The sequence below is a fragment of the Bolinopsis microptera genome, chromosome 8, assembly GCF_026151205.1.
Source record: "Bolinopsis microptera isolate Bmic1 chromosome 8, MBARI_Bmic_1.0, whole genome shotgun sequence".
In the NCBI taxonomy this organism is placed as follows: domain Eukaryota; kingdom Metazoa; phylum Ctenophora; class Tentaculata; order Lobata; family Bolinopsidae; genus Bolinopsis; species Bolinopsis microptera.
Window position 1 is genome coordinate 4937234 of NC_087079.1, and position 144179 is coordinate 5081412.

General features: G+C 37.8%; 6 protein-coding genes and 1 long non-coding RNA gene across 21 annotated transcripts in view; 5 read left to right on the forward strand and 2 right to left on the reverse strand.

Annotated features, from left to right (window-relative positions):
* Positions 1 to 5399: 5399 nt before the first annotated feature.
* Positions 5400 to 10009, reverse strand: LOC134820097 (uncharacterized). Its single transcript, XM_063830317.1, has 4 exons — positions 9914 to 10009; positions 9333 to 9624; positions 7585 to 8306; positions 5400 to 7172 (listed from the first exon to the last, which is right to left on the reverse strand). The coding sequence occupies exons 1-4, from the start codon at positions 10007 to 10009 to the stop codon at positions 5463 to 5465; spliced, it is 2820 nt and encodes a 939-aa protein (XP_063686387.1). The 3' UTR covers positions 5400 to 5462.
* A 21425-nt stretch (positions 10010 to 31434) lies between these two features.
* Positions 31435 to 87692, forward strand: LOC134820275 (stress-activated protein kinase JNK-like). Of its 2 annotated transcripts, none has more exons than XM_063830514.1 (10): positions 31435 to 31445; positions 70586 to 70697; positions 71635 to 71709; positions 71865 to 72080; positions 74870 to 75049; positions 78601 to 78681; positions 85000 to 85128; positions 86324 to 86509; positions 86713 to 86763; positions 87009 to 87692. In XM_063830514.1, exons 2-10 carry the CDS (start codon positions 70593 to 70595, stop codon positions 87099 to 87101), a joined length of 1116 nt encoding a protein of 371 aa, XP_063686584.1. In that variant the 5' UTR covers positions 31435 to 31445; positions 70586 to 70592; the 3' UTR covers positions 87102 to 87692. The 2 variants fall into 2 exon arrangements, with proteins under 2 accessions (XP_063686584.1, XP_063686585.1); XM_063830515.1 differs by having other exon boundaries at positions 86324 to 86499; positions 86709 to 86763.
* On the reverse strand, positions 44067 to 44429 carry LOC134820098 (uncharacterized). Its single transcript, XM_063830318.1, has one exon. The coding sequence runs from the start codon at positions 44427 to 44429 to the stop codon at positions 44067 to 44069; it is 363 nt and encodes a 120-aa protein (XP_063686388.1).
* LOC134820099 (uncharacterized) lies at positions 47274 to 48049 on the forward strand. The gene is made up of 2 exons (XM_063830320.1): positions 47274 to 47295; positions 47622 to 48049. The coding sequence occupies exons 1-2, from the start codon at positions 47274 to 47276 to the stop codon at positions 48047 to 48049; spliced, it is 450 nt and encodes a 149-aa protein (XP_063686390.1).
* On the forward strand, positions 59502 to 60798 carry LOC134819906 (uncharacterized). Its single transcript, XR_010160814.1, has 2 exons — positions 59502 to 59559; positions 60139 to 60798. It is a non-coding gene; the product is annotated as an uncharacterized LOC134819906 (long non-coding RNA).
* LOC134819470 (phosphorylase b kinase gamma catalytic chain, skeletal muscle/heart isoform-like) lies at positions 61023 to 67021 on the forward strand. Its single transcript, XM_063829424.1, has 8 exons — positions 61023 to 61196; positions 61406 to 61507; positions 62228 to 62320; positions 62670 to 62802; positions 63714 to 64009; positions 64264 to 64433; positions 64686 to 64830; positions 65010 to 67021. The coding sequence occupies exons 1-8, from the start codon at positions 61092 to 61094 to the stop codon at positions 65181 to 65183; spliced, it is 1218 nt and encodes a 405-aa protein (XP_063685494.1). The 5' UTR covers positions 61023 to 61091; the 3' UTR covers positions 65184 to 67021.
* Positions 87693 to 95907: 8215 nt separating the features above from the next.
* The window catches only part of LOC134819296 (rho GTPase-activating protein 39-like), a 59896-nt gene continuing 11624 nt past the window's right edge, over positions 95908 to 144179 (forward strand). Inside the window, exons 1-18 of one of the 14 annotated variants that reach the window (XM_063829167.1) lie at positions 95919 to 95998; positions 96158 to 96259; positions 100510 to 100581; positions 100871 to 100937; positions 105675 to 105722; positions 106774 to 107073; positions 109182 to 109374; positions 109827 to 109969; positions 112289 to 112396; positions 113435 to 113517; positions 113826 to 113871; positions 123153 to 123335; positions 127769 to 127817; positions 134201 to 134346; positions 134548 to 134620; positions 135683 to 135845; positions 135956 to 136085; positions 136244 to 136357. In XM_063829167.1, coding sequence (XP_063685237.1) covers positions 95988 to 95998; positions 96158 to 96259; positions 100510 to 100581; positions 100871 to 100937; positions 105675 to 105722; positions 106774 to 107073; positions 109182 to 109374; positions 109827 to 109969; positions 112289 to 112396; positions 113435 to 113517; positions 113826 to 113871; positions 123153 to 123335; positions 127769 to 127817; positions 134201 to 134346; positions 134548 to 134620; positions 135683 to 135845; positions 135956 to 136085; positions 136244 to 136357 — 2031 coding nt within the window. In that variant the 5' untranslated portion in view covers positions 95919 to 95987. Of the gene's footprint in view, positions 95999 to 96157; positions 96260 to 100509; positions 100582 to 100870; positions 100938 to 103030; positions 103064 to 105241; positions 105330 to 105674; positions 105723 to 106773; positions 107074 to 109181; positions 109375 to 109826; positions 109970 to 112288; positions 112397 to 113434; positions 113518 to 113825; positions 113872 to 123152; positions 123336 to 127768; positions 127818 to 134200; positions 134347 to 134547; positions 134621 to 135682; positions 135846 to 135955; positions 136086 to 136243; positions 136358 to 144179 lie in introns of those variants that run through there. The other 13 variants (XM_063829173.1, XM_063829171.1, XM_063829169.1 and 10 more) reach the window with 13 other exon arrangements.

Below are 144179 nucleotides of genomic sequence, written 5' to 3' on the forward strand. Positions count from 1 at the left end.
ACCGAAATTTTGGCGGTCCGAAAATATGGCGAAATTTTCGGAAAACCGCCACATTTCGTACGTTATAAATATGTCTTGTAAGGTAATTTCGTCTGCAAAGATATAATTAATTAATTTCACTTCTCAGCATTGATTTATAGTAAAAAGTTATTTGAAAGATATAACCCATGCACTGCGTGCCAAACCTCTAAAACAGTAGGTAGTGGGCGAAATTTGTCCTTATTTCAGCGTCATGGGGTAGCAGATGGTTACTAAACCTTTTAGCCATTGTTGCTCTACCAATGACCATGAATGGCTTAAATACAACAATAAGAAATGGAGCTTTTCAAAAAGCAGGGAAACAAGATTTTAACCTATCCTAGGAGTCAATTGAATTGACTCCTATTATTCGATAGGCTAAAGTCTTAATCAGCTTAATTGACTTAATTCACAAAACTCGTTTTCATTTTTCAACACAATATAATATGCTGCTGTAACTTGAAAATTCTATTTCAAGACGAGAATAAAGGACATGATTTAGTTATGTGTCGAACAGAGAATGGAAATATAGAGACACGAATAGTTTGCCATCCCATCTTCTGATTCCATTCCATGTACCCTTACTGCTATGCCTATATAAGTTAGAAGCGTGCACATCTGTTTATCTGTTCCGATGATAAAAAATACAGTGTTAGAAATAAAGGTAAACCGTCGGTGGATGATTGATAATTAGTAGACTTCGATTTGAATCATTCGGGTAGGAATCGGCAGCTAGGGACACCAAAACAACAACGAATAAAAATGAGTACGTCACATTACAGATTACTGACTACAAATAAGGTGATATATATCCCAATTTTCAGTCGATATCATTGCTCGGTCTACTTTTGTAAGTAATGGTCAAATGAATTTAAAGTTTACAAGGAAGCAATTACCTTCAAATGAAATTTGCTAACCAGCAAGTAAGTTAAGTTTAACACGATCTTCAAACAGAACATCTGCTTCAATAGTCAATGCTATTTAGGGAAAATGTCCATCAGCTATTGATCAGACCCTCTATGAGAACTCCTTCTCTGTAAAACCTGCAAAACTGTGGAATCCTTTGCCCAAGACCATGCCATAAACATTAACAACGCAACGGAACATACTGCATTCCAAGCAGCTATTGGACAGTATCTTGACAAAGAAATATCTCCAACTCCGGGTTACACCACCTCATGCAGTAGCTCATTATAAGACTATAACATCCAGCCGGACATCCAGCCGGACGGTCTACTTCCAGCCGGACGGTCTACTTCCAGCCGGACGGTCTACTTCCAGCCGGACGGTCTACTTCCAGCCGAACGGTCTACTTCCAGCCGGACGGTCTAATTCAAGTATACTAGTGCGATGACGCTGACTCTTTTGGCTAAACCTCACCGAAGTATCGAAATAATTAGTATCAGTTCCCCATCCTTGACACAATCCCTAAATTCATTAAATTCAAACACAGCGTGTCTTCCGACACTTTATATTGGTTAATACCTAATTTTGACCTCCTCAATTACTATCTCACTTCCTCTCTTTATTACCACAATGATCCTTAATCTCTACTCTTTCTATTTTTTAGTCCAATCTCCTTTCACTCTATGTTCCTGTCTCACAAGCGAGTAATCAATATAATTGGTAAACTTTTTTATTGTTGAACGCGGCTTAAAAAGTATGCTTTCTCTGAGCTGAATATGAGCATTCCCCTACTCAAACCTTATCGGACTTTTAGCGCTCATTTTAATGTTCGTTCAAATAAAGTCCGCTAAGGTAATTTATTTGAATAGATCAAGATCGGTTTTTCCCACAATCAAACAACGAATGAGCTTCAAACATTCCAACAAAATCTTTATAACATCGGTAGAATATTTTCGTCCATCAACAGTACCTAACAAAGGTAGTAAATTAAATTGTAAAAAATAGGAACAAAGCTAATTCACAAAATGATGGAAAGCATTCGGGTATGGAGGTTTTGAGGCCCCACCTAGTAGTGAAAATACTAGTCCCAGCATAGAGGGTAGAATAATTTAAGGACCACTATCAAAAGAATTATTTTCAAATAAGAGAAGCATATCAAAAGGATCACATGAGTTTATACCACATGGTTTTAAAGTTCTTAGTTTTTGAATAAGGAGGTGTTTATTAACTTATAAATTACTAGAACTAGAATTTTTAAGGATAAAAACGCCATATGTAGTATCAAAATCAGATCTATTAGAAAGTTTATGTTGGTCTACAAGGTGACCTGCTCAACTATAAGTATAATTGTCATCTTAAAGGAAATCATCGCTAAACTTTAAAGGAAGGGCCTTTTGATAATTTATAAAAATTAGCTCTATGTTCAGTAACTTTTTCATGGAGTGTTTTAACAGCGCGACCAACATAACAAAAAGGGGAAAGACATAATTTACAGATGAAAATATAAATTAGATTATAACTAGAACAAGTTCCTGGTACTGGTTTGATTTTAACCCTATTGATACGATAAAATTCCTCACTACCAATCATGGCACAACATTTGCAGTTCCTCTGGTGGCATGGTTCCGTCTTGGTCAAAGTAATTTTTTCTGCATGTAATTGGGGATTGAGCAGTTTTCTTCACGAAGATGACCCAGTTCTTTTCACATAACTAAAGAGCTTTTTGCTATTGTTTGCTCCTGTTTTTGAGCTCTCAGCTGTGCTTGTCTTTCGGTGTTAGATGATAAGCTTGGAGACGTCTCTATAGATTCAAACTTTTCAATAATCTCTATCATTACTGAGTCACCTCCGAAGGTTCCCTCAATTAAATCACTCGAATGGTGTTGTCAGGGGAAACAGGAGGTAGGATTGAGCTTTTGGAGGTGTTTCTGGAGGTCGGAAACCTGCGTTCAAATGTCTTGACTTTTGCTTTCTACCATTTTTTCCGTTCACCCTTTTGAAAAAAGGCAATAGTGAAAGGTTACGAATGGACGTTTTTGCAGAAAAACGTGGATTTTGGAGATAGCGATAGGCAGGTCTGAATATGTTGTCATCTGTCCTTCCGTCCGTTACCATGACAACCAGCGCGCAGTGCAGCGCGCGAGGATTGCTTGCGGAGATGTGATGTATAGATAGCCTGTGGTCAATGAATGCGCGGCGCGACTGTGTTTCAATGTATATAACGGTGTAATGTATAGTATTAGGTTATAAGCGGGCCAAGCCCGATTTGTACTTGGCATGCGTAGTATAGTGTACTGACGTGTATCAATATTATTATTATGAAGTGAGCTGATTGGAGCTTATATTTATAGTTATAGTGAACGGAAATCTAGCGTCCGCCAAAACGAAACAACGGGCGCAATTCTTGTTTAGGGTAGTTGCCCTGTTAAAAATCAGTCGCCTCTGAGAGGCTAGTCCACAGCCTCTGAGAGGGTAGTAGTTGCCTCTGAGAGGCTAGTCACTTGCCTCTGAGGCGCTACTACTACCCTCTCAGAGGCTGTGGACTAGCCTCTCAGAGGCTACTTACATACGCACCGATTTGCGCGCCTGTGGAATTGTCAATAAATCCGCATGTCAATTTCGCGCGAAGAGTATCACAAATTCTGCATATGGCGACGCTCCTTCCCAGCCAAAAAAGTTTAATGGTTAGCATCTGTTAAATTTTAAAACTATCCACAAAGTGCCACACGCACTTGCATATTAGGAGAAATTTGATTTTGAAACCAAATTCTTGAAATTCATATTTTTTTGAGTCAACAATTTAGGAGAGACGTGTGAGCTGCAGCCGATACAAGCTGAATGCGATATTTCTATGTAAAACGCCATTTTTAACGACCATACCAGTATAGTAGTTTATCATGTTAGTCAATCATTTGTTTCTCAGTTACATTTAATTTTTGCCACAGATCGACAATGTTCAACACCACAGGTAGAACAATATTCTTGTTTAAAGCTATCTATAAAAAATATGAGCTTTCTTTCTTGCTATGTTCTTTTAATAAATTGGGTATTATATTGAAGATGTCGTTAAAAATTCACCCTAGTCCGATCCAGGAGAGTGGAGACACGTTTCCACTAAGAAATTGCATTCAACAAAATGTGGAAGGTGCGACTTTAGAAACTAAAATGAATATCACATACCAATATTTCGTCCAATAGTTGTGGGGAGGACTGCAACTATTTGATGCCAAAACCAGACCAGACCAAAATTCCTGAAACGTAGGTGTTAAAACGTAACCTTCGCCGAAAGAATACTTTATACACCGCCCATATTTTTCAACAAAAATTAAATTCTAAAACAAATACATAAAATGATTTATTACTTATAGTTTGTAAAGTCACCAATTTTTGCTCAAACAAGTTATATATAGATCTCTGCAGACGATAGCAACGACCAATATGATCTCTTGCCAGTAGCATTCTCCCTTTTTCAAATTGTTCGTAAGCATGGGCATCGATCCTGAAGTTTAGCGTGGAAGCAAAGATTGTACAATAACTCGTCACAAACACATTATGAACAGTTTAAGATATTATGAAAAGTTATCATACCAACATGAAACCAGTCAGGAAATAGTAATTTTGAACATCTCAAAACTTTGCAACTTAACTCAATTGCCCGAATGATGCACGGTTTTGTTGATGTTTTGATTGGCTTAAATAAGCCCCCGAAACCTGAAATGTTTGCACTGTAAACAAAGATGGTTTTTAAACTAAGTTTATCAAGAAGTTTTCATTTGATATATCCTGATTCCTGATAACGGAAACATCAGGAGTTGTAAAACAAATCCAGTTGTATCGAACAACATTTATGGATAGGTATAGCTGCTAAGGGAGGAAAAATTGTCCTGTCTTGTGTATAAGAGTTGCTATATTATCTATTATCTAGGCCATTTTAATTTAAAACAAAGTTTCTTCTTACTTGTACTTGAAAGGGTCTCCTCCTAGTCGATTGAGTGGCTTGTACCGCACAGTTACTTGTCCTGTCTGTGTCCATTTTGTTGTTTGTTGCTACATATTCTCCGTTGTTTTGACATAATTGAAATCCATTAAAAGAGCTGCATCTTGAATCTAGCTGCTTGCACTGCAATATAATCTTAAGCAATTATCTCAGAATGTGTGTGTCTCTCTGTCTGTGTGTGCTGCGTGTGTAATTTCCGAGCGACTTAATCAAGAAAACGGTAAGAGTTATGGGACTGGTTTTTTTGGTATAGTGCCGAGAAAACTATAAGGAAGCCAAATGGTAAAGGTTTTTTAAATCAGTTGGTGGCAAATGGTTTTTAATTGGTTAACTGCATATTATGTAGTGTTGGTATATATATATATATCATAATTACACTGTCATGTAATACTTTTACTACTATTATTGTTTAAATTAATGACAATGTATAATGTATATAGGAGATTATCACAAAATATAAACCTCATTCAGGAGCTGCATGACAAAAGGAAACCACATGAGCTGGTTGTAAAATTTGATGTCCAGAAATCAAAAAACCAATTCATTTGCAGTCATTACGGTTTTGCTGCCTGAACACAAAAAGCTTGTCAGAATCTCTTTCTGCAGTCGATATTCCCATGCATTTACATGTTATCTTATTCATATTCATAATAGATAAAACACTTTCCCGTTTGCAAACTTTAGCATATAACAAACTGTTAACTAAAGATTCAGTTCTATTAACATTATCATAAACAGCATTAAGCTTTCTGAAAACTACAGTCATCTCATCATTAACCTCGATAAAACGATCAATTACGCCAAAAGTGTTTAATTCTTGACTATAAAAAATAGACTCATTTTTTTTCCCCTGTTTTTTTAAAAAATAACCTTCATTCCAATACACTACTCCTTTTAATTTAACACGATCATACACACATATTCTAGCATCACTCATATCACATTTATTAAGTAGGCTCTCTTTTGCAAGCCGGTATTCTTCAGAATTGAGATTAAAATCTTTATTCTTACATGCGTTAATGCTTGAAAATTTACAGGGTTTTCCAAGCCCAGATGTATTAAAGGATGAATGTGAAACAGCCCACACTCTTCCAGCCAACGAAAAATCAATATCAGAGTTTCTATCATGTTTGACTACATAATCGTATATTTCCACTGCTCTATGGCGCCATTGCAGCCGTTCAGCAATTTGCATTTCGACGCCTTTGGTTCCCTGTCTAAAACAGTTCAGGAAAACTTGGTTGTACGATTCAAAAGGATACAATGTGGTAGCCCACAAAGGTCCGAGATGCTTGACCGATTCCCGGACGTGGACAAGCAGATGAAAGTTCAAACTGGCATTTCCTTTGCCATACAATTCAACAAATTTCAAGACAAACTTGTCCATAAGCGACTGAGCTTCAGTAAGATTCGAGTCACTGATGTTTTCTGAATTTAACAAGCTCAGTGCTACCAAAAGGTTCATCCAATTGCTGTAGTGTTCAAAATCCATAAGACCGGCAGTGACTAGTCTGTCCATTATTGGAATCGAATAAATGAATCCCCAGTAATGCCATTCACTTGCCTTCCAATTTTTGTACTCTGCCAGAGTTCTGGGGCCTCTTTCAATGAAGGAAACTCCATTCAGTTCATCCATGACATTTTCTGCGACTTTAAATCCCCCTTTTTTAATGTATTTATATCCTTTGGTGCAGAAGATTATTTTGAACATCCTCTTGAATACTCCAAGATCGATAGCATGCATCATATCTATCGATGTACATAAAAAGACGGTGAAAAAAGGGAGGTCTTCAAGAACTGGGACATCTTTGTGTCCTAACTTGTCTTCTGAATTGGGTTTGGTAACAAAAGATTTAATATCTGCTTTTGATGTAGGCCTCAAAGGGTAAATTACAAGTTGATTATTCTCATCCTTTTCAGCGGGTTTACAAACATTCGTGTTGTGCACGGACCCTCTCATTATACACATCGGGCACGAATGATACCCACTGTGAGCCTTGATGCACAGCAAATACGGTTTCATTACGCTGTCGCAATTCAGACAAAAAACAAAAAACTGTGTCGTAACAAAACAGTTCAGTGAAATGGAAAACCATGTAATACCCTCGGTTGCTAGAGAGATAAACTCTGTAACAAATGGTAATAGATAACGTTGTTTGAAGTCTATGTCTCTGCTTTTGTTTTTCATTATAATAAACGGTGTGAGAATGCACTGTCTTCTTAACCACGGCAACAGTTCAATGAGGCATACCTGTTGAAAACAAAAATGTAATGAATTTATTTAAGTTTATGTTTATTCGTAGTACAATGATCTGTTTTTCGCCTGGGACTATACAATTCCTAGAGATTTAAAATGGTCGAGTGCAATTGTTATGTCAATATCTAAAATATTGCATTTAACAATCCGATCCGTTATTTGGCCTGCCCAGGCCAGTATTCATAGATTAATCCAGAACCTTCTAAGCTTCTAAGCTTCTTGAGTACTCTAGAATTAGAATCAGAACATAGCGTAGTGGAGCAAAGCTTTAATTAACTAGGGCCTTGTGATATAACCTTTTTTTCTCAATCAATCGTTTCGATAGTTTGTACATGTCCACCATACAGAGAGAACACACTGGCACCACAACACAATACCAATTTGGAAGAAAGAAAAAAAAAGTTACCTGTAATGGATAGAGTGAATTAGTTGCACTTTTTGCAGTATTTACCCCATCGATATTGATCATGCATGTCATCACGTCGTAGCTTGAAAACATATTCCCTGGAGCTGTCCGGATTCTTGCTGACCTCTTTCGCAGCTCTTTATATCGGTCTGAGTTTGTGACGTCCGACAGACTAGATCCTCCGTTCTGTTCCATTAATTCTAAGAATTGCTTGACCCGCAATTCATTTCTCTCAGTTTCGAGGAAAGATTTTAGCAGAATCTTGATTGAAGTATACAAAAAGTAATAGCCATTTTTTCTGAGGTATTTTTCATCAAGGTTTGAACCACATTTTTCACATTGTTGAGGAACATTTCCCTCCTTGTAGAAGCTATCACAACTCTTCCCGTTACAAATGTAATAGTGATTGACTGGTGCTGACTGTTTACTCAAAAAATTACGTATTTTCCTGGTAGTTTCAAGGCCGGCTAAGCTAGATCTATTGTATTGTCTTAACAGATCTTCCATAGCGACATAAGACAGGTTGTTAGCCAACGTAAAGGTAATAACAAAGAGTACGTTATTCAACATCTCTACTTGTATCTTGGATGGATTTTCCTTGAGAAGTATCGGCAACTGATCAATACGAACATTTCTAACACTATCACTGTTTTCATCCTCATCCAATTCGTCTAGATCCAATTCATCTAGTTCATCAGCCAATGATATTGATTGGTAAGAACCTGAAAATATTAAAGAAAATTCATTGTTCTGTGAAGTTCACTTCGGTCAAGGGATCATCTTCAAAGGACTCATAATAATTTTAACGTTGTTGGAACACAACTTCCGCATTGTAACAGAAAACCTAAAGGAGAATGTCACCTATTGTGTGTAGGTACTGCAAATGCACCCCATTTATTAAAATTAACTTCATTTGCTTACTTGCAAGACTTTCCAAGGTCGAGCTAACATTGCTGCACAAAGAGGATGGAGAGGAATCATCGCTAATATCTTGGACAATGTCACTACTCGAATCATAACTGCAACTGATATCGGATTCCACTGAAGTTTTAAGTAAAATTTAGTCCCAAACATTTACAATTTTTTTAAAGGAATAAAAATTTGAATTTTGATCTTTATTACAGATTAAACATATATCATATTATATAACCATAACTGCCTCAACTTGGATTAGTAGTAATTTCAGTTGACAGAAGCTGAAGGACGGCAGCTCAAAAGGACCAGTGTACCATCGGAAAGATCAAGGACCCAAGTGCCAATGGTGGCTTTTCCGGACCCATTTTTGCCGATTTGCTGTGGTCCAAGTGAGCTGCGTCCTGCTGCTTAACGGCACATGATTTTTTCGTTTAATAATCTCAGGTTGACAATTCAGTCATACCATAGTCAACAGTGTTGAGGCAACCAGCTTTCGCAGTTCAATAATTGGAGACCGAATAAATATAAATTGATCGAAATTTACGATTCATCGTCATAAAATATAGTCAATAATATTCTTGATTCTATTAATTATACATAATAAGTTGGTTTTATTCTCTAAAGAAAAGTGTGTCAAACAGTATATATACATTCAATTAAATCAAGTGATGCAATTGGCAGAGCACAATCAAATTTTTAGTGTTGCAATTGGCAGAGCACAATTCATTGCTACCAATAATTTGTTTTTAAAAACATTTTAACAAAACACATGATCTACTCCATTATAGGGGCAGGAATGAGGTTGTATGAGACTTCTGATAGATGAATCTCACGTTTGGTGTCCACCTTCTTTCCTCGGTACCCTCGTAGAGCAATAAGAGTTGTTCTCAACATTGCAAATCTAATCCTTGTTCTGACATGTCTTACTACATCGCAGTACCTCTCCTTCCTTTTTCTTGCTATGAGGTCTGCTACTCTGTTGACGAACTGCTTACACTCTTTAGACATTCCTCCATATGTTAGGAATACAGCCGGGGTGAAGGTAGCCCTCTCCACATTCAACACTCTCTCCAAGTACTCATCCTTCTTCTCCTTCTCGTTCTCTCTCAGAGTGTAGTCATACTGCTAAAGTGGCAATGTGTTCAGCCAACTAGACGCTCCCTTTTCTCAAGTGCTCTCTTAGAGGAGGTGCCACATCTTTTAGCTTTAGCTCAAACTTGGCTTGGAGCTCGGAATTCTTCAATGTTTTGATCATTTCTTTCCCCGATTTGGTGAGGTTACTGGATGCAGTGTAAACTTCCTGTTGGTCCAATATTGCTTTTGTTAGCTCAGTGGTGAGTAGCTTGGAGGCTGTGTACTGTGTGGAGTGGCATTCTTCGTGGGGTTTACCAATGCCCAATCCTCCCAATCTTACCGGTAGACTTAACACGTCTCTTTCTAAGTCTGAGATCTCCCTGCCCAGCATCTTTGGCAGGAGCTTTTGTCTTATCTCATGTTCTAGCGGTTCCATGGCTTCAGAGATGTGGAGCACAGTCCTCTTGCAGTTTTCTTGCAGTTCTCTCACAGTTCTCTTGCAACGCTACTGCACAACAAAAACTGCCTGTCCACCTGCAACAGCGCGGTCATAGGAGTGCAGCCAGAGCTAGGCCGCGCCAGTTAAAAAACTCCATATTCAATTGTAATAAAAGGAAATTTTAGTTAACATTAGCACTCGTTTGATGTGTAGTACAGGGAGGGCAAACAGTCAGTACCCATATGTTGCCTTAATAGCTCAGTCGCTGAGCTATTAAGGCCAACGTGTCACACTAGGATATATATTATGTTGCACTAGACGGTTTGTGAATCAATCGCTGCATGATACATGTCCATTGTACAAGGAACCATCATGAAAAAGTATTAAAAAACACAAATATTTCGGTGAATCGTCCAACTCTGTTTAGCAACTATTAAAATCAGACAGGTGAGCCCTGAATCAAAATGATCACAAAGTTTCATTTCCCAAACCTGATCTTAAGCTTTCCAAGGAAGAAGTGAGGAGTGAGGAACTATCTGAGTCACTGTCAGCTACTTTTCTTTTCTTCATAATTTCTATTGAATCAAAATATAGTATTATTGTTTTAGTTTTAATTCTAACTATTATAGACCATAATTTTTTTTTTTATTTTAAAATTAAAATTATTCAAACAATATACACATAATATAGCAATTACCCTATACAAAATCAACCCTTTAAGAATTCAAAAAACTCCCTTAACAATCAAAAATTGCCCTTGGCCTTGTGGTTCCAAGTTAAGATCTAGACTGTTTATATCAACAATGTTTTTTCTCGCACCTCTGTCTCCACAGAGAGAGAGATCACTGTTGTTCTAAGGATTTCAAATTTATAGACCGTAATTAATAAATATTAACCCTTTTCATACAAAGTAACAACAAAGTCGTTGTGAATTTAGGTTGAATGACCAGTGATGACGTCGCGTCAGGCACATCGGCAGAAGCAGGGAGACACAGTAAAACAAAGTATTTTTTTTAGTAAAACAAAGTATTTTATTTATTAGCAGTGCAATCAATTCATATGATATAAGTATAAGAATATAATAGTATGTCACACCTATTTAACTGTTACGTTTGAGTAGTCGTACCATGGCTAAATCTAACTAGGACCAGTGGTGTCGATTAACATTTAATAGGTGAGTCTAAGTGACACAAATGGAAAATTTTAAGAAAAGACGGATCAGAACACAGATCCAAGGACAAGGAGACCCCACTGCAGGACCATACATGCTATTGGCTTGTGCATGGCCCAAAAGGTTCCAGTTGTTCAGGAAACTGTACATAGCTGGTCAACTAGTTTTGAATTCAGACTAGGCTTGATGAGTTCTGGGATTTCTAGAGGTAAGATTTGATGGTGCCAAGTTTGTTCAGGCGGACATGGAAATTATGTGATGAATATATAGGTATACAAAAATCATATCAATATAAAAATAGATCCAAAAATAGATCCAAAGATTCACACGGCAGTCAGGGAACTTCCAGACAGGATGCTTTTGAAACAGGTATAATTAGCGCTTTTGTAATTAATTGTATGCAAGGGATGGGATGCTGATCAACTAAGCTGGTTCAATGCCCCAGCTATTTAGGGGGAGCCACTCAATTTCACGCCCAGGTGTTGTCAATTGCTGGGTTTCAAGTAACAGCTTTTTGATACGGCTCTTGATAATTGAGATGGGGGAGGAAAGGTCGGAAAATTTACTAGAGCCAGGGACCATGACATTGTTTTCATTAGGAGTGCATTTGTCGAATATTTTATCAACCAAACTGTTCCATATAGTCGTACCTTTGACGGCAAAATTGTGTTTAGAAATGCCAAGTTTGTGTCGGGGGACCCGCATAGTTTGGCTACATGTTCTGGAACTTGTTTGGAATAAACTTCTCAGAGAGATGGGTTGATGCAGTTTCAAGATTTTAAACAGTTCAGTGGATATATAATGTTGGATGTACAGGTTGTGGATTGACATGATTTTCTCGGTATTGAATATTGGCTTAGTGTTTTCCAAAGCAAAGCTCCTTTTTGCGATGTGTTCACTGTATGGTCTTGCACGTGCACATGTTTCATAGTACTCTGCCTGGTCAAAGCTTGGTTTGCTTCCAAATAGAAGGCGTACGCATCTTTTTTGGATGGAGAACAGTTTAGATAGTCTAAAAGTTGTGACACCACCCCAGATTAGTCCTGCTGCAGCATCTAAGCCTGATCTACTCATCGTCCCTAAGTTGCTCCCTCCAGTAAACGACCGGGGGTAGGATTTGGCCGGGGCCGGGAATGTCCAAATTTTGCCGGGGCCGGGAATTGGCCGTTCTGGAATTTGGCCGGGGCCGTGAATTTAATAAATCCACGGCCAAGTTAGAACTTTTCAGGACTTAGGATCTGAACTTATTTTTACATGACAATATAATGTTCGTATCAATTGAACAGTTTAGAAGGTAATTAAATTTCATATATATTTTGGTAAAATAATTTTGTTCAGCTGAAAGAGTAAATAATGCAGTATTGAAAGATTCCAACGTGAAGTTGTAAAAATATAAATTAAAAATAGTATAACTTCCTGGACTTCTAGTCCAGCAGAAACAGTTTGTAATGAAGAGTGAAGACCGAACACAGGGAAATGCCAAAATATTAAATATGTTGAAACCAAAAGTTATCAGTTATCACACTATTATATTTACTCATCACTATTATATTTACTCATCACTTTCAGAATTACTGTCCTCGCTATTATGTCCCTCCGAAAGTGAATCGGAAGTTTCTGGTTCCTGAGCAATGTTCTCTGAGATAGGTATCTTGTTCTTGTTGGGAGGACTCCAATCCGACAGAGGCTGGGGCAGCTCGGTCTCATATCCTATCTCCCTTAGATTGTATTTAATAAACAATAGCATTTCCATGTTTTTAGGGAGGATGCGGGGGCTTGGCTCATCGATCCTTTTTGTCTGTTTGAAGACCCTCTCGGACGCAGCTGAAGACCCTGGTATACAAAGATACTTCCTAGCATGGTCCACCAGCAGGGGGTACTCTTTCTGGTGAGAAGCCCACCATTTCAAGGGATCCTTGCCCCTGGCCAACAACGGTTCCTTCAAGTATGCATCAATCTGCCCCTTTATAAGTTCTCCTTCGTCTGCTGCTTCGCTACCACTTTCATCTGTAGAAGCCGGTTCAACTAAAATGTCTCCCCAACTGTCCTCTGTCTGCTCTATGCTAACAAACTCTGTGCTAACGTGATACAAACTTGCCCAGCCATGTTTGGTTAACACGCGCCATATAAGGAATAAATGGTCAAGAGAGCGTGAGCGGGCTGGTGTAGACTGTAGTACTGAACTCGTGTCTCGTTTCAGCGAGAGCGTAAATTTAGAACATAACGGTCCTGTGCTCAATGATTATTTATTAAGATTTAAGGATTTAGGTGGAATATCATAATTGTAAAAACTATCAGCGGTTACAAAAACAAAGGACTGCTCTTGAAAGTTGGCACTCTGGACATCATCCTTTCAAAACTGAAAATCCATTTTAAGATTTATATGAAAGTTTTAGGCCGATTTCGATCAAAAATTCACTGCAAAAATTGAAAATCGGCCGGGGCCGGGAAGAAATAGCTCCCCCAGTGCCGGGATTTCACGGCGCCGGGAATTCCGGTCGATTACTGGCTCCCTTTCTCACTCATTCTAGCCCTTGCAACATTCAATGTTCGTGGGCTGAGTAAAGAAGTAGATCAACATATATTAGGACGTGGCTGTACTCAATATAAATCATAAATTAGACGTTATAGCCCTTCAAGAAACTGAGATCACTCAACCATCTGAAGCAATGTTACCTTCCTAGTGCAAAATAGTTTCAAAAGCCGTAGGAATAATTTTTTAGCTTCAAAGCCGTAGTGAACCAGTAAATAACCAAAAGTATATAGTATTATAGTAAATTTTTGACCCTTTTTATACTATTCTTATTTATTTTAAAACGTATTTCCAAGCAAATATTTTCCAAAGATCGTGTACTTTCTATCAACAATGAACAATCAAGAAATACATCACAAATTTTCGAATTAACGGGTAATAATTAGAATAGTTTTCAGATATCATGTATTTGACCGTCGACGAGTCAAAACTCGGTGCAAGTCTTGTTAGTTTAAAAGCCTACAATAGTTTGACAGAATTAAGAGTGCCACTTTCTTTTTGTGATATATACAACTAGAAACCCGCAAGTCCAAAGCTTTCTTCGAGGAAATTTTAAAAATCATTTATGTTAAATTTCTCTAATCTCTTCGTCGTTTAGCGCTAAGCTAGCCCTGGCCTCTGCATTGTAGAAAGTATGGATTTTATTAAACAATGACGAAAATTGTTTGTTTTCGGATTCCCTAATCGATACTTTTACCACATCAAAATATTTCAATCACAAACAAAATTATGCATAGTGACATTGTGAGCGTAAAATGTAAATGTGAGCTAATCAAGACGTATCATAATAATCCATGTAATGGTAACGCAGGTTGTTAATCTGTGGGTGCTCGCGCACGTGCATTTTAATGTTGCTAGGCGATGACAAATTAAACCTTTGGTAAAAAAAACATTATTTTAATTGTTATTTTACCTCACTTCCGACGTTAATCATCAAAAATCTAAAGCCTAAATCAAAATTCTAAAAATACTATAGCCTATTCTTATCCTATTTCTACAACCCTGCTAAAAATGGCGAGGTTTCAACTCCATTTGCGAGCTAGATTTGGTTTCATCAGAGGGTCATTTTGAGGTTGATTTTTGGTGTTTTTCCTTTATCTCCTCGTTGCCGAATGCCGGGGGGATTTTTATTTTTATGCAATTAATAGCAGATTTTAGTTTGCTGGATGGGCTAGCCACCCGGCGTGGATATTTTATAACAGTGAATTATGACAATTTAAGTTTTCTGGTGTCACAGTTTGTTATAGAATGATTAAACAAATGCTTTTTGTTGATTTCGTAAAGTTCTCCCCCTTTTGCGCGCAGTTAGTGCGCGCGCGCAAAAATCGGTGATAAAATGTTGACTTCCAACAATTTGATTAAATTTATGTCGCTGCGCAATACTGTAAAATTTATATTGTATTAAACGCATGAATAACATTTTCATCAAAAGTTTATTTTCCAAATTAAATGGTATTTGTTCATCGTTGCTAATTTTTTCGTAATTGTGAGTCGGGATAAAATCTTACAATATATTCAAAATTAATAAATGAACTGATTCAAATCTTACCTAGGAACCCAAGCAAAATTTATTTGGGGACCTAAGCAAATATATGGTAATCTTATCGAAGCTTTCAAAGTTACTAGTGGTTTGGCTGATTAAAGATCGGGTTTGTCCGGAATGGGCAAATCCGGTCTAACGGTTACTGTCATTCCGCCTAATCTTTATGTTTATGAACATGATAGCCTGAGATAGCCTGGGGACCTGAGAGGTCCCCAGGTAAGTCTAACGGTTACCTATCTTACTATATATAAAGCGGGACGATATATATATATATGGATCCGCGCCATTTTACTGACACCACGGCATCAACTTTAACGCGACTTTCCCCAAAAACCGTACAACATAAAAAATATGCAACTTAAACATTTTTCCTTCAAAAAATTGAAGGAATCGATTATGTTATTAATTACGATAAGCATATAATGAATATCTTAGGTTTAATACCCATGTTGCTAAGAAACGTTTTATTAACTTAGTAGTAGTGGAAAGTATAATTAGGTAAATTTTTACTGGGTCGTTGAACCTATACTTCGAAATTTGCCGATGGGGAAGGAGCGTTTTCAAATAATGACGCCCTTTCCGATTTTGACACAATAGCCATTTGTTTAAATTCTGACGATGGGACAATGAAAGTGGTTGGCTGAGACTAGGAAAAGTGTCAGGCCAACCTGGTTTTAGACAGCATTAAACCTCTTGTAAATATTGTGAATCACAACTTGTTATAAGATGGTTGGGTCTGCAGGGCCCTTCGTGCTTCCACTAGCGCAAAATTGTTTTTGAATGTGGGACAATTTTGGCAGAACTGCCCATTCTGCCTTAGAAGATTAAGTGGCACATAGACCAATCAGTTATAGTTAATTTAATGTAAATTATTTAAGCATGACTGTAATCAGATAGTATAATTCAAAGGAATCATTATCACTTTTGTATCCTTCTGTATCCTTATATCCTTGTTTTGAGAATAAAGCTGTTATTATCTTAAAAGGAATTATCCTACCAGACATGTTCTATTGCAGCATCAAGTTATTATTATTATCATAGTTAGTCACTGAAAAAAATTTCTTGTTTCATTGAATCATGATGTAATTTGAGGATTTTTTAAATTTGCATTTATAAAGACATAATAAGGATTAGCACATTAAAAATGATACTTTACCAACCTCCTCCCTGTGAGACACTAGTATTCTCACTGCTTTGTTCACCCTCTGTTAAACGAATTGTTTGACAGCTGACTGCCATGTCCTACTGTAAATGAATGAATGAGTGAGTGACCAAATGAATAAGTAAGTAGTTAATATTATATGTCATGTATAAGGCGGTGGTATGAATAATTATCAAGTTCCTTACCAGTTGCTATGCTAAGATTGAGAACTTTGCCTTTTGAAGTATTTTTGGTTTTGATCGTGATATCCTCACAGTACTAGACGATTAGTACACTAGTCACTATCAACTATATGCCACATTTCACATTTTTCACTGTATTTTCACTGTCAAGATAGCGCTAGCAGCTGCTGATTTAAGACATGGGCTCATTTTCTTTAATGATTTTAACATCAAACAGAGCACTACTCATAATCGTGAGATCTCAAAACAATTAGTAGCTTATAAAACAGTTCGTGTGATCATCTGTCGTATTAAATCAAAATATTTGTCACTAAGTGAGTTTAAGTTTTGAAGTTTCTTTTTTGGGATTTTGGGTTTTCTAAATGAATAAACGGTAAAGGTTACAATATCATAATTTTTAAATCTCATTTTCATGTATATCAAATAAATGTATATTGTTATGTATCATGTGATGTCCCCAAACAAACAAACATGATAAACTACAATTTTCTTTTAACCCGTAAAATGATTGATTTTGGACACGAAGGGAAACACACAAATTTGGCTTGGAAACTTCGTTTAATACATCGCTAGAGCCTACAAAAAAGAAATAAATTAGTCAGATAAAATCAATCATAATACTCAGTCAAAGAGATTCAAAAATTGATAAAAAGGTCATGACTAGAGAATATCATGAAAGTCTGATACTGGGAAGTATTTTATTGCCGAGGAGGACGCTGTCCTCCTTCACTCGGTTGAGTAGCCCTAGTTGCAATTCTCTTTTGACGAGCTTTTCAGAGAGATTTAAACTGTAGTTATCTCTTCGTGCATCCCGCGGTCTTGGTCCCATGGTTGCTGATTAAGCGTTCTCTGTGCAAAACTCTGGGCTGATGTGTTCACACAAAACAGTAGACGGTGCTAAGAACTGCTCCAAGAACTCGTGAAGATGCAGATGTTAGTTTTGTGTGTTCCCCTTCATGTCAATGGTGTCCTGTCTGCTCCGTAAAATGATTGATTTTGGACACGAAGGGAAACACACAAATTTGGCTTGGAAACTTCGTTTAATACATCGCTAGAGCCTACAAAAAAGAAATAAATTAGTCAGATAAAATCAATCATAATACTCAGTCAAAGAGATTCAAAAATTGATTAAAAGGTCATGATTAGAGAATATCATGAAAGTCGATCAGAAATTGGAATACGATAAAATTGTTTCACTGTCAGCGTGGTAGATAAAATTTATTAAAAATGACGCAAAATTGGCACAGAATTTGTAAAATCAATATTTATCAATATTTATCAATTACACCCACGACTCTCGTTGTACAATCATTGGAACTTCGTAAACGGGCTGCGTAACGGGCTCGTAAATTGGTTGGGGGATTGGTTCCTCGGCCTCCCTGCTGCGCTTCCACATGCACACCAATCCTATGATGCTGTGAATAAAGAAGAGAATTATGACTTTGCTAGTATTAAAAGAAATTTATGTAAGGTCATATGTTACAGTTATTAAAAAAAGTCAAAATCATTGAACAATTTCGAATATGCAAATTAGATTGAAAAAGAAATAGTAAAAATAAAAATAATACCATAATTCTAGCAGAGGGTACAGGACCAACCCTAGTATCACAAGCAGTGCTGCTAACAATAACATTTGATTTTCATCAACTGATATCATGATCTGTCATGGATGTGATTTGAATGAATGAGTGAGTTTATAAACAATGAGTGAGTTAATAAACAATATTTACTTATTTATAAATAAGCTAACTTGCAAACTCATGACAATCTTGAAAAAAAACTAACGTGTCATGATAGTGATAGTGATCCAAATATTACAAGGATGTAATCTTAATACCACAGATTTTATTTGATTCAATATAGTTCTATATTATTATCACTTCGAGATGGCCAGGCCTACTCTCATGCTGTCTATATGTGATGATTAACTCTGAAAAACTAGGGACAACTTGGGAATGATCCCAGAACCTCGAGATTTCGCATCTCTTGTTCTACCAATTGAGCTACTGACCCTGATTCCCAGAGCGAAATCACCACTCATATACAGCACAATTTCATGCTTTGTGTGGTTTAAATATAATAATATTTAGAATATATATTCGCATGTATCCACACTGTGGATACATGCGAATATATATTCTAAATAACTGATAGTTCTATATTGTAAAGAATTAAATTTGGCAATTATTAAATTGCTTATTTCTAATCTATCCTTAATTATCCATCCAGATGCTTAGTGATGTAGTAAATGTCCATCTACGATATTTAAGGTTTAACTATAAATAACTATATTAATTATGTGTTTTTATCACAGAAAGGGGTCATAAATATAACAAGAATTGCGCCCGTTGTTTCGTTTTGGTGGACGCTAGATTTCCATTTCACTATAACTATTAATATAAGCTCTAATCAGCTCACCTTACAATAATAATATTGAAACATCAGTACACTACGCGTGCCACGTTCAAGTTGGGCTTATTACAAAATACTATACATTACTAGTATACATTAAAATACGCTCGTGCCGCGCATTCATTGACCACAGACTAGCTATACACCACATCTCCGCAAGCAATCTTTGTGCGCGCGTGAATGCGGCAAGTTTACATGGTAACGAACAGAAGTAAGTAAGTAAGCAAGCAAGGAACACGACATATATTTGACCCACCTACTGCAATCCCCAAAATCCACGTTTTTCTGCAAAAACGGTCATTCGTAACCTTTCACTATTGCCTTTTTACAAAAGGGTGAAAAGGAAAAAATGCAAGCTGATAAACCAAAAAGAACCACCCGGGTGGTAGGTATAGGTAGCCCTGGTGGATGTGTAAACTTTAGGGTCTGCTCTCTCCAAGATCAGCCTGCTTCTCCATTTTACTGTAAAGCTTAATTTCTTGTTTTTATAAATACATTGCAAGGGCAATTCACCAACCCGTAGTACCTATATTCCTTAGTAATAAAGTCATCTTGAGTATTTTGTCCAATTGTGGAATCCAATTGCGGCTTAAGGAGGTTGGGGGACTGGTTTTGGGCTGTAGAGCGTCCAGAGGTGGTTATATACCCGTCTTATTGAAGAAGTGGGCACTCTTCCATACAGCTGTTGACTCTATCAACAATTTGACAACGCTGGCAGGGCAGCGAATACGTCATACGTGGGGGCTTTATTGAAGCTTTTAAAGTAACAAGTGGTTTGACTGAATATGGATCGGGTTTGTTCAGAATGAGCAGATCTGGTCGTAATACTGTTTCAACCAATAGTCAAGAATTTCCAGTCTTAGCTAATCTTTACTTTACTTTACTTTTAATCATGAATAAGGTATTTCATTGGACCAAGTATGAGTGGGTGCTCAGACTCGATAGTAGCTCCACACTGTACAAATAATATTGTATAATTTATTGCATATTGCTTTGTAAAAATTATTTTTCTTTGTGTTAACAAACTTAAAACTAATATACCTACACAGATCATAATGTTAACTTTGTCAAGACCACAAAGAGTTAAAAAAACGCCTCTTAAACTGGCGGATGTTCCACATGCATGTGCGAGGAAATATGCCAGAGTCCAGTTTGATGATCAAACTTATGATACAATCCCGCTTGATAAAGTAGTGAGTATATATTATAGATTGATATTACAATTTTGTTGATATAAGTCACGCAATTATCTACGCATATTTTGATCCTGTCAAGTAACCAAAATATATACAAAAGTGTAAAAATGTATTATATAATATGCTAAAAAGTGTGGGTCAGTATGTTGACTGGTGGTGTGTTATAGAGGACACCTTTCAAACCTTATTTTTATGGCCACCCAAAGTCTCAATATAATCACTTCAATTTTTCACTTCAATTTTTCTTCTAGTCCTAATGTGAGCCTTGTCTCTAAAAACTTAAATGAACTAGCGTTTCGGTGTGTGCAAAAGCTTCCAGGCACGCGCATTCCTTGCCCCGTTAGTTACCTGTCCTTCCAAAACCAAACAAGTAGTCAAGGACAAAAAGTCATACACCAAATGGGCATTATATTTTATGAATTGTTTTACATCTTTTTATTCTGTAAAATGTGCTAAAATTAAATTTCTTGTTTTATTGAATTTCTTGTTTCATTGAATTTATGAATGAAATAATGAATTAGAATTAAAATTAGAATTAGAATTAGAATTAGAATTAGAATTAGAATTAGAATTAGAATTAGAATTAGAATTAGAATTAGAATTAGAATAAAAAATAATTTAAAGAAGCTTCAAAATGCTGCGTAGGACATTCAAGTCAGTCAAAAACTGTTAGAACAATGCCCTTCTAAGAATCAAAACATATAATAGTATGTAATAAGTTGTAGGATATAAGTGAATTTGTTACAGTACTAATATTTAATGTTAAACTGTGGGCATTAAATAGTGACAAGTGTGAATATATTCATGAATCATAATTGTCGTTTAGATACAGATACGAGAATTAACATCGGGAACAAAAATGGTTATAGTTACTCTGATATCAATTATATAACTTGCTGAAAATAACAACCAATAATACAATCAGCAAACTCCGATACCTGGTGAGCCAGTAAAGGTGGGTCTCAAATACACTGTTGTTTACGTTAAGAACCACAAAGAAGAGACACACACTGTGGAGATCCTCAACATAATAAGTTAGTAATTGTCCCTTATATGAACTTCATTATTATCGTCTGTGAATGAGTTATTTTACACAACTCTTTCATTCCTGTTTAACTTATTATTTTAGTCATTCGTATTATTATGTGATTTTATATTTCTTTTTTTCAATATAGGGCCCCCCCCCCCCAATATAATTGGCTGCCAATTCTACCCTTCATATTTATTACATGCTTCTAACAGCAAAGGCAAGAGCTAACTGCAGTTGAGACTGGAGAGTTAGTAATTTCCAGAATTTGTCCAAATATTTCCATCTGGATTTAGTAACCCTTTCTGAGAGTGATTTAACGTTGTATACATACATAATATTATATCATATTATATCAAACATATATAATTTATAATATACTAAACGACCCGGGTTGAAGCTAGTAGTATTCTTTGAAAGAAATTTGTAATTTAATCGTGTAAAAAAACATCCCAACATCCCAATCGAATAATTAATTAATATATAACATCTATTAGGTCAAAAGCAAAGAGTTGCACAGTAACGCATATAAAAACGTGCATGGGCTTCTGGTATGTACGATATAATAAGAACGATTTATTAACGATCACTTAATTTATATTTCATACAGGTGAAGCTGAAAAGAAACGATTAGATGGTTTAGCAGCCGGGAAGAGGTTAGTGTAATATATTGTTAGCAATTAACGTACATCATTATAGACTTAAGGCTGGACGAACACAAATATTTTTGTGGCATATCAACAATTATGATATTTGAAACTGCTCCCTTTAAATCGCTCACCCAAATTAAAAATTGTGATAAGGCCCTTTAAGATATGAAATTGAAAGTAACCTAATTCGGTGTATTTTTGGACGCTGATACCGAATCACCCTCATGTTTCTCTGGACAGTTGTCAGTTACGGGTTAGGGTTAGGGTTAGGGTTAGGGTTAGGGTTAGGGTTAGGGTTAGGGTTAGGGTTAGGGTTAGGGTTAGGGTTAGGGTTAGGGTTAGGGTTAGGGTTAGGGTTAGGGTTAGGGTTAGGGTTAGGGTTAGGGTTAGGGTTAGGGTTAGGGTTAGGGTTAGGGTTAGGGTTAGGGTTAGGGTTAGGGTTAGGGTTAGGGTTAGGGTTAGGGTTAGGGTTAGGGTTAGGGTTAGGGTTAGGGTTAGGGTTAGGGTTAGGGTTAGGGTTAGGGTTAGGGTTAGGGTTAGGGTTAGGGTTAGGGTTAGGGTTAGGGTTAGGGTTAGGGTTAGGGTTAGGGTTAGGGTTAGGGTTGGGGTTGGGGTTGGGGTTGGGGTTGGGGTTGGGGTTGGGGTTGGGGTTGGGGTTGGGGTTGGGGTTGGGGTTGGGGTTGGGGTTGGGGTTGGGGTTGGGGTTGGGGTTGGGGTTGGGGTTGGGGTTGGGGTTGGGGTTGGGGTTGGGGTTGGGGTTGGGGTTGGGGTTGGGGTTGGGGTTGGGGTTGGGGTAGGGTTAGGGTTAGGGTTAGGGTTAGGGTTAGGGTTAGGGTTAGGGTTAGGTTAGGTTAGGTTAGGTTAGGGTAGGGTTAGGGTTAGGGTTAGGGTTAGGGTTAGGGTTAGGGTTAGGGTTAGGGTTAGGGTTAGGGTTAGGGTTAGGGTTAGGGTTAGGGTTAGGGTTAGGGTTAGGGTTAGGGTTAGGGTTAGGGTTAGGGTTAGGGTTAGGGTTAGGGTTAGGGTTAGGGTTAGGGTTAGGGTTAGGGTTAGGTTAGGGTTAGGGTTAGGGTTAGGGTTAGGGTTAGGGTTAGGGTTAGGGTTAGGGTTAGGGTTAGGGTTAGGGTTAGGGTTAGGGTTAGGGTTAGGGTTAGGGTTAGGGTTAGGGTTAGGGTTAGGGTTAGGGTTAGGGTTAGGGTTAGGGTTAGGGTTAGGGTTAGGGTTAGGGTTAGGGTTAGGGTTAGGGTTAGGGTTAGGGTTAGGGTTAGGGTTAGGGTTAGGGTTAGGGTTAGGGTTAGGGTTAGGGTTAGGGTTAGGTTAGGGTTAGGTTAGGGTTAGGGTTAGGGTTAGGGTTAGGGTTAGGGTTAGGGTTAGGGTTAGGGTTAGGGTTAGGGCAAAAACCATTTTGGTCACGTGATCTGACACGGATTCGATTGTTTAGGGCTTGAGTTAGAGCTATGGTTGTGGTTACGGTTATGAATAGCTTCGGGGTTCTGGTTAAGATTAGCTGTTAATTTTAGGGTTAGGGTTAGGGTTAGGGTTAGGGTTATGGTTAGGGTTAAGGTTAGGGTTAGGGTTAGGGTTAGGGTTAGGGTTAGGGTTAGGGTTAGGGTTAGGGTTAGGGTTAGGGTTAGGGTTAGGGTTAGGGTTAGGGCAAAAACCATTTTGGTCACGTGATCTGACACGGATTCGATTGTTTAGGGCTTGAGTTAGAGCTATGGTTGTGGTTACGGTTATAATGAATAGCTTCGGGGTTCTGGTTAAGATTAGCTGTTATGGTTGGGATAAGGGTTTTATGTGTGAAACAGTATTGTTCAGTTGCAAAGCAATAAAAATCAAAGTCACGTGATAATTTTAGATACATACTGTACAATTTTTATATTTGCAGAAAGAAGAATGTAAATGTAAAGGACAATGAGAAGGCAAAGAAGAAACGAAAGACAATTTCGTAAGACACCAAATTACATCGAGTTCTTTTCTTAAAAATTCTTGTTTATCCTCTGATCACATCCAGTTAATTGTGTCGGAGAAACTTGGTTGCCGACGTATATTGCCCAATTGTCGTCAAAACTTTTATGAAATAGCCTTTTTTGTTGTGAAATTAAGGTAGACATGAGGTTTTTCAATAACAAGCCTGATTTTATCATGCAGTTGTTATTTTCAGAAAGGCCAATGTTCAGACTTCAGAATAAACGTGTTTAGCAGGCATAAAACATTACCTTGCTTTAAATTATATTACGAAAGATTTCTAAAATATTGCTACAGGAGGAAAAACCAACGATCAGAACCGCAACAACAGTCACCAGCCCAGTTACCAGCTCAGTCGCCACCCCCATCGCAACCCCCGTCGCCAGCAAAGACGCCAGCCCAGTCGCCATCCCCATCGCCACCCCCGTCGCAAGCCCAGACGACAGCCCAGACACAAGCCTGGTCGCCCGCTCCGTTGCCAGCCCAGACACAAGCCCGGTCGCCAGCTCATTTGCCAGCCCAGACACAAGCCCGGTCGCCAGCTCATTTGGCAGCCCGGTCCCCCGCTCCGTCGCCAGCCCTATTGCCAGCCCCATCTCCACTCGCCAGCCTGGTCGCCAACCCGGTTGCAGTCAGTCAACCCGGCAATGGGTCAGTATTATAAATTGTTAACAATTAACGTACATCATCATAAACGTAAGGCTGGTCGAACCCAAATATTTTTTGCAGCAAATTATGAGATTTCTAAAATATTGTTTCAGGAGGGATCAGTATCAATACTGGGACAACCAGGAAGCCGATTTGACTGTCTTGACAGCCCCGCTCTTTGCTAGCCCTCAAGCTCCAGCATTGTTGACCACCCCGGCAACACCTCCGGCACTGGTCCCGACGACACCTCCTACCCAGGTGTCAGCTACTCCCCCTCCCCATTCTTACTATAACTATCCGACACCATATCTTGACCTGTAAGCGCTTTGTAATGTTTGATAAAGTATTTTATTTACACATTACACAGTTAAAGATGTCTATGATTATATTAAATGACCTTTATTTGTTTGAAAACTGCTCAGAGGTTAACATATGGTTGGTTGGTTGATTATAAAGTGGACTCATTTACAAGAACTTGGAGAGGCACCCCTTAACTTTTGTGTACTTCTTGAACACATTTTATGTGGTAGAAGAATAATTGTTTCAGTCAGCAATATTGCCTGCATCATAATATGATTTCGCTAATTTATGCAATATGACAATTTTCTTATGATAGGTCATCTGATAAGAACGTTAAAGTTTATACCAATCCATAACTCAGTTGCAAGAGATGGGAGTTCTAGTTTGAGGACTGAGGAGAGCGCGTGGGTTTCATTCAAAAATATTGATATTTTACCGATTTATGGGCCAAAATCGATCAAATTAGGTGCGTATGCCCAAATATGGGCATATAGTTTTTAGCTCATAACTCAGTCATTTTTTGTCCAATCTTGATGAAATTTCATTATATACTAGTTCAGGGGATCACTGTTCAAGGTATTTGGCTAGATTGGGCCTAATTTGGACCAAATATGGGCGTGGCTGTTATTTAAAGGCTTATCAAAAAATTAAAATCTTAGCGATCTAAGAATCCATAAACCCAAACAAAACTCTGTCATAACACATTTCAAACAACAATTTTTCCACACTACACACTTTGACTCCTTTTATAAAGTGTCTTTTATCTGGCTCGTCGTTCGATCTCTTCTTGAGTTCTAAAACAAGCTTTTGCTGTTCGGCACATTCCTCTGGTGACCTATCTGGACTGACGAAGACTTTACGGAAAAGCTGAATCCAACAAAGGTCCTTTGTTGGATTCATATCGAAAGATCTTGAAGAATATCATTAAGGATGTTGTAGCAGAATGAGACCGAAGTCGGAATATGTTATATGATGTTGTTTGGTCTTAAAGAAGAGAAAGGTGAGGTGTTATGTGACAACTGCTGTTGAATTTTTGGTTCCTATACCGCGGCGCCGTTTGTCTTTACCTCGGATTTCACAGTATCCTCAACTGATGCTACAACCTCAGATTTTCATGAAGTCATCAAGCTGCTTGTCTTTGGCAGCTATCAGCTCTTTCTGCAATACAACTATTGTCCCCTGGCTGTCAATTACGTCGGAGTGCAATTTCTGGCTATACTTCTCCATCTCATCTATGTGTTTAATAATTGCCTATACATAACTTTTAACGCAGAATTGAGACTCAGAGCCCTGCCTTACCTAGTAATTTCTCTTCTACGGCAATTTGGTAATCGCGCTGGGAACACTTGGGGCACAAAATTGTATTTCCTGGGGCAAAAAGTTACTTGGGGCACACTTGGGGCAGAAGCAGTTGGGGCACAGCTGGGGCACACTTAACTTTGGGCGCACTTGGGGCACAGTTGAGGCAAAAAAGTGACCTGAAGCACAGTTTTTGTAAACTAAACACACTTGGGGCACACTTGGGGCACAAAGTTACTTGGGGCACACTTGGGGCAGATACGGTTGGGGACCAGCTGGGGCACATTTGGGACAAAAATGACTAAGGTAAACAATCTTCTGGTGTAATAATAAGTAACAATGAATACGTAATTTAATTAAAATCAATCTAATTCCTGAATACCAATACTTTAAACAACTAATACATTAATAAAATTTTACGTTCTATCTAATACTGTCTTTTCGGTTTGAGAACCGTTCCTGCTGCATGCAGGGTTCTCAGCTCAGTTAATTTCCTGTTACATATCGAAGATGCGATAGGAAAGACATTCTTCAGTGTCACGTTACGCAGTTGTAGAATACCGTGCTGAAGCGCCACCATATCAACCTTCGATGCCTCTGCAACCACTCTTTTCCGAGAGAAGAAGGAGACCGATAAGTGTGCCCAGCGCGATTACCAAATTGCCTCTTCTACCAATAAAAGCCTGAGCTACACACGCGTTAACATGACCTGATTTAGCAAGCCCGAGAGTTTTCCAGATCCATTCACCTCCATCATCTTTCACTTCATCAATCTTATAATCTTGTATTTCTCAGAGTTATACATCACACAACCACGGCACCTGTCAAACAAGCAAGTCTTATCAACGTAATGATAAGTAACTGATAAGCGAGCAACAACGTATTGAAAAGTGTATTTACTGAACTGAAGTATTGAAAAGTGTATTTACTGAACTGATATTGAAAAGTGTATTTACCGAACTCCGTATTGAAAAGTGTATTTACGTATTTACCGAACTAGTATTAGTTTTAGAAAGTCAACACAGAAAAGGGAACGTATCATTGTTTAGTTATTGTCTGTCTTTTTATGTTGGATTTGATGATACAGATGAAAAAATAAGAATACCGCTAATATGGCTTTAACCTGTTTATACTATTGCCGAGTAATTTAGTGTGATCAGAGTTCTAGAAATCTATGATGCAGACATTTTAATTCTCGAATATGAACTTTTCAGGCTTGGTAGTCAAGATACCACTAACGAAACCTACTCCTCTGCAAGCTCTGGAAACGCATGGTAAGATACAACTCTGATTGCAATTTACAACCCGGCCCGGCCCCTCGGGATGATATATAATACGCTACAAATTTACTTATCAAACCGACTTTCCGATTCTTCAGGTTTCATGACCCGTACCAGCGGATGTACTTAGAGAACATGAAGCTGAGAGGAGATCTGGAAGCATTGAAGAGGGAGACTGAAAAGTGTAGGGAGGAAGATCGGAAAGAGGTGACCGAGCTTAAGGAGGAGTTGAAGAAATTGAAGAGGTGCATGAGATCCATCATGAAAGGTAAGTTTTTACTCCGAGTGCGATACAAAACAGCAGCAGTGAAGTCGGCATCAAGGAGCCAATCAGATCAGTGTTCATAGTACCGTATTTTACAACATTTTTGCTGACAAAAACTTTTAGCCCTACGATTTTGCCACTTTATATTTGTATATATACAAAGTTAAATGATCTAATGTTGAATTCAAGACGTGTTAAACTAGATATTAGTTAACCAACTTTAAGTGGTTAGAACACAGACTATGTTGGTAGCAAACAGTAGACTATGCGCATGTGAAAAAATGTTATAGAAGGGAAACGCAGGATCATAAACTGGGAGCTAAACCCTAAAGATGTTAAATCAGTCAGTATAGAATTATTACATACAAATACATATCAAAAAAGTCATGATATAATGTCAACCTTTTGGTCCTTTGGATACATGCCTTTGAGACGAAACGTAAAATAATCTTTAAATTGCCTTAAACTAAAGTTCTGGTAATATTCTATACTCTTTTCACAGAAACATATATTAACCATATCTCGTGAAATTTCTAAATTAACGGATGCGTTGTACCCACGCACACGGTTTGTAAAAAGTGCATACCAACGCAGATAGCAGCTTCCTTAGGGTCAGCGACGTGATGAGTACCGAGAAGAATTCGTGATCAGACTTAATGTAAATGTTTTCCGACTGTTACATAATACACTCTAGTTTACACCATATCTCCTTCGAGTGCATAATTACCAGTATAAATCCTGAAGACTGGCCAGATATTCCCAGAAGGAAATACAGCGCGGCGTAGAGACCTCAGGATGGTGAGGTAGAAATACAGACGCCCCACCCTCAACCCTGATAAAATGTAATGAGCAATCTGGGATTTGGAAAACCAGGGCACCTAAAAATAGACCATCTCAGTGTATTATATATTCAGGAAAAAAGACCGAAGACGTACCCTGCAGCACCAAATACCCTCTGGAGGTTTATTCTAAAGGATCAATCGATCAAGATGTCGAAAACCTGATAAAGGAGCTAAGCAGCAATTGGCCGGATTTAAGTGATACTAAATTGAAAACTCGTTGCACGGATGTGTTGCTACTCCGGCAAATTATACCGGAGTTTGATTTAGCAGACCCGACCAAGAACTTTTTTCCGGCATTAAAGTCGATTCACTCTTTAGCACTGGATGAATTAGAGAGTCGTTTCAAGGACAATCTCCCATTCAAGATTCTCGCATCTTGCACTGTTGCATTAACGAAGTGTATTTCTACGTTATCACTGCAAGATGCGAGATCTTGTTTGGTGAGTAGAACTGCTAACGTAAGGGAAGCATTAAAAAAAGGTAAATTCGATGACTTCTTGGAGAGCTTGAAGAAGAAGGTAGAAAATAAGTCTTGATATGCTTAATATATTCAAATATATAGACTTTCAAATTTTTAACAATTTTAACAATTTTATTAAGTGAATTTTTAATTTGTGTAAATATTCATAATTTTGACAAATTTGTCTGTTTCTTGTTTGTTTGTTTTTAATGACATTATTTTAAATCATTATCTTTGGTAATGTTCGTTTACTTTCAGTGAAACCTCAATTTTACAGTTTGAACAGTTTATATAACTGGCAGTTCAACTTGGAAATTGTGCTTACAAATTATTGGGGGTATAACTTTTTTTACTGTTTTTACTGTTCTTGTTTAATATGGACATGTTATGGCCTTTTTACCCGAGCCGATCATGTTAACTGTTACTTTGTGATACACGCTTCGTTTCATTTTCTAAATCCAAAACTCGCACTGATTTAGTCATGCTGTGATGTTGCCGGGCGAGAAAATAACTTATACGCTCGATTCCAAAGCATGGCAAAAGCCTTGTATGAACTGGTTATCATGTGTCCTCGAGAATACAGCTCTTTTCTCAGGTGCCGATTATGTCAAAACAACGGAGAATATGTAGCAACAAACAACAAAATGGACACAGGACAAGTAACTGTGCGGTACAAGCCACTCAATCGACTAGTAGGAGACCCTTTCAAGTACAAGTAAGAAGAAACTTTGTTTTAAATTAAAATGGCCTAGATAATAGATAATATAGCAACTCTTATACACAAGACGGGACAATTTTTCCTCCCTTAGCAGCTATACCTATCCATAAATTTTGTCCAATACAACTGGATTTGTTTTACAACTCCTGACGTTTCCGTTATTAGGAATCAGGATATATCAAATGAAACTTCTTGATAAACTTAGTTTAAAAACCATCTTTGTTTACAGTGCAAATATTTCAGGTTTCGGGGGCTTATTTAAGCTAATCAACACATCAGCAAAACCGTGCATCATTCGGGCAATTAAGTTAAGTTGCGAAGTTTTGAGATGTTCAAAATTACTATTTCCTGACTGGTTTCATGTTGGTATGATAACTTTTCATAATATCTTAAACTGTTCATAATGTGTTTGTGACGAGTTATTGTACAATCTTTGCTTCCACGCTAAACTTCAGGATCGATGCCCATGCTTACAAACAATATGAAAAAGGGAGATTGCTACTGGCAAGAGATCATATTGGTCGTTGCTATCGTCTGCAGAGATCTATATATAACTTGTTTGAGCAAAAATTGGTGACTTTACAAACTATAAGTAATAAATCATTTTATGTATTTGTTTTAGAATTTAATTTTTGTTGAAAAATATGGGCGGTGTATAAAGTATTCTTTCGGCGAAGGTTATGTTTTAACGCCTACGTTTCAGGAATTTTGGTCTGGTCTGGTTTGACATCAAATAGTTGCAGTCCTCCCCACAACTATTGGACGAAATATTGGTATGTGATATTCATTTTAGTTTCTAAAGTCGCACCGTCCACATTTTGTTGAATACAATTTCTTAGTGGAAACGTGTCTCCACTCTCCTGGATCGGACTAGGGTGCATTTTGAACGACATCTTCAATATAATACCCAATTTATTAAAAGAACATAGCAAGAAAGAAAGCTCATATTTTTTATAGATAGCTTTAAACAAGAATATTGTTCTACCTGTGGTGTTGAACATTGTCGATCTGTGGCAAAAATTAAATGTAACTGAGAAACAAATGATTGACTAACATGATAAACTACTGGTATGGTCGTTAAAAATGGCGTTTTACATAGAAATATCGCATTCAGCTTGTATCGGCTGCAGCTCACACGTCTCTCCTAAATTGTTGACTCAAAAAAATATGAATTTCAAGAATTTGGTTTCAAAATCAAATTTCTCCTAATATGCAAATGCGTGTGGCACTTTGTGGACAGTTTTAAAATTTAAACAGATGCTAACTATGAAACTTTTTTGGCTCGGAAGGAGCGTCGCCATATGCAGAATTTGTGATACTCTTCGCGCGAAATCAACACGCGGATTTATTGACAATTCCACAGGCGCGCAAATCGGTGCGTATGTAAGTAGCCTCTGAGAGGCTAGTCCACAGCCTCTGAGAGGGTAGTAGTAGCGCCTCAGAGGCAAGTGACTAGCCTCTCAGAGGCAACTGATTTTTAACAGGGTGGGGTTGAAAAAACACTCTTTTATTCCATCAATTCGTTTAGACAATCTATCATCATCATTAATAATGCGGCGTTCACCCAATGTCTGGTCAAATAACATCTAATAAGGTATGCCAATCTATACATAAATGGAAGTGGAACCAAATCGGGTGGGGTCTACTTGCTTGGGAATAAAATACGTTGCCTGACAGCGGAGCAATAATATCTAATGGTTTACCAGATAAAGCATAAAACCGATGGTTTGCAGTTCAAAATAAGATTGAATTTATAGTTGAGATGTTGGCAAATAATTTGTCACAATTCGTTATGTCATGATTTTGTTGACAAATAAAGAAAAAAAAACACCAATAATTTACGTTGGGCACGTGTGAAATTCCACATAACCATCAATGATGAATTATTTGAAGTTCATGAATAATTTACGTTGGGCACGTGTGAAATTCCACATAACCATCAATGATGAATTACTTGAAGTTCATGAATAATTTACGTTGGGCACGTGTGAAATTCCACATAACTATCAATGATGAACTTGAAGTTCATGAGGTGAATTTGAAGGCGATTTTTGCATTACATTTTTGTATTTAGCTCATATTATAATACAATAATACCTGGCTGTTGAGTGCTACGGGCGATATAATGCCCGACACTTTAGCGGAGGGCATTATTTACCAGTGTCCACGACTTTTCGGGGAAATAATTCTCGGAAAATATTATAAATCACAAAATCGTTTATCTTTATTTGACAACGGAGAACATTTCACTTGTCACAATTCAAGTTTTATCGAATCAATTAGAATAACCTAACGCTCGAGTTAAACCACTTCCGATGTCATAAAAAGCTAGAGATTATTCGAAACACTCGTGCGCCTACTCACAATAATTTGCATGCATACAGTGTAGAATAACCTTTTGAACAGCAAGTAAAAGTTAACTAAAACAGTAAAACTTACTCAACGCAACAATCTTATACCGATTTTGCCATTGTGGATAGGTTGCCAATGTGGATTGCGATAACTGATCTCCATACCGCTCTCCTATATTTACTGTAGGCTGTGATGTGATCGGCAGCTTGTTACAGCTAATTGTTAGTGTACGGCTAGTACGATCCTGTCCTCAAATAGTCAATCACGTTATATCTATGCCCTATGGATCAGATCTCAATGGATCAAATCAGCATTAGAGCATTAGGACAGTGGGAGCAACGTCACAAGATTACCCGTAAGCTTGTGAAATACGAATGTGATCCTAAATTACAAATGTGATCCGAAAGTCGGACAGATGTCGCCAAAAACGACTCCTGTCCGAACTCCTGCTAATTCGGCTGGCGGACAGATGTCGCTGTCGGACAGATGTCGCCCAATCATATTAGTTGCCCCCGCTCTAACCAACATTACCTCTACAGTCTAAATTTTGGGGGGAATAAATTTGGTAAACAAAGTGGGGGAATCAAAAACCAACTACAAACCGGAGAAAGGACATACCTATATCTAGTCAAAACTCCAACACTCCCCCTTTTCATCTTCAATCATTGTTGCGGGAATCTGTAACATTGTACTAAAAACTCCATATTATAAACTGAAAAAGGCCCACGGGGCTAAAATGGTACTCCCCCCACATCTGACCCTTTCTTTAAATTTACCACCACAACGGTTTTAAGCGCAGTCACTAACGCTTTTTTTTAAATTTTGTAGATTCAAGAATTAGTTATTATAGTTGAAGTAGGTATACTGTCAATTTTGTATATAAAAATATTTAAAATTTAAAGAGTTTGGGATCTTTTCATTCCACTTTTCCTTTTTTTAATACCACCCCCACAGGATCATATTTTGTATCAACTTAAAAACTGAAACGTTTTAAATTTGGGACAGGGAAAGGGCCCGGGGAAAGGGGAGGGGGGAAGGGGACGGGTTAAAGGGGGACGGGGAAAGGGACGGGGAAAAGGGACTTGGGGGACGGGGTAAGGGAACAGGGTAAAACGGGGTAAGGGCGGGGTTAAGGGGAGGGGTGGGGCCCAGGGAAAGGGGAAACGGGGAAAAAGGGACAGGGTGGGGGGACGGGGAAGGGACGGGAAAGGGACAGGGAAAGGGAAAGGGGTAACCGGGGTAAAGACGGGAAAGGGAAAAGGAAAAGGGACAGGGAAAGGGACGGGGTAAGGGACGGGTAAGGGACGGGGTAAAGGGGACAAAGGACGGGAAAGGGGCCGGGGAAAGGGGCCCGGGGTGGGGACGGGTTAAGGGACAGGGAAAGGGGAAAAAGGGACGGGGAAAGGGGAAAAGGGGAAAATTTTAAGGGGACGGGGTAAACAGGGAAAGGGGACGGGTAAGGGAACGGGGAAAAGACAGGGTAAGGGACGGGTAAGGGACAGGGAAAGGGGACGGGGAAAAGGGACGGGTAAGGGACGGGTAAATCCCGGGTAAAGGGCGGGGGAAAGGGGAAAAGGGAACCGGGGCCCGGGTAACCCGGGGAAACGGGGTTTGGGGAAAACCCAAAAAGGGGCAAAGTTGCACCCACAGGGGGGTTTTTTGAAAGATACTGACAATTACCACAAAAAGGGGGTTCGTGAGGGGGTCAAATAAAAAAGAACTTTTAAAAGGAAAATTAAAAATGAATGACTTATTTGTCTACTTTTTCCACAACGACCAACATTTTTTCCGACAGTTTTGCAGGTTCTTTCAGCTATTTTATTTTTAACTCCCGAAATAATTTTACAAAAATAACCGTATTGGGGGTTTTTGATGGAAAATTTTAATTTTCGACACCCACAGAGGGAAAATTTTGAATTAGAACCCCAGCCTTCCCCAAGGATGGGCAAATACTCACCCACACAATCTTTTGGAAAAATTTTGCTTTTTAAAACCAAGGGGATTTTCAGGAAATTTTTCCCTTTGTAATTTTGGGGGCGTTCTTAAAACAAAAAAAACCCCTTTTTTCCCCAAATTCATGGGAACCAAATTTATATTATCCCAACCCAAGCTACACCAACAAAATTTTTCAATGCTTTTGGCACAAAGGAAACACACAAAGAACAAAAAATCGTCGTAAAAAAAACACCCTTAAACCCTGTAAAAAATTTTAAAATTTAAGTTTTAAAACCCATTTTTTTAATTAACATAAAACCCTTTAAAAAGACGTTAAAAAAGTTTCCCCGGGTTATCAAAATTTTTTGCCATGGTTTTTTGGGTTGTTGAAAAATTGCCGGGGGTAAGGATTCTATATAAGAATATAACAGAGTTCGATATTGCGGGTATTAATAAAATTTCCCTTTTTTAAAAAAAAAAAAAAAAAATTAAAAAAAAAAAAAAAAAAAAAATTTAAAAAAAATAAAAAAAAAAAAAAAAAAAAAAAAAAAAAAAAACCACCCCTTTTACAGGGAAAAAATTTGGGGCCACTTTTTGACCCTTTTTCATTTTTTTTTGGATGGGCCAAAAGTGCCATAAAAACAATTTTATTTTAGTTTTTGGGTTTTAGAGACTGCCATTTTAAATTTTACTTTTCACCCCTTTTTAATTTTTCCTTATTCTACGGGAATTCATTTTGATTTAAAAAGCATGATTTTGGGGCATCCCTTTCCCCAAATCCCAATTTCCTGCCTTCAACTCAAGCTATGTCTAGCTATAAGTGCTCTTTTATCCTTTGATCTCCTGCTCCACAACAATTAAGGCTATATATCTACCTAAATTGTAGCCGTTTTTATCTTTATTGTGACATTTCTTACTTATTTAACAGTCACGACTAATTTCAATAAATGCTAACTAACAAAATTAAGTAAATTAGCAATGAGCATCCACGTTACCTTTTTACACAAAATCCACTGGGATTACAAAAACCATCAAATAAACACACACACTTTTACAATTTACATAGTCTTGCACTCACAAGGGGCCACAAATCAGTTAAGGCCTGATTACTTATTAGACTATTGATATTATCTAAAAAAATTCAAACCATCAATAAAATATGTAAAAATGAGAAAGTAAAAAATTGAAGTGATGATAAAATCAAATCGAATCCGAATTATTTTGTCACAAATTTACGGCTTGATATGAAACTTTTTTCATGTTTGCAATGACGCTGATTTTGCCGTTTCAAATCACAAAAAATATTTTTTTAGATTTGTAAGAAATGTAAACTTTTGACACAATTTCATAGTTCTATTACCCGTTATCTTCAAATTGAAATATTTTTGACCAGGATTTCTACTAGTACTGTTATGCTATGTGTTGAACAATTCTTTAACCCACCTCATAAATCTCGCTGTTCTCTACGGTTCGATTATCCAAGTACTAGGAAACACACCAATGAGCACCGACATCTTTTGAACAATGGACATTTTATTTATAGCCCTCAACTTAGACTCAGAGTCCAGTGCCAGTACAAATGAAACTCTCAATGGCAATTAGAGAGACCTTAATGGGTCAGGTTTTACAAGTTTAACAGCTCATGGATTATACAGAACTTCAAAACGATCCTCAGTCTACCTTAAATTATGCCAGACCCGTGTAGATTTACTCTGCTATTTTTCGTCTACTTCAAAAAGACGCAGCTGATGCCTCATGGTTTATGCAAACATTAAACGCCCTCCCAGCCCCTGCCTAATCGTATTTAAATTTTTCTGCAGGCGAACCTTGACTCCGGGTTTCCCATTGATTCAGCAGGTATGACTCTTATAAAAGGTCACATATAATTGAGATAAATTATAATTTGGAAACCTCAATTACCTCATACGCCTGTAATCTGTATTAATGTGAAATTAAGAAACCCAAATTTACATTATAAATATTTACTACCTACAGAAAGCAAAACATTGTCAATGTTTCTCTTGTTAATCTTACGATTGATCACTTCGTCTTTAAGTGGTGAGTAAGGTTTTAAGGGGGGGGGGGGGGGGGGGGGGGGGGGGGGGGGGGGGGGGGGGGGGGGGGGGGGGGGGGGGGGCTGGGGTGGGGGGGGTTCACCCTAATTTTTTGTAAAACTTGGTTTCGAGATAGCAGTTGACCAACAAACTAGGACCGGTGACCAAACTTTTGAGGGGTCCCCGACCCCAACCGCCGAACGGTGCTCGCGGGGCAGCCACGCCCATATTTGGTTCAAATTAGGCCCAATTTAGCCAAATACCCTGAACATGCCCAAAACCCAGATTTTATGTGCTCTACTTGTAGCTAGTAGTCCCCTGAACAAGTATATGAATTTTCATCAAGATTGGGCAAAAAATGACTGAGTTATGAGCCAAAAACCATATGACCATATTTGGGCATACGCACCAAATTTGATCGATTTTGGCCCATAAATTGGTCAAATATCAATATTTTTGAATGAAACCAACTTTATATGAAAGGTAAGCTTATACTACACATTCTCTATGATTATCAGCTCAGTATCTACCTAACTGTGGATTCTGTGTTCAAATAATCACAAAAAATGAACAAAATCGTCCATATCTCAGTTCGCGATATTTGCAAAACTGATTTCGCTCAAAACAATAGAACTCAATAGGGTTTCAATATTTTTACATGAAATGTTCAGAATCAACGTAGAATCGCATTTCGACCTTATCTTTTGTATTGAAATTTTGAGTTAGGCCTTTAAAAAAATTTGGCGGCCAAATTCCAAAATTTGCCAGGCATTTTTCAGAATTTGGCCGCCAAATTTTTTAAAGGCCTAACTCAAAATTTCAATACAAGAGATAAGGTCGAAATGCGATTCTACGTTGATTCTGAAAATTTCATGTAAAAAATATTGAAAGTTGAAACCCTATTGAGTTCTATTGTTTTGAGCGAAATCAGTTTTGCAAATATCGCCAACTGAGATATGGACGATTTTGTTCATTTTTTGTGATTATTTGAACACAGAATCCACAGTTAGGTAGATACTGAGCTGATAATCATAGAAAATGTGTAGTATAAGCTTACCTTTCGTATAAAGTTGGTTTCATTCAAAAATATTGATATTTGACCAATTTATGGGCCAAAATCGATCAAATTTGGTGCGTATGCCCAAATATGGTCATATGGTTTTTGGCTCATAACTCAGCCATTTTTTGCCTGGGTTTTGGGCATGTCCAGGGTATTTGGCTAAATTGAGCCTAATTTGAACCAAATATGGGCGTGGCTGCCCCGCGGGCACCGTTTGGCGGTTGGGGTTGGGGACCCCCTCAAAAGTTCGGTCACCGGTCCTAGTTTGTTGGTCAACTGCTATCTCGAAACCAAGTTTCACAAAAAAATCAGGGTGAACCCCCCCCCCCCCCCCCCCCCCCCCCCCCCCCCCCCCCCCCCCCCCCTTAATTAAACCGTTTTTCTTACAAGTTCTGTTGCCGAAAAACCACTGAATAATTTCATTCCTCCAATTACGCAAATATCAAGCTCTCTAAAACGTTGTGACAGAACTGCACATCATAATCATTTGGCCAACTTAAATTTCAGTCCTGGAATGTTGGGATGCCTATGATAGAAGTAACAATGGATCAGGATATCGGGGGACTAAATCTACAACGGTTAACGGCGTCACGTGTCAGAATTGGAGATCAGATAGTCCCCACGAAGTAAGGATAAATAAATTGTGAGTATAGGTACTAACAATAATATTTTGATAATAATATTTTATAATTACTTGTTTTTAGCAAAGTTTGGTTCTAAACAAGGGATAGTTAAAAACAACGCCCAATTTTATTCTTTCCCTAAAACAAATTACTAAATATCAAAACTTCATTGTAATTTCTTCCAATATCTCTTGTCATAAGCTAAATTACGGAGATAATACAAATCAAAAATATTATTTATAGAAATAAAAGATTTCTTTTACATAAATCATGCACAATCAGCGAGAATAGATTGCTTTGGGGCCATCTACTTATAATTATAAGGACGACCGCCAAAATCGCAGATTTTCAGACCACCCCCTCCCCCTGTCCGGGTGTGTCCGAACTTTCAAAACCACCCCCCCCCCCCCCCCCCCCCCCCCCCCCCCCCTCCCCTGGACGTCCTTATTTCCAGCTACTTTAAAGAGTACAAATAAAACTAGCACAAATTTGTTGTTAATAAAATTCAAAGAGTTGAAATAAAATTCAAAGAGTTGAAATAAATGGGACTTTTTTGTTAAATCTGCCAAAATTTCCGGACGTCCGGATTTTCAGAAACCATTAAAAAAATAAAAATACACGATGTTTTTTCTTCTCATCAATCCCTACTACTCTACTGCAGTGAGGGGACTGGCAATCACAACTATTGCCGAAACCCAGAGGCGAAGTACGATAAAGTTTGGTGCTACACGATGGATTCCGAAACAAGATGGGAATACTGCTCCGTCCCAACTTGTTGTGAGTTGACATTGTTAGCTTCTAGTCAGCTTTAATTTTCAAATTGGGCTCCCTGAGCCCAATACTTTATTTCAAGATTTGTTGATTGATATTTTAGAAAATTCTGCGTAAAAATTTAATCTGCCTCTTTCAGCCCCGAGAAATGGAGGTTGGAGTTCCTACTCTTCTTGGTGGTCCTGCTCTGCAGAGTGTGGGGGAGGAACACAGACAAGGACCCGGACCTGTACTAATCCTTCCCCAAAAGACGGTGGCGCTGACTGTTCCGGATCATCTTCCCAGACTCAGTCCTGTAACGCCCATTCCTGCCCAGGTATTATCTCTTACAACTATGTTGTTGTAAGTTACAATTATAGATTGAGTATGTATCGATCGTCTGCGGCTGAAGCTTTGTAAAACGAATAATGAGCTAACAAACATTTGTTTTCATTTTAACTCCTCTGCATATACGTAATTTAAAAGATTTCGAGTCGACACTACTACTGCACACTATATAACTATAACTCTATAAGACCTTGATCCATAGATAACAGGGATTATTTCAGTTGACTGCAGGATCCTAGACACAACTTGGTATAATGTTTTAGTAGAACCAGCACTACCGGTTCAACACGGAACGGAGATTACCTTGAGCTGTCCTGAAGACTCCACCAACATAGGAGGTGACAAAGCAGATTGTCAGGACGGAGACCTGATTCCAACAGGACAAAATCCGGATTGTCGTGGTTAGTGTACGCTTAACATATAAAGTTTCCCCGTTGTTAAACTAGAATTACTGATCATTATTTATTTAATGGTTAAGTTAATTGTATATATATATATTTCGTTGCTGTACTCCTACACATTAAAAGTCGGTGTTGATTAGATCTTCGAAATTCTTTGCATCATTTTATTAAACATCGTTATCTGAGATAAAATTGTTCTAAAAGCAACTGGAATATACACAAATCTTTAAAATAACTTACAAACTAGGAAAGGAAAACAAGTCTTAGGAAGACGTACAAAACTATGTGATTTAAAACGGTACAAAACTAAAACATACTGAGTAATAATCAAACGAAAAGAATGGCTGAGTACATCTTATCTAATCTATTAGAGATTAGTTTCTCGGAAAAAGCTAGATTTCTCTGAATCAAGCAGTAATTATATTTAAATAGTAATGAATATAACACGTCTCTGATAGCAATATTGTGAACTAAACACGGGTTTATAGGCTAAGATCATGTTAAATAAAGTAAATAAACTAAATACTAAGCTCCAGCGGATTTAAAAAGGATGTGGTTATTATCGAGGGTGTTCATACCCCCATAACGCTCAAGGGTTTTCAATTGGGTCTGGTAGAACCCCTCTCTAGCTTCCATGGCCTTTTCCCTATCAGCTTTACTTATTTCAGGTTTAAATTCTAGAGCGTCCACTATAATAACAGAAAGGTGCGTACTAAGTGAAGAGTTATATAAGGCTACTGAACTAAAATCTAAATCATGATCAAAATCTAAAAAGTGATTTACTAACTTACAACTCCTGATACCTTTCTTAATGTGGCTCTTATGATTAGAAAATCTCTTAGGGAGATTAGAAGTAGTATATCCTACATACGACTGTTCACAAGTTCTACACTCTATTAAATAAATAAGGTTATTACTCTGACAAGTTATATATTTAGTAATAGGGAAAACTTGTTTGGAATGGTGACTACTAAATTTGGAACAAGGGGACAGGAAACTTTGCTTACAAACATAGCATTTTCCACAGGCATGGCACCCTGCGTTGTCAGCTTCCCGAACAGCCGGCAATATTGCAGCGTCTGGTATATATATATATATATATATATATATTATAAGGTGCGTTGCAAAGTTTTATAAAAACCATTTAAAACTAGACGCCGTCATTGCCATGGTATCATTCTTCAAGTAACTTATCTTCCAGCCTTCTGGGTCACTTCCATTGGATACATGAGATTGTCAACTATCTTTACACACTGTAGATGTTAACCTTTCACAGCTTTAACTCCAATAATGAGTTAACTACCAACTCACTTAGTAGCTAGTCCCCTGGCCGAAATACCGTAAACATTGTTAAGTTATATGTCGCTAGCACTGTAAGTGTAAATCACATAATCCTTCATAAAACAATACTGCGCGGCGGTACAAGGAAACGGTCTACGAATAGCACAACAAGTAGACAAATCTCGGGAACATTTTTCTCCTGTTTCATGTTCTTATTCTCTTTACTGTCTTGTTTAAGAAACCAGTTCTATCGATTGCTTTCAGTTTAACGAGGAGATAAATCAGAAATTTGTTGACGATTACCACTCGTAGGTCCAAATTCCTTTTGGCACCCATCGAGTCTCAGTCCTAATCCAGTAATCCAGTGATCCATGAAGCTGTGACGTATGCTGTATAGTAACAGTATCTGAGACCCACAATCCAGTGATCCGAGCCTCACATCCAATAATCGACAGTTTATTATTACTCAGATCACTGTAATAGTCCAGTAAACCAGTAACTAAGTAATTAAAGCATCAGCGAAGTTGGATCCTGTTTATGAATACACATTTTCAGATTAGAAATTGACCGGATATCCGGCTGAATCTGGTTCTGGCCGGATATCTGGCTTTAATGTCCGGTTCCGGTTTCGGTCCGGTTTCCAAGAATTTGGCCGGATATTCAACCGGAAATTTCTTTTTTAAATGTTTTCTATGTGCCAAACTTGAGATATCACTTCAAACACACGAAAATAGTGCTGTCGGACAAATATCGCTGTCGGACAGATCACAGATGTCGTGTTACCAACGAGACATTATGCGCGCAAACTGTTAGCATTTTACTAACGCGGCAAAGTGCAAGTGCAAATATTTCGTATTTTATATTGTATCTAACAACTATACTTTAGGAGTTTGATGTAAATGACTAAAGACTTAATACGTAATTTGACGTAGTTTTTTGAGAGGTCGAATACTTTTAAACCGATCTTTATCGAATTTAACAACACTGAGCTATTTCCATTCTGTCCCCAACTTTTCTGGGGGTATCGCTTTTCTGGATTAACGCTTGTATGCTATTGTTTTGTGCAAGTGATTTTAAATCACGTACAGAAAATCGAGTATAATGTTCTAGGGATAATTTAGAAGAGATAAGATAGTCCTATACTCATTTTTATTCGATTTTGCAAATCTTGGACCTCGCTTTTTGAAGATTTTTAGAAGGCTGTAAAAAACAGCGCACCATCAAATTCAATTCTAACAAGAATTGCGCCCGTTGTTTCGTTTTGGCGGTCGCTAGATTTCCGTTCACTATAACTATAATAAATATAGGCTCCAATCAGCTCACTTCATAATAATAATATTGATACACATCAGTACACTATTATACTACGCATGCCACGTACAAATTGGGCTTATTACCTATAATGCTATACATTACATAGCTCTTTCTAGTCCCCTGCTACACGGCATGTAAACAGGGATTGGCTAGTTAGAGGCGGTCCGTGTAGGCCTTACAAATACACTGTGCTTTCAGCAATACTCATAGTATGACTATGGGGGGGATCATGTTATTTTTTGTCCGTTATTGTCCGTTAACGAAAAAAAAACGGACAAAAATTGTAACTTTTGATTTAAATTTTCTCCACAATTTGCAACAGGCTATTTGCAGAAATGGGTAGCCCGGTTAATGAGTATGACCATGGTCCTTTCTCAAACGTTTAATCCTCACTTAGGCACAAAGAATAGTCTACACATTTTTTATTAACATAAAAAGGGATGAAAATCAATTCATTTATGAAAAATATCATGTAACAACTTTTCCATATTACTGGAGAGTAAAGTGATTTAGCACGCTCGCATTATAATACCATTTAAATACCTTGGCTGTTGAGTGCTGCGCGGAATAGCTGAAGGTGAGATTGTGCTCTGAGAATCCTCAAATTGTATCTAGTTTGATATTCCTCGTACTCCACTACATTTTAACCCAAGGTTCAATGTTTTATTAATGGGTAATGCATGATAGTGCGTTACCCATTATGATTAATGCATAATGCAAATGATAATGGTCGTTATATCGCCAATAGGCCGGGTTAAGATTGTTTGTACTGTAGAATGGAATAATTAAGGTAACCATGTACGCGGTTGTGTTATTATACTGCAATTTCAGATAATTCTCGTATTTTAATTTAGTATGATATTCCTGGCTCCCCGGTCCAGGTTCAAGACGATATTTTATTAATGGCTAATCGGTAATAGTCATTGGACGTTCTGTCGCCTCTCCGGATCATTACCCTCGACCTTTGTGAAGCTGGCCGCTGAGCCTGAACGATATGATTTAAACGATACCAGGTACACATTTGACATCTGATATATACTGGTGGAAGATGAATAATTAAAATTCCGCGGTAGTCCCTAGATAGCTTAGGACGTCAATTCTCTCAGACATCTCTTAGTGACCTTACATGTAGCTTGCTCTATTCCGTATAAAATGGTGTTGCCCGTTTTTCACAGCTAAACTAACTAAGCTGTGAAAAATAAGAATCCAAGCAGCTGGACGTTGAAAACGGTTTTATTCAAATTTTCCCGTTCTTAACGACAAAAAAAGATAAAAGATTTACTGTCTGTATTAGACAGAAAGTGTGATTTACCCACTATAAATCTAACAAGTGACTAGGTGAGCGGGCGGGCCGCAGCACTCTTGTTGTCGGAACCTATCTACAGTAACAACTATCTGTTTGGTCTACTGAGAAACCTATTTTGGTAGATCCATTGGCACTCAACAACTATGATGACATAGTATCTTGCTGTCCTGCATTGTCAAAGTTTTTAAAGTATTACTATTACCCACTAAATACTTAAATAGTTAATTTTATCACAATTTCCTTTCTACTCATAAGTTCACCAATAAAAACGTAAATAAAATTAGATAATTATATAACAAGACTGCCCGTTGAGTTTCCTATGAAGCAGTTGCCACGGTAACAGTTGCCACGGTAACAGTTGCCACGGTAACAGTTGCCACGGTAACAGTTGCCACGGTAACAGTTGCCACGGTAACAGTTGCCACGGTAACAGTTGCCACGGTAACAGTTGCCACGGAGAATAGCTGATAACTGATTAACTTTTTTAGTGCTTATTCGACCCTAGCTAGACGGTACGGAATGCGTCACGTGATGCGTGTAGACCGCTCCTCTATCGTTGTTTTGAGTACCCGATCCAAAACCAAATACTGGCGTTACACGAGACGTGGGAGCCTGTGAGCGTGTTAGTTTCCTGCAGAAGGTGTTATTTGCCTGTGGGAAAAGCGGTTATGCTGCGGTTCTAAGGTTAGTAGAGGCTATTAGAGCCTTTCCTTTGTTGTAGAGATGGCTAGTCCCTTCCTTTGCATAGGTTAGAAACATCCATGCACCTCTCGTTCGAGCCACCCACCCCACACCGCGTGGAGGTTCGGTGAGGTTTTTCGTGGGGCTTCATGTTTTAATAATACATACATGCTACATGAAGAGGTCTCCTCCTAATCTTTAGACTTTTAGAGTGGTCTGCACTCTGCATCACACACATCCTTCTACGGTGTAACTCGTAACATGTTCCTCCATTCCACTCGTTTAAGAGCTAACTGTTATACTGCGTCTCTGCTGATGTTATCGACACCTATAAAGTCAGCCGCATCCTCAAGTACACAGGCCATCCAGCCTTTGCGAGGTCGTCCTCTCTGTCTCTTTCCATAGCTTGGTTTCCAATCCAGTGAAAAATTGGGAAACCGTGTCTCTGGCATTCTGATAACGTGTCCGTACCACCTTAGTCTAGCCGAACCGATGAAAGTTTCAATAGACTTAATTCCAGCACGCCTGAGAACTTCTTCATTGGAGATATGGAAGAACCACTTTATCTTCAAGATTCTTCTCAGGGAGGTCAGATGGAAGACCTCGAACCGTTTCATTTGCTTCATTGTTGTGATCCAGACTTCAGCTCCAATCTCCATATAGTAGAGGCTCTTACGGGCATTGTCTGCTCGATACGCTAGGGACCCCAGCTACACCTTACTAGACGTATTTTTGACCGTAGAATCGATTAAAAGTGGTTTAAAGATGATTGGACTGATTTTTTGGGGGTAAAATTGCAAAAAACCGATTCTTGGGCAAAAAATAGGCCAAAAAATCATGTTTTTTGATATTTTGAACAAGTTAATTTTGTTGGCATGTCGGCAAAACTTGCATGAAGATATCTAAAACACAGCCGCACAAGATGATATAAAAATTTGAAAAATCCCTCTATTTTTTTGGGGGTAAAATCCAAAAAAGTGGTAAAAATTTTGACTTTTTTGCTTGAAGTTTGAATAATTTTTTGCAGTTGTATTAAATCAACCCAAAAATAGTCACATCGTGTTTGCCTAAATTTTTCCTTTCCGAGAAGTACCCACTTCATATAGTTTATCGAAGTTTGAATATTGTCACTCCGCAAGCGTTTTTGCCAAATTTTCGACGCGCACTACGCGCAAAAGCATTTAGTTGTTATCAATTGGCTCCTGCGCGTTCATCATAAATTTCAAACAGCTATAACTCAGCGAGATTATGTCCGTTCTAGCTCATATTTTTACACCAAATAGAAAATAATCTGATTTTATTGCTGACAAAATATGAATATAATTACTCTATTTGCCTCAGAGTAATAGACTGTAAAAGTTTAAAACGCGCATTGGTATATCACGTGACTAATAAGGCCAAATTTATACTTCTTAACATATTATCGATCCTTAGACATCATACTATTGTGTCCAATTAGCGGTTAGGTCTCTAAACTCGTAGCAGAAAACACGTCTTTTTGCCCGTAAGAGCCTCTACTAATATAACGGAATAGTAATAACAGCAGCCTTGTAGATCCGGATCTTGGTGGGCGTTCTTATAGTTCTACTGTTCCATATCTTCCAAAGCTGATGGAACGCACCGAAAGCACGAGCTGGATCCTGATGTCAAGATCTCGGTCAATGGTACCATCGCCACTGATGTTGGCACCAAGATAAACAAAGTTACTGATCTGTTCTACAGGTTCTCCCTCCACTGTTAGCTTTATACTGTCTCTTTCGGTGTAAGGTCGCTGGGACGCACACTTGCTGATCGCCATGCATTGTGTGTTTTTAGCGTTGATCTTTAACCCAGCATAAGAGGTGTAATGAGCGATAAGATCAGTGGACTCTTGGAGCCCTTCTTCAGTATTGTCCATCACTGCCAGATCATCAGCGTAGTCACTATCCATGATACATTTTTCATTTGCACCCTTCAGTTCCTTTTGCAGTACAGCGCCATGACTGATTGCCTTGTGAACCTCGGCCAAAAAGATTTCAAAGTTCAGACAAAAATTAAATACAGGAGGGCCCTGGATAATGGATATCACCCTGTCCAGTGCCTGAATTGACAGAGAACCAATCAGACATTTCACCATTAACCCTGACAGCACTCATGGTTCCGTTGAAAAATCCCTGAAAGATTCTAACATATTTCTCAGGAAGACCATAGTGTCTCATGCTTGACCAAATAAACTCTCTTCTGATGGAATCAAACGCTGCTTTAAAATCAATAAAATTAACATAAAGTGGAATGTTAAACTCAATACAGTTATGAATAATGGTGCGGATGGAATAAATCTGATCAATACATGAGCGGTTCCGTCTGAACCCACACTGATTTTCCCTAAGAAGGCCCTCCATTCCAACATCCAGCCTCTTAAGAAGAACCATTTAAAGAACCTTAAAAGACGTTGCCCTAAGAGTTATACCCCTATTATTGCAGCAGTATGAGGTTTTAATCTAACTAATAATCCCAGAATGTGTGTTTTCTGTCTGTCTGTCTGTCTGTCTGTCTGTTTGTAATTTACGAGCGGCTTAATCAAGAAAACGGTAAGAGTTGCGGGACTGATTTTTTCGGTAAAGTGCCGACAAAACTCTGACGAAGTTAAATGATAAAGGTTTTTTAAATCGGTCGTTGGTAAGTGGTTTAATTGATGGTTTTGTACCACAAATGTTATATAAAATGGCTTGAGCAGAACGGTAAGAGTTACGGGGCTCGCATATGTAGCTGCATAATTAGTGTAATTGAATTACCCGGGTAAGATTTGCTGTCTATACTATAATCTTATAATCTTATTAGGGGAGGGGGCACTGTTTGGACTGCAGAGAGAGTTCATACTTTCATACGACAATGTTATGCGTTTTCACAAATATGATAGGCGGGTGTGGTGTTAAGGGTTAATTTCTATTGATTATTGTTTAAGATACTATTACTATTGTTTAAGATACCATTGGATACGTGAGGGCACTCCGAATAGAATTGCTCACCTAATGCGGGTTTTGACTCAACGGGTAAATGCTCCTACCCTTTTTAACTGCGGCAGTGAATTCCCGGCCGAAGGCCGGGTTACACTAGTAATACAATAATATAATAGAGTGTGCAGCGTGGTCCATCCAAACGGTCGCATAATTCTTCCAATTTTTATGGGCGATGTTTCTATTGTAGTTGTTTGTTTTTCGTTGTTTATTGTTATTTTGTGGTTCACGAAAGAGCAACCCTAAACCTACCGGTCATCTCATCGTGGTATTATTAGCGGGCCGAGATGACACCACTTTTTCATTTATAATTCTTAAGAAAACAATACGGACAAATGATTAAATATTTTTTTACACGAATTGTTAAAACTTTTGTGATGTTTAATAGGGATCATCACCGAGTACAACTTATTATTTTACATTGGTTTTGTTGAGCACAACTTGTCAAAACTTATCATTTTATATCGATCAGAAATGTTCTTTTACATGATCCTATTTGGGAATGTGATGAATCTCTTCGAAGCCGAGGGTAAATATAGTTACGGCATAAATGACGAATTTGAAATGAAAAATAAAAGTTGTTATGCTGATAATTTCAAATTGCCATATAATGCTAAAGGCATGGGAATTAAATGGGATCAATGTTGAGTTATTCCAAAGGGGTGGGCGACAATTGTAACCCCCGACGGCCGACAACCCCTGACCCTGACCCTGACCCGATCGATTGACCCAAGTGAAATTACATGGGGGTCAATTGTCGGGGGGTCAATTGTCGGGGGGTCAATTGTCGCGGTATCTTTCAAAGATAGCTGGACAGTGAAAGATTTGTAAACCATTATCTAAGAACTATTTCAGGAGAAAATATGCTGACCATTGTAGGTGCAGGGATAAAGATCAAGAACCAGCACGGATTATACCCTCCCTCATATCTTATGGATGGAAATCTAAACAATTTCGCACACTCATTAGAAGCTAATGACGGCATGTGGATGCGCGTTAATCTGGAGACACAGTCTTCTGTTACTAAAGTGATCATCTACAACAGACTTAGTTGCTGTAAAGACAGGATAGTTGGAGCTTCAGTCTTTATAAAAACAGGGGATGAGTATGTTAAAGATTGTGGTAAGGTCAGCAGTGCAGAAAATTCCTACACTTTCAACTGTGAAGGAGACGGAAATGTTATTGAGATAAGTCAGGAGGGAACGGTAGGAGACTGGAACATTGCTGAAATTAAAGTATACGGCACCCCGGCGAAGATTCCTTCTCCAGGTTTGGATATATAGATATATTCGTTACCAAAACCCAAAATTTGGTAGAGTGGAGTGTTCCACAGCTATAAAGTTTCAAATTTCCTCACAGATCTAATTTCCCCCCCTAAAAATTTTCTTATGCCCTAAGAAAAGGTCAGGTCTCCTAAACATTTCGTCTTTGGCACCAAATTTCCTCCAAAATTTCCTCGCAAATTGATATCTACCGTCTTTCTGGATGTGGGGGACTGTCGCCAGTGTCTCCTTTTTCCAAACCAAAATAAATGATATCAATATGAATTACCTGAAGAAAACTGGGTTCGGAAGGATTCATGACTAAGAAATAACTGTCATATCGGGGAAATTTTCCAAAGTATATGATTTTAAGTAGGAGAGGTGTTCTGAAATCTGGGGGATGTCTTGGTCGTAATCTGTTATCTTTGTTCTAAGTAGAGCCATACAATTTATAAAATTACGAATAGAACGCGAAGTCCTGTTATAAACTGACTTCCTCTTTTGCCTGTTGTAACATGCTTTAATAGATTCCCTCAAAAGCTGGGTTACACACAAAGTACACGCTAAACCCCCTTCTCCCTCCTTAACCGGGAAATTCTTAACAATTATTTCAATACCCAAAAAAACAAAGACTTTGTCAGTGAACGTATATATACTCCTTTATAAACTCCTTTATAAAGGATTTTGAAATGGCATCCCTTTTCTTTCAGAGCAATGTGAAGAAGGACCGTATCAGGACACTGCAATGACGACCTGTGCTAAATGCGCAGTTGGAGAGGAACCTAACAATGAAAAAACTACTTGCAGTAAGTTCAGAAGAGAGGGAACTAGAACGAACACCGATGCAACATTAAGACAACAATAAGACAACAATAATGAAATGAAACAAACACCAATAAGACAACAAACGATAAGACAACATTAAGACAACATCAGTAAAAAACTTATTAGGCAACAAATTATGTATAACACTATTTCTTCGAATATATTTTACTTTGTCACATCATATTTTACTTTATCAACTGAGTTAGAGTAATACGAAATTGTGACTAAAACTCTAACCTAACAATGAAAAAACTACTTGCAGTAAGTTCAGAAGGGAATATTATTGGACATATTACATCACAAGAGTGACTCGCTTTATGTCTGCAAATATAATTATATAAACAATCCCCCTCTTATTTTACTAGTGGGTCTACTAACCAAACACTAATTTCTGATTCAGTTCCATGTCAACGAGGGACCTTCAAGGACGGTTCACAGTCAGTATGTCAGAAGTGTCTCACAAACAGTTACAGTGTAGAGAGAGCAGGGATGTGTATCACGTGTCCTAAAGGATCCCATGCTTCCGAGGATCACATTCGCTGCGGTAATTTTCTCTGATATATTTTATTTAGACATTTCATAAATGCCACAAGTCACCATCAGGGTCAATTAGAAATTGGGTCTAGAGATTATTATTTAAGATTATGTATTTTAGCTTCTACTTTTAGGGCGCATATAGATTTATTCAAAACGTTCAGTTTCGTGTGAGAGTCTGCCTTCTAACTGGAAGGAGATTATAACAGAGACACAGTTCCCCCTCCCACCTGGGGCTGAAGTTTCCCTGAAGTGTAGTCCCGGGCACACTCTGACTGGAGACAGCACTGTCACATGTGTTGAGGGAACAGATTTTTCCTTTAATAACGTCCCCTCCTGTCTGTTAGGTTTGTAGGCAGAATGTTTTGTTGTTCGTTTGTTGATGTTAAACTTAAGAAGGGATTTTTAGCAATCTTAAACTATTTGAGCCCAATTAACCTGTCTAAAGAACGAAGAAAATTAATGTTTCACTATTATAGACAGGTGCGAGTCTCTCCCGGACACAGCAAACCTTGAAACGGAAACTGAGTTTCCGGTGCAGTACGGTGTTGTGGTGACAGTTATCTGTGAGACTGGATACTATCTATCAGGAGCTGATACCATCACTTGTATCAAAAGTAGGATCTACAAGTCACCTCACGATCCTGGTTGTATTGCAAGTAAGTCGTTAGTCGAAAATATTGTGATTCATCAATCAATATAATAAAAAAATTAAAAAAATGTTACCTAAATACAAAATTTAAAAGATATTAAATAACTTCTAATAAACTAAAATGATTATCTGATCAGAGACCTGCACGGGGTTGCCCCCGGAGATTACACACCTACAGACGGACGTGCAGTTCCCGGTGAGTTATGGCACCATAATACCAGTGCAGTGTTCAGAGGATAGGAACCTTAGGGGAAACGTTGTGATCATTTGTGACCAGGACACTGTGTTCCTCTTCCAGGACAAACCTCGCTGCAATGATTTAGGTACGTGAGATGATCCTCTCAGCTTCAAATGGATTACTTTTTTAGCACGTTTAAACAAGCTTGCTGGATGTTGTTTTATTAACATTGTATTTCAAGGTCAGCTAATATTAACTCCGCTGTTTAGGATCATGCTCAGAATTACCGCCAGACAGTAACCTCTACACTAGCTCCCAGTTCCCTGTGAAGAAGGGGACAATAGTAGATGTGAACTGTGTGGCTGCGTACTCCTTAGCTGGAGACAGAACCATCACCTGTGTCCAGGACACAAAATTCAGCTCAGCCAGGAACTTCCCTAGCTGCTCCATAGACAAGTGTACTGGATTGCCGGATGAAATGTTCGCCATGAAGACAAACATCCCACTTCCAGTGGACCACGGAAAAGGAGTGGAGCTGGAGTGTATCCAGGGATACACTCTGTCTGGAAGCAGTCTCGTAACCTGTATCAAGGATAAGAGCTGGGAGTACAAGGATACACCTCACTGTCTTTTAGGTAAGTCCCGGGAAATTGGGGGTAAGAGCTGGGAGTACAAGGATACACCTCACTGTGTTTTAGGTGAGATCCCAGGAAACTGGCGATGATATATTTAAATATGAGATGATCGGAATAATAGGGTTATAACAACCTCAACAAAAATTAGTTAATCACTTGACCAATAATAAGTTATGTCTGATTTAACGTGAACAGTGAACTGCTACCCACAGACACGTGTACAGAACTACCAGCAGCTCTCTCAGACATGACAACGACCAGCACCTTCCCCGTGATAGTAGGAACAGTGGTGGAAGTTGCCTGTAAGCCGGGTCACACTCTAGCTGGGGGCAATACCATCACATGTGAGAGGGGAGTGCTCTTCACCATGGAGCAACGTCCTACTTGCACCATAGGTTTGTTAATTAGTCATAGTGAATGTAGATGTTTAGGTAGCATTATAGATAATTTACAGGAATAATAAGTACACCTCTTGTTATTTTCAATTATAGAAATCCCAATCCCAGAATATGAGTTATTTCAGTCAATTTATTTTAAACTTTAACCTTCACTCTTGCACTCAGATCAGTGCACAAGATTGTTGACAGAAAACTATCTCATCACTGACTCCAGTTTCCCTGTCGTATACGGGACCACGATCTCAGTGTCCTGTGAGCCAGGTTACTCCGTGATGGGAAGTAAGGAGATCACATGTGAGCAGGGAATATTGTTCTCTCACCAATCCACCCGTCCTAAGTGTGTCAACCCAGGTGAGACTTAATTCATCATTGACTCAATGATCAATCCTGTAGTTGATTTCTTAACTGATTATCGAATTAACCACAGTTGAGTAACAAATTTGATCTTAATGTTCCATAGATTCTAATTTGTTTCATGTCTTCAGTAAACTCTGACAGATTGTGTTACAGTGGACCTGTGTGTCATGTTAATCATGATAACTTCACTCTTAATAATTCGAGTGTTAACGTTAAGATGTTGTCCATTAATTAGTCTGTAAAACACTGTGAAAGTTTAATAGTTATACTGTAATTTATGATTCCGACTTCCGAGCAATTACCGCTCAAAACTTAACGACAGATATGCTCAAGTTCAGAGAGGGAATTGGGAGGAATTCATAAATGGCAAATTAACAAACTTTGATGAGACTGAGGTTGGCGTTGAAAATTAAAACAGTAATGAAGTCAACACAACCAACAGCTTTTTTCTATAATAGTCTGCTCTAGTAATCGACCGGACATCCGGCTGAATTTGGTTCCGTCCGGATATCCGGCTTAAATATCCGGTTTCGGACCAGTTTCCAAGAATTTGGCCGGATATTTAACCAAAAGTTCTTTTTTATATGTTCCTGAAATGTACATTTTTGTCTAAATTCTTGCTAAGGGGCATCCAGTCAGTACTCTCAGTGACCAGTAAATTCCACGCCTCCACGGTCGCTTGTTATCTGTCAGCGAATGATTTATCGACTAAAAAAGTAATAACGTTCAATGCGGTTTGTCGTTATGGGTGCAAAAGAAGAGAAACCGATGTGTGACCTGCGTTGTCTAAGTCTAACTCTAATTGCCAAAACTGCCGTCAAATTGATTTCATTTGCGGGTTCTAGCGCCAGCATAACAACCATTTAATTTTAGAAAAATATTGAATCTGCATCATCATCAACAATCAATATTCAAGACAAAGTGAAACAATGGAATACCGGGTCCCGAAATTCAAAATTTTAGTCAGTGTTTGGTATTGTTCTCTTTTTTTTTGTTTTTTTTTGGAAGGAATAACAAGTACCGTTCACAGTACCGTTCACAGTACCGTTCACAGTACCGTTCACAGTACCGTTCACAGTACCGTTCACAGTACCGTTCACGGTACCGGTCACAGTACCGTTCACAGTACCGTTAACATAGTACAGAGCTCCGGGAGAAGTAGAGGAAATTAAAATATAAAATAAAAAGCTCCTTCTTTGCTTTATTTGGGCGAGGGCACTCCACGTAGAAAATCTGCTCAATGTGCGCCACTTTTCTTCGCGTAGTAGGCTGCAAGAAATTTCGGTCCTTGGGTCAGCATAGGTAACTCCCAATTTGATCTACTGATTTTCAAACTGGATATGCACTGGAATTGTAAATGGTTGAGGTTGTGCCTATCCAGTCTTGAAGAAAATTGTCACTCCTGTCCTTTTTAGTTTTGCTGTTGGCAGCTGATCCTTCTGTGAGGGTACCAAAATTAGTAATTCAAATTGTTATTACCTTAATTTCAAAATTGCATCACAATAAAATCCAACGGTACATTTTTTTAATTAAGTAGTTAAGTGGCTGGCCCGATGGAAATCAGGATTCGTTATCGTTTCAAAATTTCTGACTCCAATTCCCATTCATACCTGGAGGATGTACTGCCGGTTGTACAAGTTGAAGCATCTTGGAATTCAGCTTGGACACATTCCACATTTTTTACCTCTTTGTTTATAGATGTCGCTTTCATCTCAAAATCCTGTAATAAGTTGAATCATTTAAGTTATTGTCATACTGTAAATTAACGTAAAAATCATAACTACCTTTACTTATCGGACATTATTTGAACGGACATTAAAATGAGATCCTTCAGCGTCCAATTAATCTCCGTTCAAATTAAGTCCGAAGAAGGTAAAAGTTAAGCATTTAAAATTACAATTCTCTGTTTCGAAGCCATTATACAGACCAACCGTCCAACCAATCATTTATATCTTGCAGATACCGAGATGAAAATTCAATAAACTTTTAAATTATTTCAGCTCACCTATTTGAGATTTTCGATTTCATCCTTTTAAGCTGCTAAATCTTCTTTAGCCCTCGTCACAGCTAGGTCTAACTCCTGGGCTAAAGCATCTGCTCTTTTAGTAGCGGCTGTTAAATCCTCTTGTCTATTCAGTCGTGACTGTAGGATTAGGGATCTTGATATTTCAAAGGATCACTCCTCTTTAGCCAGCTGGCGTCTTAGACCGAAAATTATGTCTTTCTGGCTCCGATTTTCCTGAGGAATAAATTAGTTATGGCAATGAAATTGTATTTGTACTAATCATCATATTTTCAGAAAAAATAAGGTTCGACAGCAGATTGATTAACCTTCTATAATTGCTTATACTTATGTCGTGAACACTATAACAAGTTGAGCAATATATTTAATATAATGACATGACAGGTGACTGGTGGTTTGATATAAAAATAACCCTTTCACCTTTATAAAAATAACCCTTTCACCTTTTCGAGGAGCTTTCTTTGAGCAGGTCATTCTCCGATGTCAAGATTTCAATTTCGTCTTTTATAACACCTTTTTTGTTCGTTTCAAACCAAATTTGACATTTGTAAGCGTCCTTTTCCTCGATCAACTGCCCCAGTTGTCGAAAAGCTATTTCTCTTCTTTGCTCTGAGTAAGAATTATGGTCAGTCTTAGTAAGTCCATATGAACATCAAGTGCTAAACAAAATACAAATATATGCAGCATGACTGGTGACTGATAAAAGACCAACATTTTCAAGTCGAAAATTGTCAACACAGTTTGAATATAAGCACCTAAAGAGCTGAGCTCGGCTGGTCGTCTTGTTCGAGAACATTTCCGAATAGCAGTTTGGATTGCTCTTTGGAATCCCATTGAATATATTACTATATTATACTTTCAGTATAAGATTAGTGGTAGATAACTGTCGTAGCTTCTTTGATAGCATATACAACGAATTAACTAGCGTGGAAATAAATATGACCCGCGTGCATTTCAGGGATTTCAGCACATTTGTCGCGCGCGATTTTGTTTGCCATGACAACGCAACCAATACGTGCTTTACATACGTTGTTGTATCACGTTGCGACCCCCACGGTCGTTTCACTTTATCGTCCTGACGATACAGGGGGAGCCGCGCACTTCGTGCGCGGCATGTCATACAACGTATGACGAATACGTTGCATGCCACTTTTCGCGGAAAAAGGCGGAAAAAGGGGCATACAATGAAAGAAATCGGACTTTTTGGAGGGACGCATATTTTGCGTCCCTATTATCCTATTTGACCAAATATGGGATTAATTGAGTGAGCTGGCGCGCGCGCAACAAAAACAGTTAAATTCATTGTTTTTAACCAAGTTGCAAGTTTTGTGAATTTACTTGGTATGGTATCTTTGTATTGTTTTTATTATTTAATTAACGACTTTATTAAGTCATTGTAACCTTCATGCAAATAAAAATTTAAATGTTTTAATATTTGTGTGAACTGAAAACCTGTAGTTTTGTTCCAAACTGTTTAATTTTGTAACACTAAGCCGGGCACTTTAGATGCAATAATCAAATTTACTCCGCAGGACATATAAATTTCTTGTAAGGCGTTTTAACTTCAGAACTTGCATTTGCCAAAAATTACAACATACAATTTCGTGACGTTCCCTGTTTGCTTGGTGTCTACTAAATCATCTTTTAACTCAGTTAAACAAAAATTCCATATATTGGACCTTCCAATTGGAGGACTTCGCCGCTTCGACGCGCCGCGCAAACTAGCATTCTTGCTTCGCATCAAAGTCAACCCATCGTCGATCGTTGCTCTGCTTCGCAGAGCAACGATCTCGATGGGTTGACACCGTCAATCAAACCTTCCAATAGGTCTTTCATTGTAGGTTTACAACCTACCAGGACGCGCGCCGAGTTGGACTCGTCGACGGTCCTAAATATAATATATGGAACAAATATTTTACGAGTATCACCCGTTGAGGCTATCACAACTGTCCGAAAAATTTGGTGCATATCGGAGTTGACATAATGATCAAAATGAAGCAAAATACGTTGCTTTTAACTGTAACATAATGTTTGATGGTTGGATATGCATTATATTTTTCGGACACTTTCCTTGTAAGTTTATGAGTAAGCTTACCAATTTTTGTTGCAATCGGAGGTCGGGAAGGATACTTAATATTTATTTGTTTGAAGAAAATTGTGCTGGCCGATATTAGCGCTAAAAAACCATCCTACAGTCGGCACGGTACGCGCGGCTCCGGGCTCACTACCTACCCTAACCATAACCCCGAAGCTAACTATAACCCTTACCAAAACCTTGCTCTATCCAGAGCCCTTGCGCTTGCAGTAGCGCGCGCCCGCATCACGGCGGTTTTCTTGACTTGTGAAACAAGCGCGCCCGAAGTGGCGCGAAAGCACATGGTTAGGTGAAACCAAAACCCTAACTTTAACCCAAGCCCTTTACAATCAAATTCGTATTTTACTAGCGCTAGCCTGTCACGTGACCAAAACGGTTCTTGCCAATAACTCTCCAATATCCAAGGAGGAATTTTTACCCTACGTCATTGTCATACGTTGTATGACCCGCCGCGCACGAAGTGCGCGGCTCCCCCTGTATCGTCAAAGACGATACACTGATACAGGGGGTCGCTTCACTATAGTGAAGCGACAGTGGGGGTCACCACGTGATACAACTACGTCATGGGTGGTGATTCGGAATCAGCGTCCAAAAATACACCGATTAAGATCACTTTTATGCCCAAAGGGCCTTTTCACAAGAATTTTCTTAAAATTTGGGCGAGTGATTTAGTAAAAGCTGAATTGACGGATTTTACTCGTTTAAATTTCTTCGAAGTAGTGCGCGCCGCTTTCTTTTCGAAATGTTATGGCACTTATGGTAAGTGCTACGAAGTAGCGCGCGCCGGGCCAGTCCATTAACAATGGTCAAGAGCGGAATTGGGGGGGGGGGGGCAGTTATGCCAGTTATTTTAAAAGAAAAGGTCATTCAAACAACATATGCATACAAAACGATATCATTTGGGTTCATTTTTAATCTTTGTGTGGCAAAGGAAAGTTTGATTAGGTTTTTCTTGTCATACGTTGTATGACCCGCCGCGCACGAGTGCGCGGCTCACCATAGTGAAACGACAGTGGGGGGGTCACGACGTGATACAAGGTTTTTCGGTAAATCTCACCTTTTTTCAAATAACTTTCTGGATAGTAAGGATTTTTGAAAAACATGATTCTTGCCATCATATCTTTTATTTTTTGCCCATAACTCTCCAGGAAAGCATTTTTACCCTACGTCATGGGGGTTGATTCGGAATCAGCGTCCAAAAATACACCGATTCATATCAATTTCATACCCAAAGGGCCTAATCACAAGAATTTTTTTGGGCGAGCGATTTAGTAGGAGCGACTTTTGGTGCCATTGTAGCGCGATGCACTACTGGGTCGCGCCGCGCATCAAATAATTCTTCTCGCAACTACACGTATGCAGATTGGCGAGATGCGACGGATTGACATCGTGAATCAACCGGTGCCACTACCCGGAAAATTAATAACTTTTTTCTGGTTCTTAATATGAATGATCTTACTGGGCCGAGCTCAGGCTGTCATTCCGCCCAGAAAACCTTACCGCCTGCTGGGCTTGCTAGAGGTGATAGATTTTCAACAGCACGTTTGGCGTCGCGCGTCACATCGAGTTAATCTTTCGCACGCTGCATTTAGTTTAGTAGTCATGACAACGACATGACTTTGCAAAGTTTAAAAGCGGTGACCTTTTATTTAGCCAAAAATCAAACTTTTCGGTTTAATTCAGAATCTAAGTTGTCCCAAATTGTGCTTCTGGGGAGCCTCCTTTAAATTTACGAGACGGACATTTTGTTGAAAACCGGAAGGTTCTATCTATTTTACTTTTGGAGATATTCCCCGGCTGGTAGGGTTTGCTGGGCGCCGAATCTCTATTATGAACATAATAGCCTGAGGTCACCAGGTAAGGATGATCATAAAGTACCCTCCCCCGATATCATTTAGACTGAGGCTGCACTGCTCCTAGACAAAGTAGGACTGAGGTAGCAGATTCCACTGCACTGCCACCCTTCTCCAGGGTATCATACCCTATTTTTGTACATATGTTCTTCTCTGACGCTACTGCCATAGAACAATGAACTGAAATTGCATTTATGTTGTAGGTTTACAACCTACCAGGACGCGCGCCGAGTTGGACTCGTCGACGGTATATGGAACAGATATTTTACGAGTATCACCCGTTAAGTTTTCAGTCACCCATTAGTGATTCTGAAAGTTTCAATTCTTTACAAACAAAATCTTTGTAAACTCACCAGTGAATTCACAAGACCCTTTATCATTGATCTGTCTATCTGGATTTATACTATAAAACTTAATTTTATTCGGTATCACCATTCATGCTGACTGAATAAGATAAACAGGCTTTATTTTCACGATTAAATGCATTAATTCAGTCCAGTTAAACAACAATTTCATTGAAACAAAAATTGTGTTAATATTTTAAAATTGTATTACAATTAACACTATTTTTGGAATATTGTGTCAAGGAAGACTTTATACCAGCCATTATGGGCAAAAGTTTTGTGCCTGATCAAATCAGAAAAATAGCTTCACTTCCTGCAAGAATGGGTGGGCTGAGCATTCCAGACTGCACATCAACAGCAGAGATGGAGTACACTAACTCAGTAAATGCTACAAAACAGCTCACAGAAGCAGTTTTTCAACAGCTTACTACTTTCCATCTAAACGAAGAACTGCAGCATGAAATCATAAGTGAAGTAAAGAAGCGTAAGGAAGAGCTTTACAAACACCAACGTGAAACTATTATGAATGAGGTATCCCCATCAACACAAAGGCAATTAGAACTCCTTAGTGAAAAAGGAGCATCCATTTGGTTATCCACACTCCCGCTAAAAGCATGTGGGTACGTCCTTAACAAACAAGAATTCTTTGATGCCCTCTCACTCAGATATAATCTTACACTGTCTACAGCTAACAGAAGTCCCCTATGTGTATGTGGAAATCAAAATCATATCAACCATACCCTAACCTGCAAAATCGGAGGCTACGTTTCACTTAGACACAATTCACTAAGAGATACAATAGCTGAACTCCTAACCACTGTTTGCAAAGACGTTGAAACAGAACCCCAGCTTCTCTCCGTTCCACCCACACTTGAACTATCTAATGGAACAAATAGACAGGATGGTGCAAGACTGGACATCAGTGCGAGATCGTTTTGGTCGCCGCTGGACAGGGCATTCACAGATGTAAGGGTACTTCACCCTCAAGCCCAGTCCAACAGTGACAAGAGCATCTCACAGATGTACCAATCTCACGAGAAAAGCAAAAAACGTGAGTACAATGACAGAGTCCTAAATGTTGAAAAGGCTACCTTCACGCCACTGGTGTTCAGTACTACAGGAGGAATGGCAACAGAGGCTTCACAGTTCCTAAAACATCTCGCTGAAAAGATCAGCCTAAAGAAAGGCCAACGATATTGTGATGTGATGTCATTTGTCAGACGCAGACTGCGTTTTGATCTACTCAGAACCTGTATAATCTCTATCAGGGGGTACAGAGGTACCAGAACCCTTCCACCCACGGCAATAAGTGATTTGGACCTTAACCTGATCAACACTCCTAAACCCTAAAAGGTCATGGAGTGCTTGTTGGATGGGGGTCTAAACTGCTTTTTGTTGTGATGTGATTTAGTGGATTTTATATATATTATTACAAAGGGTTTTATTTTTACCTCAGTTTTTAAATTTGTACCATTTTTACAGAATTTTTATATAGGGTCATTGCTATATTATGTGTATATTGTTTGAATATCTGTGGCCCATTAACACTATTAACGAGGTCTGATCGTCATCTTCTTACAGCATTCGATGTCTGTACTGTGTGAAGGTAATATGGTGATTGCGGCTTTGTTAACAAGGTTTGTCCGTTAGAGGGTCCGCAGTAGTCCCATTACCTTAGTATTGCTGTACAACTACTACAAAATTAACACAATTGTGTGCCAAAATGTCGACAATTGAAAATGATTTATAGTGAATTGAGTTTCCAAATTGTAAAACCTATACTTTCTTTAAATACAAAAAACACATGTTTAATTGTTTTTATATCCTCAAAATCTGAGTTGATAATCAAATATTGTACTAGAATTATAACATCACGTAAAACTAAAACTAGAAGGTAAATGTACTCATCGAAAAAATGGTGTAAGATGGTGAAAGTTGACAATTTGGATTATACTCATTAAACCCCCCTCTTAAAGTTAATGGGTTCTTGTGGTAATTTATAAGAAAGAAGAGTTTATCTGTGAGGCATAGGTTGCATTCCTTCGGCCTCGGGGTACCCTCGGGTACCTGGTTTGTTAGATGATCTGAAAAAAAAATAGAAAAATCGTGAACATCTTTATTTTATTAAATCTTTGTTATACTATCACCCCCACCCTCTCCCAGTTCAGTTCTCCAGTTTGAAAACACTAAGAATAACAAAGTTAATTACAACCCAGGTATGTTAGGAAGGGGAAACTGCAGACTTTTTCAATCTGGAATATACACTGCAGTCCGTCAAATTCACAGCAGACATTTTCCAAACGATGTTGTCACAGTCCAACATCCTCAAGCTAAAGACTTTGAAGAGGTGAAGGAGACTGGCCCTGAAGATTGGCCATTCTATGGAGGAAGGATTCAAGTAAAGCGGAAGAGTCGACCCCGTTTCCCTCAAGTTCTTCCAGTTGTTGATTCCACTCCCATTGACATAAGGTCTCATCAAGTAGATCGAACAATCAGATTTGGCTCTAATCCAAGGACTTATCCAACTATGTTGGTTTATGCTGATGGTAGCACTATAACAATACCATATCATAAGCCAGTTGGAACTATCTACCTCCCTGGAGAAGGAACTCAAATTAGTCTTGGAGTTAAGAAAAAGGCTAAAGTTAAAAGGAGAGTCAAGATTGGGTTGTGAATATTTAACAAAATATATCATGTAAAATATGAATGCTTGTTAATTTCTAACATTATAGTGAAGAAGGTTATTTATATAATCCTGCTTTTATAACAACATATTCGTGTTTTACGCCTAAAGGTATTTCTCTTACCGTGTAATTACAATGTTTTAGAAGGATCAACTAAAATTTTGATGAGTAATGATATCCTTGATAATGTAATTACTTGTCCTATTGATTGAGTCATTGATTAATAGTAAAATAGCAGCTAAATCTTGAACTGAAAATTTAAAGGTAACAGAAATATTCGCCCGTTTATTTCGAAACTTTGCATTATTCAGATCTACATTCCCTTCTTCATTTTGTTTTAGTTCCAAGATTTTACTTTGGGCTATTGAGTTTAAAATTAAGACCATTCTATAAATATATTATGAACTTTAAATTACAGAGTTACAGATAAGGTCTTTAAACTACCATATTGATGATGATAGCTATAGGTTTTAGAGGGATGGTTCATGATAAAGTCGGGATTAGCAGAAAAACTCAAATCTCTATCAGGAAAAGTTTTGTTCGACACACGAGATGAACACGATATCGACTCATTTCACGCTCAATATGAGGTGAAAATACTCTCCGTTTAATATGTATTTATTATCATCTTCAAGTGTTATCATAAATCTGACGATAACAAGACGTATCGTGTGTTGTAACTAAGCTACCATGGTTACCATGGGTCATACTTTAGTTTAATTATATACTAATAATTTCATCGATATTCGAAACGTTATATTAAACCAATTAGACTTGAAACACAACATTTGTTCTGCAGGTTAAAGAAGAGTTAGGGAGGGGGCTAACAAGCATTGTATGTAAATGTGTGGACAGATTTACTGACGAGAAGTATGCTGTGAAAATTATAGACCTCAATCAGGTATTGTTACCATGTTATCAGGTATTGCTATTTCTCTTCTCTTCTTTTCTCTTCTCTTCTCTTCTCTTCTCTTCTCTTCTCTTCTCTTCTCTTCTCTTCTCTTCTCTTCTCTTCTCTTCTCTTCTCTTCTCTTCTCTTCTCTTCTCTTCTCTTCTCTTCTCTTCTCTTCTCTTCTCTTCTCTTCTCTTCTCTTCTCTTCTCTTCTCTTCTCTTCTCTTCTCTTCTCTTCTCTTCTCTTCTCTTCTCTTCTCTTCTCTTCTCTTCTCTTCTCTTCTCTTCTCTTCTCTTCTCTTCTCTTCTCTTCTCTTCTCTTCTCTTCTCTTCTCTTCTCTTCTCTTCTCTTCTCTTCTCTTCTCTTCTCTTCTCTGCTCTGCTCTGCTCTGCTCTTCTCTTCTCTTCTCTTTTTCTCTTCTGATACTGGTTTCCCCAATTATACAGTAAAATCACATTATGCTTACTTGACAAACATTATTCGTCGCCATTTGATTTTATTCAAGTTTCCATCTTCTATATTTCTGTATTATTTGATGGAAGTTTTAAATCATTCTATTATAGATTTAATCCATTTGCAGACATATTTCATAATAAATCTGGTTTATTTGTTTAACAACTATTATAAATTTGTTGTTTCCCATGCTACAGTTTATCTAGGACAAAAAATGACTGTAGTTGGTATCTCAATAACAAATGTTATTTTAAAACTAATAAATATTATTCCAGAGTTGTGACCTGGACGTTGAAGACTCGATTGTGAGTGAAGTTAGTGCTTTATCCAGGTTACCCCAGCATCCTAATGTCACCGCTCTCATCAAGGTAACTGTAACAGTCTTATATCTGCTGCATCCTTTACAGCATTTTCCATAGTTTCTTATATATAACTGACACAAATATATATGTATCGATAAATTGCTGTATAAAATTTGTCTTTGTTTATCTTTTTATCAAGGTAACTGACGCTGGTCCCTGTGCACTAATCTGTCAGCACTGCATTTGCAATAAGACAATGTAATGTACTGTGCAGTACAATATACATGTTGAAATGTTGTGCACTATGCTAAGTTTTCATCAAAATTCTTCCAGTTAATTTCAATTACATTTCAATTACGATTATTTTACAGTTCAATTACAATTACATTTCAATTTATTGAGCACAGTTCCCTAGGTGTACAGTACAAATGCAAATGTGTACATCGTGCTGGAGCTTGCACCTAATGGAGAACTGTTCGACTATGTTAACCAGTTTGCTGTACTCTCGGAGAAAGTTGCTGCAAACCTTTTCAGGCAGCTACTTCTAGGTAGGTGCTCCTTTACTCCTTTACTCCTTCACTAGTTCACTCCTTTACTTCTTTACCCCTTCACTCCTTTACTTCTTTACTCCTTCACTCCTTTACTTCTTTACTCCTTCACTTCTTTACTCCTTCACTCCTTTACTTCTTTACTCCTTTACTCCTTCACTAGTTCACTCCTTTACTTCTTTACCCCTTCACTCCTTTACTTCTTTACTCCTTCACTCCTTTACTTCTTTACTCCTTCACTTCTTTACTCCTTCACTCCTTTACTTCTTTACTCCTTCACTCCTTTACTTCTTTACTCCTTCACTCCTTTACTTCTTTACTCCTTCACTCCTTTACTCCTTTACTCCTTCACTCCTTTACTCCTTTACTCCTTCACTCCTTTACTTTTTACTCCTCTACTCCTTTACTCCTTCACTCCTTTACTTCTTTACTCCTTCACTTCTTTACTCCTTCACTCCTTTACTTCTTTACTCCTTCACTCCTTTACTTCTTTACTCCTTCACTCCTTTACTTCTTTACTCCTTCACTCCTTTACTCCTTTACTCCTTCACTCCTTTACTCCTTTACTCCTTCACTCCTTTACTTTTTACTCCTCTACTCCTTTACTCCTTTACTCCTTTACTCCTTCACTTCTTCACTTCTTTACTCCTTTACTCCTTTACTTCTTTACTCCTTTACTCCTTTACTTCTCATTTTTTTCTTTCTATGATAATGATTAATGAGCTCAAATAACAACTTTTCAAGCAATAAAAAGATAGCTTGAGGGTCAGAACCTGTACTTTCAAAGTAGAATGCTTGTCAGGTGCTTAATAAGACACATAATTAGGTAACATGAAGACTGTTAAGCAAGTAGAAACCATATTAACATGTGTTATGCAAGCAAACCTCCCCCAAACCTTTATAACTCACAGGTCTACACCACCTTCACTTCCACGACATAGTTCACCGTGACATAAAGATGGAGAATGTCCTGATGAACGAGAAGTTGGGTATAAAGCTGACTGACTTTGGTTTTGCTAAGAGGTTAGAACCAGGTGAAGCTTTGCACGACCTGTGTGGGACCCTGAGTTATATTTCACCGGAGATGATCCGCTCAGAGTTGGGGTCTAACTTAGCGGGGTATGGTAAAGAGGTGGACATGTGGGCATGTGGGGTGTTGTTGTACACTCTTCTTATGGGCCAGCCTCCTTTCCATCATCCTATTAAAGTAAGTTCAGCGTTTTATTGAGCTGCATTATATTGAGCTGCATTATATTGAGCTGCATTATATTGAGCTGCATTATATAATTATATTTCTGCTTTTCTCTTATTCTTTGATACCGTTCTTTTGATTTTTATTTTAAGTCCGTAACTTATTTAATTCAAATTCCCCCAACCTCTTTCTTGCTGAGACCCCTCACTAACCCCTCACTAACCCCTCTCTGACCCCTCACTAACCCTTCTCCTGACCCCTCTCCACAGTTATCCCTGATGAGGCAGATACAAGAGTGCCGGTACGACCGTAAAAGTGACACCTGGCTCAGACTCTCAGACTCAGTCAGGGGCCTTATTGGTGGGTTACTACAGGTTGATGTGAAGAAGAGAATCACTGCAGAACAGGCTCTTCAACACCCCTGGATTAAACACGATGAGTAAGTTTTAGAGTTATTTTCTCTTCCAGCTGCAAACTTAATCTTAAGTTAATACTTTAATCTCTACTTATTTAAAATGTTAACTTACTGTATGTATGTAGTTCTGTGGATGCAGGACCTAGAGTAAACACTAAAACGTTACCCGACCATCTCAATCGTGATACAATGACTTCACAGCATTACTGTTGGAAAAAAATAGTGAATGGTCTGTGTTCTTAGACTAAACTAAACCTAAACTCGCACTAAACTTAGTTTCAGGGATGTAAAGAGACACACGACCGGAAAGAGAAAGTTCAGACAGGTGGTGTATCTGGCTCTCTTTGTAGTGACCATCAGGTCCAGAGCTAGAGCCACTCTTATCAGCTCTAATGATGGCAACCAGCTGCAACTTATCAGGGTATGTTCTAAGAACTTCTTATCTTATCTAGATGTAGTACAATTATCAAGTAAGCAAATATTATGATTATTGTCACGCCAATTGCAATGGTTCAGGTTGCCTTCAGAGCCTTCTATCATCTATGAGACAAAACTTTGAGCTATGAGTTTATCCCACTGGTTTACTGTTCCCGTCCACAGGAGCACAACGCTACGCCTTACCATATAAAAGAAGTGCGGGCAGTGATGGACGACATAGCGTTCACCATATACGGTCACTGGGTACAACGCGAGGATCCGACACGACGTGCCATGATGTTCCGGCACAGGAGGAGGAACAGGTCCCACAGCAGGACTTTTTCTTTAAATGAGTGAGGGAGACAGTAACTGTTACAGTTACTATTATAGTAACTATAGTTACTAGTATAGTAACTATAGTTACTATAATAGTAACTATAGTTACTAGTATAGTAACTATAGTAACTAGTATAGTAACTATAGTAACTATAGTAACTACTTTAGAGTAACATATCTACTGGGAGTGACACTACAGTCCTAACATACTGGAGATGGGAGATCAGGGAGGAACAGTATCACCTACCTGATGTCATCATCATGTGATATCAAATAGATTATTCTGGTTCAAGGTTGTTAAATACGTATTAGGAGGGAATACGTATTGGAATACGAATACATATTAATCCTCGAAAATTGACGTATTACGAAAAGGTGTGTCGTGCGCGCAAAAATTGTTTGCTTATCGGATTATCCATGAAATTTGATTACAAATTTAAGTTATCATGTATAACTGCACTCCTTTAATGCATGATCAATGATGAGGGTGGCGCGCAGCTGTAATGTTTAATTTTGACAAATCAGCGTATTATGGCGTATTCGTGGACGTATTTAACAATCCATAGAAATTACCGTATTACGGCGTATTACGACGTATTCTTTATTAGAACCGAATACGTCGTATTATTTCACGAAAATTTGACGTATTTAACAACCTTGTTCTGGTTTAATCGTGACGACTAAGTTGGAGTGGTGCATGTAAAATGTAAATAGGTTAAAAAAGGAACGATTGTAACCAGGTGAGTAGCAGTGTACTCTGCTGCTCTGAGATGTGTTTTTGGCACGTGATAGCAATTAACCAATCAGCTTCCTAGTTCCAATTATATGGGCCATTTAAAATCCCAGAATCGCTGTCACGTGTTAAGCATTATGCCTCTACATATTATATTGACTGTATTGATAACAAATGGTAGGGGATCAGAAAAGTGATCTAGTTAAACAAATTTGTAAGAAAGGTATTATTTCTAGAAGACTATGGGTAATAGTATTATTTACACAATTATCATACTTTCCGACCATTACATGACTCACTAAAACCTCGATTTACCAGGCTCCTGGGGACAGAAACACTTTATATTTAGAAACTATTCGCATTTACACGCACAAAGAATAAGATAAATAAATATCAAATTAAGTAAATACGGTCGATTTGTTAACAGAGGCACGGTAAATCGAAGTTTGACTGATCGAGTACCAACCGATTGAACAATTATTAATAGATTTATCTAGAATTGTAATCTCAGCATAATTTCGTTAGAATAGATTACCCTGGCGTATTTACTATGGAACTGATTACATTTCATAGAATATGGAAATAAAATAGCTGAGAAGTATCTCAAAATACTCGTTTTTATTGTATATTTGTTATTTTGTATTATTGTAAACAGATTCGCCTCCACTTGCTTTAGAGGCACCATTAACTCGCGGCAACGTTTCTGATTTTTATTGAAAAATAAAGTTTGAAAATGGAGAAAGTGTCCGCGCCCATTAATGATGCCTCTGCGTAGTAGTTGCGAGATAGACGTGCCAGTGTCTGAAAACGGTGAAAACATTAGTTTGGATCATTGCCAGGATTTTCCAGCACAAATGTGTGTGCTGGGGTAGGGATGTAGGACTTAAAAATAAAATGTTTAGCTTATTAATTATAAGTTTAGTTCTCCTGTTCTATTTCACCGTTTTCTTACACCGGTACCATTCTGGAACGTATTATGTTATAAAGTAAACTTAGTTGGTTTACAAACTTATTATAAAGGGATTATCAAATTAATTAATTTAAATAGAATCAACTATCAAGCACTCTTACTTATTTACCTTCAGATCGTTACACTGTTATTGAAATATAGAAATTTATAATTAAAGCCTCTTGTTTATTACTGATTTTTATCAAGCAGAATTTCAAACATATGATTTTCATCCAAGAAAATCACATGATAACTTTAACATCAGAACTTTAACTCAATCATAGTACTATTACATGTGTATATAATGGAATCATTATTACATAATAGTGATAATATATATAATGATTCCATGGTCACTACATAGCATAATAATATAATAACTAACTGTATATTTATTGCAGTTCTGTATAATGCAATGTTGAGACAATCACTGCTGTATTGACAGTAGTTGGCAACAAGAACTACGTTAACGATAACAATGACGTTTTACAGTCACGTACTTGGCCTGCAGATCACATTGTTATATATCTAGATACGGGTCAGAAACTCCTCCCGTTTCAACAGATTCGTTCTGTTTGTTATTTTATCTTTTTTACCTCCTCTTTCTTTCTCCTGTCTTTCTCCTGTCTTTCTCCTGTCTCGCTCATTTGAAGATAACACACAGCATGGTGACTGGTTAATACTGGCTATATCTTTGTTATAGAATATACTATTTACACTAGCTGTGTGTCTAGCTATGATGAATTGTCTACACACAGACAGTTGTTACACTAGACACGGTAGTGTGCAGTGTTTACACACTGCATACAAGCATGTGCCCTTCAGTAAACCTTTAGTTCACGTCGTTCTTTAGTTTTGTGTAGATACTTTAAAGTGTTAATATTATAATTCGAAACGTAAACAGGGTAAAGATTATAATGTTTCAGTGTTTGTGTTGCTGTCTAGCCTCGAGGTATAAAAAGTGTTTGTTTTGTAAGATACACGTGTTAACTAATAAACTGAACTTAAAAAGTTAAAAGGGTAAAGTTTAAAGTTATGATGAGGTTTAGTGACCGTATTTGTATTTTCCTTTAATGCTATGTTGGCCTATAATGCTGTATACTGAAGGTCATGCCTTGAGGAACGCTTAGTGTGCAAATAAAATAATATGCAGATAGGATTCATATTTCATAGTATCAGTTTTATTTGTTCACAAAAAATGTAAGCTTTAGTGAGTGTTTGTCTTACTGTATACCCTCAAAGTCTTATAGAAGGTGTAGGATATAACACTTGTATAGGTTTTATATATAACTTGTTTTCTAATGTATACTAACTATATAATATATCACATACTATCATCCGTATCCTGTACAGTGTACACTGTACGCAAGTTTGCTGTATAGTTGTATCAAAACTAATGACATGATCCTTAGAGTGGATACTTGGATATCTTCCAGAGGTTTGATGTACCAGTATTATAATATATTATACCAGTATTATATATTATACCAGTATAATATAATATACCAGTATACTGTATAATATAATATACAAGTATAATTATATACCTGACGTTTGCTTTAGTTTAATTTCTATAGTATGAAACTTGAAGTAGAACTTGTCATTTGAACTTTGTTTCATTAGTTGTTCTATAATTTTCTCCTTTACATCAAGTTGAGCAGTGAGCACTGCAGTGCAGATAAAGGAAATAGCACCATATTATTATATACCAGTATTATATGTATAATATTATATAATAAATTATATATTATTATATAATAATATTGTGTTGCTTCTATTCCTCTCTCTCTCTTTTTAACTCATGACTTACCTTTAAATCTTTACATTTAACAAATGTTACAGTTACAAAGTTACCTCATTATTGGTTGTATATACGACCGTTCTGCGTATCAATACATTATCGCTAAAAAGCAATGTAAATTGTACACTAAATAGTACAGTTAGCAGAAGAGTGTAGCGGATATAGCCGTTAATATGTCACATCACGTAATGCCTGCAATTAGTGCACACACCATGCACGTATGCCTGCAATTAGTGCACACACCATGCACGTAAAGCCTGCAATTAGTGCACACTCTATGCACGTATATACACAGCTTGAACTGTAATTGCGGCTCTGCTAAGTCACACAGGAAGATAAACTGTAGTTACTTTCTATATCTGTTGTAGTTACTTTCTATATATTATGTTGTTTAATTGGTAGCCAGTATAATTGCGGGGTAGTATGTTGCAGCTTTAAAAGTAGCTCAGTGGATAACAGGAAAGTACGATATTCTTCCAGCATTTATCAGTTATTAGCAGCTGTATTGTAACCAGTTCTCCATTTTACATACAGGTGTTACTTAGAATTCCTTGAAGAACGTGTACTTGTATTCTTGTCTGTAATCCTGGTTGTCAGTCACAAAACTGCAAGGGTGTGCGGTATTGTGCGGTATTGTGCGGTATTGTGCGGTATTGTGCGGTATTGTGCGGTATTGTGCGGTATTATGCGGTATTGTGCGGTATTGTGCGGTGCGGTATTGTGCGGTATTGTGCGGTATGTATTGCACTGCCTTGTAGTTAGAGTTACGTCTGTGTACCCTAACAGTTCCCGTTAAACAAGTATCATAATGTTTATAAGTTATCCTTGGCATCTGATTTATTGAATGGTTTTATAATAATATGGGACTTGTATAATATCAGTGTCACAACCACACGCAAATTGTCCCTTTCTCAGCTAACTGGGCGATCTGTCATCCCACACGTAAACTCATTCTCTTCCTTACAAAGCGGTATAACTATTGGAACTTTAAACAGGGGTGTATCACTGTATCAACCCGACGATAATAATACGACAAAATCATTTAACTGAAACTAGGTTTGGCAGTCGCTGTAACTGTCTAACATTAATGTTATACGTCACCCTATAACTGTGAATACTATTTTTATCCTATACTATAAAATATCACTTTAATTTTAATGTCAATTCTACGCACGTAACGTTTATACTTATAGGCTAGTCACTAGTATAGAACAGCTGTAACCTCAACCTGGAACTCACACAAAACTCAAAAAGTTCTCTCTGAATTAGTAATGATGTCAAGCAGTACATTCTGCGGAATGTCTGCAAGCTTCCTGGCGCTAATTAGCAAGCAATTAGTAGTTAATTGGGAGTGCCACGGGTTTGTGTGTTTTTTACCATATTAGGTAGTGTTACTATGGTTACATTACCATATAAGGTGTTTCTGTGTTACTGCATCCCGTAATATTCATGTAACGTTTATATTATTTAAATTAACTGTACACTGTGTTTTGTGATGGAACAACAGGTTTACAGTGTAGTGTGTGTAGTTGTACTGTCGGTTTTGGTATTTGTCGGTACTGTGAATTGTTACAAATGCGTTACTTTGGGTCTGGTTAGTTTTGAGAAATGTTGGTAAATGCTAATGCATGGTTTAATGTGCAGGCAACATAACATTTTGTGCAGATATGATCCTTATTGTTATCTTCACAAACATTTCGTTGAAAAGTGTACTAGTAGATATAATCGCTCTTGTGCAGGCAATTATAAGGTTAAAAGGTTAATGTTTTTCTACCCATGTGTTCCTGAGTACTTTGTCACAAGTTCTCTTTGATAAAACGTTATCCCCTACTAGGCTGGTATCAGTGATGGTTAATTTAATTAATTTGATTGTCTTATATTAGTTTTAAATTAACAAAGTTATTTATTTAAATGTAAGGCTAACCATCACCTTGTATCTTAGCAACCATGTCAGACACGACGTTTTACACGACGACGGTGCCGCGCGCAGATACTGACTTTACAGTACCTAAGAGATATTCAGAACTAAAGATGATTGGGAGAGGGGCTCAGGTTCGTGGTTATAAATTTCTACTGGCGCTTTTTTCCTGAATTTGTATTTTTGTGGGAAAATAATGTTCCGTTATCAAACATTTAACTTCCTATAATTATCAATCGAGAAACGTTTTATTATCGCTCATTAAAATGTCAACAATTTTGAAACGATTAACCATTAAATATACAATTAAGGGGGCCGGGGGGGGGTCTTCATCAAAATTCTCTCGAAATTGATTTTATAGTTGTTTCTGATAGAGGGGAGTGATATCTATCAGCTGCTTTTGGTCTTATGGAAAAATATTGTTCCTAGCCGAAATTATCGCTGGTCAAAGGTCAGCGCTCATGTGTAATTGTATTGCACGAGCGATTTTCAATCGCGCGTCCTGAAAATCGAGTCTAAAAATCTATCTTCTCCTACATTTTTTGAGCAATCACCCTGAAACTTTCAGGATATGTTCTAGAAGAGAAGTATCGAGCCGAATTTTGAGATAGGCTCCAGAAAATTTTTAATTCGATTTTGAAAATCCTGGACCTGGAAAAATCGTCAAAAAATGAGGTCCAAGATTTTCAAAATCGAATTATAAATTTTCTGAGGCCTATCTCAAAATTCGGCTCGATACTTCTCTCCTAAATGATCCCTAGAACATATCCTGAAAGTTTCAGGGTGATTGCTCAAAAAATGTAGGAGAAGATAGATTTTTAGACTCGATTTTCAGGATGCGCGATTGAAAATCGCTCGCGCAATACAATTACACATGAGCGCTGACCTTTGACCAGCGATATTTTCGGCTAGGAACAATATTTTTCCATGGGACCAAAAGCAGCTGATAGATGTCACTCCCCTCTATCAGGAACAACTATAAAATCAATTTCGAGAAAATTTTGATGAAGACCCCCCCCCGGCCCCCTCAACCTTTAATTATAAATCAATTAACTTACAATTATCCGTCAGGGTATAGTTTGTTCTGCGTTAGATACCCAGTTCGGTGTTAAAGTCGCCATCAAAAAGTTTATGAAACCTTTTCAGGTAATGTGTTACACAACTTTACTCCTAATTAATAATTATTTTATGGTTTGTTTGGAATGGTTTTACCCAAAGTTCAAAAACTGACAATCTGACATACCATTTTGCTACGATATATGATCTAAAACTGATTTTACCAACTTTTTACCCCCCTTCAGACTCAGATACACGCGAAGCGAGCATTTCGAGAGATAAAGTTAATGCAGCTTCTTAAACACAGAAATATAATCTCCCTTCTTAACTTATTCACTCCTTCTGAGTCACTGGACGGATTTAAAGATATGTATGTGGTAATGGACCTAATGGACGCTAATCTATGTAGAGTTGTTAACACTCAATTAGACCACGAACGAGTCAGCTATCTTCTCTATCAGGTAATTAATCACATAATTACATAATAAGTGATTACATAATTATTCCTGAATCGTTATTTGAAATCTGATTGATTGGGTTAAATTCTTTACATATCTTCTAATATAATAGCCAGTCTCAATAATAGTCCACCTTTTTGTCTATATCGTATTCGAATGCTAACTTATTCCAAAATTTATTGGAAGAATGTTCTGAATGTTACTAAAAAGACAAGTCATACGATTATAAGACACTCGGTTCCTTGTTAAACACGTGCACGGAAAGTTACTACTTTTGTTTCCTTGCTTCCCGGCATTCTTATTACCCTCAGGCAAATGAAATCTAAGATATTTGTGGGCGGTTGGCCAACTGAAAAATTAATCAGCATAAAGAATTTAATGGACGGATAAACCACAAAAATACTTCACCCCTTTTGAGCACTGCACTTTATCTGAGCAACTCTAATCCGCCATGTGACGTCATCACACCACGTGACGTCATCACACCACGTGACGTCATCACACCACTGCACTTTAGCTGTGAACACTTCACAGCTGAAACCCAAAGAATAACCGTAAAACCAAACTCAATAAAATATCTTATCTCCATCCTGCTCCCGCCCATGTCCTCTCACCACCTGTAACTATACAGGTAACCTAGGTAACCTGTAACTTCCTCTTCCGGAAATAACTCCGTGTCCGGTTCATTCTCCATTAAAGATGGTAAATGGTACAGTGAGGCGTGCCCAACACAAATTACACGTGTGACGTGTCCAATGTACACATGGTGTTTCAGAACACTAGTATTACGGAGTGTCCGTACAGTGTACTATAATCCCGCCTCAACATGACACTTACATAATATACCCTGTCAGTATGTTATAGTAGTCTGAAATATAACATATTGAAACTATCTGACTCCTGTATTATAACGCTCAACAGAATATAATATGTACTAGGTAAAAGGGCGTGGCACTATGCTGAGTACGTTTTAAAAGGGCGTGGCACTGCACTGTTGAGTACGTATTAAAAGGGTACTTTTCTGAGTACCCATTATGAAGTGGTAATATTATGAGGATATGACAGTATATTTACACAGAGCTAGCTCTAAAGGGTGTACCCTCTTTCCACACCCTCCAGAAGCAGTATATTTCAGAGATATACTATAAAATCTGGACGTTGTCGTACAACGTTGTTATAGCCCAACAGGGCTTCTTTTTATGCTGGAAACCCACATTATGTACAGTATTATGTACACGTATCGTAAATAGAAATAATATTATGTCTTGTTACGTGCTGTGTGGTATTGTGTACACTGTACAGGTGTTATAATCGTGTATACTTCATACCACGCTACTGTTTTAACTGCAGTATGCTCTATGTTATAATTATATATTCTTTAACTTAACTCGGCGTGTGCAGCTCTCTCTGTCAAGTGTATTAATCAAAATACTTAAAGATGAAAAATTAATAAGTTTAATCAGAGCTTCTTTTAAAATGTTATACTTTGCGACCAAGCTATTTTATGAAACCAGTTTTTCAGCGTTACATGACGTTCACGATTTAGCTTCATACCTTTTAGTGTTGCAAGAAAATTATCTGATGTACAGTCATAGATTTCTTTAAAACGTCATACCTATAATATTACACTTAATACGGCTGGCTTTAAACACAAATTTCATAAAATTTTACCCATCATAATATAATATTATAATACGTCACACTTAAAGAAATCATATATTAAGCGGACATTTTATAAAATGGTACATCTATTTCATGACACTGACGCGGAGTGCACGAGTGATGGTACCGTCATGAGGCACGTTACTGAGGCTAGGACTTGGTATCAAATATCACAGTGCAGATTATCTAGTACAATTATTACATACATTAGGTGTTATTTTCAAAACATTGCAAAAAGAGACCCTGTTATCACAATACCTGAGTAGGTAAAAGAATAAAACACACCTCTTCATGGTTCTTAGCTTACGGTTAATGTTATTGATAACATCATCTCCTCATCATAATCATGATAATGTAAATATCATTTAAGTATGATATTAATATAATATGTGAACTGAATACAATGCTTGGCCTTGCTTTTGGGGATCCGGCGGGGGATAAAAATAGTTGGTGTTTCATTAAAAGTAGATAAGACAATGCTGCAATATATAATATCTCTACTATAATTCAGAGAATTATTTCTGTCTGTATGTCTGTACGACCGCCCACGTGCAAATTATACGAGAAATAGGAATTTAGGTAACAACCAAAAGGTTCCATAGCAACGGTGTTTTAATGCACACATGCACGTGCAAAGATTGTTTTAACGTCATTTTGATCGGTTTTGTGGTAATTACGTTGTGTTTAAAGTGTTTTATATTTAAATCGGCTGTATCTTCGATCGAGATGGATATTTTTTGATGCGATTAAAACGTTCTTTCAAAGAATACTACTAGCTTCGTCCCTGTTACCACGGGCTTTCTAGTATTATATATTATATATATTCAATATATCGTGTTCTTTTCTTCTTCTTTTTTCTTCTTCTTCGTTCTTGGCTTCTCTGGAGGTTTGATTATAGAAGTAACGACTTTTGTGGAACGTCTCCCCTCCTTGTTAAGAATAAACTTTAAAATTTAAAATATACAATTGTATATTGCAAAAAAAAACTAGTCCTGACCAATTACTCGACTGTCAAACTTTAAAGCAACCAAGAATCCCGACTTAATTCTTACTCCATCCCCACTAACTATGGTAACACTATCACCTAGTAACATGGTGTTGCTATGGTAACTAACTCCCCCCATTTCCAGGTCCTGTGTGCTATAAGGTACATGCACTCAGCAGGTATCATTCACAGAGACTTGAAACCCAGCAACATAGTTGTTAAGGAGGACTGTTCTCTCAAGATACTGGACTTTGGGCTGGCTAGGAATGTTGGCAACTTCATGATGACTCCCTACGTGGTCACCAGATATTACCGGGCTCCTGAGGTATGATTCTGCTATTATTTTCATTACATGATAGTTATGTTAATTACTTAATGAAATAATTACTTATTCAACTCATTTGTAATTCAAATAGAAGTTCTAAAGATAAATTAAGTTCAGATAAGTATACTGTACAAATTTAGGCTCTTGTTTGAATTTCCCTCCGGTATTTGTTCTGGAAAGTACTTTAATGACGTATAAAATATCATATTATAGAATGTTATGTGATATTTCATGTGAGCGAGAGAAAATGATAATGAGGCGAGAGTGTTAAATACTTTAAAAACTGTATACAGGAATCCTGCGACAGGAGTATTTCAATCAAATGGTTGCTAACGAGCCAATCAAAAGCTTTGAAACCTTCCGCGTAACTTGAAATGAATGTATCATCCAAGAAAACTTATAATCGAAGCTTAAAATTATACGCAGTAAGCGACGCAATAACTATTTTTAGATTGTAACAGTCGTTAGAATAAAAAATGTATATAATTGTAAATCAAGATGTCTGGAGATAAGTCCTTTGGCTGGCAACAAAATACCAAATATTTATCACCACTAACTTTAGAGTTAGTTAACATTTTTGAGTAATTCATTTGGTTGAAACTTTAGAAGTAGTCTCTGCCTTTCAAAAGCTCAAAGCGATATATTATATATAAAATTATAACGATACACGGAATCATTATATTTGGAGAGAGAGAGAGAGAGAGAGAGAGAGAGAGAGAGAGATAGCAGGTTGTAAAATAAATAAAAGTAGTGAATACCTAGCTAGTGAAGGTTACGTAATCTTTAATGCTATTTTCAAACCGGGGGATGAGTAATGCTGAGCTGAACAGTGAGGTTACCATGAACAATGGTTTGTCTAGTGCGTACAGTAATCAGTATACAGAGGGAAAAGGAGAGAGTGAGGTATTTGTTATTAGATAGTATGCACTATACATTGTTCTATAATAGCTGTATCATGGGAGAATGAGTTACGTTATGTATTGTTACTATAATAGCTTTATTATGGGAGAGGGAATGAGTTACGTTATGCATTGTTACTATTTATAGTGCAGTTTGGCGAACTTATTGTAATCTTTGTAATCTAAGTGAGCCAGGGACAAAAGGATTTCGCGATTATTTTGGCCAAAAAACGCGATACCGCGATTTTTAACAGACCATACATTAAACTATACATAAAATTTGTCGCAAATAATGGGAAAAACCGCGATTTCCTTTTGTCCCTGAAGTGAGCAGAACGTACTTTGCCCTCTATAACCAAATTAGATTAAAATGTTAAGTTGTTGAATAAAATCTAAATGGAAGTGTCACTTTTTTTAAAGTTGGAATTCTTCGAACTGAATTTAAATATTTGACCTTGGCATCGTGCAACGTTTTAAATTTATCGATTCTAGACAATTCTTAACCATTAGAGTATACTAATTCCTATGTAACATATGACAGAGTGGAAATGTATGTATCTAAATGTTGCCAGCTTGCAATTCCCCCACATTTTCCCACACTATTATACATAAAACACAGTGTTTTTAAGCTGCACATTACGTAGTACTGCAGTCATTATCGCCACATCTTCAATACTTAAAACCTTCTAGAACAATCCACGTGCCAACAATATTAACCGATAATGAGCGCAATTTAATTAAAATATCATATTTTATTACAGCGGTATTACAGTAAATAACATGAATATTTGGGAAAGGTGGATGGAGCCGTTAATTGTGTGGCGTAATGTTGCTAAAAATGTATTGTGTCTGTTTTAAAGGAGTCTTGGTCATGATATACTGCGGAGCAAAAGTACTGCGGAGGAGAAACGTTACATAATCCATGCTTTGAGAAAAGTGTGCAGACAACATGATATAACTTTGTGCAGATAGGATTCAGTTCGTTCACAAAATAATATGTGCATATGCAGTTAGAATTGCCCTTGTGCAGGCAACAAGGTTACCAAGTTAAGGTTTTTCTACCCATGACATAATCAGAGTACTTACTTGGTTACCAGGCTGGTTACTACTTTCATGGCGGCTGGCTGGGCTTTTTTCAGTTTTTACAGGGTTACTACCTTGTAGCGGGGTAGTTATGTTAAGCAACCATGCTGAACAAGTAGTTGATCCATCTAGTTGAACACATGTTAACGTGTAGTTGAACACATGTTGACGTGTAGTTAATAAAGCACCCGCCACACATGTATAATAAACGGGAAATACCGCTTCCACTCACTCATTTTAGTTACCTCATACTTTAATCAAGTAAGTTGGCAATATTAGCTAGACAGGCTCTAAAAGGGACAGTTCCTAAAAGGAAATCAACCCCGTACGATTTTTCAGTTGCAATCATATTAAATAGCTACCACACTCTAATCGAGCCAACTAGTTTAATATACATGTACATATACATGCACTATAATCCTAAAAAGTGGGTTACGTTATTCAGTTTTTTTAAGGGTAAATACTTGTTAAGTTGTTAATAACACAATATTCAACCCAGCCTGAACTACAGTATAAACTATAACCTAGTGATGTTAACCTAATGGTTGACACTGTTACCATAGCAACACCATGTTACTAGAGGCATCATGTAGCCGGTGGGCCCGACATGATACGACATATCTTGGCACGTCGGGGTTTGTCGGGATTTGTCAGGGTTTGACGGGGTTTGACGGGGTTTCCGGTTTGTCGAGCCTGGAGGCTTTTTTTTTTTTTTTTTTTTTTTTTTTTTTTTTTTTGAGTCTCCCAACAAAAAGCCGAGACGGAGTCATCAAGCTTTACGTGGAAAAACACTATACAAGAAGGCCTCATGTAGCCGGTGGGCCCGAGGCAAAACCCCTCGACAAACCCCGACAAACCCCGTTTGTCGGGGTTTGTCGGGATATGTCGGGGTTTGTCGGGGTTTGTCGAGCCTGGAGGCTACATGATGCCTTACTAGGTGATACTGTTACCATAGCAACACCATGTTACTAGCTTAGGTGATACTGTTACCATAGCAACACCATGTTACTAGGTGATACTGTTACCATAGCAACACCATGTTACTAGGTGATACTGTTACCATAGCAACACCATGTTACTAGGTGATATTGGGGATGCCGTATGACCAGAAGGTGGACGTGTGGGCGTGTGGGTGCATCCTTTATCAGCTTTACACAGGGCGGGTACGAGTAGTTACAAGCAGTGTACACACAAACACTAGATGTACACTAGATGTACACTAAGTGTACACTCAGTGTATACTAAGTGTACACTCAGTGTATACTAAGTGTACACAGCTAGCTGTTTGTGAGCATGTGTATACAGTAGCACAGACAGCTCAGCCAGAATAAACACTGAACACCTACCCTAGTAGTAACATAGCACTTCATTAAACCCACTGCATTCTAACGTGGAGGAGTGTCCTGTCTGTGTTCCTGTATTGAGTGAGGGGTGCTATTTGCTGTGTTTGGCGCACAGTTGTGGTAAGTGCTGTGGTTTAGTGCGCAGAGTGCGCTAATTGTTTGGTGCGCAGAGTGCGCTACTTTTATTCAGTGTAGCACGTATTTTAGCAGTTTTTTGTGCACGCAGGTTATTCTCGGGATGCCTTACGATGAAAAGGTTGATGTGTGGGCTAGTGGCTGTATTTTCGCTGAACTCATCAAGGGAGAGGTTAGTACTCATTAAAATATGTTACCATAGTAACTCTGTACCGTTACCATGGAAACGCTGTACCGTTACCATGGTAACACGTACCTTAACATTAATATCGATGTTGTAACATCCATATCCTTCTCTCTCATGTTATATGTCATGCAAATTGTTGGGTTTCCTTGAATATCTAAAAATAGCTCTCTTTCATTAATGTCTCTCTTTGATCAGTCTCCTAGTTGAAATATGTTAACCCTACTTTTCTATGAATAGACACGTTTCCTATAACAACTTCACCAGCTCAAGTATTTCTTACGCTGACTTGACACCCTATCTTCCTTGAGAAACTATGTCGTACCAGATCTTTAGATATTAAAACTTATCTAATATCCGTATCTAGTATCCGTATCTCCATGTAGAACTATCTCTACTCTTTCACGCTATATTGTGTATATCCGTCTGTACTCTAATTCTAACACTTCTTTTCATCCTGCTATGTATCCCATGTTATTCGTTATGTGCTGTGGAAGTCTCTTAAGTTAACACTGTCTAATGCATCCTGATACTTTGATATTATTACAATGTACTCTTTTATTACTGTCAATTGTTTTGTATTGGTGTCCGGTTCTTTTACATTCTTCGTAATACACATTGATTATATTTATACACATAGAGTATATTTATACACATAGAGTATATTTATACACATAGAGTATATTTATACACATAGAGTATACACATTTATACACATAGAGTATATTTATACACATAGAGTATATTTATACACATAAAGTATACACATTTATACACATAGAGTATATTTATACACATAGAGTATGTTTATACACATAGAGTATACACATTTATACACATATAATATACACATTTATACACATAGAGTATATTTATACACATAGAGTATTATATATACATTTATACATATAGAGTATTCACATTTATACACACAGAGTATACACATTTATACACATAGAGTATACACATTTGTACACATAGAGTATATTTTAGATTCATATATTTGAAACGTTTAATTATGTAAAGCATGTAATGTTTCATATATCATGTCTGTTTCCTATCACAGTTGTTCTTCATTTACTGCCTTCTTGTATTCAACATTCAACTTGAAATCCTCTTTTCTAAATTGTCATCATCGACTATACTTTGTCTCTTTTACTTGTCATTATCAACTATACGTTGTCTCTTTTAATTGACATTATCGACTATACTTTGTCTCTTTTACCTGTAAACTCTACTGGATCTCTCCCTTCTTATTACTGAGACAGTGTCTAGCTCTCTCATATTATTACCTCTAACAACACTACTGGTAGTAGTGTTAGTTCTGCTAACAACACTACTGGTAGTAGTGTTAGTTCTGCTAACAACACTACTGGTAGTGGTGTTAGTTCTGCTAACAACACTACTGGTAGTGGTGTTAGTTCTGCTAACAACACTACTGGTAGTGGTGTTAGTTCTGCTAACAACACTACTGGTAGTGGTGTTAGTTCTGCTAACAACACTACTGGTAGTGGTGTTAGTTCTGCTAACAACACTACTGGTAGTGGTGTTAGTTCTGCTAACAACACTACTGGTAGTGGTGTTAGTTCTGCTAACAACACTACTGGTAGTGGTGTTACTTCTGCTAACAACACTACTGGTAGTGGTGTTAGTTCTGCTAACAACACTACTGGTAGTGGTGTTAGTTCTGCTAACAACACTACTGGTAGTGGTGTTAGTTCTGCTAACAACACTACTGGTAGTGGTGTTAGTTCTGCTAACAACACTACTGGTAGTGGTGCTAGTTCTGCTAACAACACTACTGGTAGTGGTGCTAGTTCTGCTAACAACACTACTGGTAGTGGTGTTAGTTCTGCTAACAACACTACTGGTAGTGGTGTTAGTTCTGCTAACAACACTACTGGTAGTGGTGTTAGTTCTGCTAACAACACTACTGGTAGTGGTGTTAGTTCTGCTAACAACACTACTGGTAGTGGTGTTAGTTCTGCTAACAACACTACTGGTAGTGGTGTTAGTTCTGCTAACAACACTACTGGTAGTGGTGTTAGTTCTGCTAACAACACTACTGGTAGTGGTGTTAGTTCTGCTAACAACACTACTGGTAGTGGTGTTAGTTCTGCTAACAACACTACTGGTAGTGGTGTTAGTTCTGCTAACAACACTACTGGTAGTGGTGTTAGTTCTGCTAACAACACTACTGGTAGTGGTGTTAGTTATGCTAACAACACTACTGGTAGTGGTGTTAGTTCTGCTAACAACACTACTGGTAGTGGTGTTAGTTCTGCTAACAACACTACTGGTAGTGGTGTTAGTTCTGCTAACAACACTACTGGTAGTGGTGTTAGTTCTGCTAACAACACTACTGGTAGTGGTGTTAGTTCTGCTAACAACACTACTGGTAGTGGTGTTAGTTCTGCTAACAACACTACTGGTAGTGGTGTTAGTTCTGCTAACAACACTACTGGTAGTGGTGTTAGTTCTGCTAACAACACTACTGGTAGTGGTGTTAGTTCTGCTAACAACACTACTGGTAGTGGTGTTAGTTCTGCTAACAACACTACTGGTAGTGGTGTTAGTTCTGCTAACAACACTACTGGTAGTGGTGCTAGTTCTGCTAACAACACTACTGGTAGTGGTGTTAGTTCTGCTAACAACACTACTGGTAGTGGTGTTAGTTCTGCTAACAACACTACTGGTAGTGGTGTTAGTTCTGCTAACAACACTACTGGTAGTGGTGTTAGTTCTGCTACCAACACTACTGGTAGTGGTGTTAGTTCTGCTAACAACACTACTGGTAGTGGTGTTAGTTCTGCTAACAACACTACTGGTAGTGGTGTTACTTCTGCTAACAACACTACTGGTAGTGGTGTTACTTCTGCTAACAACACTACTGGTAGTGGTGTTAGTTCTGCTAACAACACTACTGGTAGTGGTGTTAGTTCTGCTAACAACACTACTGGTAGTGGTGTTAGTTCTGCTAACAACACTACTGGTAGTGGTGTTAGTTCTGCTAACAACACTACTGGTAGTGGTGTTAGTTCTGCTAACAACACTACTGGTAGTGGTGTTAGTTCTGCTAACAACACTACTGGTAGTGGTGTTACTTCTGCTAACAACACTACTGGTAGTGGTGTTACTTCTGCTAACAACACTACTGGTAGTGGTGTTAGTTCTGCTAACAACACTACTGGTAGTGGTGTTAGTTCTGCTAACAACACTACTGGTAGTGGTGTTAGTTCTGCTAACAACACTACTGGTAGTGGTGTTAGTTCTGCTAACAACACTACTGGTAGTGGTGTTAGTTCTGCTAACAACACTACTGGTAGTGGTGTTAGTTCTGCTAACAACACTACTGGTAGTGGTGTTAGTTCTGCTAACAACACTACTGGTAGTGGTGTTAGTTCTGCTAACAACACTACTGGTAGTGGTGTTAGTTCTGCTAACAACACTACTGGTAGTGGTGTTAGTTCTGCTAACAACACTACTGGTAGTGGTGTTAGTTCTGCTAACAACACTACTGGTAGTGGTGTTAGTTCTGCTAACAACACTACTGGACATGTTCAAACCTGGTTGGTGGTTTTGTTACACTGCCAAAATGGGTGATTTTCTCATTTTTACAATAACTCCATTAATAATTACTCGATGGTCTTGAAACTTTCAGATATGATTATAATTGTCATAACAAATAGTCTCAGGTCATCGGCTATGAATAATATTGTAAAATGGCCCAGTTATATTGAAAAATGTAACATTTGGTTACACTTTTCAATGGCTCAGCCAATTATTAAATTCTAAAGATTCTTGCTTCACAAAAATGTATTTTAGGTATTTGCTTAGCTGTGGAATAAAAAAAGGCCCACTTTTGAGTTCATAAAAAGGCCCAAAATGGACATTTTGTAACATCTTGTTTTCATGATATCTTTATAGTTTGTTACAACCAAAGCTAGTGTAGGATATGTATTTAACTCTAAAACCAGGTTATTAGTGCAGCAATTCTTGTATAAAGGCATTATCACAATCTTAGTATATGGTTCATAATAAAAAAGGCCCATTTCTTTGAATAACGTAACATGGTTACAAATGAGTATGTTATACAGAGTTGTTTGATCTAGTATTGGTTTTAAGTTGGTCGATGCATTATAATAAAGACATGGAACAACTTAACAAATTTAAAAAATGATAATTGGGACCAAATTATTGAATTTTGTAACAATTTAAATGTAATGTTCTACGACAGAACGCGGTAAATTTGATCAAATGAATATAGCTAATTAGATTAAAGGTTGGATATTTAAAAACCTTTAATTTATATATCAAATTGTATAGAAAATAGAAATTGGGCCCTATATATTGAAATTTGTAACAATTTTGGTGTACAAAATGCTTGACCGGAACATTAAAACGTTACAAAATTCAATGTTTTGGGCCAAAGTACTAAATATGGTCAATAATATGGTTGATGGAACCCTTTATGACCTAGGCAAACTGGTCTGAACTTCAAAAACTATAATATAGCTTGCCTAACACCCCTCACACTAGGATACATACTATATACTATACTCTATAAATTTACTTTCTAATGTTACATTATTCAAGTTCCGCAGCCATTTTATCAAATTATACGAATAAGGATTGCTTTACAATTCTGTATGAGAATCTAAAAACCATGATACCAGTACAAGAATATATTGAACATTCCAGATATGAGCTTTGTAGTCAAAACATAAATATGTTACAAAATTCAATGTTTTGGGCCCAAGTACAAAATTTGGTCAAGAATATGGTTGATGGAACCCTTGGTGACCTGGAAAAACTGGTCTGAACTTCAAAAACTATAATAAAGCTTACCTAACACCCCTCACACTAGGGTACATACTCTATTCACTTACTTTCTAATGTTACATAATTCAAGTTCCGCAGCCATTTTATCAAATTTTATGAATAAGGATTGCTTCAGAATTTTTTATGAGAATCTAAACACCATGTTACCAATACAAAAATATATTGAATATTCCAGATATGACCTTGGCAGTGAAATCATAAATATGTTACAGAATTCAATGTTTTGGGCCCAAGTACAAAATTTGGTCAAGAATATGGTTGATAGAACCCTTTGTGACCTAGAAAAACTGGTCTGAACTTGAAAAACTATCAAGAAGCTTCTCTAAAAACTCATTGAAAAAGTGTAACATAGAAATGTGTTACAAAATTCAATATCCAGGGCCCCCAACTATACTGCTATATCTCAGGACCTGAATATGTTACAAAAATGTTGATTCAAGGGTGCCCTCAGTCAAAGGGTCTAGTTTTTGTCAGTAGTTTCAGTTTTTCTTAAAATGTTACAGATTTCAATCTGGGGGCCCAGAAGTAAAGAGTGGGAAAAATGTAACAAAACCACCAACCAGGTTTGAACACGTCCTACTGGTAGTGGTGTTAGTTCTGCTAACAACACTACTACCAGTAGTGTTGTTAGTTCTGCTAACAACACTACTAGTAGTAGTGTTAGTTCTGCTAACAACACTACTAGTAGTGGTGTTAGTTCTGCTAACAACACTACTAGTAGTGGTGTTAGTTCTGCTAACAACACTACTGGTAGTGGTGTTAGTTCTGCTAACAACACTACTGGTAGTGGTGTTAGTTCTGCTAACAACACTACTGGTAGTGGTGTTAGTTCTGCTAACAACACTACTACCAGTAGTGTTGTTAGTTCTGCTAACAACACTACTAGTAGTAGTGTTAGTTCTGCTAACAACACTACTAGTAGTGGTGTTAGTTCTGCTAACAACACTACTAGTAGTGGTGTTAGTTCTGCTAACAACACTACTGGTAGTGGTGTTAGTTCTGCTAACAACACTACTAGTAGTGGTGTTAGTTCTGCTAACAACATTACTAGTAGTGGTGTTAGTTCTGCATGTTCGCTGGTTTGTTGTGACTGTACAGCCCTATTTTAATATCATTTCATCGTATTGTGACTCATTCTGCTACACTCACACGCTAACTGAAGCTTAAATTAAGCTAATGAGAATACTATTATTATTATTATTCACTAAACACGCTTGCTATTCATGCGTTTTATTAAATTCTGCTTTCACTGCCAAATCTGCTAGCAATCTGTCATATTTTAACTGCAATCTGTCACTATAACCATTAAAATGTCATTGACAAAAATAGCACTTGCCCATACAGTACTTTATGATATTATGTCATATTGACTCAAATTCTCAATATACAGTCATGTGCGGTCAAGTTACCAAGACACCATGACACACAGGATACGTTACCATAGTAACAATGATCACATGACAGGTATTTTTCCCTGGATCGGATCACATAGACCAATGGCATCAGATCACGAGTGTCCTGGGAACTCCTGACGACTCCTTCATAGAGAGACTTATGGACACAGTCAAGACATACATCCGAAGCAAGCCCAGGGTAAGTGGAATAATACACGAGGTTTTACTCCTTCACATTTTAGGGTTTAGGTTAGTGTCAGGATTAAGCCATTAGGGTTGAGATAAGAATTAAGGGTTTATATTTAGAAGCGATGTTACGATTTTTATCCTTGAAGTAGATTCGTCGTGAGATGAAATTTCGACGATTGAAAAGTCGAATTGGATCCAATCTGTGAAGTTTTGATCATCATATTGACTATGGTACTCTTCATTTCTCAATAAAACTAAATTCTTATATTTGCCGTTACACAGCCAGACTTAGGATTAGTTGTAAGCTTGTTGGCATTATCTTACTTATAATATTATGGTTAATGACCAATGACTTCATAAATGATAAATGATCCTATAGAATTATAGTGTGAAATTCCCGAGATGGTCACAAGATCTATCATTGTTCCTTAGTATCACAAGTAAAGGTATTTCGTGTGATTCTCCACCCATATCAAAAGTAAAAAGTGATGCAATCATTGGTTCACTCCATACCCCGCATACTACGATTAAATCACCGGACTCACTGAAAATTAGATTTCTCAAAACTTTTAACGGATCGGTAGTGATGTTTCAACTTCTCAACTTTTGGTTTTGTACTTAAAACATATTCTACATACATTCTCTACACATTCTTTACATATTCTCCACATATTCTCTACACATTCTTTACATATTCTCCACATATTCTCTGCATATTCTGCTATTGTAATCAAACCCTCCCAATAGATCCAGTGTAACATTATACACACGGTGTCGCTACATAGCACATGTGTTTAAAACAGTGTGCTATATTTTACTTCTAAATTACAGGGCACGCTCCTTGGCATGCTGCAGGAGTTAACATTATCAATATACACTACAGAGTGTGTAATATTGCTATTATAGTAGTATCACCTTGCTTTCTAGTTAAACTGTAGATACCGGTTATCAATATTATCAATTATATTAAGTCGCTCAGGACTGATCGCTCAAGAACTGGTCCATACAGTGGATACTAAACAGGAAACCACCTGTAACTTTATAAGTAGTTTATACAGGAAAACAATTTGCAAGTGCACGTCTAAACGTTCCCTGTAAATATCCTACATAAACTGCTATATATCCTGTATAACTGTATAAACTGCTGTATTATAATATTGGGTATCAAATATTTAAAAACCTAAAACCTAAACACTCCACCCCAGGTACACAGACCAACCTGGGAGGAACTGGTACCAGACCACTTGTTCCCCAGTGGCAGCCCCAACGACAAGCAGCGCACCAGCGAGGGAAGGGACCTGATGTCCCGAATGTTGGAGATTGACCCCCTCAAGAGACTGACTATTGACCAGTGCTTGCAACACCCTTATGTCAGATGCTGGTACAGGCAAGTAGTTACAAACAGTCTTAGTATAATTGAGCTAGTTTTACCGGCCTTAATTGAGCTAGTTTAATGCTCAATTATATTTTCACCGTTTTTCTAAAGTTTTAAAAGATTGAAATCTTTCCGTTTGTTGCCGTAGCAACCACACTCAAGTTGATAGTTAAAAATATGATTTCGTTGTGATTTTATTTCTTGATCATTTACAGGCAGGAGGAGGCCAGCGTTAATTGTCCTGAGACTTACAACCACGGCATTGACGAGGTAATTAGTTGGTTAATTATTGTAATTAGTTAATTTTGGTGTATTATTTCTTGATGTTTCAGCTCTCACATATACAGTCTAGTAGACACGATATGTTTTAAAATTTAAATTAATAGGTTTGAAATTAAATGAAGTATTTTTATCAAGCTCATATGATTAACCAACAACACAAGGAAGGTGGTTAACCATGTCAGAGCGGCTGACTGTGAGTGATGTTTAAAAATTAATCACAAATTCCACTATAGGTTGAACTTAACCCCGAACAGTGGAAGGAGCTAATTTTCTCTGAAGTTAACGAGTTCACGCAGAAATTCCCGATCGGACACACGCCCGTCTAGAACATACCACGCATAGTTGTAGAGGCTCTTACTTTACTGTGATGAACAATTGATTGACCTGCCTGATAGTGCGATATAGTGGATCACGTGATCAAGAGATAAAACCACGTGGTTACCGTTGTCAAGGAGACGTGTTTTTATCAGACTATTAAAAATGCTTGTTACGAACTAACAATTACTTTTATGGTGTTAACTTTTTTGTAAAAACTTGATTTCGTTAAAATATTAAATGGGTCGTAAAGTAGGATTCCGATGTCCCTGTTTTGCACCAGTTTGGCCACTTTAGTGTCACTGAAAGTGTTACTCTTGATGTAGTTGCGGTGGAACTGGTCGCACTGGTGCAAAGCCGGGACATGGGGATTTTTACTAGACCATTATATGTTCTCCTCTTTGCTAAACCAATGTTTTGGCATGGAATGACATGCTTGATACGCATTCTATTTATGAATGAAATATTTGCACACGCACCAACAAGATGCCGATAAGATGCCGACATGAACATTGAACAACTTTCTTCGCGGAATTTGCTTTTGAGTTATTTTATTGCTTTTGAATGGTGATTTGAGACTTAAATGAAAGTTTTAGGTTAAACACGTTTCTTATTTCATTCTCAATCTTTACAAATGTTCATTAGTTGCTAGTTATGGTAGTAATGAATTGCTCCAATTAAGTGAACAGGATAAAACCTCTATAATTGCAGAATGTGAACACAATGTATTCAACTACAAATTCTGGAGGCGATGTTTTCTCCCGGTGGGCATTATTCCCACAATTGCCCTCAGTTTGTCTTCTGCGTGTACAATAAATTCGTCTTAGCTTTTAACATGATCGAATAGTCTATTAGAATTTAGACTGGTGATATTAATTCTTGATAAGAAACTTCATCATATGATATTGATCAATTGTCTTTTTGATCATCCTTCTGAGTATTTTTTCGATCGATTAAAACACGTATGAATAAAGTTTTAACTTGGAGGCATAAGACATAAGGCCGAAGATGTAAGTAATCGTACAATTACGAAGAGAACATTCTTTTCTGTCCTCGGATATGTGTGAACGGAAACGTTGATGGAACGCGCGAAATCTTTAATGTAAACAAATGATGGACACCTTCGCGCGAGCTGCGCGCGCACGACCGTGCGGAAATTTCTGATTATACGATAAAAGTGAGTTTTGAGTTTGCTAAATCACCATTGGTTAATAGCAAAACTCGACAGAGCTAGCCCTACGCTGTATTTTCGATCGTCATCAAAAAGTTGCTGCTACCAAGCGCGCCATTTGCAACAGTTTCTATGCACTTTGGCCCTCCTGTGTGCCATATTCCATTTGAATTGTAATCATTCGTGGTCAAACGTTTAGTCTTCAAAAGTAATTAAACTCATGATGCAGTTGCCTTCGTCAAATAAAATCGTTGGCGGATGCGATTTTCATGTTATTCGTCTAAATTTTTTCGAAGAAGCGCGCGCTGCTTCCTTCTTATCTTGAAATGGCCCTAGGCAAGTGCTACAAAATAACGGGCGCTGGGCTATTCCATTAACAATGGACAATAAAATCGTTGTCATATCCATTATTAATGGACTAATCTTAACGGGTGATATAATTTTTAAACTATTTGTTTCAAATGCAATGTTGCATTGATTCACGATGTCAAGCGAATAAAATCCTTCGCAGCTCGGTGAGGCACAATGGTGCATCTCGCCGATCTACCGAAGAAGAATTATTTGATGCGCGGCGCGACCCAGTAGTGCATTGCGCTACAAAATGCAATGTTAAACGTCGACGAGTCCATTGTAGGTTTACAACCTACCAGGACGCGCGCCGAGTTGGACTCGTCGACGGTCCTGGAACAGATATGGAACAGATATTTAACGAGTATCACCCGTTAACCTCCATGTCATAGGGTTAAAATTTTTTTAAGAGTACAAATTATTCAAACAATATACACATAATTGTCACAATGACCATATATATAAAAACGACCCTTCAAAAAATCAATATACTCCCTATCTCAAATATTGGGAGAAACATAGGGTTAAAATGCATGGATTTATCAGAAAATCAGAAATTTTTAACTGTTCACAACCTGTATAAGTACACTTGTCTCTTAGAACTATTCAAAATTAATAAGTTTACTTTACTTTCACTTGTTAGAGGAACCATTATCACTGTACTCATCATTTGTTGTTGAAGATATTGTAGAACTGGAAGTCTGGGAGAGTATTTGGCTTTTGAAGTTTAATCCTGCTAAATGTAAAGTTGTTCATATTAATCTTAATAGCAACCCTAACTTAAATTATTTAGTAAATGGCGTAGAACTTGAAGTATCTGATCAGGAAAAAGATTTGGGGGTTATTACCCATAGTTCCCTGCTTTGGAATGAACAGATAAAAGCATGTATTTCCAAGGCAAATCGAATGATTTGCTGGATTGTAAGGAATTTGATAATTAGAGAAAAATGTGTAATGATAGCCATCTATAAAGCTTTGATAAAACCTCATCTAGAGTATTGTGTCCAATTGTGGAATCCAGTTGCGGCTCATGGAAGTTGGGGGACTGTTTTGGAGCTGGAGAGCGTCCAGAGGCGGTTTACCCGTCTGATTGATGAGGTGGGTACTCTTCCTTACAGCCGTAGACTGGAAATCCTTAATTTGACAACGCTGGCAGAGCGGCGAATACGTGGGGACCTTATTGAAGCTTTTAAGGTTATTAATGGCTTGACTGATTATGGTTCAGACTTGTTCAGACCAAGCAGATCAGGTCTTAATCTGGTTTCATCCAATAGATGTAGTAAGAGTGTGACAAAGGTCAAGAATCTTCAGTGTTCTTTTCTTCCAGAGCGGGTTGTTCCTTATTGGAACAAACTCCCTTCGGAGGTGAAGAACTGCTTGACAGTTTTGAGTTTTAAAATTGGATTGGAAAGTTTTAAAAAGAATATGATTTCTAAATGTATTGTAAATGACTTTCATTTTTGGAATGTTTCGAAAGAAGTTTTAACAAGAATTGAAGGTACCAGTTATATCAGTAATAAGGAAAAACACAATGATTATCTGTGGTTCCATCCTTATGTAGCAAAGAAACGTTTTATAAATCTTTACTCCACTGGGAAGTATGAATAAATTAAATTTTGTAATGTTGTTTTTATTCATGATTAATATTTGATAAATTATTACCTTTAAATTTGATGGAGAAATAGTTATTTTTCCATGTAGTGTGATGATACTTTGTAGACATTAGTGATGATGTTATGTCATAATTTTTACTTTACTTTACTTTACTTTACTTTAACAGGTCACCACGACGAGAGGATTATTTCATCACATCACAACCATCCTCACAATTCATCTACCAATCATCCTACATGTGGAACAGCTGTCGACAAACATCAAGTAAGATAAGTTTTAATACTCCGACAAACGGGTTTAAGAATACATTGAAAATTGCTTTACAAGAATTGCAATTCAAGCATGATACACTTGATTGGTGTGAGCTTAATTTTGCCACAAATGAGCTCAAGTTTTGATTAATGTGAGTTACTAAAATAACCACTTATCTTTCCTCATACATGCAACCACTGCACTCCAACTAAACACATTATTTACCACAGTCCACACACCATACTCCACAGATGATATATATATATATATATATATATACACAAACACACTAGTACCAAACAAGTGCACTGTAAAACATGCTCACGATACACTCAAAATTGGAAATATTCAACGGCTCGTATATGAAACTTAGCGACTTACACTCAGTGTACACCCAGTGTTAACCAGTATTACACACTAGTAAATTCTACGTAAAGCGCGAAAACAATAAGTCTGTAGCGTTTTCATTGTCACATCTCACGTCGACGGGAATAAACGCGCGCGCGCAACAACTTATCTTACTGCTAACTCAGCGACTAAACACACAACGACTTTTACAATTGACAGATGCAGTGGCGTAACGTTGCCTGTTGGTGCCCCCCTGCCGAAAAAAGCGCCCCCCTGTTGGCGCCCCCTCCCCTTTTGGTGCCCCTCCCTAAAATTGAACAAATTAGGTGATTTTAAAGAATACGCCGGTAAAATCTCTAAAAAAGTGTGTATCTAGAGCAAAACGCGCAGTTTTGCTAGTACTTTAGTTAAGTTTTCGAAATTGTCCCACATTCAAACGACGATTTGGCGCCCCCCTAAGACGGCGCCCCCCTGCACAGCGGGGTCAGCAGGGCCTTTCGTTACGCCACTGGACAGATGATTAAACAATTGTGAGTAATGACGGACTTAACTGTATGGGTCAACTACTGAAACTGTATTGTTTACTATCTTATTCATTATACTGGACATGAGATGACGAAGTATCTTAAGCAGCACTTTATACCCCCACTTAGAACTTGATTAGTCACGAACAATAGAATCATCAAAAACCAATACAATAAAACATCTTGATCAATAAATGCCTAGCAGCACCAGACAGCAGCCGTGTACCTTTTTCGACTCCGTGGAGTCCCTGATGAACTTTTGTTTACTTTTGTTAATAATCGGACCAACCTTTCTTTCTCGAAACATGTATCCTATTGTATTTCATTATAGTATTAAGATGTGAAGATATACTAGATATTAAAACGAAATAGAGGTATACCAAATTGGCCCTTGATATTTTAAATTGTGTATGTTGTAAGTATTTTAGTTTGTGAAGCTTTTACTCCTCCCCCTCAGCAAGACAGTTAGATTGTAGATCAATGATAATAATTGTCAAATAATGTTATATATTATATAGCAGTTATAAATGTTCAATAGTTGTAGAGCGATTTCAAGAGCAGTGGTCCACAGGGGTCCGAAAAAGCCGTACAGGCACTTGGGTCCTTATCCTTGTCACTAATCTCAATTGGACTCGGTTTACACAAAACATGAACATTTAGACGTACACATTGACACAATATTTATTAGAAAGCAAAAAGTATAAAATAATACGTGCATGCGCGGCTTGAGCCACGCCGCATAAGAACGGATGCGTGCAGGGGCTGGATCTAATAGTAAATTTTTACAAAGCTGGCTTTGGATTTAGGTAAGATTATGATTTATTAAAAAAATCCACGGATAGTTTGAAATTTATTTCTATTTGTCGTATAATCATAAACAATTTCATCCTGTTTTCAAGAATGCGCGGCTTTGGCGGCCTTAATTATTGACTTATACATTAAATTGAATTTTAAATAGAAATGTGAATATATTAAAATTTAAAACTTTCAAAACGGAGGCTTATAAATATTATTATATTATGATTGTAAAATAAAGGATAAAATTTTAAATTTGTTTCACTAAAATTTGTTTCACTATACCAGATGATATAATCAATTTTGTCTTCTGAGTATCTCTTGATGCCTGAGTGGAGATTATAACAACAAGATTACCAAGATATTGCTTTTGAACCTGGAGTCCATCAACCACTGTCTTTTAAAGTTTTGTATTAAGGAGAGTTTTGTACTAAGAAGATTAGCTTCTTTTTTAAACAACCAATAAGAATTTTTTTCGTTTTTTTATTGCAAAACATTATCGTCCTCACCCTGAGCAGTAGCAGCTTTCAAGGTACATTGTGCTTTAGCTGTCGAAATGAGGTTGTCCACATGGGAATGGTTTAAAGATTTTCCAGCAGTAAAGGTCTCCAGCAGCTTCTTAATCTCTGTTGCTTCACAAGCTAAGTGTGTTACACAGTTTTCAAGTACCTGAACATGATCATTAGTCATGACAGCTTTCAGGATCAAACATAAAGATATACGGGTATCGGCCTTACAAAATGACAGGCCTCACAAAATGACAGCCCACATAGACCATGCTGTAGCTTAGGTTCCCTATACATTGAACCCTATTCCTTTTACTGTATGAAAGAAAAAGCATTAATTAACACTTCCCAAGGAATGATAATGACATAGAATCTATATTTCTTACATAAATATGGACGTTTTTGCTGTTCAGTCATTGCCCCGCCTAACTGTTACCCAGAATGGAGACCAAAGTTTAGAATTTAACCCCAGAAAACCAGGTACTACCATGACTTATGTCAATCAAAGACTACTCTGGTCAAATAAAAAAACTGATTTAGTGACTTTGGTAGAAGAAATGACAAAAAAATGACCTAGCCTCACAAAATGACAGTGTTATGCCTCACAAAATGACAGTTTTATTTTATGATACAAAGATGGCATATTTATATTGGATGCCCCTTGCCTAATTATTGGTATTCTTAAACCCAGTAAGCTTATGATGAGCCTAAATGTGTTTGTTTGATCATCAATTTTGATCAAAATGCCTCACAAAATGACACCGAAAAGCCTTACAAAATGACAATGTTTCAGATTGAATTACTTTCATCATCTAAAATGGATCAGAAACAGTCAATACAAGAAGGAATTAAAAATAATCATAATCTGACAGTTAACAATCAAGTAGCATTAAAAAAGTGCAGTTCTGATATCAAAACTTTGATTTCAAACTCTTTGATTTCAAACTCTAAATTCAAAACTCAACGAAATAAAGCTTCTATTTTGTGAAAGCAGAGAGTAATAACAACTCCTAAAACATGTCAAACGTTAACTAAACACTGAAAAGTGATCTATCCAGTCATAGAAAATATCAAATATAACCAAATACTGTGTTCAAGTATGAAAACAAAAAATGATTTTTACGCCTCACAAAATGACATTTTTAAAATTTTTTCAAAGTATAAAAAATGTTCCTTTTTTAATATATTCTGGTAAAAACAGAACTGGTATAATATAAACAACATATATATCTAACAGTAAGACACGTGAAAGAATACTGAAACTTTTTCCCAAATCAGATTTGAAGTGATGCCGTTTTGGGTTGTCATTTTGTAAGGCACTATCTCACGCGAAATTGCCCAACTTTTTTTAATCATCCTTTTTCCTGTAAAAGCTATTCTAATCTTCAATCTATTATATTTATCTAACTGTCCTAGGTGAAATCAAATTTCTATAGGCTGCTGTTAAAAAATGACAGCCGTTACGAAATTGTCATTTTGTAAGGCATGTTTTTTTGGAAGATTTCAAAGATGAAAATTTTTATCGCAAAATTTACGGTTTTTCAATCAAATCAACCCCCGGGAAGAAAAATATACCTGTTGAACTACCTATCTGGATAATAAAACATGAACAAAACTCATTTTTGTGCATTTCAGAGCCATCTCCTTTTTCGTGTCATTTTGTAAGGCCGATACCCGTAATGAGAAAGTTACCCATATCCATAAACATATTATAGTGTTCTGTAGTTTAGTTAGTACTTTTTTGAACAAAAGATGCGTATAAATACTTGGATGGATCATACGGAGGCCATGAAACAGCTCTCTACATTTGACAACAAACCCTTTCTTCTTGGACTTTTTCGATCGCACAATTAGAACAATAACCATTACCCTGAAGCTAGCTGCCAAAGACTTTAAATACCTTATCATGAGTGTTTATGTCAGGGGTGAAAGAAGCTCGAAATAAGTGGCTCAGGGGCTAGTTCAGCGGCAGCACAGGGGCCCCAACGTGGCTTTTTTCTGCTAAAAATAAAATAATGTAAATTTAGCAATCAGAGGTATAAAGGTGCTTTGAAACAGTACTATTCCCCCCCCCCCCCCCGCTTCCTCCAGTCTCCACCCCTGGTGTATGCCAGTATACCAAGTAATTATCCTTGTCATTATTTAATTTTCATTTAGAATTTGAGTTGGAAACGGAAAGCACTGACATGACATAGTGACATGATGGTAAGTTGATCGTTTTAATAAGACCTATCATCGAAATGTTTTATTTTCTACTTGAATTCAGTTAAAATGTGTTTATATACAGTGGATATTATGTTTCAATTTGTCACAATTATATGATTTGGAGAAGCTCTGTATTTAAGTTTAAAATTGGTTTAAAGACATACTTATTCAATTTGTCACAAAAATTGAATAAGTATGTCAGAGGATTGCTCAGTGGCATAACGTTGCCTGTTGGCGCACCCGCTGAAAAAGCACCCCCTGTTGGCATCACCAAGGAGAAAGTGTAAAGGAGAAAGGAGAAAGTGTAAAGAGTGTTCTTGTGCTTGATCTGACAATAACAAATTCACACTGAAGAGCATCTCTCGTTGGGCTTTACTAAGCAACGTGTCTAAGCTATAAGTTTCAGGGTTTCTCTTTTAAAATATTTAAGAAGATTGCAAGTATCAACAATAAGCAGTTAATATCATATTTTTAATTTTGTTGCAACTGCTGAGTTGTGCTTTAATTATTATTATAGTATTTTATCCTCAGACAATTTAGGTCCCAATTAATTTGTAATCTAAACTCCCTTGTTACCTTAAACTCTGTTACTTCTTTACCTATGATTTTCTATCATTTGCAGATTTATTGGTATATTTTTAGTAAAAATAACATTTTAGACTTACTCTGCTGTTTAATAATGCTGCTGAATATAATCAATATAACACAATATTCATTTATTACTAAAAAATTAATGAAATTTAATGAAACGTCAGATTTCTAGCTTCTTCAATTTTCATAATATAATTCATTGATAATTAGTGTTGAATAATAAATTCATTAAGACTGAGCAATTACATATTTCTGGATATTTTATTACTGTAATATTCATTTTAATCCATCAAACTTTAAATCGCTCTACAGACTTTTCCCAAGGGAATTGAGTTTGATGCTTTATTTGGTGTTACTATTTAATATATATTACCCTATAAATTGAGTTTTGTAGAAAATCCGATGCCACAAATTCCCACACCAACTTGTTTATTAAAGTTCCCATTTATTGTTATATGTAAAATATTTAAACATCATTATCTCAGCTGATGCCTATAATAGGGAGAAGTTCAAATTAGGACTTGAGCAGGGGATGTCATTGTCATGGCTTCTGGGTAAGTTATGAACTGTAACAATTACGTTTTAGAAGTCGTTAATCCTCAATTAGACACATTTAAATTGATTTACCCTTAAGTTGTTATTGATTAACAAATTTAATTTCCTTTCAATATTGAGATTAAAGCCAATAACGAGCTTAGTGTTGCATATTTCAGTGTCGAATGGGTCGAGATACAATGCCCAAGAACCGGTGAACCCATGTTCGCAAACCTTGATACTGGCGAATGTCTTTGGGAAGCTCCTCTAGGCGCTACTGTGTACGTTAATATATTTTATGAGTAGTTATTTATGTCATCTGTCCATTCAATTAGTAACACAAAGTATGTTTGGTTATATTTCTGTCTTTGTTTAATAAAATGATAAGTTCAATGTAATGTTGTACGGCACAAAACCGAAAATATGTAACGTAAATATCATGTGTATAAAGTAATAATATATATTATATTATATAATAGCCAAAATTCTCAACCTTCTACTTACTTTTTACTTTGGGCGATGCTCGATCGAAATCTCCTCCACTCTACGTCTCCAGATGGTTCTGTCGCACATAACTGTTCGGAGATCTTGTACCCGCAACCCTGTGTCCCTGGCTACGGTGTCAAGAAAAGAGAGTGGTCTCCTCCCACGCCTGAACTGTGGCAGCCGCCAAGGAAGGATGGTAGAGATGACCTGGTCTGAAGCTCTCATGCAATGCCCAGCAAATCTGGCACGTCTCTGTGCAACGATGGTGGAGATGGAAGGGAGGTCACCATAGATTTGCTTTAGGGTTGGATGCTTCTTCCATGAAAGATTCCTGGCTTTCATTAGGAGCCTGGTGTAGCACCCGTCGAGACGCTTCTCAAACTGCTTGTTCAAGGTCCAGGTTTCTGAGCCATACAGCAGAACAGGTTCGATGCATGCTCTGAAGAATTTGACTTTCAGCTGGTCAGAAATGCCAGAGGTCCATACCTTCTGCAGTTTGATACAGGCTGACCAAGCCATGCCTTTCCTGGTGTTGAAGTCCTTCCTGCTCTCTGCAATATATGAGCCCAAGTATTTGAAATCATCAACCTGCTTGATCTGGTAACCGGATCTGGTTACCTTCTAACCATGGTAAAATTCACCACGCCATGTCTTATTTACTTTTCTAGTCAGATAACTCAATTTGGATAGATTTTTGGTCAATTTGGCTATCTAAAAATACCCAGCATTTTATACAATATTGAACAGAATATTGCTTTGGACAATGTACAGGATAGCCCAGAAGTAACTGCTCACACGCAACCCTTTAATAACTCACGTAATTCGTATCAGAATTGCACACAAATTTCAGAGAATATAGAAATGGGTCCAACTTAGATTTCCTGAAAGTTTCGTAAAATGTCATTGATTAAAAAGGCACGCTACTCCCTCTTTTTCACATTTGGTTTGATAATTGAAGTGCTTTCCCAAAATTTCAAGTTGATTTAACACAATTTAGCCGAGTTATGACTTATGACCCTTTTAAGGCCAGAGGGGGGGGTAAATGGCACTTTTGTAGTTTTTGCACATTTGATAATAGCTACTGGAGACGAGCAAAAAGAAAAAAACCGGATCAAAATCTGACCTTGCGCTTCTGAGATATCGCGCGCTCAATTTTGAGGTTTACCTGTAATTACATGTTAAACTGGAACTTTAAACGGCTGTAACTTTTTTGACATTTCGATTCCTTAGTTGAGAAAACCGGCCAATCCCTGATCTTGAGGTTTGGTACAGTGGTTCCTTGGACAATTATCCTCATTTATGATGCAGCGATTTTTTTAATTTGACTCAGTTCTCGAATTATGAGGTTAACCATGTCAAAAATTCGGAAAATTTAGCTGGTTAACCTCATAATTCGAGAAACGAGTCAAATAAAAAAAATCGCTGCATCTAATATCTAGATAGTTGTCCAAGGAACCACTGTACCAAATCTCAATATCAGGGAGTGGCTGGTTTTCTCAACTAAGGAACTGAAAGTCACAAAATGTGTTTTGAGATAGATGCAATTTAGTGTTTTCAAAATTTTGAATATTCACTGGAATGTATCACAGTTCGTTAGTTAGGACTTTTTATACACTTAATAACGTTTGCTTGATCAGACCTGGCCGTCCCCTAAATGATTTTAGCCACTTTCAGTAGTTAATGTCCTTGTATTGTAAAAAATGAGGTTAACCAAGACTTCCTGTAAACACTAACTGCTTAAAATTTGGTTGTTAACCTCGCTTTAGACCATATAATAGTGGGATTGGTTTATCAATATGTTATTATATATGTAGTAAAACATTTGCACAGTATAACGATTAAGTTTTTGAGGTTAACATGTAATTGACTGGTCAGATATTCAAAAAATGAGAGGTTAACCTCATTTTTTAGCCATTTACGGGTAAAATCTTCTACTAAAATATGGTCAGTTCAAATCACCTTTGTCACGTGATTATAGTTGTAGGCATTGTGATACCAATAGATACCTCACTTCGATATTGTGGTACATAACATAAGTAAGAATCGTATGTATACTCCCTACGGTACCAAAATGTGATGGTTAACCTCATTTTTTTCATTTTCCCAAGATAAAAGAAAGTCAATCGACACGTCATCTATTTAGAAATGTGTATACCGTAAACTTACGATGAAAATAGTAACTCTATCATTTGATCTATTCTCGCTATATCTAAAAGACGAGGTTAACCTCATTTAATCACGTTTGGATATAACTTTTTCTGATAATTATGAACCTAAAATTTAGAGTTTACATTTGCTGACCGAAATAACGAAAAATTATGGCGTGGAATAAAATATTAACCTCAATTTTATTAACCTCAATGTTGTATAGTCAATTTTGCGAAAATCGGTTAACCTCAATTATAAAATAAAGTTAATCAGCTACAAATATGTGAATAGCGGCAATGTTTTTGTCATTCAAAATTAAATCGATTTAGAAAATAATATTTTGGTAGAATTTTTTGACCCCTTACCCCCCCCTCTGGCCTTAAGATCTTGCAGATACGTGATCTCGGCACTTAATCAGTGATTTCGTCACCCATTCAGTGATCTCATCGGGAGCTATTCGCTAACGTGCAACAATAAGCCTCATTAGGCTACCCTGTATTAAGATTAAGAATAAAATCAAAGCACGCTCTCATATTGTCAGATGATGTTACATTTTTAATTTTACGAACACAGATAGAAAATGTAAGTGTGAATAGTCTGCATAATTTTGTAAGCCTGTTATAATTTTACTCAATAATTTTACTTAATAAAAATCAGTAGTGGCCACCAGGTATGTAATTGTATTGACTGTACTAGAATTAACTCACTAGCTCACAACATGACCTCACACTGTTTAACCTACTCGTATTACATGTATTTATACACTGTGTGGGTGTGTGACAGATTGGAGGTGTTCTGTGTAAATGGGAATATTCCAATTATACATTCCAATTATACATTCCAGATGTTAAGAGTTTTTTAAATGCTACCCCTAGCAACTGCACATTCTGTACTCAATGTTTCAAATTCTTGGTAGTGTTCTGGAGTACCTACTTGTCATGTGAATATTTTAACAGTCTGTAGTTGTAACATTAACCCACTACACTTACTCTCTTGAACTGGTCGTTTTCTCTTACTTACTAACTGACAATTCATGAAGTCAACTCTTGTTACACTCAGTAAGTTAAATGATCTATAATAATACGTAATTATAACCTTGACTAATATATATAATATATAACCTGAACTAACCAATAAGTAACACCTCCAGTAACACCTCCAGTCTCCACACCTAGTTCCAGAACTTATTGTTTCCTTGTAACTAATATAACTCTGACTAACAAAGTGACACTAGTCGAGACTAGAACATGTCAGTACTTGCCTCCAAGCTGTCAGTACTTGACTCCAACTAGCACTGTTTTTAACTGTAAAAGCTACTGACCTGTCAACAACTACAATGCCCTGTAATCCCTAGGGAGACTGGACTTTTCTACTCATTCCTCAAATTGCAAGTTACATAGTAGACAGTGTGTGTGTAGTGAGGTGCTCAGGTGTGTCCAGTTACAGGTTACCAGGTTACCAGGTTACCAGGTTACCAGGTTACCAGGTTACCAGGTTACCAGTTTACCAGGTTACTAGGTTGCCAGGTTATTAGGTTACAAGGTTACCAAGTAACCAGTTAACCAGGTAACTGGGTTTTTACTCACCAGGTTATCAGGATACAGGGTTACCATCAATTATTTTAAACTAATTATTACACTTAAAATATATTACTTTTATTGAGTATTATGTATGGAATGGAAACGTTTAACCAGGTAGAGTGACTCCACGCCCTAGCTACATAAGATTTTGTTTCATTTCTAAATGAAAAGCTCTGATAATAATAAGCTACTTTTGACTTTTTGACTAATTATAACAGGATAATTAACCAATTATAACAGGATACTTAACCAATTATAACAGGACAATTAATTGATTATAACAACATGATAATTAACTAATTAATAAACTATTTCAGAAAGGGGTCAAGTGTTAATCAGTGGTGGGAGTTATACGATCCCAACTCTAACAAGAACTACTACCACAACAGGTTTTAAGTTACATAATAAGTCTATAAGTTTATATCAACAAGAAAACATTGTAATGTAACAAACTATAGCACTAAATTTTAACAGTGTCAGACAGAACAAATTTTGTAAAGTTATGGAGGAAATAAATTATGGTGTAATAACGTGTTTCCTCGACTCTTTACAGTCACGGTTGCTCGGTAGCAACTCACATTTCTGGATTACAATCACCAATCACTGTGAATTATTCAGTATGTTACTGTGAATCACTATGAATGTGTGTACTGCTCTTTGAACTAAATTCTTTATCAGTACAACGGGGGAGACAGTATGGAAGAAGCCACGTGGAGCAGAGATACTGCCGCTCACCAAACTACAGGTAATTATACATGTTTATCTGTGTCTCCTTACTTAAGTATCTTGTTAATTTATGATTTATCCGCTCACAGTCAAATGGAGGAAGAATGTTGCATAAAATACCGTGAAATATCAAAATTAACTTACTTACGTTACATACGTTAATATGTACATTCCGCATTTTACTGTCATTTACTCAAAACAGCTTTTCGCTTGAACTAACAAATTAACAATCTTATTAATTTCTTTGTTGATTACTGGATTTTATGATGAGTCTCTTGATTTTGAGATAAGCAAATAAATTATATTACTGCATGGCTGCTGGCTGCATGACTTATTCTTTTAACTGTATAATTGTAGCTTAATATAATATCAGTTATTTTACACGAAAAGTCGGTCATACATCAGTATTCCGACGGCAGTACGGCGGCAGTACGGCGGCAGTACGGCGGCAGTCCCGCGGCAGTACGGCGGCAGTACGGCGGCAGTCCCGCGGCAGTACGGCGGCAGTCCTGCGGCAGTCCTGCGGCAGTCCTGCGGCAGTACGGCGGCAGTACGGCGGCAGTCCCGCGGCAGTACGGCGGCAGTATAGTGACAACACTTATATCAGAATTTTGATCCAATTATTCCATGATTTTGATGATTCGTTCACATTGATTTGTGAATTAAAAATATATTTCGAGAAATCAATAAGTTGTAAATAAGTTCATACAATATCATAACTTTAAATCAGTAACTGTCACCCTGGAGCAATAAAATATTAAAATAATTCAGATTCATTGCAGGTACTTCTGGTATCTTTTGTATTTCTCTGATCTGATTATCGTCAACATCTGAACACCTAAATCTTGAAGAATGGATTCCTCTCTCAGCTCTACTACATCATCCCCCAGTATCCCTAGTCCGTCTACTTTTCAGAAATCAAACTCAGAGATTGTAAAGATTGCAGGACGGAGGACTACACTCGACTACCTTGTGGAGAACTACAGCTGAACATATCCCTCTGCAGTTTACATCGAACGACACTACTGGCTAGTAGATCTCGTCCCCTCTCTCCTAGTCCTACCAACGATCCTACTATCCTTCCTGGTGCCACTCAAGCTGTTATACCTTCTAGACGAGGAGGAGCTACTCCACCAGATACTGATAATGCTCGCCTAGTAAGACCTGTGGTTACACCTACCCGACCCTCTTCCAGTTCCTCACCACCACCTAGTAGACGCCGTCTGAACACTGATGAAACCTACTCCCGCTCCTCTGTAGCTGGCAAAGCCTTATCCTCCTACAACAGAGTGCACAGAGACTTTGCCAACCGTCCTGATACCTCCATCAGCCTCTCAAAGTTCCTGAAACAGAAACGAATCCCTGAAAGATCCTTCTACCGCAAGAAGAAGATAGCAGAGCTGATTATCCTTGATAGACCACGATTCGGCAGTCTCATCAAACAGATTCTCATGGAGGAGCGGACTGACAGGATCAACCAGCAGATTCTCTCTGACCGATGTGGGGCTATCCTCAAGCAGAGTGACTTTCTGGAGAAGAAACAACTCGCAATTGCTGCTGGAAAGATTCTCTAAATGTAAATTATTTTATTGCTCCAGGGTGACAGTTACTGATTTAAAGTTATAGTGATATTGTATGAACTTATTTATACAACTAATATTGATTTATCCAAATATATTAATTGACAAATCATCAAAATCGTCTCTTTAATTGACAAATCAATGTGAACTAATCATCAAACTCATGAAATACTTGGATCAAAAGTCTGATATAAGTGTTGTCACTATACTGCCGTGGCACTGCCGCCGTACTGCCGCGGGACTGCCGCCGTACTGCCGCCGTACTGCCGCGGGACTGCCGCCGTACTGCCGCCGTACTGCCGCGGGACTGCCGCCGTACTGCCACCGTACTGCCGCGGGACTGCCGCCGTACTGCCGCCGTACTGCCGCCGTACTGCCGTCGGAATACTGATGTATGACCGAAAAGTCCAAAACTTACTTCCTTAAGTAAAACATTGTACAAATGTACATTTCCTAACCAAACATTATTACTTAATATTTTTGTTAAACGTCCTTTGTCAACACAAGTATACACAATCAACACCACCTTTAGCACGCGTTATACACTATGTCCAGTCGAACCGAGGTGAGATAATGCTTGTAAATAGAAAGTGAAACACAATAGTCAGAGTGAAAGTGAAACAAAAACACAATGTGAACCCACTGCTGTCGAATTACTACCACTACACAAGTAGACATCTAACAAAAAACAAAAATATTGGCACAAATATTGGGTAGCCCAGGGCACAAGTGTGCTATTCTCAGCTGATAGTGAAGCTCTATTATTATTATGTTAGATAAGGTGTTATATGTTATCTGTAGCCATCTTCATGAGATGTCTCCTAGCTCTAGGCTGCAACTGATATGTGTACTGTTTTCCCGGCTGATATCATGTATATTGTACGTGTATTTATTAGAGCTGCACTATTTCTGCTCTTCACGCCAAATACCGGCCAGGTTTCCTCATTCCATTCCATTAGTTGGGCCCCTCTTTAGTCCAGAGTTATGTCACCAGCTGTAATGCTATTATTAAGTGTAAATAGCCTAGAGACTGGATCACAGCACTCTTGTAATACAATATAGCTAGATCGTTTTAAAGATAGACCTCTTACTCTTGTGCAGCAGATTAGACGTTGTGTTATGTTTTAGTGAGATGGTGTGTGGTGGTATGTTGTTGGTATGTTGTTGGTATGTTGCTCAAGTCATGTGGTGTCTAACTCACTTAGTATCTTGTAACATCTAGTGCCATTAGTTCCCATTCTCTCGTTATTGGTTATAATATAATGTATTTATAGTCCCCGTTTTATTATTTATAGTCATTGACTTAGCGTAGTGTGTTTAGTGTTACTCTCTCCCTCGCGACTTTGTTACTTTGATGGTCCCCGTTTGTACTTTGTCTGCACTTTAATATTGTATATTTAATCGCCATATAATAGCCATTCGCCGTTTATTGATCCGAGACATCCTGGAATTTAACCTTGGTTGATTTTATTGCGCGGTATTCACTATTTTGGGGCCTTTTCTTCCGAGAACTCGTTTAAAACTGACACGAAGATCTTTAAATTATATTCACCGCGGAGACACGTGCTTGCTCTGTGCTCCTTCATTAACCTGCCTGTTTCAGTATTAATATCTGTCGTTTTCAAGCTCAGTTCAGTAACTAGTAAGGAATATCGACTCATTCAGAGACATAATGATAGTAAGATAGTTGTACAATAGAGCTTATTTTAGATACGATGACTAAAACTTACTACGGTCCATTAAGTTTGAAGAATGATCCGAAATATATTAATCAATGAATAAGAATCTAATATTTCACTAATATTTCACTTTAACAGCTGTTTGAACTAACAATCAGAAATTCGACTCTTAACGATCATCACGTAAGAGAAAGTTAACACAGTTCTCGGTTATGTCAAATAAACGAGTTGAGTACAACTCTGCTCTAGTTATTTTATACTCTCTTATATATAATATATATTATTATATATAATAATATTTTACTTGTCCCAACGTGTCTAACTAAAAGTATATATCCACTGCAGTAGTGATGAGTAATAGTGTTGATCAGTTTGTAGCTGCTCCTCTACTGCTGTTACCTGGTGGCAGGTGTTGAACATGTTTAACTTATTGTTGTGTGCTCTTTAACTTTAAACCTACCTTTAATAATAACATTTCAGTATGATATTTCAGTAAGATATATAACTAAAGTACAATTTGTTAAATAACGCCACAACAGATGATAACATGTTGGTGGCAGCACCACAATATGTTGATTGTTGAGCCGTATTAGTTGTGTCTGTAGACTATAGCTGTAGACACCGGTGTAGTGCACATGATGCGTGCTATCCTTGTAGTGAATATCTATCTTCCACTGTGTTTGATGTGACTTGGTTCATGGTGCTTGGTGTGATTTGTTAAGCTCGTAATGTGTTGTAAGGCGTATGATTGGCATGTAGTTTGTGGTGGCAGTTTCGTTTGTTTGCTTGATAGTCGCGTGATTTATAATTATCTTTATTGTAAATTAACTATTCCAATTATTTCATCTTCATAACTTAGTCCGATTGTTCGACAAGTTTTACACTAGCGAAGTTTAGTAATAATTGAGCTCACTTGATCCATAATTAGATGATTTAAAAGAATATTATTCTACAATTATTTCTCCAGCAATAATTTATAAAGTTTGTATTTGAATGAGTGTAAAGCAACAAACCTGTAATTTGTAATTTGTAGTGTGAAATGTATAAATCCAACCTGTAATTTGTAATTTGTAGTGTGAAATGTATAACTCCAACAACGCAATACTCTCGCCCAAGCTAAGATGGAAGTTCATAAAACAAGTCTTATTATCGGTAAGTCAGCGCAACACGTGCTAAGTGCGCAACACGTGCTTAGTGCGCAGCGCACGTGCTAAGAGCGCAGCGCACGTGCTTTACACGTATCAGTTGTAGAAGGTGTGCCTCAATCAACTACCCAGCAAAGTGCTAGTATTAGCTGGTCAAGTGTGGTAAACAAAGTTCTCAAAGCTGAAAACGTTAAAGTTAATGGCAGAACAACATCAAATAGCAGCATTCCATTTTACCACATTTAAGCAATAACGAGAAGTTGATCCAGGTGCACCCTCTACACCTGGTTTAAGTAAAGCATTAAGCAGGTGATATGATATCAGAGTTAGTTATAGAATAAATGTATTCCAGGCTAAAAGTGGACCACAAAACCATGCTCGAAATGGTAGCAAGTACGGGGTAAGCAAGGGCCGCTATCTCTCACACATTCACGTGCGCTTTGTATGGCTACTGCTATGTACATTGTACAATGTACACTGTACATTATACATTGTGCACTGTACAATGTACATTATACATTGTGCACTGTACAATGTACATTGTGTATCGTGCATTGTACATCATGCGTTGTGCATTGTGGACTTTGCATTTTGCACTCTACTGCAGTGCACTATGCGTTGTGAGTTTGACACTTTGCAATTTACACAGTGCACTAAGCATTACGCACTATGCTATTTAGTGTGCACTTTGTGCTACGCACTATGCTATGCACTGAGCACGCACACATGTGCTCTATACGCGGGTTTTGTTCTTCAAAGGGGGAGGGTGAAGATTATTTTATAACTCCGTACGACTGACAGTGCAGGAAATGGAGTTGTGAAAATGATAACCTTCCTGCCCCCTTTTGAAGTTACCATCTTGTATGTTGCAGCACATGCTTTTGGCCATGTTTTGTGTGCTTGTGGTACTAATGTGGTACTGCGCTATTCATATAAAAGTGCTAGCTTTGTTCTTTGCGATTTCATGAAAATGTGTTTGAAGGGTAGGTCGAGTGTGCATTCTTTAGTTTTTTAAACTTTTAAAGTGTGTTGAAGCCTTACAGACAGCAAAGCAAAGGTTGTTTTACAAATAAGTGTTTCACGCAAATACATAATGTCACCCTTTGATATAAAGTGCATGAACAGATATTAATAAATTAACCCGTTCTTTTTGATCCATTGTCCCATTTTATGAAGCCTTATCAAGAAATATCCAGCACAGTAACTATTGTTCCATATCTCTCACATCGCACCCTCGCACCCTATCACTGAGCTTGATAGCCGCTCTAGTCCCACACTCTATCACTGAGCTTGAGAGCCCCTCTAGTCCCACACCCTATCACTGAGCTTGAGAGCCCCTCTAGTCCCACACCCTATCACTGAGCTTGAGAGCCCCTCTAGTCCCACACCCTATCACTGAGCTTGAGAGCCCCTCTAGTCCCACACCCTATCCCTCACTCCGATCCCCTCAGCCCACAGATACGCTCTCCAACAACAACACCGCCTCGCGCCCCTCCCCCAACAAGACCCCGTCCCACCGTGAGGAAGTTCTCGCTGTCTCCACCACCGCTACACTCGACCGGAACAGTCTCAACTCTAACCCTCCTCCCATCTCTCCGTATGCGGTGAAGCCCATGATAGGCCAAAACAACCACCAGCAGTCCATTAAACCAAATAAACGTGGCAAGCTGCCCCCACCCATAGCAACTAAACCTGCCACTTTGAAGAGACCTGCTCGGATCTCTAACGCTGGGGCTAAGACCCAGGGAGAGGTGAGTTAGAGTGTCGGTTTGTTAATTAGTTAATTGATTGACAATTAGTTGGATTATTAGCGCTAATTGGCTGAGCTAATTAGCTGAGTTATGATGAATTGTGATTATTCTGGCTAATCAGCCAACTAATTTTGAGCTGATTTAGTATTTATTTTTGTGTCTAGATTCATTTCCGCTCTTTAGTATAATGTTGAATACAGTACCAAAGCCCAGACGTCACATCACCCCTAGGCCTAGGGTAATTCCCCCTCTGCTCTAGTGAAAATATCTAAATAATATCGTTTAATTGACTACATTGATCCGCTTGTAGGTCCTCTCCTCACTTGCAGATTGGTCGACTTAGCATGTTGTGCACATTTTATAATTTTACTACCTGTTTACTTTTAGTGCATGTGCACAAGCAATCAAGTATTTCTTGTCTCCGTTCTATGTTACATTCTCACAGCAGAACTAACATAATTACATTCACATTCTCCGCATAATATAAAACTTAATTACCCTAATTACATACTCACGCATATTAATAATAATTCATGCACAATTAAAAATTTCACTCCCGATGACGGCTGGATAACATTCTCTAGCTCACAGTACGATAATATTCAAATATAGAAATATTTTACAGCTGGCTCGCTTAATTCGCACTAAATCTCTCACTCTACTTGCTGTTGTGTTGTGTGGTGGCGGAGCTGGCTGTTCTACTCTAATATCTCTTTCTTCCGTATTGGAGTGTCTACAATTGAGCTGTAAATTCTTGCTTGCCAAGAGAACTCTTCTGTTGTCTTCTTCGTCTTTTTGCTTCTCACGGTTGTGTCGTCATTGATAGCTTGTTCTTGAAGGTTCTGAATTACAAACTGACGGACTGTCAGCGATACAGCCATCCTTTGCTAGCTATACTCGACTCTTCTGTAAAGAACTACAAACAACGCTCTCGAACTCCTCAAATATCGATGATGGAGCTAGATGGCTGGAAGCGTCAGCTGACAGAATCAGTAGAATCCGCTCACTTCACTCAAGATGATTTCGAGGATATGTTTGAAGATGATATAGAAGATATGTTTCAGGATGAGTTTGACAGGATCTCAGATATTACCCAGAACATTACGAGAGAGTTGAAAGAGTTGAGGAAGTTGGTGGAGGACTCCACTGCGTCCCTGCTAGAGATAGGACTTGTAGTTACCGAGCCCCTCTCCTTGTCTGGTGATGTTATTGCTAGTACACCGGGTGGTACTGCTACACCTACTGTTACTAAATCAGACTCTCAGATTAAACCAAACATTGTTTCATCAAATGTCACTGACAAGAATCGTCGAATAAAGCCTGATATCTCTCCGAAGCCTAAGATTAAGCATGAGGTTACTACCAAGCCTAATGTTGGTCCTAAGCCTAAGACAACACCTGATGTTCCTCCTAAGCCTAAATTTACTCCAGATATTGCTCCTACACCTAAGATAACACCTCATATTCCTCCTAAACCTAAAGTTATGCCTGATTTAGCTCCCAAGCCTAAGGTTACGCCTGTTGTCACCCCTACGCCTAATGTATCGTCTGATGTTGTTCCTAAACCTAGTATTACGCCTGAAATCACTTCTAAGCCTAAGATAACACCTCCTGTTGTTTCTAAATCTAAGACTACTACATCCAATGATACTCCTATCATGCCTAAGATTACGAACATAATCGGTCGAAAAGCTTCTGTTGTTGATCTTCCTCCCAAAGTTCCTGACGCCGATCCTCGAACTAAACGTCTTGTTGATACCTCTAAGATTGCTGTTCAACCTTCAACTACTCCAGATGTTGTTGTCACTCCTGTTCAGGTTATTACGGATCCTCTATCTCAGTGTTTATACTTTATTTGACACGGTCATTGTTCACAGGCTGTAAACTGTTTCGTGTGGTTTCATTCTCCTTAGTAAAATGATAATTCCTAAACACGGTGTCCCCTATCTGTTAGGCTTCTCGTAACTCAAATGTTCAAGTTTTAACGTCACAAAACTTTGCAATCTATTTTCTTAATTAAGAAGTGTGATTCCTAAATGCCCACACTCACACAGTTACACCCACACTAACTCTCTCTACACACGTGTAACTCACCACACCCTCACCAGGATACACCTGGCAGTACAACAGACACTACATCCACCCGTACAGACACACACACGGACACCACCAAGGGAGACGATCCTCCCCCCCTTACTGCTGTTAAACAGGTTGAGAGTAGTGTTGATTCTAGTAGGGAGGGCAGTGCCGCGTCAGATCCTATGAACCAGTTCTTGGTGCCGTCTCGTAATCTCAGCTCAAGTTAGTTTTATATCTTGTTCTTTGATAATATATTATAATATATTATGTATTACTAATTTATTAATATGTATTATACTAATTTATTAATATAATATCAAAGTTTTAAACTAATTACAACACTATGTAAATCTATTACATTTATTGAGGACGTTACAGAAGGAATTGATTTAATGTAGTTGGAGGAGTCCTAACTCTCCTCACGTCCGAAAATGGCGTTTCTCTTGTATCAAATATTATGTATTAAACATGTGTTAAAAGGTTGGGAGAGTTAATCTTGCCTAAATAGCAAATGTACATCTTCGTAGTAAACATTTTAATGTCGAAGCGTGTGATAAATGTTAGACTTTATTTATAGTAGCCGTTGTTATAACAGCTGCTTTAAAGCTGAGGTCTTGACAGATTTACTTTTTTACAACAGACACATTACACAACTAAACTTCTTTAAACTTCAGCAGGACGGTCGATAGAGAACCTGTCAAATATAGACAGTGACGGAGAGCAAATACCGGACATACCAGCGATGGCAAATCACGACTATAACCATGGCAACGACCATAACAGCTCCGTCAGATCCAATATCGACAAGATTAAACAGGTATGATCGTTAGTTAGGAGGGATAAACCTTTCATAATATTGATCTCAGTCAGTATAGTGACATAAATTATAAATATGCATATAATATGCATATAAATAATATGCATATTTATAAATATGCCTTTATTCAAGTCAGGATAGCCACTGAGAGTTGAGAATGTTACTGAAACTTGCAGCATGTTTTTGTTGTTGAATTTGAGTGGTTGAGTGGCTACATAAGCCAGATCACTCGCTGCTACCCTTGTCATATTTTCTATCTTTGTTCCAAAGAATTCACAGCAAGAATGCAATGGAATGTGGTATTATTTAAGACGCTTTCAGCTCAAAATAGCATTTTCAAGATGGAACACAATACCCTTTACGGTAGTGATGTTAAGAATTCAACTTTCAATCAATCAATATAAAAACAAGCGTGGGACAACTTTTTCCTGTGTTGGTTAAAGTTGCTTTGTTTATTGCGCCGAATTTAAAATTTTGCTATGAATGTGTTATGATCTGATACATCGTGAAAAAATGGTCGATATTTTTTCCTTTTCACCCTTTTGAAAAAAGGCAATAGTGAAAGGTTACGAATGGAGGTTTTTGCAGAAAAACGTGGATTTTGGAGAACGAGATAGGTGGGTTTAAATATGTCGTGTGTTCGTTCGTTACCATGCAACGAAAAAGTTGGGCGCGCGCGAGGATTGCTTGCGGAGATGTGATGTATAGAAGTATAGATAGCCTGTGATCTATGAATGCGCGGCGCGACTGTGTATATGATGCATGTAATGTATAATATTACTATTAGGTAATACACCCAATTTGTACGTGGCACGCGTAGTGTATTGATGTGTACACGAGTATAGTTTACCTTTGCTGATAATTTCTTGAATTACAGATACAAGTTAAGTTCTACGGCAATTGAACTGAATTTCAAGTGTTTCCCGTATTTGATGCATAATTGATCAATATTATTATCATGAAGATTGAAGTGAGCTGATTGGAGCTTATAGTTATACTTAAATTTATAGTAAATGTGAAATGGAAATCTAGCGTCCGCCAAAACGAAACAACGGGCGCAATTCTTGTTGAGCTTCTATTTGCATGCGCGAATTGGATTGCTACACTTTTCCAAGTAAGTATTTGAATTTTATGGCTGGAGCTGAATTTGCTTTAGTTTTGAATTTTAAATCGTTGTTATTTTAATAATATCTAAATAACTGAATATGGATAATTTTGAACTCAAAAAACCTTGTTAACCATCATAACGTGGAGTTTACACAAAGTCGCCTAAAAGTGTTTTTGTCAACACTAAGTGATCACTGACCAATATTAATAAGTGCAAGGAATCTAAACATCTTGGCTCAACTTCTATCTGAAAATCGGGTTTTGTAATTTAAAATTTGGTAGCTAGCCTAAAATGAATAATCACCCCTTTCCAGTTGAAGCAAAGGTGAATTTGATTGTACGTATCAAACCATAATCTTGCGGTTTTACATCAATTCCAAATGACCATATTTGGAATAGTTTGAATATAATACCACCACACCTTGGCCCATCTCCATTATGTATAGCTGCTCAAGTGTAGATTTCAGCGATGCTTCAGCAACTCTCAGACTAAGTCGTTACCTTTAAGAAATTTATTTGATGAGGCCTATTCTTAACCTTTGAATTGTACCCGGCTACCATTGCTTAACATTTTATTGGTCGACTTGTTTGATCCAAGTTTCTTGAAGCATGTCAGTCAATAAATTAATTTCGAAATCACTTCGGACAAGATTTCTAATACAGGTGGGTTTGAAAAAATATAGTGGAAGTAGTTTTACCAAGTTTCAGAATTTGAAAAGTTGATATTATATAATATATAATAATGATGATATTGTAAATCATTTCCGATATTTGGTGCAGATTATTTCGTACGCAATCCTTTTTTTCCTAATTCCTGGAACTAAATATTTACCATTTGGGTCTACTTATAATTATACTTTTATACTGAATATTGAAAGTTTACATCTCTAAACACAAACGAAAAGGACACCGTGTTTGTGGGTCTTGAGACACCGTGAGACACCGTCTTGAGACATCTTAAGAATAATATTAAGATGAATAAATACTGGTAAATAATAAAGTAATGACTTAATTACTAATCAACTAATTATTACTAATTATTACTAATCATCAACACAAGTAATTTACTGATAGGCGGGTAGGTAATATATTATATATATCTAATGACCATTGACCAACTGGTTCAAGCTAATTAGTAAGGTTATTAACTAGTCAATTGAATGATTAATTAATTAATTAATTAAGTAATTAATTAATTAACGAACTGATAAGGCGAGTAGCACGTGGTGGCTTTCTGTGACGGAATATTTCAATGAGCAGCTGGCCCCAGCTAAACGGTCTCTCAGCATCAGCAGCAGGAGTTATAGCTCTCATAGTATTGTTAGTTTGCTTATTAACCGTTCGTAAACTACTCGGTGTAAACTGCAATTATTATAATAATATGTTAGGTTGTTATTTGCCGTTATTCAATGTTACATGAATGAACGAATGTTACATGATTATCGATTATTAAGTTTTGTGTTAGTTTTGATATACGCTTGTAAATAGGTTACACGAGCAAATATTGTATTGTGTTGAACTGAATATCGTGGTCTGTTCTAACTTTCTAATCTAAGAACCACTACTTTTTTATTGTTTAAACATTACCGTCAGTCAGTGAAAGTGTTATGTCTTATTGTACCACGATCAAATTTGTCATATTTTAACGTTTGAAGACCAGATGAGTCATGACAAATCACGTTTTTGTCTGTAGCCCATTGTGAATGATATTATCTCGATACAACAAATTCCTACCACCTTTCCGACTAGGTAGCACGTGCAATTGTAGCACGTGCAATTGTGGCTCTTTTGTACAACAATTGGACCATTGTATGCCGTCATACCGATTTATTGTCTCCTAATTATGTGTTGAAAAGATTGTCCTACTGTGTAAAATAGTTTGCTCCTTCATAATATATTATCTCACATATTTGTACAATGTGTTGAATTTTCCCGCCAAAAGTACTGACAAGTATTTGTGTTTGAACATATTCTCCTGTTTTATTAGCTTGTATTTGATGTTTACCGCCGATTAAACTACGCCAGGTAAATGTTTAAAAGTTTAAATAAGTTGATGATATATTTTGTTTGGTGACTTATTTGTTTTTTATTGATAATGATCATGATCGTTTGTGTTGCAGTTTAGTCGCAGTTGAGTTGATTAATATGATTTTATTAGCCGTTGTACAATCACATAAGCTTATCGGCCTAGTACCAATCTTAATTCATAACAGTGAGATAGATGGAGTAAAACAGCCTTTGATTTTAAAATCAAATACCTCTCACAATTCAAACTCACAGATCTCCCCACCAACAAATTAGCTAATTAATCCCTAATTAGCAGAATACTAACAGATCGATCAGCTCTTAATGTTTCAGAACCGTCAAGACACTCGATTCTCCTCGTTTCACGATTACGGTGCTCCTGTAAAGTACTCCGCCTCCACTCCTAGTGACCCCAGGTAACTGTCACATTTATATATGTATTTGGTGTTGATTGGAATCTCTATTTATCGGGATTTTCATTTGTTTTCTCTATTTATCGGGATTTTTATTTGTTTTCCCTGCTGTAAACGCTTTTATGTGAAAACAAATGAAAATAAGCCGGTTAAAGGGAGTCTTCTAGTTATGATTTAGATACAAAGAAAGATTGTAATATCACAATTTCGAATTCAGACCGACTTGAAATTTATTTTTTGTCCTCAATCTTTGATTTACATTGACTCTGTTTTTGTACCTACTAAATACTAACAATGGCAATTGCTAACAGGAACACACCTCTACCTGGGAAGGAGAATGATACCACACCCTCCATGGTACGTTAATTAGTTAATTGGGTCTTAATCGAGTTTTAATAGGTCGGTTTTATTTCTTCTTTCGATATTTGCTGTCGTTAATTAAGAGATGGCTAGTAATTGTAGAGATAACTTATATTAAAGTGCAAAATTGGTCTCGTGCCACTATTTGCATGCATCGTGACTAGTTTTGCATCATATAATTTAATATTTCAAACATAATCTATCCAGGTAATAAATTCTAACATTTTCCCGCTCTTTCCACCTCTACAATAAGAGAAGAGACATAGGATCTGTCTGTGTTCATCCTCTTGTCGAGTGTCAGGGTATCTTGTGACCCTAATTTCTTATCGCTAGAGGGTCTATTAATGTCGATATATCACCAGACGTTCACTAATATCAGTGTCAAATCCCATATATCACTGGGAGGTTCGCTGATATTTTAGCGTACTGCCAGGGAAAATACTTGAGAGTCAAGCACTGGAACATCTTGCACTACAAAATAATTGTGTTAGTTCAAATAACATCTCCATACTTAAAAAGAGGGACAAAGAAAGTCAGTGAATTTTACATAATACAAGAGTGATAGTAAGACTATTCAGTGTTCTAATGTTCTAACATTATGTACACTGTACTGTGTACGTCCCCTGTATATTATAATCTGCAGGGGTATTAGCCTCGCTATTGTGTATATTTGCTCCTTTATCATGTGGGTCCGTTTACAACCTTTTGAAGATAAAACACTGTAGTTTACACTCTGTGGTACCGTTAGCTGTAGTCTGTACCCTAAACAGCATTCTATAACTCTATAATAGCTTGAACTGAGTCCAGTTTCTTCCAATCGCTTCAACTTTAAAGCTGCTTTCTTTTAACCACACAGTAGTTACAAAGCTGCTTTCTTTTAACCACAGATTAAATTTGTTGTTTCTAAGTCTCAGAATCAAGTCTGACTTATTTGTTTGTATTGATAATGATCGGTTGAGTCGTACTCGAGTTCATTAATATGATTTTATTATCATAGCTGTTTTAATGATATAAAATTATATTAATAAGCTTTTCGGCGACTCGTTTCTCAAGTCAGTCTATAGTTAGCAATACTGAAAGAGATAGAGGCAGAACATTGGTAATAGTTTTGTACCCGTCCTTAGTTTCTACATCTCAAGTCTCTTGAATCTGCTGCTCGTCGTGCCTCTAGCCGTCCCAAATCACAACTATATCCACTTTACTGGTCACCTCTAGCCGTACCAAGCACCATCTTTCAAGCCGCTTTTAGCCGCTATTAGCCACTCCAAACGGTGTCCACCCAAGTAACCACCCGCAGTACTGTGTGTGTTTAGGTGAAACGGAAATACACTGTGTCCAGTGTAATTACTGTGCGGTGTGCACTACACAGGAACTACACAGGAACTAAACTGTATACATTGTACAGGAACTGTGGTGTTCTGTGTGTGCACTACACAGGAACTACACAGGAACTACACTGTATACATTGTGCAGGAACTGTGGTGTTCTGTGTGTACACTGTACAGGAACTGTGTGGTGTTCAGGGTATAACACTATCAGTGTATTTAGTGTGTGTGTAGAGAGTGTAGGGTCCTACAATAGGCCCTGCTCTACATGTACAATAACAAGTACAATACACAGTAAGATACAAATCTAGCGGCCCTCGAATGAAGGCACCCTAACTATAGCTTTATTGGATTTGCAGTGCATGAGTGCAGGAGATTGTTCTATTTTGATAACCCTGACTGAAACCCGGTTTTATGCAGCTTTGTAATAAAACCTAGCAAGATATTGCACCTGTTTTAAAACAATTAATCCGAGGTACATGAACTATATATTATATATTACCTGCTTACATAGTCCTGACCATTAAAAACCAGGCCTCCATGACAAGCCAAGCTTCATTAATCGAACTTGATTGCATAAAGTTGAGGGGGGGGGGGGGGGCAACCCCATATTTTAATAATATACCTAATATTATGGAGTGCCCCCCTCCCCTCCATAGAGCGGAGCTTAACTAATGGGAATTTGTTGTTAAAACCCTATTGCAAAACCAAGTAATATCCCCAATACCTTTTTTACTTGGCGAGTAGTATTGTCGTGTTAAAACATTTCCGCATTATATTGCGTTATTATAATATAAAACGTTAGCTGCGTATGATATGATCATATTACACGTAACTTCCGTTTCAAAGTACTCAACTTGAGTATTTGTGGTAATTGCAATACCTTCAAGAAAATGTTAAATCCGTCTCCTCACGTGATATCAAGTTCAGCATATTATGGAGATCACGTGATATCAAGTACAGCATACTACGCATGTTAATTTAAAATCTACACAAATTTAAAGTTCCTTATTAATCATTATGCACGTAAGAATGGAGAGTTGCCAAATGTACGTGCGACTCATTACTCACGAGCTTTGGTTAACCAATTTAAAATAGTATTATGCTACCACGCACATCATTCATCTCCTATCTTTTTTTACGGTTTTGTTTCAAATTGCACCGTGAATTTGCACGACTTAACGAATCAGACGGCGGATATTGTTAACTTTCGGCTCCGTTTCGAACTGAATAAATAAGATGGCCGACTTTCCGTTCCGTTTCCGAATATACCAGAAACAGTGATCGTGTATAGTGTTTCATTTTAACAAGCTCGGCATAATGTTCACGTGTTGTTATAGATTGCTGTGCTTGATAAGTCTATAATCATTGTATTGTAATGATGTCTTCTTCTTCTTCTTGCTCGCACATCTTCATTTTCCGGATTATAGCTATTGTCCGGAGCCCTGTCCGGGTTCATGTCTAGTTCAAGGTGTTGTTTGCCGGGTGGGCATGATAAAGTTCAGTTTAAATCAGTTTGAGTTGAGTGGAACATTGAGCAAGTGCTATAATTATTAATATAAAATGTCCAACTTAGATAGCAGAGTAAATTAACAGGAACGTATTAGTTGGATTAAAAAGTACTAGATTAAAAATAGAATACTAGAAGGAGTTAGAACAAGTGTAACTGTAAGCACTGAGTCTAGATTCAAAATCTTAACCTTGGCCTTGTGCTAATCTCTTATTCAATTATTCATGTTTCCAGTTAACAGATTCATATTTGAGTAAATGCACCTCGAACAGGAGCATTATTATCGATAATGGTTTTAAATTACACATTCTCTGGCCAGTACCCAGTGCCCTGATCGTGACACTTACTTTAAAGGGGCATGATTTCGTATTTCGAGCTCTTTAGCGGCACATTTTCCAGGACTTTCGTAAAACTCTTAGTTCTGTCCATAAGGTCACGTTGTAATTTTATTGTTTATTAGGGGTTAAGTTTCAAAAGTGCTCATAACTTACTGTGGTCGTTGTTCTGGCTAAATTAACGGGTCATTTTGATTTCGCATTAATTTCACAGATTTATTTAAAAACCGAAGTACGTGCGTGGTATTTTTATTTCTTAGCCAGTACTCTCAACCCTCATCTAGGTCTTCACTCTTCAGACAAAATAGCGATGACGATTATAATTATCATAATTATGATCATCTTTAATGACATGTCTGTGGCTAAGATGAGAAGTATGTATCATACGTACTTTTCAAAGTATCGCACAAGTACGTACTTTTAAAATACTGCGGAAAAGTACGCAGATACAATAATGTAGTGCACGTGTCAAACTTTCGCGCGGTTTTTAAAATTTCGCGCGATTTCAGAGTCTTATAAGTTGTAGATCATCAAAGAAGAGTTTTAGCGAGAGTTTTACAGCTAGACTGATGAAGTTTGACAGCGGTATCGCCCTGAGAGAACTCGAGCATTACAGGCTAAATGTGGACAGCGAGGGGCTCAATTTATACACCGAAGTGGATTCGTTGCAGAATCTACCAAATCCTATGTTGTATTGGAGATACTATAGCCCACAGAGTTATGAGGTTCTCCATTTGATCGCTAGAAAAGTTTTTAGTGTTCTGACTTCTTCCTCAGTCTGTGAACAAAATTTTAGAGACATGGAGTATATCTACTGCAGTAGAAGACTACGCACTAAGCCTGAGAGATTCAACAAATTGATCTACATCTACTCTAATGCAAAACTGAAACGTTAAAGGCAAGACTATTATCGGCTCGAGAATTGAGCATAAATAGTCGACTTCTATCCAGAAATGGGGGTCAAACACTAAATCTTTAGCGCACTCAAACAAATTCTTGTATGCATTACTTTTATTGCTAACAGACTCAGTAAGGGTTGGATCAATATAAGTCTAAATCAAAGTATCCTTGGAACCCTTCAGTCTCTCCAACATAATAAACTGGGTGGCAAACCGAGTTTCCCCTGAAGGCCTGGCAATGGAAACGCTAGTACTTTGCCGGATAATTGGGCTATGTCCGGCATTTTAATTTCATAATAGCAATTAACGTTCATTATGTTCCGAACGTTAAAATCTTTTAGCGAACGCGTTCACAAACTATTTTTAGTGAACGTTCCGTACGCGGTACGTTCACTACAACTAAGGTTAAAGCTGAAAATAAATTTGATCTGTTGAAATGATGATGCTAGAAAGTTCATTGTTTTTTGTTTTGATGAAATGATGAAGCTTATTAAACTTTCTTTGTTATCTGCGATTGAGTGTTTCTATTATCTCCATGAATATGGCTTTCAAAACCATCATGACAATGAAATTTCAATCGTGGAAGTCGGGAGTTTCCAATAAATAAAACGTCGGATCTAAAAAAAGTTACATCGCGCCTGTGAAAATAAGTTTGAAAATTTTTTGAATCGTACACTGAGGTATCATACGTACTTTTCAAAAGAAAGTACAAGTACGTACTTTTCGCCCGGTATCATACATACTTCTCATCTTAGGTCTGTGGTTCAGCCTAACTTGATTTTATGGCTAATATTTCCGGTGCAGCATATCAACTAATTGTTATCTGGTCGAAATAAAGTTTCATGAAAATTTAATTGAGAATGTAAAATGTAAAACGATGAATATATTATTAGTATCGGTATCACGTACCCTATTACATTATTTATATTATGGTCGACTCTCTCATATGTGCTGTCTTATCAAACGAGCTTTGTTTCTCTTCTAATGTGCCGGCTTCTTTTACACTTTCTTTAGTTCACGTTTTAGTTTAGATTCTACAAAATTCATCCTATTAAGCAATTAGTGCGTACGACGTCATTGAAAAGCTCTGTTTTATTCTCTACTTAAAACCGATAGATCTGACTTTCAGGATTCAGGAATCAGACTCGCTGATTTCCAGCTAGTCCCCGTTAAGTACACAGTAATTTGAGATGCAGTATCTCACCTTCTTAGTCACCACGCCCCTTATTCTTACTGTATGTTTCTAATGGTGTTGTTTTATTTCTCTTCTTCCATTTAGTCGTGTTCAATGTTGATTCAGTCTAAATCAGTTTTCTCCAGTGCAATTAAGGCCTGGATCGGAGAATATTAAATCTTGTCTATAGTATTTAGTGAATATTAGATCTAGTCTATCGTATTTTAGTGAATATTAGATCTAGTCTATCTAGTACAAGTGAAATGATACTATTCCAGCCAAAGCCATTAAATAAAGGAGCATATTGCATAATGAAATCCTCGTCTCGTTTGTTTTTAGAGCTCATTTCGCGCATGTCGTGACGACGCGGTGGTATTTTGAGTTCTAGAACCCTAAGTTCAATCTTGGCAAACTTTCTCCTTACTTCATTAGTTAGATTTTATTTACTTCCTCTTCGTGGGATGTAATATATGGGTATTATATAATAATATGGGTTACATATTATATAAATATGTCGTATTCTCCTACGTGGGCTTAACTAATGGTGCCAGTCTTCCATTGGCATATTTCCTTTATGAATTAAATTATATATAATGCCTTCAGTTCAAATGGTTTTGCTTCCTCACCTCCATTTATTTGACAGCTAAATTACTCCAGGGCCCGGTATTCTTGTACGTTCCGCGAATATCTTTGATCTTTTCCCAGCCAAATTGTACATGCTAACCATGGTAAATTGTACTTGGTTACCAAGCTGTCTGCCATATACTGTTTCCATCGTCTCTTGTCGTTTACATAATACCGTTACCACGTATTTTACCTCTCCCAAGTTGTACGTGGTACTGCGTTTCTATAAAGATGGTTTCCCCCTAGTGTAACCATGGTAACCTAGTGTAACCATGGTAACCTAGTGTAACCATGGTGACGCTAGTTTTCTGTGGTAAGGCTCATTACCCGGGTACAGTCCTGTAACCATGGTAACGTAATCCAGTGCACCAAATCTGACTGAGATCAAGCAGAATTACAGCCTGTCACGTGGCTAATTTTCCCTGGCTTTAATCAGTTTAATAACTTAATGACTAATAAGACATTCGGCTGTTTAACCCGCGCACATCATCATTTTCCATCATTAACTGTCACGTGATGGTATCCCAGCTCTCTGATTGGTCAGTCTGTGGTGGTGCTGTGTTGTGGTTGGTGGATATGGCGCTCGTGAGCGTGTGTGTGTGGGGTATATCCTAGTTGATCTCGTTGTGCTGGCTGGAAAAGAATATTATTCACCTTCTGTACTATCTTGTTCTTATTCTTGTTTGTCATTTGTCATTATTTGTGGATGTAGACACAGAACACCACACCTTCTAGCGTACATTACGCTTGTTTCGTTACCATGTTAACTGATCATTATGTTTACTGTACACACTACGTACTCTAGAGCACTACATGGTATTTAGAGGCCTGGTTTAGTGGTACTGGCCTCTCAGTCTGACCTGAACTCTGTGGTGTAGTCCTTGTTTTGGGCTCACCCGTCTGGAGCCTGCTACTTTTGAGAGGTTCTCTCCTCGCAAACTTTTTAAGTTGATTAGTTAAACGGTTAAGTTCAAACCAGTTTCAGGGAAAAACTTTGTTGTACTAGCCTGGGTTTGTCTTGTTTCGTGAGTTTTAGTCTAATTAGGTCTGGTGGGGGAGGTTGTTGGTGATCATCTTATTTGTAGTATCGAGCCTTGCTTTCTCTTCTGTTGCCTTTTTGGCGTGTTTGGTTTATTAGATCTAGTTGGGTAGTCATTCTTAATCATATTTAACTTGGTCAAATTATCGTTTAGTTGGTACACGGTTATTATATCTGAGATCTTTTAGAAAATGAACATTGTTTTAAGCCGTTGGGTTGTTGAACTGTTTGGTAGGTAATGGCATTTGCATATTTCCAGAGCCCTTAGTCTGGCCTGGTGTGTATAATATTAACGATGCAGTTTTACAAATTAGATTACACACGTTTTCTACCCCTGGTTTTTAATGAAATTATTGCTAGTTTTCGACGAAGGTTACAGTGTTTGGTAGATTAGTGACACTAAATAAATGTTTATCTGAACTGAAAGTAGTTTTTAATAAACTGTCAGAGAATTATAAGAGTCTAGAAATTAAAGATTATACGAATCTAGAGATTACTTTATATGGTTTATATGGTTTATTGATACATTGAGGATGGTTAATAATTTTTATACCATGTCAAATATGAGTTATTTAGAATATATATTCGCATTTATCCACACTATATTTACATTACACGTACAACGTGATATCATTATCAGTGCAGTGTGTACAACACCAACTACACCGATCAATTGCCAATCTGCGAAACATTTTAATTATTATTATCACTTCGAGATGGCCAGGCCTACTCTCATGCTGTCTATATGTGATGATTAACTCTGAAAAACTAGGGACAACTGGGGAATGATCCCAGAACCTCGAGATTTCGCGTCTCTTGCTCTACCAATTGAGCTACTGACCCTGATTCTCAGAGCGAAATCACCACTCATATACAGCACAATTTCATGCTTTGTGTGGAATATAATTTTTATCAGTTATTTAGAATATATATTCGCATTTATCCACACTATATTTACATTACACGTACAACGTGATATCATTATCAGTGCAGTGTGTACAACACCAACTACACCGATCAATTGCCAATCAATTGGTAGAGCAAGAGACGCGAAATCTCGAGGTTCTGGGATCATTCCCCAGTTGTCCCTAGTTTTTCAGAGTTAATCATCACATATAGACAGCATGAGAGTAGGCCTGGCCATCTCGAAGTGATAATGTCAAATATGCTTAAATAATTTCATCAAATAATATGTAGTATAAGAATAAGGCTCCTTTATATCTTTATATGGACATTCTGCTTCTAATATCAACGGTAATTTGTAATCTTACAGTTTAACCAAACAAGTCAATCTCTAAAAGCATTTTAGTACTGATAGTGGTCTTTTAAAAATATTTATATCACGAATTGAGCTGCTTGATCCAACTCCTCAGTGTTCAGTATTTACTACCCGACTTGGTTGTCCTTGCCTCAGTTCAAAATATATCACAATATTGATTTGTAGGTTAGGTTTCCTTTTTTTCGATATAATAATATGCCAAGATGAAGTTTAAAATTTCTCACGATGTTTTTACCAATTTTGGTGATTCCTTGATTAATTTATAGAGTAAGCGCTTACATTACAACTGCCTGGTTGTGGTAAATAATATAGAAGTTTCAATTATTATCTTCTCAAACTGGAGATGCCTAGAGTCACCGTTTGGCGATCTATCCTCTGTGCGTTTTGGTCCATCCTATTGAATAGCATTTTGCTATTCGTATGTTTTTATTTGAGTTTAGAGAATTTGGCATTCACCTTTCATCCAAATAACTTTCTGAGCTGCAATTTTCTCGCCAATTTCGCCTTGAATAGTCATTTTTCGTCATTTAAGAATCTTGTAAAACGTGAAACTAACTCTTGAAACTAACTCTTAGAATCTTGTAAAATGTGAAACTAACTCTTAGAATCTTATAAAATGTGAAACTAACTCTTAGAATCTTGTAATATGTGAAACTAACTCTTAGAATCTTGTAAAATGTGAAACTAACTCTTAGAATCTTGTAAAATGTGAAACTAACTCTTAGAATCTTGTAAAATGTGAAACTAACTCTTAGAACCTTGTAAAATGTGAAACTAACTTGTAGCCCCCCGGTGAAGGATGGTACTGCGGTGAGATGGCCTCCCCACCACTGCCACCCCAACATGAGTGAGAGCTCACTGTTGAGCGTCCCAATTCCCCGCCCGCGTCTCCTCCACCCTAGCCATGTCCTGGTCCGCTCCCGCACCCTCGACCGCATCGGAATCGCGGGTCAGGACCTCTTCGCGCGGACCCGTAATATTTGGAGCAGCTTCCAACACTCCCCTCTTCTCCGCCGACGCAGGGTAGGAAACTATTTAAGGAATGTGTAGGGAATGTGTAGGGAATGTGTAGGTTACTCGTGTTGTATCGCAGGAGGCGGGAGTGAGTCCTGTCCGGATAGAAGTGGATGAGGCTGATGATGATAATAATGATGCTGATGATGAGCTGCTGGAGGATGAGTTGGTGGAGTGTGACGGGTGTTTCTTTGATTCGGAGGATCAGGATTCTCTGTTGTTTGAGGACGCTGCTGGGCATGTCTTTCAGTGGCTTAAAAAGGTGGAATATCCAGCTGATAATACCTACTGATCTACTCTGTGTTATTTGTCACAGATCACCTATCTTGTGATTCTAGCCGTAATGTTTCACAGATTTAGTCCCGTAATCTGATTCATTTTCTTTCTCTGTGGGGGGAGGGGGCCCATAATTATAGATTTCTAAGTTTTTTTTTTGGGAAATGGGGTTACCCTATCTTTTCTCTTTCTCTGTATAAAATTGACGTTTTGATTTATAGATTCGTCAAATTCTCTCACATTGAACCAATATCTTTGATTTTGTGATTATAAAAATCAAGCATTTCATCAGTTAACATTGCATAACAACACGGCTCTCTCTCTATACGCCACACTATTGCCTCACTGATTACGATATAAGACCCTCCCTAAACTACGTAGATGGTTACAGTTGTAATTGTACCGTCTGCAGCACCATATAAGGGCATGTAGCCGATATAGTTGACACTGGGTGGTTGTAGGGGAGGTGTGGCTCACTGTGTGGACATGTAGTGCTTTATATGGGCATTTAGTAGTGCTTATTGAGAGGGCGTAATGAGTCTGAGAGAGGCTGGTTATAATGACTTAGGAGAGAGAGAGAGAGAGAGAGAGAGAGAGAGAGAGAGAGAGAGAGAGAGAGAGAGAGAGAGAGAGAGAGAGAGAGAGAGAGAGAGAGAGAGAGAGAGAGAGAGAGAGAGAGAGAGAGAGAGAGAGAGAGAGAGAGAGAGAGAGAGAGAGAGAGAGAGAGAGAGAGAGAGAGAGAGAGAGAGAGAGAGAGAGAGAGAGAGAGAGAGAGAGAGAGAGAGAGAGAGAGAGAGAGAGAGAGAGAGAGAGAGAGAGAGAGAGAGAGAGAGAGAGAGAGAGAGAGAGAGAGAGAGAGAGAGAGAGAGAGAGAGAGAGAGAGAGAGAGAGAGAGAGAGAGAGAGAGAGAGAGAGAGAGAGAGAGAGAGAGAGAGAGAGAGAGAGAGAGAGAGAGAGAGAGAGAGAGAGAGAGAGAGAGAGAGAGAGAGAGAGAGAGAGAGAGAGAGAGAGAGAGAGATAGGAATTAGGAAGGGAGAGGGGAGGGAGATTGGGAAGGATAGGGAAGGGAAAGGAAGGGAGAGGGAGAGCGATAGCGATAGCGAGAGAGTGAGAGATAGGATTATAGGAAGGGAGATAGGAAGGGAGAGGGGAGGGAAAGGAAGGGAGAGGAGAGGAGAGGGAGAGGAAGGAGGCGAAAAAGCTTGGTTATAATGTCTTAGGAAGAGAAAGAGAGAGGGAGGGGAAAAGAGTACTCTGTTATTTGATAGTCATAATATTCGCATAATATTAATAATACCCCGGTATATATTATACATACAGAGTGGTATATTATAATACACTAGGTGTAATGTGGAAACTTGTTGCAGGATTGTATTACCTGATTACAACTGTCATGCAGCCCATATGGGCATATGTGTCACGTGACAGTCGGTGTCACGTGATAGTATGTGTCACGTGTGTCTTTAACTCAGTGTCATCCACATTTATATTACAGTCCTGCTCACTCTGGCTTCTTCAGATCTCTACTAACTAGTTTGTGGCTTCAATCTGGGAGTTATTTTAGTGTTTTTAAAGCATGACATTAAAAAATCTTCCATGATATTTCAACTACAACTACAAGTAACCCTCGTGGTTATTGAGTTGAGGTGAGAAAAGTTAACCGAGTTTAGCCTGGTACCATCGACAAGAATAATAATGAATTCCGAAAAAATGTCTGGCCCAATCTCATTAGACCATGACTATTAACATTAAGACAAGACCAACAAGTTGTTGTGAAGAAAGACAATATTATAATGATAATGTACAATTTCAGGCGGACACTGTACACCACACCAACCTTGGAACACTAACTCTGACAACACACGGACACGTGGACACAACACACGGACACGTGGACACAACACACGAACACGTGGACACAACACACGGACACGTGGACACAACACACGGACACACCGCCCGACCTGACAAACTAGTACTAACACCCGAGCAGAACAACACACCCTCTGATTATTACAACTGTTACAACTTCCCTGACCCTCCACCTAGACATGACCAGACACACTACGTGACGTCATCACACCAAGTGACGTCATCAAACCCTGAAACACATCCTGAAACACATCCTGAGTTTCGTGACAAACACCCAGTACTGAGTAGTGAGCAGTACTTGCAGTACACTGAAAGTGGTGATTACATTGATATGCATTGTCCTACAACAACAAACACCCCACGTGACGAGCAGGGCTATGTAAACAGTAGACCGGATTACTGTACTGATTACTCTTTAGCTACTGCTGGTAGTAGGAGAGAAGTTGTGGCACAAGCTCAGAGTTTCAGCCCAGATAGTCAAGAGGCAGCAGGTCCGGGACACAGCCAGGAAGAGATACAGGACTCCTACACCCCAAACTTCAGTGAGGGTAGTGAAGGGACCAGACAACATGGTTACTCGGACTATGTTAACATTCAGACTCTGATGTTACAAAGCCAGGATACAGAAACCATGTGTCCGCTGCGTGGCAGTGCTTATGTTAACTGGACACCTCCTCACATGACGTCACCACACCACGTGACGTCATCACACCACGTGATGTCACCTCAGGAGCCTAACTACAGCTCTGTTGTTAAAGACCTTGACACTCCCCAGGCTCCCTACGTGAATTGGCAGATAATAGAAGACAAGTGGCGGATTATAGAGGAGTCCCACAGACGAGCTAACAGCTCCAGTTTCGAGCACATTGAGGGTCAGATCAAGGGGATTTACGAGGATCTGTTTATTCCTGAGTCAGATCCTACACCTACATACCTGGAACCCTCGCACCCGGCTGAGGATCAGTACGCAGAGGATCAGGCATCTGCTCAGTACGCGGAGGTAGTTCTAAGAGAGAGTAGCAGGACTCCTAGTAACAAGGAGAAGAGGAGAAGTAACTCCACACCTCATCGCTGGAGACCAGGTAGTAGCAGCAGTATTTACTCTCAAGCAGCCTACACGGAGGTGAAGATCCTACCTCCTAAACCCTGTGAAATAGACAACATTGAGTTTAACGAGACTGCATATCGAGGGTCACGTGACTTTGAGACTAGAAGCAGAGGGTCACGTGACTTTGAGACTAGAAGCAGGGTTCTCAGCTCCCACTCTGACACCGAATTGTCCCCTAAACCCATCACCAGATCCAGAGGTATGGTAGGGATCACTGAGACGTGCTGGGTCTGGATTACCAGGACTGCGCCCTACTGGGTCGCTCAGACGTAAGAATCCGACTGTCTTCACCCTGCTTAGGAACCTGACCAAGAGGTTTAGTGCTAGCGAGAGTGATTTGACCGCTATCGACAGCTCACCCGAGGTAATGAGTCATTTTAGTGCTATGATTTATACGCTGACTTTTGACAACTTAATGGTCCTTGCCCCTTATCGTATCATAACATATCGTCAAAATTTTAATCGATAAATTACACAAAAATACTTCTTCTTGGTGTAACACTTTGACGACTGACATTGAATTCTTAAGACCATTTTCCACGACAAACTTGCAAACCTGAATATGTGAGTGCAATTAAAGCTTGTTCGAATCAATTATGTACTAACAATCAACTAACAGAACGATCACAGCTAAAAATAACTGCTATTGTCGAGATACAATGTACTGTGGTTACAATACCGCATTACTTTCAACTGTCTGTGTTTTTGTCATGTAAATTTCGTACGATCTCAAATCATTCGGCTGCTCGGTTATTGGGTATAGCGATGAAGAATGCGATTCTTCTGGCAAAGATCCAACACAATTGGGGTTCTTTCCCCCAAATCCCGGCGGAGGTTCCAGGAAAGTGGGGTGTGGAGAAGGCTAAGAACAACTGTTAGGCGAGGATGGGACAATGCCAGGGGTCCTAGGAGTTCTAGTGAACACCATAGGAGCAATGTACTGATTTATGTTTAATCTCGTGTTTGTTTGTTCGTGGCATCTCCGTCTTATCAATAGTTCTGTTGAATTCTTACGCAGGAACGCAACAGTTCACACTTGCAGAATGCAGTGTTTAAAAGCTTGGATTTGCAGAGGTTTTGTGAAACTAGATACCCTCAGAGCAGGACCCATTGATTAACCTGATAATTGTAATTGATCTCTCTCCCAGCACTTAACCTCTTTCAGTTTAAAATCAAAGTTACGTAATCGATTTTCTTGTCCAATAGATAAAACTCGGAACTTGTCATGAAATTGACAGGTTGAGATATTGTGCAACGACTGTAGCTATGATCAAAATCTTTAATTGCTTTCTTGACACCATGTCTCATAGTTCATATTATCTTCTAATTGATTGCAGCCATCGATTTTCTGCAACATATTCAATCAACTAAAAGCTCTGGTGATTCAATATTAAATTTTTATTCTGATGACTAAGTTCTATAAAAAGTAATCCTTTCAGAGACGACACAGTGCAGAACTATCACCAGCTCCCAATAAGGATAAAAAAGGTGGGTCTCAGATTATTCTCTTTAAAAACACTCACCTCAATGCTTTTAGTGCATTATTTTTCGAAAGGAAGTGGTATCAGGTATGTACAGTGTATACTGTTTAATACTGTATACTATTAAATTAAGGGTATACAAATAAACTATATATCTTAAACAATTCCTACTACTGGATATTCTGGAACATTGTACTTATTTACCAGGATAGTAGGCTAAATTGAATAAGTAGTTTAGTAACCATGGTGATGTGGTGAATTAATTGTCCCTCTTATAAACTGGTGGGTTAATCGCTGTCACTTTTCAAATCTCCTCCACAGTCCATAGTTCACTGAGTACCGAATATTTATCTGAAAAAGTACATCATTATAAAATGATGGAAATGTGCACAGTTTAATTAACGTGTGATATTCTCACAGACCACTACCCGGATATTTTATAATTACATCAATAGTGCACTCTCTTATCAAGTAGATTCAGAATAATACAATACAATTCGGTGGATTTATTTTCTTCATTGCAGCTGCAGTATTAGTTAGGGCCTGTATAGGGGATCTCAGTGTTACTGCGCGCATTTGTGCATAAAGTTTAATAATAATGTTGAAATTATAGTAATGTTTTTGTATGGTCTTACAGTGTGCATGTGGGACACTCTACTTTTAAGTGCAATAGTATTGTCCATTGTACTGTCTTTGTTCAAGAACTGTGGGACATATTCTTTAGATGGCAGAAATTATTACCAACGTAATGCTGTCGTGACTCGTGACGAAACTCATTTCTAATTTCTATTTGATGTTCTCGCCATCAAAATGCAAATGGTCAATTCACTATTTTCGTCAAGAATTGTTCATGAAAACGATTAAACATGACGTTATTTAAAAACTTTCGAATCAACCCTTCGCATCAAACAGACAGTTTCCCGAACCCCCTCTTGTCGATGTTTCATTTATTTCTTAAAATAAACGGCGTAAATAGCATAAATAGCGAGACCCATGCACCAAAGTTTGAAAATACTATAAGTTACGGTTGCCGAGGTAAATCATTTAGACTTTCAGCCTATCGAATATCAAACACAACCTTATATTTTCAAAACAAGTCAACTATTAAGAGAACTTTCTCTCTTATCCATCTGCCCAGATAGTTATTCGATATCAAATTTCTATCTGGGTGCTCGTTACCTATGAGGAACATGTAAGGGAATACATGTTGCCATGAAGGGAAACATCAACAGAAAAAATTGAGCGAAAGGAGAGTATTCTCTCCACTTTTGGATAAGTTGTAAACTCCCTCATCAAACACAAGGAAACATTATATTGACATTTGACAATTAAGTTGAATAAGTGTGTGATTATTGAGTGTCATGTTATGGGTTATAAAAACAGCACTAGGTTATATAATATATAATAGCACAGTTTTGCTGCTTCCTCGTATATCCTGGTATACTGCCGGCTCACACACCATGTCAAAACACAGTAGAATAGTGTACCATGTTCTGTACACAATAATAACATAGTAATACTGATACTATGAACATTAACGGTATATAGTATACCGCGTGTAATGTTTACATTACACGGGGTGACAGTGTTCAGTGTAAGTGTACACAGGTAAACACTAGCACAGTAGCACCCTCACATGAATCTAGCGGATACCGTGTGTACTAATCTACTAACATGACAAACTATTTAACACTCTGCTGTCTACACCGCATCAAGGAATGCACACAAATATTTAACAGTTCATTTTCCACCGCTCGGAACTTGCAGTAAACACAGGTCTGTAGTAAACCGGTAGCTCAGGTTGTGGAAATATCTGAACATTTCACAGTGTAATGTAAGAATGTACATGAGATTGTACTGTAATGTACCATGAGAATGTACTGGAACTCACTCCTAGATCACTAGTAAAGTGTGAAGCTCTACTCCGCAAGAGAACTGTCTGGCAATAGAGTTATGTGATCTATAATGATGTTATCTGGTGGATTCGTGTAGTGTTTCTGAGTCTCATGATTTGATAGTTCTTTTATTCAAATTTCTGATTGTTTCTGAATAGACTCAGTGAAGACAAATTCTAATGGAAATAAATAGCTGAATAACGTATCGACATTTCTACGTCATACTCATATTCTGAAATAGTATTAATTCAATTATAACGATCAATATTCACATTAAAAATTTGACGACGAAATTTATTTCAAACAAAATATATAACTGTAAAATAGTTATCAACCGTAAATAGTTTTTAACGAAATCGGAGCAAATATGAACATAAAACTGACAAAATTGGGCTCATCTGAAAATTAACGAATAGCGTGACGTTATACAGGAGATAAAAGATTAAAAGAGATAAAAGAATTAAACGAGAATATTACTATTTACACGTCACTCAACTAAAAACTGTGTTAGATTGTTCAACTCTGTTTTATCGTTGAGTGTTGGTTTATTTTCAACTAAAAATCGGGCTTCTTTAATCTTTCTGTTGATGAGTGATGTTCCTCTATCTACGATTTGAAGTTTAAGCTTTGGGGGGCCTTTGTGCTGAGGGTGACTTTCCCTGTAGTGCTTTGCTAGTGGCTTATCTTCGTAAGATTTTGCTGTTGGATTTGCCGCACTACGGTAATGCTCGTCGAACCTGCACTTGATCGGTCTGTATGTTTCCCCACCATAGTTCTCGGTACAATTGTCTACTTCGCAAGTGATGTGGTAGACGGTATTAGTTGTGGTGCATTCTCCATCGGTTAAAGCTGCGCATGTTCTGCAGTTTGATGTTGTACAGGATTTCTTGTCAAGGGGTCTGGAGTCTGTAAGGAGATCCTTCAGTTTCCGTCCAGGTTTCTCGACAATTTTGATGGGGAGTCCACTATGTCTGACAGCATCTCTGTATTTGCGACTAGTAGCTTCGTTGACATAGGGTAGTTTGAGAATCGCTCCGTCTTGGTCTTTGTTCTGTACGTTCTGATTAATTCTCTTTCTACGTTTTCTCTTGTTCTTTATGGTTTGTAAGACTCTATCAGTGTAGCCGTTGTTGATGAGAAGTTTATCTATCATCTTTTCTGAGTACTTCTCGTTTTCTCTGTTGTTAGAGACTGCCTCTGCGGTGTTGTACATACTCTCAACAGTAGCATTCTTTGTACGTGTTGTATGATGAGAGTTGTAGTGGAGGGTGAGTGGCTTTTTCTGTGGTTTTCTGTAGAGTCTAGAATGTACTATTCCATCTGAGTCGATCTTTATTTCCGTGTTGAGGAAGGGAACAAAGTCGTTCTGATTGTCAGGGTAGTCTACAGTTAGTTTGATAAGTTTGTCAGGATCTTGTTGTTCGATGAGGTTGCACAGTTGCTGAGCTTTTCGTCTGTTGGTGGTGGCTCCGTTTAGATCGTCGTAAAACCTGCTGTAGGTGGGCAGTGTTATCCTCAGGTCTACGTAGACTGAAAGTTTTTCCAGTTTCCACATTTTGACAGTAGCTAGTATAGGTGCAGGGTTGGTTCCCATGAACAATCCAAGAAGCTGTAGGTAGACTTGATTGTTGTAGACAAAATATGACTTTCCTAGGGTTGTCTCTAGTAGTTCTTGTAAATCAGAGAGATGGAGACCGTATGTACTGATTGACTGTCTATTTTCTTTGGCAAATTCCATGACATCTTCTATTGCTGTTAGTACGTTGATATTGGTGTATAAAGCTTCGACGTCTGCTGTAAACCTTCAGATGAGCCCAAGTTTGTCAGTTTTATGTTCATATTTGCTCCGATTTCGTTAAAAACTATTTACGGTTGATAACTATTTTACAGTTATATATTTTGTTTGAAATAAATTTCGTCGTCAAATTTTTAATGTGAATATTGATCGTTATAATTGAATTAATACTATTTCAGAATATGAGTATGACGTAGAAATGTCGATACGTTATTCAGCTATTTATTTCCATTAGAATTTGTCTTCACTGAGTCTATTCAGAAACAATCAGAAATTTGAATAAAAGAACTATAATGATGTTATGTATAATATGTATTAATAATTAGAATAATGTAGCTAATATTGCAGCACTGCTGCATCCCTTTATCAGAGTGCAAACAACCCCTCACCACCAGACTCACCACCTTATTTTATTTAGTACGTGACGATATGTGGGCCTCTCTGGATCACTAACAACGTATTGTGCAATAGAATTGTTATGTTGAATTATGCAATATTAGCACCTGAATACTGCTCTGAGTTTCAATTACATATTGCGTCAATACTTGGTTTTTCTGTAGAAAACCACACAGTGCTAAGATAGAATACAGATTTTTATATTATCATGATAATTATAGATACACAGTACATATTATTGTAACGCAGTGTCCTGTGTTACCTCTGGCTCGGTTGGGAGGATATGTTGCTTGATGAAAACGGATACAGCTGTTGTACACTGTTGTAGACACAGCAGACTAATTATTAATTGAATTATGATTACTCTGATTATTAAAATAATCGAGCTTACTGTTACAATAACCCGGCCCCTGAAATATGAGTTATGAATTTAAATATGAATTTAAATACACAAACCTGCACACAATTCCAAATATTTGAGATACCAAAATTATACATTTATATTCCAAATATTTGAGATACCAACTACTACAATCTAATTCACATGTCCCACCAGATGTCTCACTATTACACACCACCACAAGACTTTTTATACACTGGTCCACTAAACCACTACACAGTACAGTGTAGTTGTGTCATGAACTGTTGTGGTGTTGTTTTTAGTAACATGTCTTCTCACTTCGATCACCCCCTTGCTGCTCGACTAGGTTTGTTATTTCCAGGGTGTTGAGAGGTGTGGTGTTGATTAATTAAGAAGTATTTATAGATATGGTGTAAATAATATACAGGGTGTAAGTTCCGTGTAGTTATATGTAATGTAGTTGGTTACACAGGAAGTTTTATACTCATCTTGCGCATCTAACCTTCTGAAAGAACATCATCCCTATTTATAATTTCCCTGCACACTCCAACACAACGCTCCCTCTTGATCTCCCTCTTGTACAACCACCAGATAATATTACAACATATCTAAAACACTGTGACGGTATTAAAGATATACTCCTGTAGATACGTACGACTGGTGTTTTTATAAATTTAACTTGCTTTGCTCGCACGTTAGCGGCCATACAAGGTAATTGTAATTTAAACGACCTTCATATTATAAAGGAGAGCTAGTTGTTGTGTTGTACACTAAGTATATACGTGTCTAGTGGTGGTATCTAATATACTGGTGGTCAACAATTACTGTCTAATATTTACGGGTATTCAGTTCAGTATATTATCATTATAATAGAATAATGATACAATACAGAACACAGATCACAGAATACAGAACACAGATCACAAAGCACGTGCACATAGTATTACCTCAGGCAGGGAGGGGTTTATCTACATGTAATATAAAGCTGTGAGGAATGGGAAGGAGGTTTAAAAATAGTCAAAGAATGTTGTTGTAATCTCTGCACCATGTTAACTAGTGTTGCATGCAGCTTTATGAGCCGTTTTTTATCATCAATCTATGATGAACTTGATTTTTGGATCATCGGTCGACGGTCACGCGTAGTATTTCGGGTAAAAACAGGGTTTTCTTAACACGTGACAATGATTAACCAATCAGCTTACCAGTTACCATAGTATAAGTAACCATACTGCCAATCTGACACGTGACGGAAAGAGGGAACTGTCTCGCCGCTGTCTCGTACAACCTTATACTATGCTATATATATTATATTATACCCATATTGACTGAATAATATCATGTATAATGTGGCCAGTAAATTAGGTGGTATTTGACACGTTCATTACTGTCCACTTTGACACTCCAACTTAAACTCCCTGTAAATCTCCCTGTACTGTACCTGCCTAGTTATTCGTGGAGTAATTTACTTTACTATAATATCATAGTAGTGTATGCAGTGATATAGCAGTGTACTCAAAACAGGTTTATTGGTAGTAAATTGGTTAATTGGTTGTTGAATGGTTTTTTACCAACTCAGTGTCTACGCTTCACCAGTGACACAGTACTGAAAAATAATGCTTGACATTCCTGATGAGACAGAAAGGAATTCACGTTCTGTTTCCACTTGTTATCTATACTGTAGCATCTGGCCGACTTGGTTTTAAAATTACAAATTGAGAGCAATTTCAGAAGTAGACAATATTTGACACGATAGCTTATAGTGTCATGGTGACAATCTACTCAATTCTTCCGGATAAATTGTCGGTTTGGTTGGATGAGATTAAGTTGCAACAACACGTGACTGTGTCCCTCTGAACTAGCTATTGTACTTCTAAGATTATTTCCTAACCAATTCACGCAACTCTGTGTTTCTAACTGAAATATTAACCTATCTCCTATTTCAGGTGGTAAAAAGCCTCCTGTAATACGCTCCCCCACATCTCCCATACCAAAACTACCGAAAGAGAAGGAGTTCGTAAAGAAACACATCAACCGTCCTCGTGGCTTTATCAAGAAAGTCTCCATAGCTACTATGTTGGCACACTCAAAGGTATGTATGATTTGTACTTAACTGAATGTCATTTTATTATTGTGTAGTAATAATAAATAAGTTTACGGTGTCAACATTCAACACAGTAAGTTGGCTGTGTATTATCATGACCAATTAGCTTCTCTAATTCAAAGAGAGATATTTGTTCGATGGTTATTTTGACTTAATATAAGTATATTACCATTAATTTTCCAAAATCAGGATCAGATAAAGAAACCTATAATTTTAACTCAAGACAAGGAAGTTAGAAAAGATGCGGTTATCTGGTTTAAAAGTATCCTTTTGATTGAAATCCATCTGATTTTGAGTGCAATAAGAGCGTACAATGTACGTGACGCTCGTGCGCTCAATTCATGGCTTAGATATTTATCACGCCTAAATTTGCAATGAAACACATTTGACGGCAGTAAAATGATACCCGGGCACTCACAACACATCTGCGCTTATTTGCTATTGCTAGTTATTCGAACGCCGCTGCAATAAAAGCATTCAACTACTCAGCATTTATAATGCGCGCGCGTGGGAATTTTCACTCGATTTGATCACATGACCCAGGTTTGACTTCAACTGAAACAGTAAATTTAACTTCCTTGCTGATGCTCTGAGCGTCATGTCATCTGAAGGTGGGCTCTGTTTAACACGGCTGACACCTAGCTATGTGTACAATGTGCTTACACAGCCTCCTCTTACGCACGATATAGATAGTGAAACTCCGCACATGACCCGATTAAATCTGGACACGCTTAACTATAATCTTTAATACATGACTAAACCGTCTCGGCGTTCGAAAAACTGCTGTAATTGAGCACATTTTTTCGTTAGTCTACACTTAGCTTTCCTTGCGATTGGACAGTTGAATCCAAGGTGAATGTAAAAGTATCCCTTGAGCTGTAACTATATAAGGTCTCTAAATATGTATAGAACGTGTTAACACTACACACAGAGTATTTCATCCATACATGCAATTATTGTAGTAATGTGTGATCTAATAAACACCTCTCTGGCCTCGCTAATATACTCTAAAACAACGGTTAACAGGTTTTGTGAAAGTTGCCGCAACACTATGACATGTCCTACTGTATGTCCAGTTTTAGGGTTTCCGCCTGTGAAAATCGCGTCTGTTTGTACTGTCAATAAGTGTAAGATAGAAAATAGACAAAGATTTGGGCAGTGTATTTTGTGAGCGGCCTCTTTGTATCATCAAAGTGTTGATGCCAATTGAATTGGGTACTCTAAATTTTACCATTGTTAACTGTTCAGAGCTGTTAAAAACTTACGGGTCGGCTTTCTATGTCCTCTTGAAATGGTCTTCTTTTTCCTTAACTAACCGCAATAGATCTACAAGAGTATATGGGGGACACTAAGGTTGGCAAGGGATTAAAAGACAAAGAGAGATTAAAACGAGCTGCCGAGCTAACATTTAATGGCTGGCAGAAAGTGTGCTTCAGGGATGAGTTCTTCATGCAAGTTATCAAACAGACCACTTGCAATAATAAATCGTGAGTTTATTGAGTTGGAACTTTTTTAAACTACTCCTCCGTTCAAGGTTTTTAAGGTCTTGACAAGAAGAGAAAACGTTACTAATTATAACACAAATCATCTCCTTCAGAAAATCTTTGGAATGGGGTTGGAAGTTGATCTCAGCTTATCTTTACTACTTCCCGCCAACGATACGATTCCAGGGTTATCTGGAGGGTTATTTGTACAAAAATAAAGAGAATGACTTAAACCAGTGCGAGGTTGGAATTTATTCACTTAAAAACAGAATTACAAGATGTTCATTGTTCAATACAAAATTTAAAAATTTAAACCGATTTTGTACTCTGTACTGTGCAGTGTGCACTGCATTCTGTTCTCTGTACTCCGTGATCTGTACTTATAACGCTGGAATGTCCAGGTTCCAGTGCAATTGTATGCGGAGTACTGCCATGAGCGACTTGCTAAGATGATCACCCGCGGAGCGAAACACGGTCAGAAGAAACCAACTGACGATGACATTGCTCATGCCATGGTTAGTTATTAAGATTATTAACTCATTTGATAATATTAACTCGATTGGGTTCTTTTACGATTTGGTAATTTGAAATATTTTATGTAGCTTGACAGCGACCAGGCATTTAAATTGCAAAACTCAGCAATCATAAATTAACATCCACCTAAAATACTGTCATCCTCAACTAGCGAGTGTCTCAACTTTGTATCCCAGCTACCCTGCACTACTTAATAGTTACCCTATAATTAGATCTGAGCCTAAAACTAGGGCTGACAAGCGCCGGTTGTCATTTTTTTACTTTAAGTTATAAACCTTCCTTGCATACTTTACCGGTAGAGTCTAAACTGAATAGTTTGAGATTTCCTTTAAACTTTTATATTTATGCATGTGCCCCACGGGGATGAATTTCTTATTACCATATTACCATTGATGTTATATATATTTTTTGAGTAAACATTGGCTGGTACCACGGGCCAGTCCCCAACATTAAAATGTCAAAATTCAGTTAAATGGCTCCCCTTACCCTGAACAGACTTGTTGCAGATGTGTACTAGTATTATAGTTAACACTTAACGTGTACTAGTGTTATAACTTATAAGTTAACGTAGCGATAGTAGAGGCAACATAAACGAATCTTATAGTTGCCAGGTTGGAGTGGTAGTGGTAGTGGTAGTCAGTTTTCACATTTACTTGTAATTACTGTCATCACATAGTCTCACGAGACGTTACGTGGTTTTATAGTATTCTGTACTTGTATAGTAAAGCTAACGGTAGTGGTAGTATCTTCTGTACTTATATAGTAAAGCTAACGGTAGTGGTAGTATCTTCAGTCGTCATGTTGTCCCAGATTGAGGTGACTGTTGCAGGGTTAATGTAATTAGGTATGACGCCACTTTTCGTGCTTTCCTGAAAATCTAATATGGCTTTACCGATGAATCTCTACTAGGAGGGAATTTATAACGTAATCCTGAACAGTTGAAGAGTGGTGATGACTTGTTTCGCGTTGGATAAGTCTTGTAAGACTTGACACGGTCTAGCGAATATTATATATTATATACTGCTGTGCTAGCGAAGCTGAGAATTTAGTTTGCTTCAGCCTACATGCGTTCTTGTATCTCACTTGGGCAGCTTCAATAGTAACCGGTTACTCACTTGAAATTCTCGTTTAGATATGATGTCAACTTTAATTATGTCTACTTTTTCTTCCACTGGGATTTTATGATTAGCTTGCCGCGAAATTACCCGCCTTGCAACTGGTGATGTGAAACTACTGGCTGTCAAGTCAGCCAATACCGGTTTGCTAGGAGAAATTTTACTGAAATCCTGACAGAATGTGACAGAAATTACAATCGTCGCCTGGTACTAATGATGGTAATTTTAATAATCTGTGAAATTAGTAGCGATATGATTTTAAATCAGATATTTGAAGGAGACAGATATTTTAGACAGTGACATACTGTGCAGGTACAGTTTGTACGGTGAGGGGTGGGTTCTAGCTTCTTATTTTTTATTATTTATAAAAAGAAATCAAGTTAGTATGGGTGGCTGGAATTAACTTGCTCTCAGTTTAAAAAAAGGATCGTTATGGTAGAAATTTAGGTATGGAGAATATTTGGTGAGCTGAATGAATTTAAAGACATGTCTTTATGTATAACAAAATGCGATAAGTTATCGCATTATGTATTTTATTCAATTATTTCTGCTTCATGATCCTCAATGAAGTTCCCAAATTAAGTTCGTCTATCACATGACCCATTCCTCTAAGATAAGTGACACACTTCTCCTATAACCCTGAAGTGTCATTAGTGTGACACCTCAAACCAAACACAATCGTGACGTCACGGATATCCCAGACGGGACACCATTTGAGTGATCCCACGTGACCATTGCATCTGAGTGATCCCACGTGACCATGTGAGTGACCCCACGTGACATGGTAATCTGAGTCACTCACCTGTCACAGTCCTGAATGCAATGAGGATTTGAGGATTATCAGCTGTGAATTGACGCAAAAGTGGCACTTTGGGATGATAAGAGCATATACGGGAGCAGAATGCGCCAAAGTGTCGCTCTAAAGAAATGTGTTACATAATTCAACATACGATAACACATCATGTGTTATATGTTGAATAATACAAATTTCAGTATAATTTCTCACGAGTGACGTTTTGGTTACTAACAGGCTTCAGATCCAATACTACAAATGTCAACTTTTAAAACGCCGTAAAATGTCCCATGTTGGGCTCTATATAAATTTCACATAATGAAAGTTTTATCTAATCCTCACCTGATCAAGGTATTTAATCAAGTAGTCCGTGTTCTCCTGCTATCTCACCTTCTGATATCTCCTTAATATCTCCTTAACATCTCCTTAATATCTCCTTAATATCTTCTGATATCTCCTTAATATCTCATTAATATCTCCTGAATATCTCCTTAATATCTCCTTAATATCTCCTTAATATCTCCTGTCTCCTTAATATCTCCTTAATATCTCCTGAATATCTCTCTAATAATGTATTATTATATCTTCCTAAAATATGTGAATTGCTAGATCAATGACCGAGACAGGGTGAGTGACAGTTATATATCGGCTCACCAAAGTGTCACTGTCAGTGGTGGTTCCTCCTGTCTGGCATTTTGTCTGGTTGAGAATGAGAGGGGGGGGGGGAGATAGCAGATACTTCTCGTGAGAATGCCTCACCAAAGAGATGTCACTATAACGGAATGGTGAATTTGAAGTGTCACTCAGTAACTATAGAGGAATGGGGCAGTTGAAGTGTCACTCAGTAACTATAGAGGAATGGGGCAGTTGAAGTGCGGTACTCCTGATTGCAGTACTATTTTTATCTTCTTGGGTGACATTTAGGATAGTTGACATTTCGGGGAATAACAACCAGCAGTTATCAGTATTTTATATTCAAAGACATTAAAAGTTTTGGCTACTATCTCCTCCGACACATAATAAAGGTATTTAACCACGTGGTCTCAGTTCCCGTCACGTGGTTTGAGTTCCTGTCACGTGGTTTGAGTTCCTGTCACGTGGGTTGAGTTCCTGCTATCTTACCCTGTCATATCTCCTCACAATAATATGTGACAGTGCGGTTATCAGAGACGTTATTGCTCTTCTCAAAGGGCAGGCTGTCAGTTCGCGGTATGCTGTACTCGACACTATTTAGTAGTTACTGTCGTACTGGTTACTCTACTGGAATAGTAGTTGTAGTTACTATTGCACTGTCAATATAGCTTATAGTTAGTGGTGGTAGTACTACTGCTCAGTTAATAGTTCCTGTGTCATGCCATATAGCTGTCATCTTACATAATATGATAGAATGATCAGCGTTTCTCGATATTTTTGGTGTTCCTGATAGTTTGGTACTTCTGATATTAATGGTGTTTTTTATTTTATTCAAGTTGGTTACTTAGATGTTATTTAAGGTATTTCTGATATCATCTGGATCCCACTACGACACGGAAATTGGCGTTTGACAGCGTCCAGTCATTACCATTTACCACAACCAATTTCCTGTGTGTTAAATTACGTAGCGGCCTTGTTCGTGATTTAAGTGATTCCACATCAATCATACCAGTCCTCCCAACAGATATTCATCCCAAATATGTATTTTAGGTTGGTTCAAAAAAAATAAAATTTCTCAAATTTTGCTGAGTATAAGCTCAAACGTTGATCCCATGGCTAAAACACCCCCAAAAAAATTTTTTTGGTCCAACTCGTCTGGGATGGGACTGCACATGCCACGCCCTAATTTTGTGAGGTGCTTATACAGGTAAAATTCTTAAAATTGCCGTTTTTGACCTTAAAACGTCTAGACAGGGTCCCGAAAGCAATGGAGTGTAATATAAATGTGATAAAAAGGTTAACTTTAGTCAAGGTCTGATGTCTCTACGACCTTAGCATCAACATGTCTCTGCGCCTCCATTTTAAGGCGCGGTCGCGTCTCAACCATTGCTCAGTAAAGGTCGTAGAGACATGAGACTTCAACTAAAGTTAACCTTTTCCTACCATTTATATTAGAGTAGCACAGATTCAGAGCTCTAAACACATTCTTTCATCCTTAAAACGACAATCATATGAATTTTGCCTGTAAAAGTTGATATCTTGATGTCAATTAACATCGTAAGCTTTTGAAATTAAAATTAATTAAATGAATCATAATACTTAACACACAATATTTATATTACACGCAATATGAAAAAATACAGAAAATCTTCCTTGGATTCCACGTCTCCACACCCTGGAACTGTCAGAGGTAAGAACAACTTCGTTGGTTGCATTGTGTTGCAAAATTTCTTGCATTACAATGCTAGTGAAAACAAACATTACTGGGGGAATTTGCCCTCTTCCAAGCTCTCTTAAAATGAAGTCGCATTCCGGAGCCTTATGTTTATGAATGAGCAGTTTGTGAATTTGTATACTGCTGTTGTCACTGTCGAGAACGAGCTGTTCGAGTATTGGGAATATGGCAGCTATGGCATCATCCTACAGAAGAACGCAAGCATACCGTGGAGAATTTCCCCTCTTCATGAATCCTACAATAATTTAACAAATATTCCCATCTTGGGGACTGGAGAGGGAATCAGTCCTTCAGCTTTAAGAAGATCAGTTTACAGAAAAGATTCATTTAGATCCATTACTGATAACTTGGTAAAGGAATTAGAACCAGATGCTATTTTGTTAGCTAATGCTTGGATATTTATAGTTATTTACTTAACTTGGCTTGACGTATCAGTAAGAGATTACTGTACCTCGTTAGTCACGAAGAAATCATCAGACCTTATTAATAGTGATCGGTGACCCTGTCAGTGACCGGTGACGAGCTATGAAGGAATCATTGGATATCGTTGATAATGATCCTGTCAGTGACGAGCTATGAAGGAATTATTGGACCTCATCAATGCTTATCCTATAGCTGACGAGTCATAAAGAAATTATAAGGACCTCATTTAAATCCTAGTTTGACGAAAATATTCCTCTGGCAACAAATTCTTTTTGGCAACGAAGATTAAACAGCTTGCTTGTGAAGACATGGCGATCCGAAAACCAGGGTACCTAAATCAGAACCTGCTGACTTCTTTAAACCTAAAGGATCAGTTCCACTTTCCAGTGCAGGGACCGAGAAAAGTTCAATGTCGAATCCAAGAAAGACTTCCTGTATTTATATTTTCATATTGTGTGTGAATATTGTGTGAAGAATTATGACTCATTTAATTAATTTTAATTTCAAAAGCTTGCGATGTTAATTGACATCAAGATATCAACTTTTACAGGCAAAATTCATATGATCGTCGTTTTAAGGATAAAGGAATGTGTTTACAGCTCTGAATCTGTGCTACTCTAATATAAATGGTAGGAAAAGGTTAACTTTAGTTGAAGTCTCATGTCTCTACGACCTTTACTGAGCAATGGTTGAGACGCGACCGCGCCTTAAAATGGAGGCGCAGAGACATGTTGATGCTAAGGTCGTAAAGACATGAGACCTTGACTAAAGTTAACGTTTTTATCACATTTATATTACACTCCATTGCTTTCGGGACCCTATCTAGACGTTTAAAGGTCAAAAACGGCAATTTTAAGAATTTTACCTGTATAAGCACCTCAAAAAATTAGGGCGTGGCATGTGCAGTCCCATCCCAGACGAGTTGGACCAAAAAAATTTTTTTGGGGGTGTTTTAGCCATGGGATCAAAGTTTGAGCTTATACTCAGCAAAATTTGAGAAATTTTGGTTTTTTTGAACCAACCTAATGTATTTCCATTATTCAAATTATTTGATCAGCAAGTACGTGACGTATGCAACGTGCACGTTATAATTATTTAGTAGTGGGATTCTCAGGATGCCTCTAAGATCACCGTGACATCAAATTCTTATCATACCTATTACAATTAGAGTTCTGTTGAATGACACTTATTGGACCCCACCACTCCTCTCTTCCTACCTCCTTCCTCCTCCTCATACCTTGCATATCTTCAAATACTTTCAATGTCTCGCTTCTCTCTGTGGCCCCTACATGACTGTCCTTATTGTTAGCAGGTGTTAATCTGATATTTTCAAATACCTTCAAATACCTTCAAATACCTTTAAATACCTTCAAATACCTTCAAATACCTTCAATGTCCTGCTTCTTGCTGTTTCGTTCTGTTTCACTTAGTTTGATTACATTTTCCTTTTGTTTTTGACACTGCGTTTTGGTATATTGCGAAGCTGCACATTCTCTGTTTGTTTATAATACAGTCTATATAGTGCTGGTATATAAGGAGTGCAGATGACCGACTCATATGACCATATAAGGTGAAGACTGCAGAGTCTTCACTCTTTAAGTAGGATTTCATAGCTACTGTAAACAAATATGTTGTTCGTTTCTTATTAGGTGTCTTCTTTTGTGCATACTAAATGTAGAACCCAAGCTGATATCAAGAAACATTGTTATACTCTGTTGAGATGTACAGCTTTAGTTCTCACGACTTGTTAACTCTAATTTCCTTTAAAACACTAACCAGGTCCCCTCTATTATATATACCATGAGAAGTGTCCTGTTGGCAGATTTGGCTAACTTCCAATTCTTAACCTCGTGTCTTTAGAACATCACGCCACTTTGTTGGGCGGCAAAACTCATTATACTTTCTAATGCTTGTTCACTGCTCCAACCTGTTCCAACATATGTTTTTAGAGTACATTATATCAATTAGTCTCATTAAAACCTCATTATGTATACAGTGAATATTTAATGAGGTTTTACACCTTGTAACTTGTAACCGTTCCCTCACGAGGTAGCTGCAGTTCTGGTATCCAGTTCCCAACACTAGTGTCTACATTGCACGGCGTTAAGTTCATTACACTCTCTCTCTCTCGGCCCCCATATTGATACTTATTTCATTACACAGGAATTTACGGAGATTTACTGGTCCTGTGATGGGAACGTGTTGGTATCGTCCCACATTCCTGGCACCTCATATGATTGTTATCTTGCACAGTCTCTAATGTTTGTTGTTTCTCTTTTCTGTTGCTTTGGTGTCTGAATTGTGTTTGATAAATTGATATTGTATACGTTCATTCAACGTTTTATTAGCAGGTCATAAGCTCTGATCTGCGCATTAAACACGCCGAATATAGTATCCGATTGTTAATTAACAGTGCAGAGCAATGTGGCAAATTACTGTTAAGTTCATTAAAATCCTGGATTGTAATCCAAACTCTCTCTCTCCAGTGCTGTACTCTTATTTTCCCACACTCTCCTTATTCGATCATACTCTTCTCTCTCTTGTTATATTTATAAAACTTGTCTTGTAAAACCTTTACTCAGTTTAAAACTAAGGTTTCCTAAAGTTGGCCTGGTTTTACCGTATATTTGCCGGCAGAGCTCTAGTTACATGTTCAGACTTAAACCTCGGTAATAAGCGTTGAAAGCTAGCAGGCTTGCTGGACAGCTGGCCACTGTGCTTCAGTTGAACTGTTGATAGTTGGCGACTGTGCTTCAGCTGATCTGTTGATGGATTGGTAATGTTGTAGTTCGTGCCTCACTTTCGTGTACCAGCTTTTTGTTTTAAACTTTAAAAGTTTTACAGAATGAACGCATCCAATAGGTCAGAAAGTTAACATTTGTTCAGAATTGCTGTACCGGAACTATGTTACTACTTTCTCCTCCGCTACGCTTGACATGTTTCTCATTAAACATCTCGCACCTTCTTCTTCTTCTTCTTCGTAGGGAGCTGTGGTCATTATCACTATTGGATAGATCATGACCACTGTAAGATAGAGCATTGGAGCCCTGTGCTTACCCCGGTAAAGTATTAATTAGTGGAGAAAAAAGTTAAACTTTGTTTTC

Excerpts from the sequence above, each read along its gene's own strand:
- LOC134820097 (XM_063830317.1), bottom strand. The coding sequence starts at position 10,009 with ATGGAACCGCTAGAACATGAGATAAGACAAAAGCTCCTGCCAAAGATG. Across the intron at positions 9,625-9,913 it reads GAGACGTGTTAAGTCTACCG|CAGTATGACTACACTCTGAG; the intron begins GTAAGATTGGGA and ends TTGCCACTTTAG. Across the intron at positions 7,173-7,584 it reads ATTCACTCTATCCATTACAG|GTATGCCTCATTGAACTGTT; the intron begins GTAACTTTTTTT and ends TGTTTTCAACAG.
- LOC134820098 (XM_063830318.1), bottom strand. The coding sequence starts at position 44,429 with ATGGAGATTGGAGCTGAAGTCTGGATCACAACAATGAAGCAAATGAAA.
- LOC134820099 (XM_063830320.1), top strand. The coding sequence starts at position 47,274 with ATGAATCTCTTCGAAGCCGAGG. Across the intron at positions 47,296-47,621 it reads GAATCTCTTCGAAGCCGAGG|GAGAAAATATGCTGACCATT; the intron begins GTAAATATAGTT and ends GAACTATTTCAG.
- LOC134819470 (XM_063829424.1), top strand. The coding sequence starts at position 61,092 with ATGATAAAGTCGGGATTAGCAGAAAAACTCAAATCTCTATCAGGAAAA. Across the intron at positions 61,508-62,227 it reads AAATTATAGACCTCAATCAG|AGTTGTGACCTGGACGTTGA; the intron begins GTATTGTTACCA and ends ATATTATTCCAG. Across the intron at positions 64,831-65,009 it reads ACCAGCTGCAACTTATCAGG|GAGCACAACGCTACGCCTTA; the intron begins GTATGTTCTAAG and ends TCCCGTCCACAG.
- LOC134820275 (XM_063830514.1), top strand. The coding sequence starts at position 70,593 with ATGTCAGACACGACGTTTTACACGACGACGGTGCCGCGCGCAGATACT. Across the intron at positions 78,682-84,999 it reads CTGAACTCATCAAGGGAGAG|GTATTTTTCCCTGGATCGGA; the intron begins GTTAGTACTCAT and ends ATCACATGACAG. Across the intron at positions 86,764-87,008 it reads ACAACCACGGCATTGACGAG|GTTGAACTTAACCCCGAACA; the intron begins GTAATTAGTTGG and ends ATTCCACTATAG.